General features: G+C 40.6%; 1 protein-coding gene and 1 long non-coding RNA gene across 2 annotated transcripts; one reads left to right on the top strand and one right to left on the bottom strand.

The window, feature by feature from the left end:
• Window positions 1-80390: 80390 nt before the first annotated feature.
• Window positions 80391-121447, top strand: fgf10a (fibroblast growth factor 10a). The gene is made up of 3 exons (XM_034192587.1): window positions 80391-81537; window positions 116805-116908; window positions 120318-121447. The coding sequence occupies exons 1-3, from the start codon at window positions 81084-81086 to the stop codon at window positions 120516-120518; spliced, it is 759 nt and encodes a 252-aa protein (XP_034048478.1). The 5' UTR covers window positions 80391-81083; the 3' UTR covers window positions 120519-121447.
• Window positions 121448-127011: 5564 nt separating this feature from the next.
• On the bottom strand, window positions 127012-135295 carry LOC117529678. The gene is made up of 3 exons (XR_004566072.1): window positions 135157-135295; window positions 129594-129596; window positions 127012-127022 (listed from the first exon to the last, which is right to left on the bottom strand). It is a non-coding gene; the product is annotated as an uncharacterized LOC117529678 (long non-coding RNA).
• Between the last annotated feature and the right edge of the window lie 8884 nt (window positions 135296-144179).

The following is a 144179-nucleotide window of genomic DNA, read 5'->3' as shown; positions in this document are numbered from 1 at the left end:
TAGCTGTCCTCATCAGTAAACTACAGCAACTAGATAACATTACTGCAACTTATAATCAGAATGTAACACTCTTATTTTAGCTAAATTAGCATGACATTAGCCATCAGTACCCTTGCTGATCTAACATATCTGGCTGCTTGCCACGAAAAACAGTGTGCAACATACGTAACCTTAGCTATCATCATCAATAAACAACAGCAAACTGATAAGGATATGCAACTTGTAATCACAATGCAATGGTAAGCTAACATTAGCGAAATTAGCAAGACATTAGTTGTCAGTCTCTGCGCTAATGTCATCCAATAGATCTGGCTGCCTGTCACAAAAACAGTGTATAACATATGTAACTTTACCTATCATCATCAGTATGCAACAGAAAAGTGATAACATTACTGCAACTTATAATCGGAGTGCAAAACTGATCTTGCGTCAGATAAATTAGCATGACATTAGCTGTCCGTCCCATCACCAATCTCATCGATTATATCTGGTTGCTTGCCATGCAAGACAGTGTATAACATAACGTTAGCTGTCATCATCAATATTCAACAGCAAAGTGATAATTATACTGCAATTTATAATCAGAATCTAACGCTAATCTAACATTAGCTAAATTGGCATGACACAGACGGGTAGTATGACCGGGAATCAAACCTATGTCTGCATATTGGTAGCCTGTCTCCCTATCCCAATGAGCTACCTGCTCTACACACTATGTAGTCACAAAACAAACGCTTCATGCATGGAAGTTGAGTTTTTGTCCACATCATGGCTTTGAACCTGTGGACGGTCTGCAGATATCTTGGGTGAAGCTGCCTTATTAGTTTTGTAGGCAGTGATCAAAATATTGCCCAGATTTCTTCCCTATTTGGTCACAGATGGACTGTCAGTTGTTTGCAGACGACATGAAACTGTTTGCAGAGTTCATAACACTACTTTTGAGCAGGAAAAGCATCTTTTTGCCAGAAAATCCAGTATATTAACATACCATACGACTTTTAACCAATATGTTCACCTCAAAACGTTTATTTTTTTGTCGGTGCAGAATCAGTGGTTGATCATTAAAGTGCTACTGTACCATCGCAGTCAAGAGTGTCTTTGGTGCATACAGATGTGGGATCCTTGGTTGAGGTTCCTGATGTGACAGACTTTTGGACAGCGGAGCTAAACCCCAGAGATGTTTATTTCTGCATCTGATTTAGCACAGAGTGATTGCAGCAAAGCTGTCTGGAGGTGGAGTCATATCAGAGTACAGAACAAGGCCTTTGATCAGGCAATTTTAATGTTGTTTTACATTATGACATCTTACAAATATGTTGAGTGATGGCAACTTACTCATGTCCCAGAGCTCCTACAGCTTTGTAAACCATTCATACAAGACAATATAATGATTTGATTACTTGTATATTTTGAAAAACACGCAAACATCTGAGAGAAATAAATGTGGAGAAGAAGATAAAATAAAACAAAAAGTCTCTGCGGTGTAACTTCCCTTGGAGCAAACATCTTTAACTGAGGGCTAATTAAGGATCACAGTCCTCATCATGTGTCATTATATAATTTTTCTTTTGTACATGGAACTTTAAAAGTTGTCAGATGATCAATAACGTCTTTTTCTCAAAATGACAGTGATGCGCAAAGTCATGTAGAGATTTACCCGTTATGCCACTAAAGGGCTTTTTTGTCTTTTATTCATTAGATGCTTCATCATTACAGAAAACTACAAAACTGCACGGCCTATTGGCTATTGACGTCTTACTTGATATCTGTTCCTGCATGTTTTGTGGAGCAATATACCACAAGAACGAGCAGTTCTGAGCTCAGCATCTTCCTCAATGACAATCTGGTCCTCAATATAACAGACAATCAGGTATCACACCCACTAACCTTTCAAGTGTTGGACAGTTCGCTCTAACACTTACATATAGCAGTAACGTATTGTTAAAATTTAGTTTAGTTTCAACATTAGTACCATTGTTGTCTAACCAGTCACAAACGGGGGTGCCTTGGCTGCGACATCAACTCAGATACCTGGGAACTTCCCATTAGTCCTAGGGTCCACTAGAGTCCACTAGTCCTAGTCCTAGTACTAGTATTAAGGAGAGCATGGTGAAATTATTTTTACATTTATGGTAGGCTATATGTTGCACTAAAGTAGGTAAAGTAATGATACAAAGTGTGACAGTAAAAAAACCCCAAATAATTAGGTTGAATTACCATTATTCGTTGATTTTTAATTCAGCAGATTTATAGACAACAATACAATTAATGGTGTATGCCAACAGAATCACATGTTTTATTTTTGTAAATTGAACAAAACTGGATCTGGTCTGTTAACTATTTGAAAGTACAGCAAAAGTTGCATATAATGGATTCAGGTGGACCAGTGAATTTTGTCTGTTATAATCAAAATCTGCTGTATGTATAAAACCAACAAAATATGTTATATGTATAAAAGGGACAAAAACCGTTATATTTATGTAACAGATTAGTTACAGTCAGGAGGCACCGAACGGTCTACGGGGAATCCCCAGCTCCAATTAGGCTTGCGTATTTCCTTGATAAAAATCGCGAACTGCCTCATTTGATGACTGGGTCAAAATTTTGTCCGAGAAAAAATAAACACCTGGCTTAAATAAGCTCCGGGCATTATGTACATTAAAAAGATTACATTTGGTCGAGTAACTGTTTTTTCTAAATCCACTGCGGAGAGATACCTTAAAATCCTAAAGACTGATTTATGCTTCCCCAGCTCTGTGGCCATGCAATGACATCAAAGTGCGTGTGGCCATTTTAAAGTTCTCCATCCCATCTTTATGCAATTTACGGCAGGAACAGTGGCTTTTTCTGGATTAATTTGTCCTTCAACAAGCTCCACTTCTTTATACAATCATCAACCTCCAAACCAGTGGTGGGCACAGCTAACCAAAAAGTTAGTTTTGATAACAGACAATCAGCTAACTGAAAAGTTATCTTATATAAAGCTAAACCGATAAACCACCCAAATATTTATCGGAAGCTACAGCTACCCGATAACTTTCAGTATTGTCTCCAGTACACTTAAAACTGCTATCAAGCTGATTTTGAGTTTTAACACAATGATCACTTCTGGTAGCATCAAATGTGACCACAGACCCAAACAATGAGTCAGCACTTCTGTCTTTGGGGGCCCTGCCCACTGCTGGAAGCTCCTGTTTACTACATAGCTTGCAGCGGTGAACCAATTGAGAGAAGCACCAAAGCTCAACTCTCTACTCAATAGCAGTATCGCCATGAGGCGGAGGTCTTGGAAAATAAAGCAGTGCTGACCTATGGTTTGTGATTTATAAATAAAATTAATACGGATAGAATAACTCCATTAATGTCAATTCTGTCATTTGTACAAAGTTAAAATATAACACATATCTTTTAATTTTAAATAATGCACTAATTCTGAAGTTTTGTAACAAACACAGACAGATATGAAAGGGCTTATGGGTAAATGAGCCTCCACTAACATTGATTGGTTGACTCATTCATTCTATGTAAAAACCAACACCTTAATGTGACGTGACGTGTGTTGGTATTTAAATGTGCTTTTGTAAAATATGCCATTTTATTTATATGTAAAAAAAAACTAAAAAAAAAAAAAAAAAAAGCCATTTGCAAAAGCCAAGTAACTAACCGTCTGCTGTAACCGGGGTCAAAATGCATAGAACACTGCCATCTTCTGGCGCCCAGACGCTCAGCCCCTTACCCATAATCCTTTGCGTACCCGTTTTTTTTAACAACAAAATCCACAATGACAATTGTAAATGAACACTATACAACCTAAATGTATACTTTTATTTCTTTAGCTGCAGTAAGAGACTGCAACAACTCTCAGGCACACAAAGAATTATAATTTATGGAATATCTCAATACGTAGTGTGAATACTGCCATGAACACTACTGGCCAGTAGATGGCAGTAGAGACTGTAGAGCAAACAGGAAACTATTGGAAAAGCAACCTGAGCTGCTTCTGACATTTAAAACAAGCACAACAACAAGTAACAACGTCTATAAACCCAGAGAATATATTAATGAGAGTTTTAGGCACAATATAAAAAGTTTAATGCTGTTGTCCGTGTGGAGCCTGATCAGAGCATCTCAGATGCATTTCTCCTGTCATGACTGTACCCATAATGCACTGGGCAACAGAGCATGTCCACACTAAAACCTTCAAAATTACTGCAGTACTTTAAAACTAAAACATACGAGGTCTGTCAATAAAGTATAGTTCCTTTTTATTTTTTTCAAAAACTATATGGATTTCATTCATATGTTTTTATGTCAGACATGCTTGAACCCTTGTGCGCATGCGTGAGTTTTTCCACGCCTGTCGGTGACGTCATTCACCTGTGAGCACTCCTTGTGGGAGGAGTCGGCCAGCCCCTCGTCGGAATTCCTTTGTCTGAGAAGTTGCTGAGAGACTGGCGCTTTGTTTGATCAAAATTTTTTCTAAACCTGTGAGACACATCGAAGTGGACACGGTTTGAAAAATTAAGCTGGTTTTCGGTGAAAATTTTAACGGCTGATGAGAGATTTTGAGGTGATACTGTCGCTTTAAGGACTTCCCACAGAGCGAGATGTCGTGCAGCGCTCTCAGGTGCCGTCGTCAGCCTGTTTCAAGCTGAAAACCTCCACATTTCAGGCTCTATTGATCCAGGACATCGTGAGAGAACAGAGAAGTTTCAGAAGAAATCGGTTTCAGCATTTTATCCGGATCTTCCACTGTTAAAGGAGATTGTTTTTAATGAAAGACGTGCGGGCGGATTGCAGCGTCGGCTCGCAGCCGCCGCGACGCTCCGCCACAGGAAAAACACCTCTGTTGGAAGCCTTAAGGACAAGTTGGAACATGTCCAGCTGTTAAACAATTTCTCATAGCTGTTAAACAATTTCTCATATACTCCACTGAAAGCCATCAAAAGCAGCCTGGATTTTACAAATGGTTATCAACATGGAGGTTGACAGGTTTAGAAAAAATTTTGATCAAACAAAGCGCCAGTCTCTCAGCAACTTCTCAGACAAAGGAATTCTGACGAGGGGCTGGATGACTCCTCCCACAAGGAGTGCTCACAGGCGAATGACGTCACCGACGTCAGTGGAAAAACTCACACATGCGCACGAGGGTTCAAGCATGTCTGACGTAAAAACATGAATGAAATCCATATAGTTTTTTGAAAAAAATAAAAAGGACCTATACTTTATTGACAGCCCTCGTATAGCTGATATTTTCACGTTCTAAAACTTCAGAAGTGATGTTAATTTAAATAACATGTCCGAAATTAGTTTGGTTAAGATTTTAACCATAAGTTAAAACTGTATGTCTCTGGATGACTTGGGTGATATTGGCAGTGAATTAGTATGGTATCAGGAGCAATGATCTTGTGCCCAGTTTGCTTCTGACTGCAACTGCTACAAAACAGGTAAGCGCTAAAATCTTTGATATCAGATTTAACAAAGATTTTTATCTGTGGAAGCTTTATTTACTTCACCTGCAAAAATATGTTGGCGATTTAAAAATTGTCAGACCAAAATTTATTGGAAGATAATTGGTCCGATGATGGTTTTCAAAGTTATCTGAAAAGATAATCCGATAATGAAAACATTATCTTTGATAAATAGCGGTTAGCGGATTAGCGGAACTGTGCCCACCACTGCTCCAAACCAACTGTACGTGCAATTTCATCCATGAATTGCGGGTCATTTCAGCGTCTTTTTCTGACTCCGTGTTGTGAAGTCATATTTGCAGACTTTTCTGCCAAACTTATTTGATCCATGATTGAAATGTAATCAGCATGCACAGTGAAAAAACTTTTAAAATATGATGTTCGTGAAACCGGAAAAGTGACAAATCACAGTCCTTTGCGGTGTCCGTCATTTAGCAGGTGCGCAGGCTTGCGGCCAAGCAGAGGGGCTGTGATCTAAAGCAGTTTGGTTTGTCACACCCAGGGATATGTGTGAAACTTACCATGATATAACAGTGCAGGCAGCAAGCAGCATTTTGTTAATAATCACCAGCCTTGAATTACGCCCTGCCTCGTTTAGGTCTGGGTCTGAGCACAGCTTGAAAAAAATAAATGTCCGGTCTTTTACTTAAGGAAATACGGTGCCCACTTTCCTCAAATCAGCGAGTGTCAGTGCTGAACTTCATTTTGTACCTCTGTGACTGGGCACATCCAGAGTACTCTGTCTGGGACACGCGAGGGGTTTTTAATGAAAATGCATTGCGTTTGGACAGAACGTTTTGTCTGGTGTGAGCACAAATTTGTTAAACAAAATCCATTATGTACTGTGTTTATTGCATGGAAAACCACACAAAAGCACTTTTGCTTTTGTCCAGTGAGTGCAAATATCCGGTTTATACGATGATGGCTTAGGCAAGTTTTACTGTATTACAGATATTTGTGAACTTTAAAATCAGTTTCAGGTTGTAATATATACCACAAAATAATATAAAGAGGTTAGGACGAGGGCACCCCCCCCCCCCACGGATACCTCGGGTTGCTCAATTTACTCACGAGTTTCCGAGCCAGACGGCGTGTTCAAGCCATTTTTCCCCGAGCTAGAGGTCAGAATCTCTGACCTTCCGAGAGTTTTGAATGCAGCATAACACCTAGGGGTTCATTTGTTGTTGTTCATTGTTTGTTTTTTAAATACTGTCTGTTCTGGATCTGGAAATCCTGTGATTCCAGGAAAACTTTCATCAGTTCTGTTGTAAATACAGAAATGTATCATCAGATCGACACAATCAGTCTTCAAATGTCGGGTGGTTCTTGCCTGATGCTGATACATGGGAGCAGCTTTGGGCAGCAGCAGATTTTTTTTTTTTTTTTCGGCTTGACTGTCCTGTGGCCCCATGAGAACAAAACCTGGCCACAGTGGCAAATTGTGACAGCAGGAGAGAGAGAGAGACAGAGAGAGAGACAGAGAGAGAGAGAGAGAGAGAGAGAATTTATTTGAAAAACATTTTGCAGCTCACCTCATCTTTCATCAGAATCTACTTTAATTCCAGCACGTGAAGTCACACCATGTGAATGTTGTAGATCATTGAAGTGTATACCTGAGCCCAGCGATTTAATTACCCTTCGCTGTGCTGCTGTTCCCATTCTAGGCCTGGGTTCCCACTTTGAGTTGCTCTCATTCACCCAGGCCTCCTCACATCAGGTTCTGATGAGCCTAAGTGGAAACACGTGCTCCCTGCTGGCTCCCCCAACAGATGGGACAATATCATATTATTAATGACAGAAAGAGTGAGGAGTGGCGGTGGTGGTACAGAGGTGGGGGAGTGTGTGTGTGTGTGTGGGGGGGGGGAGTTATATCCTCCCTCCTCAAAGGATTGCTGGTCTTAAATAGCTCAAAGCTGAGCTGCCGTTGCTTCCGAGGAAGTTATTATAGGAAGGCAGAAAGTCTGTGTTTGCATATGGACGATCCTCTCCATCCAACACAACACTCAGCGGGATTAGCGGCACATCGGAGATGCTGAACTCTCCACCCTGATGCACATGTTGGACAACGGTGCACAAAGCAGGTTCTGTGGAACCGACCAACGTATTGCAAACTGTGCACACGATGAGCAACAATTAGGCGGTTTGCTGCCTTAATGGCTTCTTTCACCCCCCCACCACCACCACTGATTCACTTTGTATCAAAGCACCGGAAGCTACATTCACACAGACTCAAAGCACCAGAAGGTCCCCTTTCATTTGTCTCTCTCAAATGCAAACATGTGGACAGTGCCAGATCGTGTGCACAGTCTGCAGCTGAGTGACGAAGAATTTACAAGCATGTTTTGTAAGGAGCCGTCGAGCCGTCCGGAGTGCATGCGTGTGACAGAGTTTGGAAAAGGTCTGACACTTGTCTCTGAGAGCCTTATTAAGAAGGTGAGATGTGAGTGCGGCATCTGGGCGAGGGGGCTAATTGTGCTCTTAAAAGAGGACTTCAAAGGGAGGCTGGTGTCGGGGATAAAGGGCATAACAGCCGGAATGGACGGCGAGGAAGAACACATACAGAGGAATAACACCGTGAGCTTACAGGGTTAAACGTCAGATGGAGATTCTCTGAACAAGTGAAGGAAAACGAGGCAGGAGATGTTCTTAAAAACTGGAAAGAAGTTAAATATGCCAGAAAAAGTGGAGCATGTTGATCGTAACTTCTGAGATAATCATAAAAATACAGTACATAATGGGTTGTTGAGCCGCACCAACCTTTACCACCCCCAACCTGTTGGTGGCACTATACATTTCTTCTTTTGCTTCATTGACATGCTTGCATGAGCCATGTGATAATAAGCCTTTTCTCACTCTTGTACGCTTCCAGGTGTGATGCACGAGGTCAAAGAGCAAGAGGTGTAAACTGCAGTCTCGAGGCATCATGACTAACTGTGCTGGCAACGAGAATGACAGAAACTTTGATTATTTTTAACTATTGTTTCCTGGTTGGCGAATGGCAGTTGAATGGCGTCTCTTGTAAATAATCATGAGGTAACTTTCTGGTCTGTATCTCTGCATGTTCTGTGTCATTTATTAAGCTTATAGGCACATGTGCCTGTGATTTGGATCAATTAATAATGAACACAGGTGGGATAAAACACATTGATTTGTATCACAACGGAGCAAGGCAACAGATTACGCTGCCTATTTAAAAGAAGATAATGGCAAATCATTCCCCGACCCAATATACGAACTCGAGTCCGGCTGGCTGAATAATAAGAGTGGCATGACTCGATGACCTGCGCACTGCCACACAATTCGCTGGGCAAACGCGACCCATTGGATGCCACACTGTGTGCTGCTGGATGCTGTGTTATATAAAATAATTATTTTGTAGTGGATTAATCATTTTTTCTCAGAGATTGGTTGATAAAACCATCTCTAATCGTTCCAGAAGCACAGAGGAATTTTCTCCAACAGCTTTTCTTGTGTGCTTCTTGGGATGGAGAAAGCATTTGGGATAATCTCAAGGGTATTATTTATAATTAGGGCCCGAGTAGGCAACGTCCTACGAGGACCCTATTGTAATTGCGCTGTTTATTATTATTATTATTATTATTATTATTATTATTCTCACTCTTGAAATCGAAATTTCGGCCTCTTCCCATGCTCAAAAACTCACCAAACTTTCCAAAGTTGTCCAGCCGGATCCGAAATTCGATATTTTGGGGGCGTCGCACATGGTCGCAGAAAAATCGCGAAATAGCGCCCCCTAGAAATGTTCAAAAACCCCTCCGCATTGGGCTTTTTTCGTCGTAGCCTCATGAAATTCAGTACACATATTTACCATGCCAGGACGCACGAAAAAGTCTCTTACTGTCATGGTGAAATATCGACAGGAAGTCGGCCATTTTGATTTTAAGTTTCGATTTTGAGCAAATTTTTGCCATTTTTGGCCATTTCCACTACTTACATTTGAACAAACTTGTCCTAGGGATTTCATCCAATTGTCTTCAAATTTGGTCAAAATCATCACAACACAATGGTGATCAAAAGTTATCAAAAGATTCTAATTAAGTGAAAAAGGCGTGGCTGCTAGGGGTCGTCAAACTTTGGCGAGCTTTTCGGAGCACGCCATTTCACTTCGAACGGCTGTCACGCCCACATACTTCATCGTAGATCCTTCTAACTTGCTGAACATGATGAGGGCTCCGCCCTGAATGTCTATATATCTTAAGTTCCCACCTGCGCCATAGCGCCCCCGGTGGTGGCAGGAAATATCCTATTTTTACTTTAAGAGGTCCTGATGTCACATACTTAACCCAATCAACTTCATTCCACTTTTAAAACATGCAGAACAAATTGGTGAACATAGGCGATAAACGCCGTGAAGTTATGAGTAACGGCGTCCGTGTGGCGGCGTATCGAATATTGCCCATTCGCCATGAAATTACATTCTTCCTTTTGATGGCTTTAATTTTGTCACATCATCATGAAAATTGATACACAGGTTGAGCACGACAACCTCTTACAATTCATAGGGGCGTCGCCCATGGGCGGGGTAAATTGCCTCAATAGCACCCCCTTGAAACATTCAAAAACCCCTCCCCATAGGGGTTTTTTGGAGTAGGGAGATGATAATTGGTACACATGTGTGACTTGCGTAGATGTACAAAAAAGGCTCTTGCACCATGGGTCTTCTCCAAACAGGAAGTCGGCCATTTTGAATTTTCTTCTCATTTTGGCGTGATTTCCACGTTGTATTTGAACGAACTCCTCCTAGGGATTTTGTCCAATGCACTTCAAATTTCTTCCAGATCATCCAGAGACGATACTGACCAAAAGTTATCGAAAGCTTTTCTTTATGTTGAAAGGTGTGGCCGCTATGGCGCCGCCATTTTGACCCTTCGCCATGGAACATTATACTTAAACAGGTACTGAAGTCACATATTTAACCCCATCAACTTCATTCCACTTCTAAAACATGCAGAACAACTTGGTGAACGTAGGCGATGATCGCCGTGAAGTTATGAGTAACGGCATCCGTGTGGCGGCGTGCCGAATATTGCCCATTCGCCATGAAATTACGTTATTCCTTTTGACGGCTTTAATTTTGTCATATCATCATGAAAATTGAAACACAGGTCAAGCACAACAACCTCTTACAATTCATAGGGGCATCGCCCGTGGGCGGGGCAAAATGCCTCAATAGCGCCCCCTTGAAACTTTCCAAAACCCCTCCCCATAGTGTTTTTTTTGGAGTAGGGAGATGAAAATTGGTACACGTGTGACTTGCATAGACGTACAAAAAAGTCTCTTGCACCATGAGTCTACTCCAAACAGGAAGTCGGCCATTTTACATTTTCTTCTCATTTTGAAATGATTTCCACATGTTGTATTTGAACGAACTCCTCCTAGGGATTTTGTCCAATGCACATCAAATTTCTTTGACAGCATCCAAAGATGATACTGACCAAAAGTTATCGAAAGCTTTTCTCTATGTTGAAGGGTGTGGCCGCTATGGTGCCGCCATTTTGACCCTTTGCCATGGAACATCAAGTCATGATAACTCCTTCATGCTTTGCCTGATTGACTTGAAACTTCATATGTATGATGACGGTTGGCCCCTCAACACACCCAGCCCCTCTGTTTGTACACTGAGCGCCCCCTAGTGGATGAACAATCAACATGTGATGACTCCTTGATGCATTGTGTGATTTGTTTAAAATTTTAACTGTGTGATGAGTGGTTGCCCCTGCATGCACATGCCCACATGTGGTCACAAGGGCACCCACTGGCCTGGGTAGGAGGTTGCGCGGAACGAGGGCCCATATATGACTGCTTGCAGTCCTAGTATTTATATTGTAATGGCTTGGTAAAACAGTTGCATTTCACTCCTTCTTATAAACATCTGTAAAATTATTTTATTTTAGACAGTTGATTGAGTGATGTTGCACTGACTGAGCGTCTGTTTACATTTTTACACTTATCGACCTTTGAACCAGCCTGGTCGCACATGCGCATTTCCAGAGTGTAAAAAGGCTTATACACTCTATGTACTTATTTTGGACTAGCCCGACAACCAGCCCAGCTATGAACTGGGCCGGATACTGACCTCCATTTTGGAGTGAAATTTCCAACTCCTAAATGACCAATAGCAGAGCAGAGCTCACGCCACATCAACGTGAGGCTGACGCATGGGCTGACGTCAGCGTCTCGGCCACCAACCAATCACAGACTAGGAGAGAGAGGCCAGTATCTGACCCAATTCAGGGCCGGTTGTCGGGCAAATTTTGTACTTCAGATCGTTTTCTCAAAGGAGAACGGGTTGGCGTGAGTATACGTCACTTCCGGCAAAGTGGCGAATCCGAAGGTAAGAATTCATACTTCTGCGACTGGCTGTGTGATGAAAACAAGCTTGGACTGTATTGCTTTCTATTGAACTCAGCTGATTTTGTTTTGTCTAACTTGCTTCTAACAGCCAGCTGATAGCTCTCACTGCCTGAAATGATGAGATTTATACACCAAGCTGACTTGAAATGAACCACTGTACATTAAATTGACTTTATTGACGAGTTTGAGCCCTTTGAAAAGTGGTCAAATTACATGTATTTGTATTGAGCTCGTTGATGTTTTCATCGGCCAACAATGCCCACCAGAAGGTGCTCGGGTAAAGTCTGTGGCAACCCATATCAACATTTTTCAACATTTCATCTATCTTTACATGCCGATGTTTTCACTTGGGACACAAATGAACTTAATCTGTGGATTATTGATCAAGAACCTAAACACTGCCACACTGCCACAGGCTAACTGGCTAAGCGTTCAGAGACACAGTGTAATCATCGTTAAAGGAGTGTCCAATGCCATGGACAGGATTCCTGCAGAGGTAAAAGTGTCCATGTTTACCTCATGAAATGTAACGAAGCTTCTTAAGTTGATTGATTATGCAGTTAGCTGCTCATCTTAGCCTCTAAGTGATGAGAGGCTTGTTCTGTAAGTCCCACCCATCATCGATAATCAAATTTTATGGACTTGGTAGAGAGCAGTGTTGTCAAATGAGAAAAAAAAAAAGCTAAGGTAACTGGTTATACCTGCCTGTATAACCAGTCATTTAAAAATGTTCCTTTGGACTTGCTGAGGTAAACATGAGCATGTTTATCTCCACTGGAATCCTCTCCATGCTACCAGACACCTCTAATGACATTTTCCCCTCTTTGGTGGTGACAAGAATTCATTCACTGTGAGGGTTTTTACCGAGTACCATAAAGCTACATTGCACAGCCATTTATCCCGTTCTAATTCAATAATAGAAGATTATCGTAGTTTCTGTCCCGAGTGAAATGTTGAATCCAAAAAGAGACCACAGTCTGAAAAATCCCAGTTTCCCTTTAATTTCTAAGAACAGACTCGGTCCAAAAGTAGCCAAAGGTTAACAAAATGTGAGTGCCCAAGGCTAAAGGCACTCAGTGTAAAATGCAAGACAGAGAACAGAACCAGATGTAGATGTGGATCACTAAACATACAATATTTGCAAATGGTTGAATATGAGAAGTGTCCAGACCGTTACTGTGCGCAAGTGCATTGACTGCTGAGGTACTGATTGACATTTACCCCTCGTGCAGCCCTAAATGAGCAATGAGTGGGAGAATTAATTTATTTGCTTCAGGCAGTCATCTTTTTATGTTCTGTTAGAACAGCACCAGAAAAAATAAACAAACAAAAACAAAAAACTTTCAGCACCATCTCCCCAACCAATACAGATTTGTGATTCATCACCAAATAACACTTTCATCCAATCATCCACACCCCATAAATGCCTCTTTTCAGCTTCTTGTTCTGTTTAGGGTTGTTTCTGGTTTTCCTTTGGCCCTATTGTGTGTAAACCTCATTTCATTCAAGTGATTTCTCACAGTTTTGTCACAAACGCTGACTGCTATTTCTGCCCATTTGTTTTTCATTTCTTTTGTGTATTTTCTAGTTTCAAAGCGTACTGTATAATTGTTTCCATCATTTCAGTTGACCACAGTCTTGTTGGGTTCATGTTTCGTTTCAATTAGACAAATCCAACAGCTCCTTTAAGGTCTGTAAACGCCCTCCTTAGGGCCCCTTCACACATAGTACGAATAAGTACAAATCAGGGCGAATCACGGCGAAACAGCTTGTATGAGCAAACCACAAAAACATCGAGTCGATGTTGGGATGGACAGTCTGGCAGGCGTGAATGATCCCGTGGGAACATAGTGCAAGCAGCTGGACCATATGTAACCACACAGTGTAGCTGCCGGGGAAAAAAAAATACATGCCACCCACGGGATTCGAACCTGCAATTTACAAAAGCTCTGATTGCCAGCCAGAAACTTTACCACTATGCTACCATTGCTGTCCTATAAAAGGTGTGGGAAAATGCCTGACATCATCAAGGAGACAGACGTATTTAAAAAAATAATAAAACCACACACCATAAAAACAACACCGTATTTTATTGAATCCCTCTTATCGAGCAGACAATACAAGTACGAACCGTCTGTTCCTCTGTAAATGACCCATGGTCACAGATGTACAGTCATGAAATGACATGAATGATGCAGTTCACTCTTATCATGTCCACATCTGCTGGCCTGGTGTGTCCAGCCAGCGCCACGTGTGTGTCCAGCCCGAGACCCATGTCCTGTGGATGTCGTGCCGCAGGACAGACACCGCGTCATGTGGAACAGAGCTCATGTGGGTGACGTGAAATTCGGATTGCCTGCTACATGTTATGATCTGATGACCCCTTTCATCTGGGGCAGCCTGTCAATGTGCGCGCCGTGCATTCGCTTGTTGCAGCCCATCACAACAGCGATATATGTTTTTATGTATGTCCACGTGAGGACAGCAAGCAGACACACGCAGATCACACTGGACAGTTGTAATTTCATGTCTGTCCAAACATGGTACATGTTCTCCAGCTGGGACATCCAGAACCAGAGATCTCAACAGCTGCGGCTGTCGGCGGTAACGCCCCGTCAGTTCAGCACACACACCAATGTGTCACTCTGTTCCTGTGTTATGTGATCATTTCTTTTTAGTTATTTTTACTGCTATTTAGTTATCTACCCCGTCCGCAACAAAATCAACAAATGTATCTGCATAACATCTTCCAATCTTAATTGTAATTCTGTACTTTGCTTTTCAAAGTGTGTTAATCATTCCAAAATTATATTTACTCTAAACATTACTCTCAAATCAAAAAAATTTGTCATTTAACACAATAAAACAGATGAATGCAACACAATACAATACAATAGTACAACCCCAATTCCAGTGAAGTTGGGACATTGTGAAAAAGGTAAATTAAAAACAGAATATAATGATTTGCAAATCCTCTTCAACCTATATTCATTTGAATACACCACAAAGACATGATATTTAATGTTCAAACTGATAAACTTTATTGTTTTTGTGCAAATATTTGCTCATTTTGAAATGGATGCCTGCAACAGGTTTCAAAAAAGCTGGGACAGTGGTATGTTTACCACTGTGTTACATCACCTTTCCTTCTAACAACACTCAATAAGCGTTTTGGAACTGAGGACACTAATTGTTGAAGCTTTGCAGGTGGAATTCTTTCCCATTCTTGCTTGATGTACGACTTCAGTTGTTCAACAGTCCGGGGTCTCCATTGTCATATTTAGCGCTTCATAATGCGCCACACATTTTCAATGGTTGACAGGTCTGGACTACAGGCAGGCCAGTCTAGTACCTGCACTCTTTTACTATGAAGCCACGTTGTTGTAACATGTGTAGAATGTGGCTTGGCATTGTCTTGCTGAAATAAGCAGGGATGTCCCTGACAAAGGCGTTGCTTGGATGGCAGCATGTGTTGCTCCAAAACCTGGATGTACCTTTCAAAATTGTTGATGCCATCACAGATGTGTAAGTTGCCCATTCCATGGGCACTAACACACCCCCATACCATCACAGATGCTGGCTTTTGAACTTTGCGCTGGTAACAATCTGGATGGTCTTTTTCCTCTTTTGTCTGGAGCACACGATGTCCATGATTTCCAAAAACAATTTGAAATGTGGACTCATCAGACCACAGCACACTTTTCCACTTTGGGTCTGTCCATTTCAAATGAGCTCGGGGCCAGAGAAGGCGGCAGTGTTTCTGGATGTTGTTGATGTATGGCTTTCACTTTGCAAGGTAGAGTTTTAACTTGCACTTGTAGATGTAACGACGAACTGTGTTAACTGACAGTGGTTTTCTGAAGTGTTCCTGAGCCCACGTGGTAAGATCCGACGTTGGTTTTTAATGCACTGCCTGAGGAATCGAAGGTCATGGGCATTCAGTGTTGGTTTTCGGCGTTGCTGCTGCTAGATAATATCTGTGCTAATTCTTTATTTTATGTTAGCTATCAACTATTTGTGTTATTTGTTTGGAAGTTCTGAGAAATATGTTAAGTTTTACTCTATCATGTGTCCAGGGGAGACCACCCCCTGTTGGTGAGAGCCAGTAACATTAGAAATGTGAGACTAAACCCACTGTTAACACCCACATTGTATAAAAGTGTTGTACAAGTTACTTCATGTGCCTTTCACAAGATCTGTGAGGGTCCCAGGCCTGGTTTCTAATGTGACCTTGAATAAACTCAAAATGAGGAATACAATGGTTTGGTTTTTGGTAAGGGACAGAATTGTACATAAAAGAACCAGGTAGAAATAACACCGCCTACATGTAGAAAGTTCTCCAGATTCTCTGAATCTTCTGATTATATTGTGGACTGTAGATGATGGAATCCCTAAATTCCTTGCAATTGAACAGTGAGAAACATTTTTCTTAAACTGTTGGACCATTTTTTTTCACACAGTTGTTCACAAAGTGGTGATCCTCACCCCATTTTTGCTTGTGAATGGCTGAGCCTTTGGGGACGCTCCTTTTATACCCAATCATGACACTCACTTGTTTCCAATTAGGTGTTCTTTGAGCATTCATCAACCTTCCCAGTCTTTTGTTGCCCCGTCCCAACTTTTTTTGAAATGTGTTGCAGGCATCCATTTCAAAATGAGCAAATATTTGTAGAAAAACAACGTTTATCAGTTTGAACATTAAATATCTTGTCTTTGTGGTGTATTCAATTAAATATAGGTTGAAGAAGAATTGCAAATCATTGTATCCTGTTTTTATTTACATTTTACTTAACATCCCAACTTCACTGGAATTGGGGTTGTAAAAAAACAAAACAAAAAAAAAAACAAAGCAAAACATGGATATGATAACCTTTTTGCCTCTGCTAACAAAGTTGAGTGGAGATTATGTTCATATATCTCAATGCAATTTTTTACAGAGGATTCATATCCTGATAGGCAAGAACTGATTTAATTTTCAAGGTCATAGGTCAAAGGTCAAAGCCAGGAAAAATTTTGAAAAAATGAAAAAATCCCTATCCTTTCACAGTGAACGAATTTTCAAAAATTCATATCAAATCCAGAACAAATTTCTATCTTATTTTTAACCGTTATGTAGGATGGTATCTCTTATCGACTGACGTTTGATCTGGATGTGATCTGGATTACAGATTTTGTGGCTATTTAAATTTAACATTGAAAATCACATTTAATGTATATTTTACAGTATATCTTAATCAAATGTGCCCCGGTCACTCTCATATTTGAAAGTGGGGTGCAGACTGACACTCACTTTCAAATATGAGAAAGACTGATCCTGACAAAGACTGATCCGTATCTGATCCGGATTGTGGATTTTGTGTGGATTTACCTACACCACCAAAATTGGATGGAGGTTCCAATTTTTGTCTGTGTTCCAGTTATCAGTTAGAAACCAAGTGTCATAGCAGAGATGGCAATATAAATTTCATGGCAATAGGTAATGAATAAAATTTTGGAAAAATAGAAATGGTTTGCTAGAAGGTCATTCATTTTTGATACTTTATAATGTGTGTGCTTTGCATTTTACTCTCCATCTAGAAAGTATTCACAGCACTTTCCTTTTTCCACATTTTGTTTTTTTCCTCAAAATTCTACATACAATATCACATATGACAATGTGAAAGAAGTTTATTTTTTTAGATTTTTGCAAATTTATTAAAGACAAAAAAACAACAACATCAACAAAAACTAAGAAATCACATTTACGTAAGTATTCACAGCCTTTACCATGAAGCTCAAAATTGAGCTCAGGTGCATCCTGTTTCCACTGATCATGTTTGAGATGTTTCTGCAGCTTAATTGGAGTCCACCTGGGGTAAATTCTGTTGATTGGACATGATTTGGAAAGACACACACCTGTCTACGTATAAGGTCCCACAGTTGACAGTGCATGTCAGAGCACAAACCAAGCATGAAGTCAAAGGAATTGTTCTGTAGACCTCTGAGACAGGATTGTCTCGAGGCACAAATCTGAGGAAGAGTACAGAAACATTTCTGCTGATTTGAAGGTCTCAATGAGCACAGTGGCCTCCATCATACATAAATGGAAGAAGTTCAGATTCACCAGGACTCTTCCTAGAGCTGTCCGCCCGTCTAAACTGAGTGATCGGCAGAGAAGGACCTTAGTCAGGGAGGTGACCAAGAACCTGATGGTCACTCTGTCAGAGCTCCAGCATTCTTCTGTGGAGGGAGGAGAACCATCCAGAAGGAAAACCATTTCTGCAGCAATCCACCAATTAGGCCTGTATGGTAGAATAGCCAGACGGAAGCCACTCTTTAATAAAAGGCACATGGCAGCCCTGAAGTCACTTCCAAAGGAGTGGCTTCAGGACAAATCTGTGAATGTTCTTGAGTGGCCCAGCCAGAGCCAAAGACCTGAATCCAATTGAACATCTCTGGAGACATCTGAAAATGGCTGTACACCGACGCTCCCAATCCAACCTGATGTAGCTTGAGAGGTGCTGCAAAGAGGAATGGACAAAACTGCCCAAAGATAGGTACACCAAGCTTGTGGCATCTTCAAGAAGACCTGAGGCTGTAATTGCTGCCAAAGGTGCATCAGCAGGCTATGAATACTTATGTATATGTATTTTTTTTTTGTTTTTTTTATCTTTAATAAATTTGCAAAAATGAAAAAAAAAACAAACTTTTTTCATGTTCTCATCATGTGGTGTTGTGAGTAGAATTGTAAGTGGGGGGAATTTCATCCCTTTTGGAAAAAGGTTGTAACATAAAAAAGTGAAGCGCTGTGAATACTTTCCAGATGCATCGTACACTGAATCACAATATCTCGGTCACTCAAACCTGTTAAATGTTTTAAACATATATTTTTCATGTATTCATTGCAAGTCGCTAGAACAGGCTCAGACATGTCAAGTGGACACATTGAACAATGACAAATGATCATTTAAACAGGAATATTAATGAACAGCAATGTGACTAAATACATAAAATCACCAACGCTGATTAAATCCTTCACAGTAACAGTTATCACTGGCTTTAAGCCTACGGGCCCCCTGACCTCCTGATTGGTCTACTTAGATGATAGCTTAATGTAGCATAGATAATGAGACTTATCTAATTAGTTCGTCCAGCAGGCATGTGTAAAACAGATGGGGAAGTGGAACTCTCAGACTAAACACTGACGAGCCTACGGAGACGTAGTATTCTCTGAAACCACTGCAGTCAAATAAGAAGTTTTTATCCCAGAAATGCCACCATTTAGTGTTAGAAATAAACAGGCGTGCTTCATCAGTTTATTCAACTGGCTTTCAAAGGATAGCACCACTCTATACATTAAAGCCTGCATCAACTTCAGTCCAATAAATGTAATGAGAATCAGGCATAGTTCTTGATTAACACTGGTGATATTGTATGTTTAAAAAGAGCTGTGACACGGCAATGGCGATAGCTGGACAAAGGATAAAAAGTCAAAAATTGTTGATAAAAGGTGGAAAAAAATTCCTGCACCTTTCCCATCATCAAAAAACCTGCAGATCAAGCAAACTCAAACAGAATGTAAAACAAAATTTGTTGACTTCAATGAATGATTGAATGAAAGCAATGAAACAAATCCAAAACTAACGAAAGAAAAATGAAGCAAACGTCAACCTCGATGCTTTAAATGAAATCAAAATGAAACATTCATGATGACGTGACCAAAAGTGGGTATAAAACTGAACACAGCCAGTCTTGTCCTCATTTCTGCAATACTTCCACAGGTGTGTTTGTCTTGACAACAGGTGAGAGATTTTGTTTGTCTTCACAACAAGTTTTGTTTGTCTTCACTTTCTGAGTTCTCGCGGCGTGTCTGTACTTTGTTGTACACTTTATTTGTGATAGTACTTGTCCTGACGAGTACCTTTGACCATGGGGAACTGTTCATGTCAGACGTAGGCTACTCCTGAAGACACGCACACGCAGGCCAGACACAAACGGTTGAAACGTGCGTAAACATTTAAAGTAGTTGATAAAACGTTCTTAACGCTATTGTTTCTGTTCTTGTCCCAAAAATGAATGATTCATTAGCGATACAAGGATGTTTCATTCAGCTCCTCGAAGCTTTAGTTAGTGATTCATTCAGATATCGTTGGTCAAGTTTTGTTCAATACGTCGAACTTGGGGGGGTTGACCAAAGTTGGATGACAGTCAAACGAAATGCTAACATTACAAAAACTAAGCAAACAATAAGAAACCGTCAAGAACAAAAGCAAAACCAAATAATCATGAATTGAGGTAGTTGGTGTTATTCGTTCAAATTTTTCAACAGTTTAAAAATTCTGACGAAGCGCCAGCTGCAGGAAAGAAGCTGAACAATGGTTAAATGATGCCTTAGAAAGTCAGTGAAACTCCAGATTTCTTGTTTCGCTTGGGCTTCATTGTCCTTCGTTCGTGCCGTGTGACCTTTAGCAATGGAAAAAAATGACCTTTGCCACTAAAGGGGAAATTACAGACTAACTGAATTACTTGAATGAATGAATTTATTTAGACTTGAAGATATGCGGACAATTTGGCGAACTACCTGGAAAGTCACATATCAATGTGTCTGCCGAGTACTTGAATAGAAATAAAATTTTATTTTGCGTTATTCTAATTTTTTCATATTTTGTTGCTGTTGTTAACATTTGCCATTAATTTCTTTTTCTTCTAATGGGCTCACTCCGATAATATGGTTGATGCATTGTTGTTGTTGTCCATTCGACTGCTCCTGATTTGTGGTCGGGGTCGCCGGATACAGCCAGATCCGCATTTGTAGTTGGCACAAGTTTTACGCCATTTGCCCTTCCTGACGCAACTCCAGTTTTACCTGAAGAAACACACACAGCCGCTGAGGCTCCAAAGGGGTCTCCCATCCAAGTACTAACCAGGTCAATATGGTTGGTGCATTATTAATACAAAATCAAATCAATATTTTGTTCAATTTTTTAAAAAAAGAGCTGATGCACAAACAGTCCTGGTTTATTGCTTGGATTGCAGCATACGACTACAAAGTCTTCAAATGGTTCAAAATTTACCCAGTACAGTTCCAATTTAGACCATTACACAGGACTACCAGCCTCACGTCATTGGCGGCACAGACTCCAATGCTTTGTTCTTAAAATTGTTAACAGACCTTGTGGAACCTTATGTACCTTCCTGTGCGCTGTATGTCCCAAAGGTGAAAAAGAAGTCTTTTCCCCATTATTCTCCTTGAGATTTAGAATTTTAAATCAAGATGTAGGACATGCATTTTCAGTTAGCTAAATAAATGTAATTTAAGTAAAAGTATTGCAGAGCAGGTAACTCAGTGGGATAGGAGTTGGACTAGCAACACGTAGACCTAGCTTCAACTCTCTATCACACTACCTTTTCATGTCCTTGCTTAAGATACGTCATCTGCAATGCCCCAGTCCGTCCGCCTGTAACTGAGTCGTAGAGTTTCATCCACCTATGGTATCTGGGGACAATCACGTATGCATAGGACTTACTTCTTTGAGTGAAAACAGATGACTGACAGGGCTTTTTAAGAAAAAAACCAAACCATGGTTAGCATTAGTATATCCAGGTATGTCTTAGTAGTTAGCATTAGCAATCACACAAATGAAAAGGATGTTAACTGCAAACTATTATGGACAAAGATAGCATCACCTGCTAACTGTAAGAATCAAGACAATTCAAACCATTAGCATTAGCAAGGCAGTATATGTAAAGTGACGAGTTACAATTAACAAAAAATTGTGTATTTCAACTAAATAACTGATGGGGCTTAGTAGATCCCAAATGCATGTAATGATAGATAAATAGATAATTTTTATTTAAGTGTCCTGCATACAATAATGTGCAGCCCCCATGGGATTATAAGACACTCCCAACAAAAGTAGGTAAATACATACATGTGTTTCCTACATGCGGGTACAGCTGTCTCCACCGCAGCTGCTGCGCTTTCTCCAGAAATTTACACAAAGCAAACACCTTTAACTTAACATATTAAATTCAGACAGCCAAAGCAAATCAGGATTCCTGGCTTGTAGTTTTTCAAATAAAACATTTCTTGGACATTGAAAAACAAAATGTAATGTAATACTTGTTTTGTAGTTGAACACATAGAAGCTTTTTTTTTTTTTTTACAGTTTCTGTACAAACACGCTGAATGATATTTTGTTGTGTACGAGTAAAGTTGGAAAAATACTTTATGAAGGTGTTCTAAGGCTGCATCTGCAGAATTCTCTCTACACTAACCCTGACACGAGACGCTGTGAGTCTCAGATCTGGACCAGACAGATACTGGCTTTAGCCGAGGTGGGACAAAGTCACTGTCAAGTCATCAATCTGCAAGTCCCAAGTTAAATCTCAAGTCAGTTTGCAAGCAGTTGGTGGTCATTATGACTTGAGACTTGACTTCGGACTTGCTGATTCATGACTTGAGAGTGTCTTGATGGTGACTTCATCCCACCTCTGGGCTTTAGTGCATGTACAAAGTCCTGATTGCTTTTGTTATTCATTCTCATTTTCTGGGGTTATGGTTGAGTAAAATCCTCTTACTCAGCTGTACTGTGCAATCATCTGTCTAGTTCAGAGCAGGGTAATCAATTTCATGTGAAACAACATGGATGGACCATGATTCACTGGAAAAATTAAGATGCTGATTAAAAACCTGTTTTGGAAATGTTAAGCAATAGTTTGGACAACTCTGATCCAAGGCTAAAAGATATGTTGAATAAAGTAGTTTTTTTTAAAACAGTTACCCATACTTTATTATTACAGAATTTATTATACCCATATTTTTGGAAAATCCATCTGATGCTTTTTTCCAGATGGAATTATTCTTTTATACAAGCTTTTAATTTCCACCTGCTGTTTGGCAAAATAAATGTAACATAATTCAAATAGCTTGCTGGGTTCAAATTGCGGAAAAGGTTTTAGTTGGTGGAGCCGCTTTTTCACCATTTCTTTAAAGCTCAGATCTGAACTTTGACATTAATTTATCATGATTATGCCTTTAAACATGCAAATCTGATCCTTTACATCGCAAGCCACCTCTGCCTCAGATTTTTGGAATGGTTGTATATTCTTTGCTATTCTTTACAAAACCATTTCACGCGTGTTATGACACTGTAAGGTCAAGGATTTAACTCTTATTCATTAGTCAGTCCAGTTAATCTCCTATACATGTTAGACTGAAATGTTGCTGAGAAGCACTGCTGGAACTTGAACCAGCACCCTTCCATACAACTGTGCCCCTTTAACATAAGATCTTCCAAATAGCAGTACACGTAGAAATCCGGTTAATTGCAGAGAATTTTATTCTCCGTTATTCTCAGAACTCTTATATATTTAAAATATTTTGGTTCATTATAAACACTAACTTTTTTGTTTTTGTTTTAATATTTAAGAAAGAAATACTTTACAAAAACAAACTGACATTTTTCTTAATTTTGAAAAGGTATATATTGTAAGCAATGCACACCTTTTCAAAATTAAGAAAAATGTCATTTTTTTTGTTTTAATATTTAAGAAATAAATACTTTACAAAAACAAACTGACATTTTTCTTAATTTTGAAAAGGTATATATTGTAAGCAATGCACACCTTTTCAAAATTAAGAAAAATGTCAGTTTGTTTTTGTTTTAATATTTAAGAAATAAATACTTTACAAAAACAAACTGACTTTTTTCTTAATTTTGAAAAGGTATATATTGTAAGCAATGCACACCTTTTCAAAATTAAGAAAAATGTCAGTTTGTTTTTGTTTTAATATTTAAGAAATAAATACTTTACAAAAATAAACTAACATTTTTCTTAATTTTGAAAAGGTATATATTGTAAGCAATGCACACCTTTTCAAAATTAAGAAAAATGTCATTTTTTTGTTTTAATATTTAAGAAATAAATACTTTACAAAAACAAACTGACATTTTTCTTAATTTTGAAAAGGTATATATTGTAAGCAATGCACACCTTTTCAAAATTAAGAAAAATGTCAGTTTGTTTTTGTTTTAATATTTAAGAAATAAATACTTTACAAAAACAAACTGACATTTTTCTTAATTTTGAAAAGGTATATATTGTAAGCAATGCACACCTTTTCAAAATTAAGAAAAATGTCAGTTTGTTTTTGTTTTAATATTTAAGAAATAAATACTTTACAAAAACAAACTGACATTTTTCTTAATTTTGAAAAGGTATATACTGTAAGCAATGCACCACTGGAAAACAAAACAAACAAAAAAATAACACCCCCCCCTTTCCCACAGTGCCGTCTAGCTAGCTGCAGACTTTGTTTCGTTTGTGTGTAAATATCACTTCTTTGTCATATATCATGTAAAAGCTAATGAGAAATAAACACTTCTAACTTCCACTGACTTAAAGCTAGCTTCTACTCTTGTCAAAAGCTCATGCACGTGTACACACACGCCTTCCTGCAGATGCAATTAAAATGTAATTATTGTTCATGATTGATTGATTGATTGATAGAGGGGCTTTATTGAACAATTAAACAACTGCAAATTCTAGAGAAGACAATGCTCATATGGCCAAGGGTATTTTAGCATTGCTTTATATTTTGGTGTAATATTGTTTAATGTGTTTTAGTTTTTCTAGGGACAACAGATGGAAATTAACCGATTAACCGATGTGTATGAACTTGCACTGTCCTTTCTCAAACAAATTATTATTATTATTATTATTATTATTATAAAATACAGTACATTTCCCCCAAAAATGTAGGTTGCCTGAAATGTTTGCACACAGCTCTATATAATAATTCTTTTCATGTGACACAGAGTATTAGTATGACGGTATGTGTTACTCAGTACCTGCACCATCATCCAAAACCTTTTCCAACTTTACATGGTATTTGATGCGTATGTTCATAAGTGATACACGCCATTGTTTACATAACACTATCATGTTTACTACGGCGGCGTCCCTCCCAGCACACGTCTGACAGTAATTACAAAGATTCATTTGTTTTTTTTTTAATGGACCAGACATCTCTTTTTGGGGGTGTCTTGGCCTCAGGAAACTTTAGTGTCTCTAAGTGACGGGTCTTTAATTACAAGCGCAAACAAACGACACCGTTGTACATATGTTGTGATTTACAGTAACGAGACAAATGCTAACGTGAAAATAATGTCATCACAGAAAGGATTACGGTGAAACAGATATCAAATTCTCTCTTTTTTAATAGTAATCATCATTGCAGTAAGTTTGGTAATCCAATCTACCGATATCGCTTTGATCCACTGATGTCGTGGAGGCAATGAATCCACACGTACTTACAGTAATGAATGAGATCTCGAGTATCTGGCCCTCAGAGTCGGTCCTCATCAGGACCTACAGCAGTTTGAACACATGTTTCTGATCTCTTAAATTAATCACCGTTTATCTGGCTCAGGTTAATTTTTGCTTGAAATCAGTTTTTCCTCTGTGTCGTGCTCTCCATCACCATCACCTGCAGACACGGGTTCAGTTACACAGCAACCTTGTTCTGCAAGCTACAGTCAGGGAAAAGGCCAAGGGTGCACGGTGATTTGGTGCACATGGGTGTGCACGGCTCCCCACGTGTATGTGCATGAACAGTGTTCCTGTGCATGAGTGTTTGAACAGGAACAGCAGGCGGGGTGAGTAATACGCTGCTTTTGGATGCCTCTCATATGAAGCGACGTCACAGGCCGTTTGTAAACGATTAATCAACAGCTTAATGTGGGCGAATGCTGCCTGATAGCATTTTTCCAGGAAGTGCTGGACTTCATCTTCACAGCTGCACTTTTACAAGATCTCTCTGCTCTGCGAGGGAGTGACAAAGTAAGACATGGAGGAGAGCCGCTGTGTCGCAATGCTTTCAAGAAACCTATTGAGCAGTGAAAATAAACCGATACGTAATATATCAAAGACTGCAGACAGTGTTTACATTCAGTTTCTAAGCTCTACTTATCACTGGACCGCTAACTCCCACAATAATAATAATAAATACTTAGAAGATGAGTTTTAAACTTTTCTGAAGTGGTCTTTGTCACATACCGTCCGCCCACCACAAAGCATTGGAATGTACGTGTCATAGTAGTTTCAATCTGACAGCGCTGTAGTTTTCACCCCCACTGCCCACATAGTCTAAATCATCTTCCCTTTCTTTCGGCTGTTCCCATTAGGGAGCGCCACAGCAGATCAATCGTTTCCATCTCACCCTCACCTCTCTAACTTCCTCTGTCACGCCAACCACCTGCATGTCCTCCCTCACCACATCCATAAACCTCCTCTTTGGCCTCCCTCTTCTCTTCCTACTTGGTGGCTCCATCCTCAGCATCCTTCTCCCTATATACTCTGGGTCCCTCCTTTGCACATGTCCAAACCATCTCAATCTTGCCTCTTTAACTTTGTCTCCAAACCGTCACCTGAGCTGTCCCTCTGATATGTTCATTACTAATCCTGTCCATTCTCGTCACTCCCAAAGAGAATCACAACAGCTTGAGCTCTGCCACCTCCAGCTGTGCCTTCTGTCATTTTTTTAATGCCACCGTCTTTAAGCCGTACAACATAGCTGGTCTCACTACGTAGATTGGGTATAAAAGGAGCATCCCCAGAAGTCTCAGCCATTCACAAGCAAATATGGGGTGAGGATCACCACATTGTGAACAACTGCATGAAAAAAATAGTACAACAGTTTAAGGACAATGTTTCTCAAGGTTCAATTGCAAGGAATTTAGGGATTCCATCATTTACATAATGTAATCAGAAGATTCAGAGAATATAGAGACCTTTCTACACATAAGTGGCAAGACCAAAAACCAACATTGAATGGCCATGATCTTCGATCCCTCAGGCAGCACTGCATTAAAAACTGACATTGTGTAAAGGATCTTACTGCGTGGGCTCAGGAACACTTCAGAAATCCATTGTCAGTTAACACAGTTCGTCACTACATATACAAGTGCAAGTCAAAACTCTACCATGCAAAGCGAAAGCCAGACATCAACAACATCCAAAAACGCTGCCGCCTTCTCTGGGCCTGAAATGGACAGATGCACCTAATGTTTAATAATCCCATTAATCCATTTGATTGCTTTGGGTGAAGAGACTCCTCTCAGATGTGCTGCTGTGGTCTGAAATGACACATGCGCAGATGCAAAAGGCGGACCAATTCGTACCATTCGGTCTACGACACCGGGCCACATATAGACAAACAAACACATTCACACCTGTGCGCGCAATATTATCATTATATCATTGGCATAAAATATTCTTAAAATTATGTTGACAGTATCATGATAATAAAGCATTATTAACTGAGTGTGAGGTCTGTACGGGAAAATGTGAGACTGAGGTGTTGACAGGTGCAAAAAAAGTCCTAAGGTCTGATATTCCCATACAGACAGGTTAATAATTTGTTTAGTATATGGGTATTATATTTATATAAACATGCAAACTTACGATATTGCCTGAATATGAAAGTAGCTGACAGTGTTGGGCTCGTAGTCAGACCTGTTCGCTTCACCTTCATGAAGAACTTGCTAACTTTTTTTTTTTTTCGATGCTGTTTAGATATTTATGGAGTATGTTCATGTCTGATTTGATTTTTCTAATCGTGTCTGGACTGATTGTCGTGATAACCGGTTTGATATTTTCCCATATCAGACCGGAAATCAGTCAGTCAGAGCTCGCATAGCGTCATAGCCATATAATAATATTGTTTATCACGATATTTTCTGAGGCAATATATCATCCAATAAACTTTGCTATCGTGGCAGGCCTTGTCTCCGGTCACAATTATTTTCCTTCACATTTTTGCTTCTTTGACGATGGGGATTCTTGCTCTGTCACCTTCTCTTGTGAAAAGTAGCATTTATGATCCTCCACGTCACAAAAATGAGGATTCTCAAAATTGTTTTTTCTGCACTAGGAGCCAGTAGACAGTGTAAAGGGAATAACCACTGATTCCTCTTCAGTCTCCTGGAGTAATGTAAAAGTTGGCGTAAGGATGCCCCTTTGGGATAGTGTATCAAAATGGCGGTGCAACGTGGCGACCTCCGTGAGGGGGCCGGCTCCCCTGTAGATATGAAGGGCTCATTCTCAGCTCATGAAAATCCATTGATTGGTTGTTGCATGAATTAATGGTTATGAATGCTTATTCCATTTCTGCTAATAAACACTCTTAAATCCTACACACTGTGATTTAAATTCCCAATCGCAGATCTTATAGAATGGTTTTGAACAGACAACTTCTTGGGAAAGCCACTGTACTCCCCAGCAGCAGCGTGGTTGTTTTAGTCTCATCAGGAACACTGTAACCCTCAGGATGATGTTTCTTTCCATGAGCTCGTGTTATTTATTGCAGTGTAAATGTTAATATGTCCAGCTTCTAAAAGATACTTGTGCAGTAAGTGTTCATGCCTGTTTTAAGAGTGGAAACATTAAAGGAAAGTGTGTCTGTGGTGTTTGTTTTGTGTGGTCCCTTTAGACACACGAGGCCGATTTATCACCAGCATGAACTCAGGAGTTGCACCCTCAGAAACCCATAAACTTTGAATCAGCCAGCCAGATACTCAGTGTATTTTCTGAGTGACTGCAAGTTAAAAAGCTTGGCCTGACAGAATATCCCCTTCCATGTACTGTTTGTGCATGAACACAGCGGCGTTTCACTGAAATAAGGTCAGAGAGGTCAACAGCTGGACAACCAGGGCTACAGCAGTATTTGGGCATGTTTAATTCCTCGCAGTATAACAGCTAGTCTGGGGTCAAGTGGTTAAGTGCACTTGTTTCCAGAGTGGAAGGTTGAAGGCCATCCCTGTCCATTCTCCATGAAATGTGGAGTTGGGTCAGAAAGGGTATCTGGCAAAAAATCAACATGAAGATGCATCTCAAATCTGTTGTGGTGACCCCGACTGCATAAAGGGAGAAGCGAAAGGGACTTAATATGGCGACTAGCCCAATCCACTATACTAGCACCTGATACATGTATGGCAGCTAGGGCTGAAACAACTACTCGAATAACTCCAATAATTAGATTACAAAAAAATGATCCAGGCAAATTCTGTTCCTCGAAGCTTTGTTTAACGTTGTAGTACATATGCCAGGCCTGTGTGTGGAGCTGTAACGTCCCCAGAAAAACAACAGAGGAAGACTAGAACACGCGCACAGGCTGTGTAACAGCTAATAATTTAGCCCTTAAAGCTACTGCTTTCCAATGCGACACAGAGTAAAATAAAGCCTTTTAAGAGAAAGAGGGTCCACACTGATCATCTGAAATAGACTTACTGCGCATTAAAAGTGAAACAGTGTGTTTGTCTGTTGTTAGAAACACATGGTCTGCTCGACGTGGTGAGTGACTATTGACCCGTTGCTGGGTACCCACAGTCGAAACCGGCTGCTGTCTGTTTTGTTCAGACTCACACTGAATGTTTCGCTTTTTAATTTTTGCTCTTTTTTTGGGCAACACAGTGCTTCACAAACACGGTAACTTATAAAAAAACAGGGTCTGCGAGGCTTGCATGTTCAACCTCCAGCTGAAATGCATCTGCTGAATCGCAGAGAAAGAAGGATTTAAAAAAATCACGTTGCAACCCAGTCCACCAGCCTTTAAAAATAATAATATCAAAAACCTCAAAATTGTTAAATTTTACAAGTTGGGGAGAAAAAACAGAAAAGAAAGCCAAATCCCATCACCATTTCAGCAAAATGTCAAGACTTTGGTCCAGCGACATTGTGCCATTGCTTAGGAAGAGCCCTGGACTATTGATGTTGTTTAAAAACGCAAAAGTACTTTTTATCCGATTACTTGATTAAACGCCAGAATAATCAATAGAATACTCGATTACTAAAACAATTGATAGCTGCAGCCCTAATGGCAGCCATGTTGCTATGCTCAGTCACGAGTCTCACTTGACACAATTTACGTGAGACATCTCACTAAGGTGATCCTTATTTTGCAAAGTTTTGAAATTTAATACTCTGATGCCCTGAATAGGTTCCAACTGATCAAAAAAAACCACAAAAACATGCTGTGTAAAATTTTGTTTGTATAAATTAATTTTTACAGATAGCTCAAAAGCACTGAAATTTTGCTATTTTCTGCTATATAACACTATACAGTCTAAAGTTTAATGGTGCCCCAACCCACCCTCAACAACATATCAAAAGTCCTGATGAATCCTCCTGGCACTCACTTACACATTCAACATGGCCTCCACAGATGAATTTCAAGCTTTAGTAGTTTAGTTAGCATTTTATATAATGGCTGAATGGATCTTTGACATTTGATTGGTGGCTTGTATGTCACATGACGTGGATTATTCGTACCATTTGCCATTGTGTTTCATTGATCGTGCAATAGTTCTTTTTAGTGTGCAATTTTGGTGCTAAATGAAATGTGCTATTGCATGTCCCGACCACCGCACGCACTCATACTACTGGGGCACACACACACACACACACACACAAAACAAAAACAAATCCACCAGCCCGTAAGCTGTCTGGAGGCATGAAGAGCTGTTAGGATAAAGCTGTTAGGAAGAGCTGTTCGGTGAAAGATGGTATGTTCCAGCTTTCACCTCATGAAATATTCGTACCATTGAACTCATAAACATTCATTATTTGTATAATAGCATGAAAATAGCAAAATTTCAATGTTTTTGAGCTACCTCTATAAATGTATTAATACAAACAAAATTTTGCACAGCATGTTTTTCATTAATTGTAACCTATTCAGGGGGTCAGAGTATTAAATTACAAAACTTGTTTAATTTCTTATAATATTATAATATCGTTTTGCTTCACGCTTGCAGGAAATTGTACTTGTTGATTGTCTTTCAGCAAGTTTAGTGCATTAGTTGCTCTTAGTTTCGATAATCTTGATTGTTCCAGCACACTTCCTGAATATTAGCTGGGAAGTGCTTTAGAAATTGTTTGAAAAGTAAAGACATATTCCATTTCTCTTTGTAAAATGTATCCAGAAACCGCATCCAGATCTTGATCAACAGGATTAAAACATCCCACGTTTCTTGAAGAACAATGGAAAACGTGAATCACAAACAAACCAACCAAGATGGTGAAATCAAAACCTCCTTGGTTGAGTTAATCGTGAGGGGTTAGAAGCCACTTGTGCAGTTTGTTGTGGAAAAAAAAGGTGTGTCCATGACAGCAGCAGGTGGTTAATCTGTCTGTGACAACATAGTTTGTGTAGTTTGCTCAGCTGTCACAGTCTGTCTGTCCCCATGTCCAACAGAGACATTAGGCTAATGCTGGCACATTCGTCGACTCATTGTATGCCTTACTTAATGCAGATGCTTGACAAATCACATCAAAGACGCAGAGTTGCTGACTCGTCTGTCTTGTTTTATTCTGCTGCTTTATTCCCATATACCAAAATAATATTAGAACAGTTGGATAAACTTATAGTCCGAACAATCAAGTCTAAAATTGAGACTGTGTGATTTTTCAGGCAGGGGATGTGCCTCTTCTGCAGAGGGAAGTACAACCCCAATTCCAATGAAGTTGGGACGTTGTGTAAAATGTAAATAAAAACAGAATACAATGATTTGCAAATCTCCTTCAACCTATATTCAATTGAATTCACCGCAAAGACAATATATTTAATGTTCAAACTGATTTATTGTTTTTGTGCAAATATTTTCCCATTTTGAAATGGATGCCTACAACATGTTTCAAAAAAGCTGAGACAGTGGTATGTTTACCCCTATGGTTGCCCCTGTCCCAGCTTTTTTGAAAGGTGCTGCAGGCATCCATTTTAAATGAGCAAATATTTGCACAAAAACAAAAAAGTCTATCAGTTTGAACATTAAATATCTTGTCTTTGTGGTGTATTCAATTGAATATAGGTTGAAGAGGATTTGCAAATCATTGTATTCTGTTTGTATTTACATTTTACACCAAGTCCCAGCTTCACTGGAATTGGGGTTGTAGGTAGGATGTAGGTAAGGTTGTCTCGAGGCTGTTGATGTGGTCTTAGCTCAAGGATGTGGGTCTGCAAGCTTGATGATCTCTGGCCACACCCACCTCATATGCTTTTGAAGTCCAGTGTGCAGTTTGGCCCTGGAGCTCAGTGACTTCAGAGGGTGTGTTTGCCTCTGTCCCAGAGCATTCACGTGATGCAGCTCCAAAGTCCAAGTTTGTTTCTCTAATTCCGGTCCAAGAGGCTGGGACTGGAACTCCGTTCCATGTCAGAGCCCACCTTAGTTGGCACCCGGGCGTGCCTGCTCAGAATCTATTCCAGAGTCTTTCATCTACTGTTTGACACTGATCTAAGTCCCCTTTACTTGTAATTTGATTCCTTCCTTTGTCGTATACCACTGGATTTTTTTTTTTATCTGTTAACCACATAAAAATTAAAATCAACACAGCAGTGACATATGCATGACACTTGCAGTGTGTTTCAGGCCTAATTTGATCACATACATGATGGAAACTGGGAGCAGGTATGGCTGAAGTGTGCTTTGATTATGAGTTTCTTTCATTTCCAAAGCATAGGTCTGGTCGTTGCTGCATGTGTCAACTTTTACATCTAAATCGGTCCAGAGTTTTTAACACCCATATGTTTCTCTGTGGGACATCACATGTTGCTTAATTGCTTATCTACGGATGAAATGATACGCAATTCAAACCACTGTACAAAAAAGACATTTGACATGAAACATGCTTGTTTGCTTTGTGCAAAGTTCGTGAGCTACGTTGCGGTGATGCTCATTGATGCATTTATTCTATTAGCCATTAATCGAGTCTTTCAGAAACATGTGGACACAGTTGGATCTGCGACCCAAACATCAAAGATCTTTGTGTGGGTTGTTGCCTCCATATGAGAGACTTGAATTTGCTGCAGACTTGATGCATGAGTGAGAGAGAATAGGGCAATCAACCGCAGAGAGAAACAACATTATCATTTATGTTCTGCTGCATCCATATGAACAACTTCAATAAAGCTGACACGTACTGTAGACACAAAAGTCACCATGCCAGCTGATCTGGCCCCCATATAAAGAAAACAAAACCTGTTGAAATTCAAAGAAACGTGTAAGAGCTGCAAATGTGTCATCATGTGTGGAAGAGAACATTTGTGCCTAATAGTTTTCTTAATTTGTTTCAGATTTTGCATAGAAAGTTCAAAGACTATACAAGGGAACAACTGTTATTTGAGGATAAATGGAATCAAGTGGATGAAGTACAGAAATATGAACGAAAAGCATCAATACATAAGCTTAAAACTTCTCACGTCAGTATTACAATACAAGCTACTTTTCCGCAGTTGATCTGTACAGTTTAGTAATACGGGTAATAAAAGTATAATCAGCAGTAATAGATGGCAGAATGATGTTTTTAGTTCTAGTTTGGGGAAATTGTTTGATTTCTAAATTGACAAAATAAATATTTTTCTGTGACATTGATGTACAGTGAAACTTACCTAAACCATCATCGTATAAACCGGATATTTACACTCACCGGACAAAAGCAAAAGTCCCAGTGCTTTTGTATGGTTTCCCATGTAATAAACACCATATATGTAATGCTGGATTTTACAGTTGTAAATTGAGGGCTATTTGCGACTGTAATCCAGCATTAATGTCCGCAAATCATCAGACACAAGGGGGTTATTCCCATTCTAATCCAATTCCAGCGTTTGCACGGTTTATTTTTCTGTAAGTAATTCAATTGGCGAATCATTGTGAAAGGGTGTGGGCAGCTCATCAAAGCTCACCGTTGCAGCAGCGTGTTCTTGCCAAACTGGAAATTCTGTGAGCAGACCCACAGATTTCTCCATCTCATCAGCTGCATTGAGTTAAATCCACAGTAAATTCAATCAATCCAGTTGAATCCATTAAATCCACACAGTTCGGCATTGTCGTCCATGCACTAGTTATTTAAACATTACTGCACTAGTTTCTGTCACCCTCAGGTGACAGCGCAATTATTTACATCTGTGTAGCACCACGCGAGGTCAGGGCACAGACGAATACATTAAATGTGAAATGGTTTTAATATTTTGCCACCATTTACGCGATATTTTATGGTCTGAAATCTCACACGATAGACCAATCAGATTTGCGGAAAAAATGTTATTGGATTAGAATAGACTAATAGACTACCATGAGCTGTCCTGCATGGCCTACTGTCCCCACGACCTGGTTCATATTAAGAGGTGGGAAATGGATAAACTGGTATTGGAATTAATTGCTTCATGCTGGTTGTGGAAAGTATTTGGGTTCACCAGTTAAATACACCAGTTAACAATCAAAGCAGGTCAGAGCACGTTATCACAGGTGTTTAACGGCGGCCATGCAGCACTTATTTGAGACAAATTACAACTTTAAATCAACCACGACAAATTTGTACTTTACTGAATGAAGTTTACAAACATAAGAGGTAACACTTTATATTAACTGCACCCTATAAGGCATTAGTAAAGCATTTACTAATAGTAAATGTTCCATAGAAAGTATAAGTAAATGCTTAAATAACTACTTGTAAAACATTTACAAAGCATTATTTTTTATTACAGTAGCTACTCATTGGTAGATGACTTAATAATTATTAATAACAACATATGTAATGTCTTTATAAAACATTTATAAATGATTTTTTAATTCTCTATAAACCAATTAAGAAAAGTTGATCATTAATAGTTCATCGTTTACAAACATAAAATCAGACACTATTCATTAGTGATAAAAAAATCAAATCATTCAAACATATTTTTATTTTCTTTACATTTTTCCTCACAAATTATTAAGCCTTTACTAAGCATTAATAAACCATTAGCTGATGCTCAATGTATCAGACATAACATTTGTAAAGATTGCATTAAATACTTTTCCTTATTCCTCAATACTTTATGTATCATTTGTTAATAATGTACAAAGCTCAAGTCTCTTTCCCCATCACTATAAGTATGCAGTTTTTGCAGACTGAATTCTTCTTTCAATGTATGACTAAGCCTTAATTGAGCATTAGTTAAGCATATGTAATATTCTTGTGGTGATTAAATTTGTTTTATGGTCATTTGTATATGCTTAATATATATTTTAATCACAATCTCAAAGAGTTGACCAATTCACTTTTATATGTCCATTTATAAATGCTGATCAACATGTTAGTAAACTTAAAAATACTATTATAAAGCCTTTACAAGCTGTTAGTAAAGTATTTGGTATGAGCTAAAGTGACGGTTAAATTTGCATTTTTAACTCATTTGTAGACACTAATTACATATTATACTCAGTCACCAACAGTTGACCAATTCACTTTTATATGTCATTTATAAATGCTTATCAATGCCTTAGTAAAATTAAAAATACTGTTATAAAGCCTTTACAAGCTGTTAGTAAAGTATTTGGTGTGAGTTCAACTAAAGCGATGGTTAAATTTGCATTTTTAACTAATTTGTAGATGCTAATTACATATTATACTCAGAGTCACGAACAGTTGACCAATTCACTTTTACATGTCCATTTATAAATGCTTATCAACGCATTAGTAAACTTAAAAATACTTTTATAAAGCCTTTACAAGCTGTTAGTAAAGTATTTGGTGTGCGCTTAAAGTAGACCTGCTGTTGGGAAAGTGTAGGAACACGGACCCACAACAGGGGGCGCAAATGAACGGACAATGGAGGAAGTCAAATAGCACTTTTACTGTTGTGAAATAAGCACAACAAACACAACCGATTACAATAATAGACAATAAAGTCGAATCACAAAGGTGTCATGTGGGCAGGCTCGAAGATAGGAGACGTCTGTCCAAAGCAGAACCGGAACCACACGATTTCCTCCGCACCGAACCCCGGGAATACTGGAGCCGCCAAGTCCCGAACTCCCAGGTGGCCACTGCCTCCGCTTGTCGGATCTGGTACTGCTGGCGAGGAACAGAAACAGTCAGATGTGGGTGCGCCTGCACCCAGCAACACGTATGGTGGAAAAACCACCTCCACCTCTCGTCAGGAAAACACTGTTAGTGCAGGAATGTGAGTACTTATCCAAAAGGGGTCCAATACAGTCTCCTGCTGTTCTACTCACTCTCTGCGTGAAGGCAAAAAAGTATTTATGGTCAAAAGACAATATGATTGGCTGGATACGTTACCTCCTCGGTAGAGCGATATCTCAGCAAAGAAGTGGAGATGACGTCTTGCAGATATACCGCTGCGGATAAGATGATTGGTAACAGCTGTCGTAGGTGACAGCTGTCACCCCGGCTGCTCCTGTGAGGTGGCAGCGCCCTCTGGTGCCTGGAGCCCGCACTCCAGGCAGGGTGCCCTCTGGTGGTGGTGGGCCAGCAGTACCTCCTCTTCAGCGGCCCACACAACAGGACCCCCCCCTCAACGGGCGCCTCCTGGCGCCCGACCAGGCTTGTCCGGGTGGCGGCGGTAGAAATCGGCCAGGAGGGCAGGGTCCAGGATGAAGCTCCTCTTCACCCAGGAGCGTTCTTCGGGGCCGTACCCCTCCGAGTCCACCAAATACTGGAAGCCCCGGCCCATCCTACGGACATCCAAGAGCCGGCGCACAGTCCAAGCCGGCTCGCCATCGATGATCCGGGCAGGAGGTGGTGCCGGACCCGGAGTACAGAGGGGTGAGGTGTGATGTGGCTTAATCCGGGACACATGGAAAACGGGATGGATCCGCAGTGAGGCCGGAAGCTGAAGCCTCACCGCGGCTGGACTGATGACCTTGAGGATTTTAAATGGACCGATGTACCGATCCTGCAGTTTAGGTGAGACCACTTGGAGGGGAATGTCCTTTGTTGACAACCACACTTCCTGCCCTGGCCGATACGTAGGGGCCGGGGTCCGCCGACGGTCTGCATGGGCTTTCGTCCTCATCCGGGCCCTCAGCAAAGCAGAACGGGCGGCACGCCACACCCGACGGCACTTCCGCAGGTGGGCCTGGACCGAGGGCACACCGACCTCTCCCTCAACCACCGGAAACAAAGGAGGCTGGTACCCCAGACACACCTCAAAAGGGGAGAGGCCGGTGGCTGACGATACCTGGCTGTTATGGGCATACTCGATCCAGGCCAAATGGGTACTCCAGGCCGCCGGGTGTGCGGCCGTCACGCAACGCAGGGCCTGTTCCACCTCCTGATTGGCCCGTTCTGCTTGCCCGTTGGTCTGGGGATGATACCCAGATGAGAGACTCACCGTGGCCCCCAGTTCCCGGCAGAAGCTCCTCCAGACTTGCGAGGAGAACTGGGGACCGCGATCGGAGACGATGTCTGTTGGAATCCCATGCAGCCGGACGACGTGGTGGACCAGGAGGTCCGCTGTCTCCTGGGCAGTTGGGAGCTTCGGGAGGGCCACGAAGTGGGCCGCCTTGGACAATCGGTCCACTATCGTGAGGATGGTGGTGTTGCCCTGGGACGGCGGGAGGCCCGTGACAAAATCCAGGCCGATGTGGGACCAGGGGCAATGAGGCACGGGCAGCGGCTGGAGCAGTCCCGAAGCCCTGCGATGATCAGCCTTGCCCCTGGCGCAGGTGGTGCAGGCCTGGATATAATCCCGGACGTCGGCCTCTAGGGACGCCCACCAGAAGCGCTGCCGGACAACTGCCATGGTTCTTCGCACCCCTGGATGACAGGAGAGCTTGGAGCCGTGACAGAAGTCCAGGACTGCAGCCCTAGCCTCTGGTGGGACATAGAGTCTGTTCTTCGGCCCAGTTCCGGGGTCCGGGCTTTGTGCCAGGGCCTCCCGGACGGTTCTCTCTACGTCCCAGGTGAGGGTGGCCACAATAGTGGACTCCGGGATGATGGGTTCCGGTGGATCCAACAACTCCGCTTTGACTTCATCTTCATGTACCCGGGACAAGGCATCCGATCTCTGGTTTTTGGTCCTGGGATGGTAGGTGATCCGGAAGTCAAAACGGCCGAAGAACAGTGACCAGCGGGCTTGCCTGGGGTTCAGCCGCTTGGCGGTCCTGATATACTCCAGGTTCCGGTGGTCAGTGAAAACTGTGAATGGCACGGACGTTCCCTCCAACAGATGTCTCCACTCTTCAAGAGCCTCTTTCACCACAAGGAGTTCTCGATTGCCGATGTCATAGTTCCGTTCGGCCGGGGTCAACCTGCGGGAAAAATAGGCACACGGGTGAAGGACCTTATCGGTCTTCCCGCTCTGGGAAAGCACAGCTCCTATCCCTGAGTCCGACGCGTCCACTTCAACCACTAACTGGCGACTAGGATCGGGCTGCACCAGAACGGGTGCAGACGAGAAGCGCCGTTTCAACTCCTTGAACGCAGCATCGCAACGATCCGACCAGGTGAAGGGGACTTTTGGTGAGGTCAGGGCTGTCAGGGGGCTAACTACCTGACTGTAGCCCTTAATGAACCTCCTGTAGAAATTAGCAAAGCCGAGGAACTGTTGCAGCTTCCTACAGCTGGTGGGTTGGGGCCAGTCTCTCACCGCCGCGACCTTGGCCGGATCAGGAGCGACGGAGTTAGGGGAGATGATAAACCCCAGGAAGGACAAAGAAGTGCGGTGGAACTCGCACTTCTTGCCCTTCACAAACAGCCGGTTCTCCAACAACCGCTGCAGGACCTGACGTACATGCCGGACATGGGTCTCAGGATCCGGAGAAAAGATGAGTATATCGTCCAGATATACGAAGACGAATCGGTGCAGGAAATCCCGCAAGACATCATTAACCAATGCTTGGAACGTCGCGGGGGCGTTTGTAAGACCGAACGGCATGACCAGGTACTCAAAGTGACCTAAGGGGGTGTTAAATGCCGTCTTCCACTCGTCTCCCTTCCGGATCCGAACCAGGTGATGCGCATTTCTAAGATCTAGCTTAGTGAACATTTGGGCTCCATGCAGGGGCGTGAACACTGAATCCAACAAGGGCAATGGGTATCGGTTACGAACCGTGATTTCGTTCAGCCCCCTGTAATCAATGCATGGACGTAGTCCGCCATCCTTTTTCCCCACAAAAAAGAAACCTGCACCCATCGGGGAGGTGGAATTCCGGATCAACCCGGCAGCTAAAGAGTCACGGATGTAGGTCTCCATTGATTTGCGCTCAGGTCGTGAGAGGTTGTACAGCCTGCTGGACGGAAACTCAACGCCTGGAACCAAATCAATGGCACAATCGTACGGGCGGTGCGGGGGAAGGGTGAGCGCCAGATCCTTGCTGAACATGTCCACAAGGTCATGGTACTCCACCGGCACTGTCCCGAGATTGGGCGGGACTCTGACCTCCTCCTTAGCCTGGGAACCAGGAGGAACCGAGGAACCTAAACATACCCGATGGCAGGTCTCGCTCCACTGAACCACTACCCCGGACGGCCAATCGATCTGGGGATTGTGTTTTAACATCCAGGGGAACCCGAGAATCACGCGGGAGGTGGCAGGAGTCACAAAAAACTCAATCTCCTCCCGGTGGTTCCCTGACACCACCAGAGTTACTGGAGGTGTCTTATGTGTGATTAAAGGGAGTAGGGAGCCATCTAGTGCCCGTACTTGCACAGGTGAAGTAAGTGCCACCAGAAGGAGCCCTGCCTCCCTGGCCCATTTGCTGTCTAGCAAATTCCCTTCAGAGCCCGTGTCCACCAGTGCTGGGGCCTGAAGGGTTAAATCCTCATAAAGGATTGTAACCGGGAGTCGTGTGGCAATATGGGTGTGTCCCACGTGAATGTCTTGGCCCACCCCTAGCCCAGTTTCTAGGGGCGGGCATTGGTGTTTAACCGCTCGGGGCAGTCCCTCACCTGATGCTCTATCGAGCCACAAACAAAGCACGCTCCGTGGACCAGCCTCCTCTGTCTATCCGGGGGTCTAAATGTGGCCCTGCTCGTGTCCATAGCTTCATCAGCAGGGGGAGCTGTAACCACACGGAGCGTAGGGGCCGTGGAGCGTGGGGAGGGCGGAGCTCGGTCGGAGCTGGAAGGGAGAGGGACGGCGCGTGCCCGGCCACGCCCTTCGTCTCGTTCCCGACGGCGTTCTTCTAACCAATTGTCTAATCGTATAACGAGATCAATAAGCCCATCTAAATCCCGCGGTTCGTCCTTAGCCACCAGGTGCTCCTTTAGGACCAACGACAGTCCGTTTACGAAGGCGGCGCGGAGGGCAGTGCTATTCCAGCCGGACCTCGCAGCCGCGATGCGGAAGTCGACTGCATAAGCAGCTGCGCTCCGGCGCCCCTGTCTCATTGACAGCAGCACGGCTGAAGCGGTCTCTCCTCTATTTGGGTGATCGAACACTGTTCTGAACTCCCTCACAAACCCATCATATGTCTGAAGGAGCCATGAATTTTGCTCCCAGAGTGCTGTAGCCCAAGCGCGTGCCTCACCGCGAAGCAGATTTATCACATAAGCTATTTTGCTGGCATCAGTCGCGTACATGATGGGACGTTGTGCGAAGACGAGCGAACACTGCATAAGAAAGTCCGCGCACGTCTCCACACAACCTCCGTACGGCTCTGGAGGGCTTATGTATGCTTCCGGGGAAGGTGGGAGGGGTCGTTGAACGACCTGTGGAACGTCACTGTTACGCACAGGGTCGACAGGAGGGAGAGCCGCAGCAGCGCCCTGAGGGCGCGCTTCCACCTGCGCGGCGAGAGCCTCCACCCTGCGGTTAAGGAGGACGTTCTACTCTGTCATTAGATCCAACCGAGCCGTGAAAGCGGTGAGGATTCGCTGCAACTCACCGATCATTCCTCCTGCGGACGCCTGTGCGCCCTGTTCTTCCATTGGCCGTTCAACAGCCGGTTGACGCCCCTCGGGATCCATGACGTTGGCCGAGATATCCTGTTGGGAAAGTGTAGGAACACGGACCCACAACAGGGGGTGCAAATGAACGGACAATGGAGGAAGTCAAATAGCACTTTTACTGTTGTGAAATAAGCACAACAAACACAACCGATTACAATAATAGACAATAAAGTCGAATCACAAAGGTGTCATGTGGGCAGGCTCGAAGATAGGAGACGTCTGTCCAAAGCAGAACCGGAACCACACGATTTCCTCCGCCACCGAACCCCGGGAATACTGGAGCCGCCAAGTCCCGAACTCCCAGGTGGCCACTGCCTCCGCTTGTCGGATCTGGTACTGCTGGCGAGGAACAGAAACAGTCAGATGTGGGTGCGCCTGCACCCAGCAACACGTATGGTGGAAAAACCACCTCCACCTCTCGTCAGGAAAACACTGTTAGTGCAGGAATGTGAGTACTTATCCAAAAGGGGTCCAATACAGTCTCCTGCTGTTCTACTCACTCTCTGCGTGAAGGCAAAAAAGTATTTATGGTCAAAAGACAATATGATTGGCTGGATACGTTACCTCCTCGGTAGAGCGATATCTCGGCAAAGAAGTGGAGATGACGTCTTGCAGATATACCGCTGCGGATCAGATGATTGGTAACAGCTGTCGTAGGTGACAGCTGTCACCCCGGCTGCTCCTGTGAGGTGGCAGCGCCCTCTGGTGCCTGGAGCCCGCACTCCAGGCAGGGTGCCCTCTGGTGGTGGTGGGCCAGCAGTACCTCCTCTTCAGCGGCCCACACAACACCTGCACTGAAATAAATGTGGTCAGATCTCAGAAAGAAATAGCTGATATGTATTTATAAGACCCTTATGAATGCAGTAAAGTAAATCTGTAAGCCCAAATTTGTAATTCAGCGGAGAAATCTTCGTTTAAAAATGGCAAATTTGCAGCTAAAATTTGGCCCTCCGTGAAAACTGTTTGTACATCCGGGACATTGCCGTGATGCAAGGGAGAAGACAGAGCGCTGGTGCCTTCAGTCTGATCCCGCACGTTGAGTGAATGCAATACTAGCTATTTCTCAATTGAAATTGATTTTATCTGTTAGTAATGTTACTGTTATACACATCCTGGTTTCAACATCCAAAAGTAAGCTGCAATGAATGCGAGATACAGCTCTGTATTCTCAGATCAGTGGTGACATCGACAGCAGGGCGACGTTCTTCCCCGACCCTTACGCCTTGCTGTCGCTGCCTCCGATGCGCTTACCAAGTCTGCGGGCTCGGTAAATACCGCAGCGGGCCACTCACACCGCCCCCGTGTCTGCTGTGCAGAGCTGCGGCCAACTCTGGCACCACCTCCCTGTCTACTGAATGGAGGTGCGGCCAACTTGGCAACAAGTCCAGAGACTACGCTTGCTGTTTTGATGCGGAGCGCTCCGGTAGCCTGCAAGGATAGACTTCTTGCGGAAAAATCCACGACGCCACACGGTCTCAGTAACCGCAGCCGCAGAGCTCCATGGCCATCGAGAGAGGTTTGTATCTTTTTAATGACTTGGATTCTTTGTGGGTCCCGCATCCGTACCCCGTAACGGTAAAGACAGTAGATTTTCAATGCAACACCACTCAAATGGGCGTGTGAAAAAGTCCCCAAAAATAATTTTCAAGCAAAAATAAAAGAAATGTATATTCACCAAATGTACCGCAAGACAATATGAAGTTTTAAAAAAAGTCGATCCTTCCGTATAAGACAATAAAAAGGTGCTTTTGTAAGAGATGCAAACTGACGTAAATCCACAAATTACAGTTGGCGTGCAATGCATGCTGGGATAGGGTCTTCTCTCTTACGTCTCAGCAACGTCCCGAATGTGATGACAGTTTTGCGGAGGGCCAAATTTTAGCTGTAAAGTTATCATTTTTTAAACGAAGATTTCTCTGTTAAATGACAGATCTGGGCTTGCAGATTTACTTTACTACATTCAGAAGGATCTTATGTGTAAATATGTCATTTTTTGGTCCAAAGATCTGACTGCATTTATTTCAATGCAGGTCTACTCTAACTAAAGTGATGGTTAAATCTGCATTTTTAACTCATTTGTAGATGCTAATTACATATTATACTCAGAGTCATCAACAGTTGACCAATTCACTTTTATATGTCCATTTATAAATGCTTATCAATGCATTAGTAAACTTAAAAATACTAGTATAAAGCCTTTGCAAGCTGTTAGTAAAGTATTTGGCGTGAGCTCAACTAAAGTGATGGATAAATTTGCATTATAACTCATTTGTAGATACTATTTATATGTGTTGCATGTAAGCAGAGTCACTTGCTTGTATGCAGAGTCACCAACAGTTGACCAATTCATTTTTTATATATCCATTCATAAATACTTATCAACGCATATTTTGTTTTAAGGAATTGGTATGGCGGTATTAGACGAGGAGTGCGGGTTCATTTGTCGCGAAATGTTAAAGTGATGTTTGGTTAGGAGGTGGTGTCAATTTGTGAGTAATTGCACCGTCATTAGTTGCTAAGCAATAGCTAAACGTGGGTTCACAATGCGTCGCCATTAGCCGCTAAGTGATAGCGGCTAATCGGCTAACTGGTCTTTGAAAACTAACAAGGTTTTACATCCGACTATATAAATTCACATCAATCAAGTGAATAGCATCTTGGATGGAAACAAAGTGTCTGCTTGATGATTTTCAACCTTAGAATATGTTAAGCAGTTAGATTTGGTACGTCGTACGTCGTACCAAATCTAACTGCTTAACCAGGTACGACAATGGTTAGCTAAAGCAGCTTTAGTCTAGCTTTCACTAACACTTACGCACGTAGCCGATTAACTATCGTTTTCGGTGAGGTGTCCGTGATTAAGCAACATTAGTCCATATGGTCCGAAAAATGGTTAAAACCATTTTTTCATTTTAATCTTTCTCCTTGGGCGCTCGTCGTCAATGAGAACAGAAACAGGAAATGTCGTAGGACGTCTTCCTCGCCATTTTAATTTGTTGAACAATTGTGTGAGCTGCTGCCATCTGTCGGCAATATAGTATCATTTGCACTTGGTGTTGCACCCATTTGTCGGTGAGGTAAGTAAAATCACATCTTATTTTGTTAGAAAAAACAATAGGTTACATTCCTAGAAATGATTGGGTGCTTAAAATTAAGAAATTTAATTAATAGAACATAAAATAAATAAATGATTGGGTGCTAAAAATTAAAATTAAGAAATTGAATTAAAGAAAATAAAAATAAGGACTAATAATAATAATAATAATAATAATAAGTTAATAAAACTAAAATAATAATATTAATAATAAAAACAAAAAAGATGGCACTGGGAAAAAGCTCAATATGAGGACCTCCTTAACCGGAGGTACAGTATTTGAGAGAGCTAAAAAAGGAAAAGAGGAAAGAATTAAAGGGCAGAGAGCAGGTAGCAGCTAAAAGAACAGAAGAGGAATGTGATGAACAAATAGTAGGTGCAGAGAGAAGTCGTTATTGTGGGATTCTTAAATGGTTTATAGAGAATTAAAAAATCATTTATAAAGGTTTTATGAAGACATTACATATCTTGTTATTAATAATTATTAAGCCATCTATTCATGTTCTTACCAATAAGTAGCTGATAAAAAAGAATGTTTAATAATTTTTGAGGAAAAAATGTAAAGACAATAAAAATATGATTTGTAAAGTATTTTTATCACTAAAGAATAGTGTCTGATTTTACATTTGTAAATGATGAACTATTAATGATTGGTAATGAGTATATATGTATGTATGTATATAAGGGGTGAGCGTTTATAAGCTTTGCTTCTGCTCGCCCCTTTTTGGTCACACGTCACTGTGGAATTGTCTTGTGTATTAGTTTTTTGTTATTGTTGAGTCTGTGTGCCAAATAAATTCATTCATTCATTCAAAAAAAAAAAAAAATCAGCTTTTCTTGAATGGTTTATAGAGAATTAAAAAAATCATTTGTAAATGTTTTATAAAGACATTACATATTTTGTTATTATAATTATTAAGCCATCTATTTATGTTCTTACCAATGAGTACCTAATAAAAAAAATGCTTTGCAAATGTTTTACAAGTAAAAAAGAATGCTTTGTAAATGTTTTACAAGTAGTTATTAAAACATTTACTTACACTTTATAAATGCTTTACTAATGCTTTATAGCGTGCAGTTAATATAAAGTGTTACCCAATAAGACGTACGTCATCTCTAACAAGCAGAGGCACGTCATGTAGATTTGTTGTGTGCTTCTGTCTTTGTCTCTGCATGTCTGTCTCTCATTGCCACCATCTGCCTCTCTCATGAGACAGATGAGAAACAAAGGAGAAAAAATACACTAAAATCACAACAGAACAGACCCTGTGTGATGTTATCTGTGTATTTTTCTGCACATAGCTGTTAATGGCTGAATTTCTGCCTTCGTTGTTCGCAAATCATTCATTGTGGTCACTTTCCTGCAACGTTTCTGCTCCATGCACACCTGATCAGATCTCAGATGTGAAGCACAGTCGGCCCTGATTAGTTCTTGGTTGAAGACCGGGGCCAGTGTGCAAGTGTTTCTCCATGTAGAAATGGAGTTATATCAGGAAGAGTATCTGGAGTAAAATGTGCTAAATCCTAAGGTGGATCTTTGCAGGATCCACTGTGACGACCTTGAACAAATGGAGGCATCCCAAAGACAAACAACAACAATATAGTCAATATCATTGTCTTTGCCCAAAAGTAGAGAAACTGAGTCAAAATGATCAGTTTTCAAGTCAAATCTCTGAGAAAAATACAAACCTAAATTATATCCAAAAAGTCAAACTGTAAGCTTTTCAAGTCAAATGTGTACGACACAAAAGGCTCTAGCTTGACGATATACGGTTCACAGTTGAAGAAGCATAGCGCAAGTACGTTTGGGCCACGTACAGCTCCTTTCTGCTATTTACATGGCACATAATTTCCATATAAAATAGGGCATTGGGAGCAAAATGGTTTGTATTTATGCTCAACAGTGAAGTAGTAACAAGTGCAACCCACCTATGTAAGGCATATCTGAATATTGCACCATATAAATACCAGAACAACTCAACACTGGATTTTAGACCAGGATTTTGGTGTCTTATGGTGCAATCCCTTACCATCTCTTTGTGATAGCATTCCATCAGCCTGCTTGCACCTCTTTTTTGTTTCCCCTGTCTGCATATATAGTAATGGTAAGTGCCACACTGGCACTTCACTGCCGCGGACACCGACGGAAATGGGTCCAGGACGCAGGGCCCCGGGGGGACCAGGAGAAAACCTTTTGCGCTGAAGGAATGCACTGCCATAAAACTGTAGATCTAAAAGTGGCTCCAAAAGGTTGAGGTTTGTTCTTTTCACAGGGGACAACAGCTGAGAGGCAGCTTGAATTCACAACATTTACAAAGACATAAAAACGTTGACAGTGTTCCCGGAGCAGGATAGATTTCCACCCTGTTGATCTGAGCAGGTCCACTGTGTTCTAAACAGCAAACAATTCGAGCTCCTAATGCGCCCTAATCGTCAGGCTGTGACGGCCAAACAGATCACGTTGAAGTACTTTCAGCGAATGAGTTTTAAATATGGGTTAGCAAAATCAATCCACTATAAATATTGCAAATCAAGTTGACAAGAGCTGTCATCTTCCATGACGGATTGAGGTACAAACTAGTCTAAGATATACGTCCGCCAAGCCTACAGGATGTGAGAACTTCTGCCTCATAACTGAAATGACCATATTAGTGAAGGTTTAAATCACTTTATTTCACTTTATATCACTCAAAAACAGGTTTTGAGTGATAATTTTATGTGGCAAATCATTTGCATTAGCAATAACCGACCACTTAGTGAAATGTTCCAAATAGATTTGTCCTGATTGATCTCAAAGATTATAGCAGGTCCGATCAAAGTATTTAGACCAATTGGAATCTACTTTATTCAACACGAATCTAACCCCAATCCACTTGTACTCAATTTCTGGAGCGACATGTCAACAGAGCTTGTGGTTTCTGTGTAGTTTCTCTTTATCCAGTCAACTTCTTCTGTTAGTTCCTTCTTCTTTTGGTGCTGTCAACCTGTTGACCACCAAATGGACAGCAATGCGTGCTACTACTTTCTCTTCCATCTCACTCATAGTCTTAACACACATTTAACTGTCAATACTGACACCTAGTAGTCAGAGTTAAAGTACCATAATGATCACATCCTCCTTTCTTTGAAGTGAATCAGTGTGGGAGGTCTCAAGGCCAGCCTTGGGTTTTGCCCTGGTATCATCCAGCCTCAATGAATAAGCCAAGGTTGTTTCAAATCCACTTGTTTTTACCTATTTTCCCACTGTTTACGTCCCACCAAATAAAAAAGCGCCCGTCATGATAACTTTATGCATATGTTGGTCTATGCGCACCATGTTTGAATGCATTGTTTTATAGTCACCACAGTACTACACATACAGATAAATGCATGCCATGCTATGTTCTTTCTCCAAGTACTAATGTGCAAAAATTTCAAGAAACAGCCTTGAGTACTCAAGCATTATTATATTCCTTCACCTTTTGGTTTGCCGCTTTTTGATTCTGCAAGATGGCGCCACAGATGGATGCCTCTGTGTTTTGGTGCACATTTCTTTGTTTGTTTTTGTTTGTCACTCCTGTTTATGCACCAGTGACACCAGATCAAAGTCCTTGTATGTGAGAACTTAAGTAATAAATTCGATTCTGATTCTGATTGTGTCATGAACATATGCTAAAGATTATATAAGGCCGTGTCTGACTCACTTGGCTGTGGCTTGAAATTACGAGTCTATGGGAATGGGCCACAGGAACTACGATAGACTTTGTATAACACTCGGCCTTGGCCTTGAGTTGTTGGGACTCAGTCTTGGCCTCAGAAACCCAGGACTCAAACACAGCCTTGGCCTCAGGGGAGGTGGATTTGACTACTATTCTGAAGTGAATATTACTATAATGCTGCACTAAGTGAAATAGACAAGAGCCATAAAATATTAGTTTGTTGACTTCGGCTTTCCATGACAAAATCTCTTGTTAAAAGTGAAATCTGCCGGAAAATGGTTGATGTCCAGCTCTTGTGATAACCAGAGAAATTGCACATGATGGTCACGGATCCAGACAGCCATCCGTTTAGAAATAAAATGGTCGCTCAGCCTGTTGATGGCGGCTTTGGAGCGCGGCGCACCACCAGTCGCTCTGGGCTGTCCTTAAAATGACAGTAACACTCCGTAATCTCTTTGAAGCCCATAAAATTTTCATCAAAAACCATCTGAATTTCTCGAATGGTGTCCACTTTGATGTCCCTCACAGTTTCTGAAAAAATTTTGATCAAGCAAAGCAGCAGTCTCTGAGCCATTCCTAAACAATGAAAAAAATGACGAGAGGGGTGGACCACTCCTCACTCAAAGCCTGCTCACAGGCGACTGACGCAACCGACAGGCCTGAAAAAACTCACGCATGCGCACGAAGGTTCAACCTTGGCTGACGCAATCACAAGTGATTCAAATCCATATGGTTTTTGAAAAAAATAATAAGGTCAGATACTTTTCTAATAGACCTCGTACATTGCAAAGCTGTTCAATTGTCAAGTACCATATTTTCTGGAGCATGTCACACGATTGTATAAGTTAAACCTGCTAAAAAATGCCTCTTAAATAGGAAAAATCCATATAAACCACACTTTTTTCTGTATTATCAGCTCTTTAATTTAGAATTTTTGTGCAATGTTGTAAAATTTTGGGCAATGTACTTTTTATTAATTGCCATTTATTCTTTTATTATTGGAGTTTATTTTCTTTAGTGCTTTGATTCCTGTGAAAGACCTATATAATGGTCATTATAATTATTATTAATTATATAAGTTGCACCGGAGTATAAGTCAGAGGACCTCCCAAATTGGTAACATACAGTATGCTGGATGGTCTTTAATTATACTTGCAGTTTGCCCTGTGCAAGTGCATTATCTAGGAAAATACACGTATCACATTGCAACTCTGTATCAACAAATACTCAACATTAAATGTCTGTAACTGGGCTCAGTGGTGTAAAAAACAAACAAACAAACAAACAAAAAATGTTGATTGGAGATCCTGTGTTTTAAATATTACCAGCGACTTCAGTGATGCAATATTAACTTATGCACTTATGGAACACATTTCTAAGGGCCTTTGAGTGTTCTCTGTATCTTTTAAAAATATTGACGAAACATGAAATAGCTCATACAATCCCAAATAAATGATGGTTCAAGACAATGGATGAATAGAAGCATTTATAACAATAATTTAAGTGCAACTCAAGTTCTTCAAACGATTTTCAAAGCAATTCCACTTGAATTAATCTACAATCAACTGCTAAGAGTGTCTTTAGTCTGTCAGGTACTTTTATGTGAAGTACTTTTGCTTTGGTTTGTTGGCATGTCCAAACAGAATACATTTTGCAGGGCTTTGAATTTGCCATCTTTTGTCTATTTGTGTACCTGGGGGTGGTTGGATGGCTTCACCACATCACAGAGTTTTTCCAGACAAGATTTATTCTCTCATCAGAACCCAGACACAATTGTTGTTCACCTCCAATTGCCCTCTCCTGAGGAGGAGGTTGGGGAACATAAAACCATAGTACATAGCATCACAACCGTACTTTATGTGATGCACCGTCCTAAAGGTAGCAGCGTTCTTCAGACTTGGGCCACCAGACCAGGTGAGAATGGTATGTTCATGTGTAGTCTTCACCAGGTGCACATATGGAGTAAAAATGGTTCTTCTATGGAAGAAATACCAACAGGTCTGGAAGAAAAAAAAAACATGCTTAGCACACCAACACCACTCCAAACAGGCTGACCAATAACAAGCATGTGGAGCTGTTGGTGTATCAGAAATTTACACATATTGTCAGAAGAACCCCTGTCCTTATGCACAGCAAAGTAGGAGGTTTCAACTCTCTTTGACAGACTAACCAGGTTCTCTAAGGAGCTATTCTGCAACCTGAATACAGAACTCCCTGAATTCTTTGTGGCATCAATTTAACAAAGTGTTTTACAAATATTAGTGATTGTGATAATTTGGAATAACACAAAAAACAACTGGCGGCAGTTTCATATATTCATGTTGTCCTATTCCACCACATCCCAAATTTGGTCAACTGCACAGAGACCTAGTAATACTGTGGGTGCCATTCTAGTACACCAGACCATATTCCAAAAATTAGCTTGAGTTGTGTTAGCGTCTAAAAAGGCGAGTTTGGCCACTAAAGGATGGTGAGCAAATACACTGAGATTGAGCTGTGGCATTTAAATGATGTCTGACAGCGTTACAGGCAGTGTTGCCACAGGTACTTTGAAATGTTACTTCATTAGTTACTTTTTAGTTACTTTATAGTTACTTCATTAGATGCTTTATTGCAGCTGCCAACAACTTGTAGCTAATAAGTAATGTAACTCAGTAGTGGGCACAGTTCAGCTAATCCAATAACAGATAATTATCGAAGATAATGTTTCTGCTAGCAGATGAGCGTTTCAGATAAGTTTTAAAACCATCATCAGACCAACTGTCTGCCGATAAATTTAGTTCCGATAACTTTCAGTCCGAGAACATTTTTTGGTTTTTTTTGCTGGTAAAGAGAGCAAAGCTTAACACTCAAAAATGTTTGTAAACCCTAAAATCAAACATTTTAGTCCGTCTATTGTGTGTTTGCAGAAGACTGGCTGCCTGTCACTTGCTGATGATGTCATCATTAAGCGCAAAACGTGACTGGCCGGTCGACGCAGGGAGCATTGTGGGTAGTGTAGTTCAGGTTCACTTTGGACATTACAGTTGTCAGCTCGACACAAAAACAAAATGGACTAATTTTAACATTATTTTACTTTAATTCTTTGTGGCTGATGGTATAATTTAATCGCCAAGACTTAGTGGGGTAGAGGAGCTCTCACATTGCAGCTGTGTAGGGATGTTTTGTCACTGTTTAGACACTGTTTTGGATTAAAAAAGGACACTTTATCTCTTCAGATGAATCCCACTGAAACTAACAGGTAAGAATTTATATGTCACGCCTCCGTGTTGGAAGTCTCACAGGACATGTTGTGGCATGTCCAGCTGTTACACAATTTCTCGGATACTCACTCGACTGAAAAGCCATCGAAAGCCGTCTGAATCTTCGAAATGGTTTCCAACACGGAGGTGTTTTTTTTGTTGTGCGCCATGAGCGGCTCTGTGCCGACACGCAAAATCCTCCGCACATCTTTCATTACAAAATCTCCTGTAACAGTGGAATGTGCCGCAAAAGTGCTATGTCCAGCTCTCTTGCCATTTCTGTGGTAGTCACACAATGTCCCGGATCAACACAGCATTCAGTTTGGAAATGATCTGGTCGTTCCAGCCTGTCGATGGCCGCTCGGTGCGCTGCGTGCCCTCTGCCGCTGTGGGCCATCTTTAAAAAGGTTTTAACACTCCTTAATCCGTGTGACGCCGACAGAATCTTCACCGAAAGCCATCTGAATCTTTCGAATGGTTTCCAACTGGCTGTCTCTAACAGTTTCTGAAAAAAATTTCATGAAGCAAAGCGGCAGCCTCTCAGCCATTTCACTGACAATAAAAATCCGACGAGGGGGGTGGACCAGTGCTCACTCAAAGCCTGCCCACAGGCGAATGACGCAACCGACAGTCGTGAAAAAACTCCCGCACGCGCACGAAGGTTCAAGCTTGGCTGATGCAATCACACGTGATTCAAATCCATATAGGTTTTGAAAAAAATAAAAAGGTCCGTTACTTTTTAGACAGACCTCGTATTTTTTATTCATTCATTTTTTGTGCGATGTTATGTGTTTGTGATCCTTGAATTTACCCAGCAGCGAAAAGTGAAAGTGGTTTATCAAAAGCCTCCAGTGTAATCTGATGTGGCCACGTCTGAATCAATATTAAAAGTTATCGGTTATCTGTAATAAAGATACATTTTTAGCAGTTTATCGGTTTATCGTCATAAAAGTTAATTTATGCATCTCCACCGTGCAGTCTGACACGGTGGAGATTTTTAAATCAAGACTTAAGACCCACTTTTTTAGACTGTCTTATCATTAATTTTTTTATCTGTTTGTGTTTGCTTTGTAATTTATTTTTATTCTACTGTGTTTTATCTTTTAACTGTGCTTTTCTTGCTTTTAATTTTGAATTTAGATTAATTTGTGTTGTTGTCAATTATGTGAAGCGCCTTGGTGTGACTTTGTCGTGATTTGGCGCTATATAAATTAATAAATTAATTATTAAATTAATTAATTAAATTATAAAAGCTAACTTTTCAGTTATTGGATTAATTGTTATCAAAGTAACTTTTTGGTTAGCTGTGCCCACCACTGATGCAACTAATGAGGTAACTGGTCATCTAACTTGGTTACTCTTAAGATTGGGTACTCAGCAAAGTATCTAATTAGCAAAGTAACTAATAGTTACTTTTCCGAGTACTCAGTCTTAAAAATAACCAACTTACATTGCTAGTTACTTTACTAGTTACATGCAGCAGCTGCTGACAAGTTGTCTGCAGCTGCTAATGAAGTAACTGTATAAAGTAACTGTAAAAAATAACTAATAAAGTAACTTTTCAAAGTAACTGTGGCAACACTGATTACAGGGCCTGAAGTGTGTCAAGAATGGAGTCTGCACACAATACTGATTCAGGTTTTAACTATTTCTAACCCTACCAACTGCACATTGCAATACATCAAATTTCATCAGACAAGGTATTTACCTATCATCAGCTCCAGTTTTGGTAAGGCCATGACCCCACCTGGTCTTGGTTGACAGAGGTGGAACCTATCCATGTTTTATTCCATCCACAAGTGTTGCAAACTCAGAGATTCTTTTCAATCGAGATTGATTCTTATGGTCACTGGCTCATTAACAAGACAATTTCCCTACAAGAACAGTTTCTCACTTTTCTGAAAACATAACAGATTGCTGTATGACTATTTGTCATTCCACATCCATTCTCTTTGATCACATTTTGTCACCATTAATTATAAGCAAAACAGCAGAATCTTCTCTACAGTCTTTGGAGGTTTGGAGGATTTAATGCAAGGAGCTGCCATCATGTGATTAGCTGATTAGCTATTGTATGAACAAGTGGATGCACAGATATAACACCTTGGAAAATCTCAAATTAATATTTACATGGAAGCTATAGGTATAGGCACAATGGTCACCTGTTTACAGAACGTGAATGGGTGCTTAATGCCCCACTTAAACCCAACACCCGAAATCCAACCTCAGCATGCAGAACAGGACAGGTGTCTGGTTCCAACTAAGTTCAAAGTAATCAACGAGAGCACCGGTAGGTTGAGTGCATACAGTGCATCCGGAAAGTATTCACAGCGCTTCACTTTTTCCACATTTATTTTATGCCTTATTCCAAAATTGATAAAATTAATTTTTTTCCCTCAAAATTTTACACACAATACCACAATATGTGAAATATATATATATATATATATATATATATATATATATATATATATATATATATATATATATATATATATATATATATATATATATATACACACAGTGAGGAAAATAAGTATTTGAACACCCTGCGATTTTGCAAGTTCTCCCACTTAGAAATCATGGAGGGGTCTGAAATTTTCATCTTAGGTGCATCTCCATTGTCCACTGTGAGAAAATCCGGGAATCACAATGTATGATTTTTTAATAATTTATTTGTATATTACTGCTGCAAATAAGTATTTGAACACCTGCCAATCAGCAGAAATTCTGGCCCTCAAAGACCTGTTAGTCTGCCCCTAAAAAGTCCACCTCCACTCCACTTATTATTCTTTGGACTGGGGCTCCATGCAAGATCCCACCTCGTGGCGTATCAATGATCCTAAGAAAGGTGAGGAATCAGCCCAGAACTTCATGGGAGGAGCTGGTCAATGACCTGAAGAGAGCTGGCACCACTGTTTCCAAGTTTACTGTGGGTAATACACTAAGACGTCATGGGTTAAAATCATGCATGGCACGGAAGGTTCCCCTGCTTGAATCAGCACACATCCAGGCCTGTCTTAAGTTTGCCCATGACCATTTGGAGGAGTCATGGGAGAAAGTTATGTGGTCAGATGAGACCAAAATAGAACTTTTTGGTCTTAATTCCACTTGCCGTGTTTGGAGAAAGATGAATGCTGAGTACCATCCCAAAAACACCGTCCCTACTGTGAAGCATTGGTGTGGAAGCATCATGCTTTAGGGTGTTTTTCTGCACATGGGACAGGATGACTGCACTGTGTTAAGGAGAGGATGACCGGGGTCATGTATTGCGAGATTTTGGGGAACAACATCCTTCCCTCAGTTAGAGCATTGAAGATGAGTCGTGGATGGGTCTTCCAACATGACAATGACCCGAAGCACACAGCCAGGATAACCAAGGAGTGGCTCCGTAAGAAGCATATCAAGGTTCTGGAGTGGCCTAGCCAGTCTCCAGACCTAAACCCAATAAAAAAATCTTTGGAGGGAGCTCAAATTCCGTGTTTCTCAGCGACAGCCCAGTAACCTGGCTGATCTAGAGAAGATCTGTGTGGCGGAACGGGCAGGCTTTGAGTGAGGAGTGGTCCAGCCCTCTCGTCGGAATTCCTTTGTCTAACAACTTCCTGAGAGACTGGCGCTTTGCTTTATCAAAATTTTTTCAGAACCTGTGAGGCAGATTGAAGTGGACACCGTTCGAGAAATTCAGCTGGTTTTCGATGAAAATTTTAACGGCTGATGAGAGATTATGGAGTGGTACTGTCGCTTTAAGGACTTCCCACAGAGCGGGACGTCGCGCAGCACTCTGAGGCTCCGTCGTCAGCCTGTTTCGAGCTGAAAACCTCCAAATTTAAGCCTCTGTTGACCGAGGACGTCGTGAGAGAACAGAGAAGTTTCAGAAGAGCTCGGGATCAGCAGTTTATCCGGACATTCCACTGTTAAAGGAGATTTTGTAATGAAAGATGTGCGGACGGAATGGTGTGTTGGCAGGCAGCCGGCGCGGCGCGCCGCCACAGGAAAACCGCCTCCGTTGGAAGCCTTAAGGACAAGTTGGAACATGTCCAGCTGTTAAACAATTTCTCAGATACTCACTCTACTGAAAGCCATCAAAAGCCGCCTGGTTTTTACAAATGGTTATTAACATGGAGGTGTTTTTCCTGTGGCGGCGCGCTGCGCCGGCTGCCTGCCGACACACCAATCCATCTGCACGTCTTTCATTACAAAATCTCCTTTAACAGTGGAATGTCCGGATAAACTGCTGATCCCGAGCTCTTCTGAAAGTTCTCTGTTCTCTCACGACATCCTGGATCAACAGAGGCTTAAATTTGGAGGTTTTCAGCTCGAAACAGGCTGACGACGGCGCCTCGGAGTGCGGTGCGACGTCCCGCTCCGTGGGAAGTCCTTAAAGCGACAGTACCACTCTATAATCTCTCATCAGCCGTTAAAATTTTCACCGAAAACCAGCTGAATTTCTCGAATGGTGTCCACTTCGATCTGCCTCACAGGTTCTGAAAAAATTTTGATAAAGCAAAGCGGCAGTCTCTCAGGAAGTTGTCAGACAAAGGGATTCCGACAGGAGGGGTGGACCACTCCTCACTCAAAGCCTGGCTACAGGCGAATGACGTAACCGTCAGGCGTGACAAAACTCACGCATGCGCATGAGGGTTCAAGGTTGGCTGATGTAATCGCACGTGATTCAAATCCATATCGTTTTTGAAAAAAATAAAAAGACCTCGTATATAATTTATTTTAAAAAACCTAAGAAATCACATGTACATAAATATTCACAGGGCCCTTAGTCAGGGAGGCGACCAAGAAACTGATGGTCATTCTGTCAGAACTCCAGCATTCCTCTATGGAAAGACGAGAACCTTCCAGAAGGACAACCATCTCTGCAGCAATCCACCAATCAGGCCTGTATGGTAGAGTGGCCAGACAGAAGCCACTCCTTAGTAAAAGGCACATGGCAGCCCACCTGCAGTTTGCCAAAAGGCACCTGAAGGACTCTCAAACCATGAGAACCAAAATTCTCTGGTCTGATGAGACAAAGAAGGAACTCTTTGGCGTGAATGCCAGGAGTGATCAATCAATCAATCAATCAATTTTTTTTATATAGCGCCAAATCACAACAAACAGTTGCCCCAAGGTGCTTTATATTGTAAGGCAAGGCCATACAATAATTATGTAAAACCCCAACGGTCAAAACGACCCCCTGTGAGCAAGCACTTGGCTACAGTGGGAAGGAAAAACTCCCTTTTAACAGGAAGAAACCTCCAGCAGAACCAGGCTCAGGGAGGGGCAGTCTTCTGCTGGGACTGGTTGGGGCTGAGGGAGAGAACCAGGAAAAAGACATGCTGTGGAGGGGAGCAGAGATCGATCACTAATGATTAAATACAGAGTGGTGCATACAGAGCAAAAAGAGAAAGAAACAGTGCATCATGGGAACCCCCCAGCAGTCTACGTCTATAGCAGCATAACTAAGGGATGGTTCAGGGTCACCTGATCCAGCCCTAACTATAAGCTTTAGCAAAAAGGAAAGTTTTAAGCCTAATCTTAAAAGTAGAGAGGGTGTCTGTGATGTTTGAAGGAAACCAGGCACCATCCCTACATGACCCCTACACCCCTACATCATGCTGTGGGGATGTTTTTCAGTGGCAGGAACTGGGAGACTTGTCAGGATTGAGGGAAAGATGAATGCAGCAATGTACAGAGACATCCTGGATGAAAACCTGCTCCATAGCGCTCTTGACCTCAGACTGGGGCGATGGTTCATCTTTCAGCAGGACAATGACCCTAAGCACACAGCCAAGATATTAAAGGAGTGGGTTCAGGACAACTCTGTGAATGTCCTTCAGTGGCCCAGCCAGAGCAAAGATCTGAATCTGACTGAACATCTCTGGCAAGGTATAAAAACGGCTGTACACCGATGCTCCCCATCCAACCTGATGGAGCTTGAGAGGTGCTGCAAAAAGGAATGGGCAACACTGCCCAAACATAGGTGCACCAAGCTTGTGACATCATAGTCAAGAAGACTTGACACTGTAGTTGCTGCCAAAGGTGCATCAACAAAGTATTGAGCAAAAGCTGTGAATACTTATGGACACGCGACTTCGTAGTTTTTTATTTTTAATAAATTTGCAAAACTTTCATGTTGCCATTATGGGGTGTTGTGAATAGAATTTTGAGGGGAAAATGAATTTACTCCATTTTGGAGTAAGGCTGTAACAAAATGTGGAAAAAGTGAAGTGCTGTGAATACTTTCCAGGTACACCGTACACATGTGCGTGGGCTGTTACAAAATCCTCAGTAACATTAACCGGGAGCTGAAAGAACTTCCCATGTCTCACTCTATCCTCTGCCCTTTCACCCTCTTCTGACCTCTGTCCAGTTTTCTGCGCGTCTGTGTTTGTGTGTGGACAGCAAGGTCAAGAGCATTCTAAAAAGTTATCTTTAAAAGGAAACATAGTGCCACACTGCAAGATGGTCTCTGCGGTTTAAACGTCTGGGAGCATTTTGTCCTATTAACCCCTGAGACTCTGCTCACACACGCGCACCTGGCCTCCATTTACCTCCTGAAGCAAACTTGCATATCATGGCCATCCATCCATTGAAATGTCCCCTACAGAGGGAACAATTTGAGATTTTTCCTTGGCTCTGTATCCTGTAAAATATAATGAATGACTATAATATGGTATATATTTCATATCCTTCAGTTTGTTAAGATGATGATTCTTCAATAAAAAATGTCATCATGTTTTAATGCCCATCTCACACAAACTGTGTGTTTGTGGTGTTTGCATGTGTTGCGGTATACAGAAAAATGTGAGACCCTCAGAAATGCAAAAGCTAAATGTGCTCATTGTTTATGTAACCACAGGTGGATCTTAAAAAAACATCAAAGAAAAATACATATGCATCTACTACTATAAGCAACAGGCTCATTGTCATGTCCCACAGCAGCCTGTACTCAAGATGCTTAAATTGGAGCAATATCTCTACCTGGTGAACAATTATCATTAATGAAGGTACAATAGAATTTCACAAGAGCTCTAGTTTTTTATTTTAAAGAATACTTAAAGACCAGGATCATTCAGTTTCAGCTTCATTAACCTTCACACTACAAACTGCATGGATTCAAACAATATATCTGGATATAAGCGAAACTTAATGTGCGTATTGATTGTTAGAATCTCCCTGTCATCACTGTCAGATCTCAGGGTGCATGCGCCTTAGAGGAAAAATAAAAAAAATATACAATGGCAAAAATATTAGTCTCATGGTGAAACTATAGAGGTTGGCCATCAGGGCCAACAAGGTCTTCTGTGCTGGTCTCGAGAGCTTAAAGTTATTTTTCAATTTATTTTCAAAATTTATTTTCATTCATATTACATGTACGTACTTTACAAATGACATTCTATTTTTTTACAGTAATGAAATGTTTTCATTTATACTTTCCCCGAGTTGAGCAGCTTCCAGATCACCTTACATGGATAAGAGCAGTTATCTTCAGTGTCTTATTTTCTGGTTTTGTTCCATTAGTTTTGTGGTTTCTGTTTATCTTTGATCTTCAGTGTTTTATCCTCTGGTTATGTTCCTTTAGTTTTGATTGCTTTCTCTGTTTATCATTTATTCTCTGTTGTGTAATCATTTTTGCATTATCTGTATTCCATAGTCTCTGGTTTCGTTTTCTGTTCATTATTTATTTTCTACTTAGTCAGTAGTCTGTTTTGCCATTTTTGTTATTGCTATTGTGTTACTTTTATATTTTGGTCATCATCAGTTCCGTTCTAGTTTTTGTCCAGCCTGCGTTCGTTTTCATTATGTAATCATTAGTTGAATCATGTTTGATTTGTTTTTAGCATATGTTGTATTATCTGTTAATTCTATTGTTGCCACTTGTGAGTTCTAGTTTATCTTGGCTTTTTATTTACTTATTTTTGCACTCTGCCTTTCACTGTAGTCATTGGTTGTATTTCCCTTAATACTTTAGCCACGTGGTGAGTTCTGTTCTAATTACGTTTCTGCTCTTTATTTTCTGTTTGTAAAGATGAGCACAGCCTGCTACTAACATAAAAGATATATACATAAAAAAAAAAATCTAATAATGAATGGCATATTATTAATATGTATATGTCGCAAACAAGAACAAGCAAAGCTCTTCAGCATCTCACCATGTCATTTCCTGTTTGCGGCTTTGTCTACCATTGGTTTATGGCTTTTTACGACACTGTTGTCCGGTTTTGTGGCTTTTCCCCACTGGGCAGATTTTTTTGTGGCATTTCTGGATTGTTTTTTTGTGCCATTTCCGGTTTGTGCCTTCGTCTACCATAATTATTCGTATTAAAAAGTGTGTAATGTAAAAAAACAAGAAATAACGTAATCAAGTTACGCTGTCAGCACAGTCACTTTGACTGTTACACACACACAACTCATATGGCTTGCACTGGTCCCGCCTTCTAATGAAACGGCATTTGATTGGTTCTGGCATTCATGCCATCTTTAATGATGACCACTGATTGGTCACAGGCCTCTTCTCTTTCAACCGCCTGGTGATATAAACAAGAAACCTGTAAGATTCATCAAAGGCAATTATCTCCCTCTCATCGCTCTCTCTCCTCCCCCAACTCCCACCGAGAACGTCCCTGTCGCCCCACCCCACCGCTCACACTGTCTTCTTCTGTGCTTTCTGTTTTTTAAGTCTCCAGTGTGACAGATGCGCAAGGTTAAACTGATCTTCAGACTTGGTACAAAGTATTAAAGTCTGTTTAATGTGATGTAGCACATTACTAATATGCTTTAACAGTACATTAACACAAATGATATCCCGCGTATCCTGCATAGGTTTCAGGCATTCTTTTTACATGCTTTCCAAAATTTATGAAATGCAATACTCACAACAACCATCGGAGTAGGATATCTGTGGAAACAGTACAAGAAAGTACAAAGAAGATAACTGGCTGCAACAACAATCAAAAATATAACACAATGCTTAAATACCCTCGGCCGTATATGAGCATTGTGTTCTTTTTAATTTGCAGTTGTTTAACTAATTATTAAGATCCTACACTCTAAAAAAGGAACTGCTGTCTCAACGAGAAAAATTGATGTAACAATTTGCATAGATTTTTAAAAGTTATTTCAACTTAGTTCTTTCAATTGAGTTAATGCCACAAGACTTGTCTTGTTTAGTTGAAATGACTGTAGTTAAGATGAAATGACTTCTATCCAATATGGCCACGATATGGCCCTACGCTTCTATCCGTGAGGGCCATATCATGGGTATATCTTCTGGGTCATATCAGTCAAGGTGGCAGTTCTAGGTCTCCCCGATCTTGCTCCATTTTTGACATTTGCCCTTTCCCCTCTTGAATTCAGGTGAGCAGTGTTTAGCTGCATAAGACGGGGTATCCTCCCCTCCTGTCATTACCATGTCCTCATGGATCTTTGGAGACATTCACTTTTTCGTGAATTACCAAATTACAGCACGCCACCATCTTAGTCCATTTTTCCAATCTGACACTCCCCTACTAACCACTGAAATATTGTGTCTGCAACATTGAACCCAATGAGCCAAAATTTCACACATTCTCAGGAGAAATTGATTTCTCAGAATCCAAAAGATGGAAAAGCATGCCGTACTTTTTATGGGTCAGGCGCAAAACTTCTCAATCACCCCTTGTATGTTACTGTTTTATTATTATTATTTTTTTACAATTAACACTAAACTTACACCTAAACCTGTCTTAGTCTGTGAATGCAACTTGATGGCTCATTATTCTCACAGTTGTCCTTCATTTTCTTGATTTCTTCAGATAGTTCGATGGAAACAGCTTTATGATCATTAATTTATCGTCCCGCTCGCTTTCTCTGAAACCAAAACTAAGTCACCTGTTACATTATTCACCCGGAACCAACACTCCTGGGTCCCAACATCAATATTTTAGGGGCATCAACACACCTCCACTGGACTTTGCCCGTATCAGTAAGATATGCTACACAAAATAGTTTTTCTTCATTATACAGTGGTATGTAAAAGTTTGGGCACCCCTGATGATTTCCTTGATTTTCCTTTATAAATCATTGGTTGTTTGGATCAGCAATTTCAGTTAAATATATCATATAGCAGACAAACACTGATATTTGAGAAGTGAAATGAATGAATATTTATAGGATTTACAGAAAGTGTGCAATAATTCTTGAAACAAAATTAGGCATGTGCATGAATTTAGGCACCCCAACAGAAAAATACATCAATATTTAGTAGATCCTCCTTTGGCAGAAATAACAGCCTCTAAACGCTTTCTAATCCAATGAGAGTCTGGATTCTTTTTGATGGTATTTTGGAGCATTCTTCTTTACAAAACATCTCAGGTTTGATGGTTTCCGAGCATGGACAGCTCGCTCAAAATCACACCACAGATTTTCAATAATAGTCAGGTCTGGGGACTAAGATGGCCATTCCAGAATGTTGTACGAGGTCTGTTAGAAAAGTATCAGACCTTTTTATTTTTTCAAAAACCTGATGGATTTGAATCACATGTGCTTGCGTGAGCCAACCTTGAATCTTTGTGTGCATGCGTGAATTTTTTCACACCTGTCGATTACATCATTTGCTTGTAAGCAGCCTTTGTGTGAGGTGTGTGTCATGCGCTCGGCGTTTTTTCATTCCAAGGAAAAAGACGGAGCAGCACCTCATCAAATTTTGCCAGAAACTGGGCGACAGCCAGGTGGAAACCATTCGGATTATTCAGACGGCTTTCTGTGAAGATCCTATGGGCATCACACAGTTTAAGGAGCGGTACTGTTATGTGGGCTGCTGAAGAGGAGGTACTGCTGGCCCACCACCACCAGAGGGCGCCCTGCTTGGAGTGCGGGCTCCAAGCACGAGAGGGCGCCAGACCCAGAAGAAGCGACAGCTGTCATTCATCCTCTGCACCAGCTGTCACTCGTTCATCATCATCATCATCACCATAAAGGCCGGACTGCAACTCCACCTCCTCGCCGAGAAATCGACTACCGAAGAGGTCATTTCTCTGCTGAATCAAACCGTTGAGTGATAACCTGAACTTCTTTTGCAGCCGTTATCCTGTGGTGTTCGTCATTATCTGTGGGATTGGCATTTGGTGTGACAGCGACGGCTTCGCCTCACACCCCAAACCAGATAAATGGATTAAACAGGAGCTGCACGAGTGTGTGATTGGAGGTGGAGGTGCTCCCTCCTAACTGTGTGCAGACTGTGGATTACTGAGTGTGCGGACTCACACTCATTCATCTTGTCTTTGCTTTCTGCCAGCAGTACCAGGGTCAACAGCCGAAGACAGAGGCCACCTGGGGACTCGGGACTTGGCGGCTCCGGTGTTCTTCAGACCGTTGGTGGTGGAAGCCGTGTGGGACGCGGCTTCTCTCTCGTTGGGGGTCTTCTATCTTCGAGCCTGCCCACACGTCACCTGGTGTTAATTGACTTTGCAAATTTTGTGTATTTAGTTGTGTGTTGTCACAACATTAAATTGTTACTTTTTGGCTTATTCATTGTCCGTTCATTTGCACCCCCTGTTGTGGGTCCGTGCTACGACACCTTCCCAACAGGTACAACTGGTTTAAAGACGTCTGCACAATGGTGGAGAGCAAGCCATGCTCCGGTCGGCCATCAACATGCTGAAATGACCAGATCATTGCCAAAGTGAACGCTGTGGTGATGCGGGACCGTCATGTGACTATCCGAGAAATTGCGGAAGAGGTGGACATCAGCACTTTTTCGGCACATTCCACTGTGACAGAAGAATTTGCCATAAAAAGGAGTGGTGGCGAAATTCATGCTGATGGTTTCGGCACGAAGCTGCCGACGGCGGAGCAAAAGCACCTTTGTGTTGAAGTCTCACAGGACATGTTGTGACATGCCCACCTCTTCGACAATTTCTCGGATAGTCACACGACTGAAAAGCCACGCATTTGAATCTTCCGAATGGTGGAAGAGGTGGGCATCATTTTTCGGAGTCCAGCATGTCCTGTGAGGCTTCAACACGAAGGCGCTTTTGCTCCGTCAGCAGTGGCACGAATTTCGCCGCCACTCGTTTTCATGGCCAAATCTTCTGTCGCAGTGGAATGTGCCGAAAAAGTGCTGATGTCCACCTCTTCCGCAATTTCTTGGATAGTCAGACGATGGTCCCGCATCACCACAGTGTTCACTTTGGAAATGATCTGGTCATTTCAGCATGTTGATGGCCGCCCGGATCGCGGCTCGCTCTCCACCGTTGTGCAGACGTCTTTAAACCGGTTGTACCGCTCCTTAATCTGTATGATGCTCATAGGATCATCACCGAAAGCCATCTGAATAATCCGAATGTCGTCCAGTTTCTGGCAAAATCTGATGCAGTTGCGCTGCTCCAGTTGTTCCGTCTTTTTCCTTGGAATGAAAAAACGCCGAGTGCACGAAACACACCTCACACAAAGGCTGCTTACAAACAAATGAGGCAATCGACAGGCGTGAAAAAATTCACACATGCGCACGAAGGTTCAAGGTTGGCTCATGCAAGCACACGTGATCCAAATCCATCAAGTTTTTGAAAAAAATAAAAAGGTGGGATACTTTTCTAACAGACCTCGTACTTGTTCCTCTGTATGAATGCCTTTGAAGATTTTGAGCACTGTTTAGGGTTGTTGTCTTGTTGAATGATCCAGCCCCGGCGCAACTTCAACTTTGTCACTGATTCGTGAACATTGTTCTCAAGAATCTGCTGATATTGACTGGAATCCATGTGACCCTCAACTTTAACAAGATTCCAGGTACCTGCACTGGCCACACAGCCCCACAGCATGATGGAAACACCTCCAAATTTTACTATAGGTAGCAAGCGTTTTTATTGGAATGCTGTGTTCTTTTTCAGCCATGCATACCACCCCTTGTTATGTCAAAATAACTTAGTTTTAGTTTCATCAGTCCACAGCACATTATTCCAAAATGAAGCTGGCTTGTCCAAATGTGCTTTAACATACCTCAAGCGACTCTGTTGGTGGTGTGTACGCAGAAAAGGCTTCCTCTGCATTACAGCATCATACAGTATCTCTTTGTGCAAAGTGCAGTGTATAGTTGAACGATGCACAGAGACACTATCTGCAGCAAGATCATGCTGTATGTCTTTGGAGCAGGTCTGTGGGTTGACTGACTGTTTTTGCCATCCTTTGCTTCAGCTTATCTGAGATTTTTCTTGGCCTGCCACTTCGGGTGTTAAGTAGTACTGTGCCTGCGGTCTTCCATTTCCTCACTATGTTCCTCACAGTGGAAACTGACAGCTGAAATCTCTGAGATAGCTTTTTGTATCCTTCCCCTAAACCATGATGTTGAACAATCTTTGTTTTCAGGTCATTTGAGAGTTGTTTAGAGGCTCCCATGTTGCCACTCATTAGAAGAGATGCAAAGAGGGGAATCATTTGCAAATGGCCACCTTAATTAAGGAGGTCAAGGGTCAGGGAGCTTACCAAAATAGTTTTGTGTTCCATTAATTAGTGCTAAATGTATTCAAATCAATAAAATGACAAGGATGCCCAAATTTATGCACCTGCCTAATTTTGTTTAAATAATTATTGCACACTTTCTGTAAATACTAGAAACTTCATTTCACTTCTCATATATCAGTGTTCGTCTGCTATATGATATATTTAACTGAAATTTCTGATCCAGACAACCAATGATTTATAAAGGAAAATCACGAAAATTATCAGGGGTACCCAAACTTTTGCATACAACTGTATATAAAATGTAATAAATTGAAATTGAAAAGTCATTCATTTTCTGCCACTTATCTGGGTTTGGGTCATGGTGACAGTAGACCAAACATCCCACACTTTTCTATCCTAACTCTTCCTGTGGGGATCCTGAGGCATTCCCAAGACATCTTGGAAATGTAACCGCTCGAGAAATTCCTGGGTCTTCCCCCGGGGCCTCCACCAATTTGGATGTCTCTGTAAGACCTCCCTGAAGACTTCTCAGCAGATGCCTGAACTACCTCCAATGCCTGCTTTCAACGAAAACAATAGTTTTTTCTAAAATTGCACTATGTGTACTACATATAGTACAAACTGACAATTGTTCTTCATGCTAAGATGCATCCAATGCATCTTAGTGTATATCAGCCACACCCAACTAAACACAAACACAAACTCTTCGAGTTTGGGCAATTTGTAAAATCAGCACCTGTTGCACAGACTTCCAATGTCCTCTGTGAAGTGAATGTTTCTGAGTGTTTGTTTGACTGTATGGCTGATTATGGTATCAGTGCAGTGGATTTATCTGTACGGCAGATGTCAGCAGATTTTGTCTGTTTCACAGATGGAAGCGTTGGTACAGCAGCACTTTCCTTCAAAAGTGTAATTAGCTCCATTGTCACATCATAATTTTCAGTAAACCAATATTTTAAATACAACACACTTCTTCCTAATCAAGTCAGTGGAAAATTGGACTGTTTATTCCACAAAGATCACAGCATTAAACATAAAACAGATGGAAAGGAGATATTTTGTCAACAACTTTCAAGAGGTGAGTGCACTTGCACTCAACTGTATTGATGCACCATCAATAGTTGTAATAGTAATTTTACAACACCAACTACATTGTGTTCACCACAATGTAAGTGATTTACACGTCAATTAAAGTCAGATTACTTCTTGCTTTATAGGACAAAATAAATGAGAAAAGTTGTACTTAAAAAATGCAAATGGACCCTCTGCAACACAAACCCCAGGACAAGTATCTTTGCTGGTACTCAGGTAATACAGTTCTCATTTTCACATCCAAGGACTGTGCTCTTAAAATTGTAGGTGCTCTCATTTGTGTTTACAACCCCAATTACAGTGAAGTTTGGACATTGTGTAAAATGTAAATCAAAACAGAATACAATGATATGAAAATCCTCTTCAGCCTATATTCAATTGAATACAACACAAAGACAAGATATTTAATGTTCAAACTGATAAACTTTATTGTTTTTGTACAAATATTTGCTCATTTTGAAATGGATGCCTGCAACATGTTTCAAAAAAGTTGGGACGGGGCAACTAAAGACTGGGAAAGTTGATGAATGCTCAAAGAACACCTAATTGGAAACAGGTGAGTGTCATGATTGGGTATAAAAGGAGCATCTCCAAAAGGTTCAGCCATTCACAAGCAAAGATGGGGCGACGATCACCACTTTGTGAACAGCTGCGTGAAAAAATAGTCCAACAGTTTACGAACAATGTTTCTCAACGTTCAATTGCAAGAAATTTAGGGATTCCATCATCTACAGTCTTAATATAATCAGAAGATTCAGAGAATCTGGAGAACTTTTTACACGTAAACGGCAAGGCTGAAAGCCAGCATTGAATGCCCGTGACCTTCGATCCCTTAGGCGGCACTACATTAAAAACCAACATCATTGTGTAAAGGATCTTACCATGTGGGCTCAGGAACACTTCCGAAAACTATTGTCAGTTAACACAGTTCGTCGCTACATCTACAAGTGCAAGTTAAAACTCTACCATGCAAAATGAAAGCCATACATCAACAACATCCAGAAATGCCGCTGCCTTCTCTGGGCCCAAGCTCATTTGAAATGGACTGATGCAAAATGGAAAAATGTGCTGTGGTCTGATGTGTCCACATTTCAAGTGGTTTTTGGAAATCATGGACGTTGTGCCCTCCGGACAAAAGAGGAAAAAGACCATCTAGATTGTTACCAGCACAAAGTTCAAAAGGCAGCATCTGTGATGGTATGGGGTGTGTTAGTGCCCATGGCATGGGCAGCTTACACATCTGTGATGGCACCATCAATGCTGAAAGGTACATCCAGGTTTTAGAGCAACACATCCTGCCATCCAAGCAATGTCTTTTTCAGGGACGTCCCTGCTTATTTCAGCAAGACAATGCCAAGCCACATTCTGCACGTGTTACAGCAGCGTGGCTTCATAGTAAAAGAGTGCGGGTACTAGACTGGCCTGCCTGCAGTCCAGACCTGTTGCCCATTGAAAATGTGTGGCGCATTATCAAGCGCAAAATATGACAACAGAGACCCCGGACTGTTGAACAACTGAAGTCGTACATTAAGCAAGAATGGGAAAGAATAAGTGGTTAATGCGCTTGGTTTCAGTGCAGAAGGTTCCCGGTTCAAATCCCACCCCTGCCACATTTCTCCATGTGAAGTGGAGTTGCATCAGGAAAGGCATTTGGCGTAAAACCTGTGCCAATTCAACATGCAGATCCACCTTGGATTTGCTGTGGTGACCCCGAGTGCAAACAAGGGAGCAGCTGAAGGGAAGGGAAAGAATCCCACCTACAGTACAAAGCTTCAACAGTTAGTGTCCTCATTTCCCAAATGCTTATTGAGTGTTGTTAGAAGGAAAGGTGATGTAACACAGTGGTAAACACACCACTGTCCCAGCTTTTTTGAAACGTATGAGCAAATATTTGCACAAAAACAATAACGTGTATCAGTTTGAACATTAAATATCTTGTTTTTGTGGTGTATTCAATTAATATAGGTTGAAGAGGATTTGCAAATCACTGTATTCTGTTTTTAATTTACATTTTACAGAACGTCCCAAATTCACTGGAATTGGGGTTGTACACAGTGCAATATTGAGAGCCACCTTCACGATGCAGAAACAACAAAACTGAATTGAATTCAGTCATTATATGAAATAAAAATAAACCTAAAAATACAAAGCTTCACGTTGCTGCTTCACCTCAGGGAGCTTTGGTGGCAGCACTCTGCTCTGAAGCAGATCCATCAACTTGCATGAATAGGCTGTCTAAATAACAGTGGCCTGCTGTTGGTGCACCATGGCTCTAAAATCTCATTTAGTATTTATGTCATGTTAAAACACATCCGTAATTAACTGACTAAATGCAACCCCTTTGCACCCTATGCCTTACTTTTCTCTCAGATTATGTGACCTCTAAATAAGAAAGCGGAGTTGGACATACCCCAAACACAGTTGCATGATGTGCTGTAGATCAAGATAGGGTTTAAAGACTTCAACGTACAAAAAAAGGTGTTTCCAACACAATATCTTCTTTCTATCTGTTATATGTTATACGTATGCTGTGATCTTTGTGGAATAAGAGGATACCCTGATTGCAGCACTTGAGAAGAGGAGTGAAGAATTGGATTACCTGGGTTTGTGATTGTCTTGGATCAAGACTAAGATCCAGGCTTTTAATGACTTTGTGGACTCAGCCATCAGAAGTGTATCTGTATGTGGTGACAGTGATGAACTTGTTGAGACATTCACTTATCTCGGCAGTGTCATATGTGTCTCTGGTTCCTCTGCCTTTGAGATCGAGAGGCACATGGGAAGCACTTGTGGAGATGTGGGGTCATCGGGCAGATGTGTTGCAGGAAAATGAAGATCCAAGTCTTTGAGGTTCTGGTGTTACCTACACACTAAAATCACCAGTGTTAAATTAACACTGACAGTGAACATATGGTACCACTCTGGCCAGAGTAGGACCATATGTACGCTGGTAGTGTTAATTTAGCACTGTCAGTGTTAGTTTTACACTGGTGATTTTACTGTGCATCTTACTGCGAACCAGTGATCTAAGGTGATGACTTTGGATCTAGGTCTCTTGGGCGGATTCTTGGGTAACATTGGCATGACTTTGGATCAAAGTTACTAAGAGAGACTAAGATGACATTTGACATTTTAGCCAAGTGGTATATTTCTCTGTGCAGGATCGAGTGCATAGATGCCTGAGTGTTGAGGTTCCCGTGGCTGGAGAAGGCAAAGAGGACACCCAGGCTTCACCTGTCTGTGTCAGACTGATTGTTACTTTCAAGAGTTGGTCATGAACTAGTTGTTTGCCTGTGTAGTTGCCGTCCAGCCAGTTCTCAGGCCTGCTTGCAAGATAACGACTCTGTAATTTTAACTTTTATTCTTTAAGTGTTTATTGTATTATCTCAGTAATGGCGGTCATGGATCGGTTGACTTTGCATCATCCAGCATGCAGGCGCCTCAGTCTTGAGGACTCCAGCGAGTGGGAAAAAAAACAAGGAGACACCCAAGTGTCACCCTGGTGTGGAAACTGAGTGGTGGAGGTGGGCTAGTTTTCCCTATAAGTTGTGGCAATCAAGGACCCAGGGTGGTCCCATAGTGTGGAGGATGAGGCAGTGCACAAGGATGCATGTTCCCAGACCTGAGTCTAAGTTTTTGTTATTCTCTTTAAATAACTGACTATGTTTAAGCAACAGTCTTAAGATCTTTTTTGAATATTTTGAAAATTCTCTCTCCTTTCTAACATTTTTAATACATTTTGATTTTCTTCATTTTCTTTGCAATTTTTTCAATTACATGTTGATATAAAACACTTTGAGATACAATTCTCACATAAAAGAAACTGCTCATGTGTGGTTTTTTAAATTAATATACTTTTTTAAAAGCACAGATCAAGTCTAAGCACCAAAGCAGTGCTTAAAGTCCCTCATGTCATGGGCTGGAAAACACAATTTTGCAGGTGTTATTTTGTGATTGAACATTAATGAAGTGCCCCTTTAAAGATTCGTGATTAGAAAACTGATATTTGAGAAAACAAAAATAGCATGAGGAGAGCATCAGAAATATGTGGTGTGTGAATCATTAAAAAAGTTGAATCCAAAGCACCCATTTGATTGTTTTAAATCATAGACTCAGAACATTTTTGTTTATGTGATGTGAAGGTCATGTATCTTTGTGCAGGAGTCTGGCACATCTTCTGAGGCTTCTTGAAAAAGAGGTGTTTACTCGTGTTTCTCTTTTTGCTGCAGTTAACACACTGATCCGTCCGTGTTTCCATTCTAAGTGCATGCAGTGCATTCCAGCCGGATGATGTGGCAGTGAATTATTTAAAACTCATATAGTGTTTTGCTTCATGAGGATGAAATCTATATTCAGGATCGTGGCCGCGGTGCATCTGTAAGTTAACTTATCGTAAAGGCTCCGTTTTGTCCTTAAGTGCTTTAATGTGTGGGTAATTAAGCTTAACTGCCACAACCATTTCTGCAGAGGTGGTTTGAAGACGGTAATGTGTTCAAAGCCACCAGCACAACCGCAATGAAACGAATGCAACGACTGAACCAAACTGCTGGTGCCTAATGGCTCTGTCCTCCCAGGCATGAGCAATCAAGACTTATCCAAGGCATGACCAACAGACCCAGCGGAGACCTGTGTCAGCTCATCTTGCTGATCTACAGCAAAAGATAACGTTGTCGCCATTTACTCTGGGTGCTGACCCCAGATCGGAACTTTTAATCATCATGAAAGAACATTTTACATACATATTCACATTAGCTGTTATATGTGCATTCTGCACTATTATTTATTTTGTTGTGATGAGAAAATTCCGTTCATTAATTAATATACAAATAATGAGTGTTTATGAGTTCAATGGTACGAATATTTAATTCGGTGAAAGCTGGAACATACCATTCAACGTATTCCTTCCATTGAAAGAATGTAAAACCATTCATTATTTTTTTATATAACGGCTAAAATAGATCCTTGTTATTTGATATTTTTATTAATTTTTAACAACAGAAAAGGGACTTACATTTTGGTATTCCACTGCTGCTAAAGTCCAAATTGTGACGCGTAATCTGGTGATGCAGTGCACTGACTTCGGACTTCCATAAAAAAAGGCTTTGTGTAGTTCTTCAGTCCAGCCAAAAATCATGCCAGTTTTTCAGCTTTTCATCTGAACAGCTCTTCATGCATCCAGATGGTTTACAGCGGAGTGGATTGTGTCTGTGTTACAAGAATTAACACTGTCAGTTAGCTCAATCAAATCGTCATCTCGCTTGTGTCATTGTCCCGCACACGTGCGCGCTCATACAACCAGGTCAGCACTTGTACACGTGTGTACTACAAAAAAAAAAAGACTGTGTACATCCTCAGCGCAGCGAAAAAAAAAATCATGTCAGAAATTAGTCCAGCTTTTCATTCTAACCTCCCGCTAACAGCCTCCAGACAGCACAGTGGATTTCTTTTGTGTGTGCTTGCATGCATGCGTTGTGCATGTAGTTGTGTGTGCATGTAGGTGTGTGTGTATGTGTGTGTGTGCAGAGTGCAATGGTACAAAACGTATGGAACCAAATTTGCACTTTAAATGGAACCAAATTGCACTCTAAATGCAATGCAACACAAATGGGACAAATAAGCCATGTCATGTGACATACAAAGGACCAATCAAATGGCAAGGATCCACTTAGTCGTTATATAAAAGCTTTTTGTTCTGTATACACCCTTTTGGCCACGTGCTACTGTAAAATCTTTTTTTTTTTTTTTGATGAGTTTTGTGTGTCAAAAAAACAAAACAAAAAACCTTATTTGTGTGTCAAATAAATCATTCATTCATTCCACAGATCCTGTGGAATGAATGAATAAACATTATATATAAACATTTCTATATGTTTATGTATGTTTTGTAAAATATCATGTCAGATATTTTTAACCTGATCGTAACACTGTAACTGAGGTTTGACTCGTGTTACTGTGCAGCAAACAACATTTGAGTGAAAAAGTCTTCCAGAAAGGGAAATCCCTACAGATAGAAAACAAAAAACAAACCCAAATCTGCAGTGCTTCACTGCATCCAACAAATTGTTTTCTAGTGTGACAAAAACTTTTTCCTTCTCATGGACGACTGACTTCCACATCTGAGTCTCATTAGGACTCGTACACACAACAAGACTGCAGGGCAATGAGGAGATCAGTCAGTAATTGATCAGTAACCGATAATTAGTTCAATAGTGACTCCTGCTTACTATTACAGCACAGCAATGATTAAACAGTTTGAAACGTTCTGTGCTTTAAAAGCAAGGTCACACACGCACTGTGTGTGTTATTGTGTTTGTGTGTGAATGTGTGGGTGTGTGTTGTGTTCCTGTTACTTTAAAGTCAAGCCACACTGCAGCTGACCAGAAGAGTTTTTCCTCTTCAGCTTTGGATTTTACTCTTTTTGTTTTATTCCTGTGTTACAATTCTAACATTGTAAAGACGTGCTTTTGGACGCTATTGGTCTAAATGTCATGTCTGGAGAGTGCGCATGGAAATATTCGGCCACAATTTTCCAGAAGACTTGCCCACCCACTTGGCCACAGTAAACAGATGCAAGATAATCGGGTATTATCAGCAACTGTTAAGATGACAAATGGAGCGTTTTTTTGGTAATTATCGGACGTTCTCAGCGCCATGCAAACCTCGCATGAATGAGTGACATGGAGTATCTGCAAGATCGCATTTTTGGGTATGTGCTTTGGAATCTTCCGACTGAAAACATGTTGTTTTGTGCGGGAACCTTCCTTTTGCTGTTTTTCAAACATTCAGCATATTGATTTTAGTCTATGAACTTCTGTGATCAACACCAGCAGTTAAAACATTGTGGGCAACCAGTGGGCTGCCCCCCACCATCTTAACAAAATAATACCTTTACCATACCATACCAAATGCCTTGGTATGTCCTTAATTTTGAAAATATAAGGACACAATTGTTGCTGTGTCCACCAATGTCAAGGTCCTATACTGTATGACTGAAATGTTGGTAATGTGTTAAATGACTTGTGGTACCACTGCTTAATCAGATATTGGACACATTTTAACATAAACCTATAGTGTTGGATAACATTGAAAAAGGCATTTATAGCTCATTATTATTTTGGTGTGTTACATTCAACAATATCTTGAAACATTAAAGAACACAGTACTGCCAAAAAAACTCTCATGACATTTATGAAATATTATAACTATTTTTATTTTGTTGTATGAAGACAGAGACACCTTTGCATTTCTTTTTTTAAACGTTTTCTATTTTTTCCTTTCCCATTTCTCAGTGTTTTACTTTAGTGTGAATATTATTGCATGCAACATTTCATAATGTAAAAACCTGTCAGATTTGCAAACACTGGTACAATTAACATGTTTGCAACACAAGTACGATGTTGTGAGGATCATTGTTTTTATGAAATACTTTTGCTCTAGTCTTGTTTTCTTGTAACAGAACAAGGTATTACCAGTATATTGCCAGACAATGACTTACCACAATAAGTTACAATTTATAATATAATGTAATGCTAAAATACCCTTGGCTGTATGAGCATTGTGTTCTTTATAATTTGCAGTTGTGATCCTACTGTCTTATGTACAGTTTGTATAAGTTCAATAAAGCCCCTCTATCAATCAATCAATTAAAACACTATTTACATTTTAACATCATCTGTAAGAGGCCTTGTGTGTCCCCGCATATTTGCACAACTTCCACAAGAGTGGAAGTTGTGCAAATCAAGGAATATTTATAGATCACCCTCTGTGCATTTGCAGCTATTAGCGAGAGAAATTTAACTCCATAAATTCCCGGACGTTAGCGTGCACACTAACATTCACGCATTGTCTTGTAATTTAGTTCAGAGGTGTTATTAGGTTCCAAAAACAACATTTATGTAAGTGTTTATTTCTCACTAGCTTTTACATAATATATGAGAAAGGTGTCATTTCTAGCCAAAAATGAAATGAAGTTAGCAGCTAGCAAAACAAGGAAGCGACATCACCACGCTAACATCATCTAAATGCTTTGTAAATCCTTCCAAAGGTGTTAATAAGTTACAAAACAGTGTTTATTTCTCACTAGCTTTTTCATAATATATGAGAAAGGTGTTATTTCTAGCCAAAAATGAAGTAAAGTTAGCAGCTAATAACACCAGGAAGTGATGTCACCACACTAAGGTCCATAAGATCATACCATAAAATTAGGTACAGAATGTGACTTTTTAACCTCTTAAAATACCTCTTAAAATAGGTTAAGGTTAGCCATATTTGAACTTGTCCAAGGTCTGTGTCCCAAGAATCTTCCCTGTCAATTTGAAGACTGTGGCAGAAATAGGACTGGACTTATGCTGAGCACAGACAGACAGACAAAAAACCTTCGCCATACCTGATGGCCATATAGGATGGCCTCGGGTAAAAAAATCTATACAATTTAAACTTTTATGGAAAATTCTGTGATGTGAATGCAATTCAAAATATTGTTAAACATGATATGCCAAATTATCCATCCATCCATCCATTCATTTTCTATACCCACTTACTCCAGTTAAGGGTCATGGGGAGTGGGGTGTGTGAGTCCTATTCCAGCAGTCATGGTGCATGATATGCCAAATTAATGAGGTGTAAATATTCTTTCCAGTGATACAATTCATGATGGGTTTTATGTTAAACTATGTAACAAATGATTATGCATTGTACATCAAATCAAGCAAATTAACATGCTGCTGATGTCAGACATAACAGCAGTTGCATTCTCATATATTCAGTGTTATAAATCCATTTAATATTCAAACTTAATATATTTTGTTTTGTTAAGTCTACAGGCCTGTAAGGTCTATGGGCCATTTGAAATACACAGATAAGTGCACAGATACAGTTTTGTCATTCTGCATGACTTCACAAATGTTTGTTGAACACTTTCATGTGACATCTTCACCATCATGTCTTCTCTGATGATGGTGTTCAACACAATACTACAAAGTAGTTTCATAAGACACAAAGAGATGTTTACAAAGTCTAAGGTTTGGCTTCATTTATATACAGTATGTTCAGGGCTCAGTGCTGTCCGTGGTGCTGAAATGTGCTGGCAGGTGCTGACATCAGTGATGCGTGAGCTGATATGAAATTAGCAGATGCCTGCGGTCACCTGCTGTTACAAATCTAAGAAGTATTTTTTATGATGTTCGGGTCATTTGCAGGCAGGTCCGTGAAAATCAGTTTAAAGTATATTAGTCAAATATCACCTAAAGGCTAATATAAATGTTTAAGAAATAATTGTTTAACTCCAGTTGTGAAGAGATGTAGTGCGTGCTTATAGGAATGTGGGTTTCCATTACCACCCAAATCGTGTAATCTGAAATAACACATTGAAAGTACGTTAAATGGAAATCCCTGTATTTTGGAAAAAATTCAAACACACACACACACAAACACACACACACACACACACGTGTATATATATATATATATATATATATATACTTGCATAAGGTCAATTTTCAGAAGATACAATGCAACGAAAAATTGTTTTCTGCTATTACACGTCACATGATGTATAGAAGATCCTTTGTCTAATTATTGTTTTGTGTGTTTTGAAACACAAATTGGTGTGTGTGTGTGTTATGTGTGTTCCCACAGCACCTCACAGAAATGCACATAAAGCGGAAACTAGCAGAATAAGAATGATCATTAAGGCAAAGTGCTTTAAAACAATGTAATCTAATAATCACTTCTAAAATGTCCAAAACTTATATTTATGAACATTCAGAGTTTTTACACTGAGAATTATTGATGCACTTCATTTGAGTTTTTCTTAAGGTGGGCTCTGTTTAGTTCTTGATCAGCATGGTTTAAATAATTCAGGCAGACATTTTCCAGAAGTACTCAATACGTTTTCAAATGTAGTCCACTAATTACATCTCAGATTCACTCAGTCAATAATGATTTAATAAAGTGCACAGATATCAGATTTGTGCCCCCCCCGCCGAAAATCCTGTATTCACACTGTGACTTTATTTCTGGCATGCATGAATTAAATAGTTTTAAACATGTTTGAATATAAAAAAATTAATGTCTGAAGAAATAAAAAACATAGAAAACAGAATCCACTCAAAGGATGCAAATAAAACTGAAATTAGTGCACATTTCATCAGTATTAGCTGAGTTGAACTGAGAATCAATCAGTGGTTTACATTTGATTTTTATTTATTTGAAGAATTGGAGAAAAAAGTCTGTAATACTTAAGCTTATCTGATCAAAAACTGAATTCTACGTCCAATTCTAAGTGTGTCAACAATTCACAGTCTAAAGACTCCAAATGTGAGACTTTGGATAATTTGTTTTTGATTATTGAATCACATTGTTTAAAGCCACATGTCTCCTACCTCTCATACACTGTGCCTTTAAGTTTCTTTGTATTTATTCCTTGTAATGCACTTTGTGACTTTTGTCTGATCAAGCCCACACCGGGTTCTTTTTGTGTGGATTTGTATGTTCTTGCCGTGTCTGTGGTGGATCTCCTGCATAATTCAGCTTTTGGACACAGACTAAAGACATACAGGTTAATGGAATGTGTCAGTGTTTTAAACCTGTGATGGTCCAATGACCTGTCCAGGGTGCACTCCACCTTTCCTGGGATTGGGTCCAGCCACCTGTGGCCCTCAATAAGAGGATCAATCAATCAATCAATCAATTTTTTTATATAGCACCAAATCACAACAAACAGTTGCCCCAAGGCGATAAAGCAGGAACAAATAACAGATGGTTTCCACATCCTGTCACTTAAAATGACAAACCACACCTTGTGGTGGGCCTCGCTTAAAATCACTTCCACAACTTCAATTCGAGTATGGTTTGTATAAAATCCACTCCACAGAGTCATGCATTTTGCTTTTTTTTTTTTTTTTTTCCACAGAGGTTTCATTTTTACAACACACTGATGTATACTGACAGTACCTTTCTGCCTTATTTTAAGAACTGGCTAAAAGGTGCGTTTTTAAGCCCTTGAATAGATTGTCAGCATGCCGTGCATCCCCAAATTGCCAGCAGGTCACTTAGGTCATCTGAACAAATGGTTTTCATGGTTCTGAGATTTTACTTTCAAGGGTAACCGCACTTTTGTCATGGCTGCTATAAAAATTCACAACAGCTTTCCCCTTTACATTAGAACTAGCTTGACTTCAGCTACTTTTAAGTTTTTGTTGAAGATTTATTTCTACACTCTGACTTTTAAAAGGAGGCCGAGTTGAGATTTGTTCATCCTTTTATTGTGTGTCTGTCTTATTTTATTTTATTGTCAGGATTTATGTGTTTTATATCCATGTTCTTGGCTCTTCTTTTCTTACCATTTTAGTATTTTATTTTTCACTGTTGCAGTGCGTGGAGGGGTGGATGTCAAAATCCAACCCCTCATCCACATCATGACACCTGAGTAGCAGATCAAGTAGGGGTCTACCTGTTGAGGTGAAATATGGTGGGGACCTTGTGCAACCCGAGGCCCAACAGGAACGCTAAACATGAGACGGCAACTTTCAATCCAATTACATTTTTTTCCACAAATCTGATTGGTTAATCGTGTGAGATTTCAGACTGTATAATATCGGGGTAATGGTGGCAAAATATTCAACCGTTTCATATTTGGATATATTACTCCGCACCCTGACAGGTGTTCTGACGACATGTCATTTCTGTCGACAGGCCAGCCCTGCACTGCACCCCTGACGATTTCCATGATTTTCCTTTATAAATCATTGGTTGTTTGAATCAGCAATTTCAGTTACATATATCATATAGCAGACAAACACAGTGATATTTGAGAAGTAAAATGAAGTTCATATGATTTACAGAAAGTGCGCAATAATTCTTTAAACAAAATTAGGCAGGTGCATAAATTTGGGCACCCCAACAGAAAAAAAAATACATCAATATTCAGTAGATCCTCCTTTTGCAGAAATAACAGCCTGTAAACACTTCCTGTAGCTTCCAATGAGAGTCTGGATTCTGGTTGAAGGTATTTTGGACCATTCTTCTTTACTAAACATCTCAGGTTTGTTGGTTTCCGAGCATGGACAGCCCGCTTAAAATCACACCACGGATTTTCAATACTATTCAGGTCTGGGGACTGAGATGGCCATTCCAGAATGTTGTACTTGTTCCTCTGCATGAATGCCTTAGTAGATTTTGAGCAGTGTTTAGGGTCGTTGTCTTGTTGAAAGATCCTGCCCAGGCGGAACTTCAACTTTGTCACTGATTCATGAACATTGCTCTCAAGAATCTGCTGATGTGTTCTCGACAGTGTATCAGTGTTCTCGATTGTGTGTCTCGACAGTTCTGCGTCTGATACTGACCATGTGACCCTCAACTTTAACAAGATTCTCAGTACCTGCACTGGCCACACAGACACACAGCATGATGGAACCACCTCCAAATTTTACTGTAGGTAGCAGTGTTTTTCTTGGAATGCTGTTTTCTTTTTCAGCCATGCATACTGCCCCTTGTTACATCCAAATAACTCAGTTTTAGTTTCATCAGTCCACAGAACCTTATTCCAAAATGAAGCTGGCTTGTCCAAATGTGCTTTAGCATACCTCAAGCGACTCTGTGGTGTGTACGCAGAAAAGGCTTCCTCTGCATTACAGCATCATACAGCATTTCTTTGTGCAAAGTGTGCTGCATAGTTGAACGATGTGCAGAGACAGTATCTGCAGCCACATCATGTTGTAGGTCTTTGGAGTAGGTCTGTGGGTTGACTATGACTGTTCTCACCATCGTTCGCTTCAGCTTTTCTGAGATTTTTCTTGGCCTGCCACGTCGGGCCTTAACTAGTACTGTGCCTGTGGTCTTCCATTTCCTCGCCATGTTCCTCACAGTGGACACTGACAGCTGAAATCTCTGAGATAGCTTTTTGTATCCTTCCCCAAAACCATGATGTTGAACAATCTTTGTTTTCAGTTCATTTGAGAGTTGTTTAGAGGCTCCCACGTTGCCACTCATTAGAAGAAATGCAAAGAGGGGAAACATTTGCAAATGGCCACCTTAAATACCCTTTCTCATGATTGGATTCACCTGTGTAAGGAGGTCAAGGGTCAACGAGCTTACCAAACCAATTTTGTGTTCCAATAATTAGTGCTAAATGTATTCAAATCAATAAAATGACAAGGGTGCCCAAATTTATGCACCTGCCCAATTTTGTTTAAATAGTTATTGCACTTGCACTCTAAAAATACTAGAAACTTCATTTCGCTTCTGAAATATCAGTGTTTTTGTCTGCTATATGATATATTTAACTGAAATTTCTGATCCAATCAACCAATGATTTATAAAGGAAAATCATGAAAATTATCAGGGATGCCCAAACTTTTGCATACAACTGTATTCTTCTTCTGTGTGCAGCCAATATGGACTAAACACGGTGGAAGGGTTGTGTGTTATTCAAGTATAAAGTGGTTCAAATTTCGATCAACTGTCACAAAACCATATATTACTGTTTCAGTGAATCACAAAGGACATGTAATGCACAGATGTTACACTCTCTGATGGCCCCAATGAATAAATTCACCTGACTTGACTTTTTGTTGTCTGTTGAAGGTTCGCAGGTATGTAATCATTTGCTGAAATCAGAGTTTGCCCTGAGCATGGATGGAGCCTAATTTGCTAAATCACATGTAGAAGAGGCCAATCACAGAGCAGCCACAATATTCACGAGTGGATTGAGTGCGACTTGTGCACTGGCTCTATTGCTCCTCTGGTTTTGAACAAGGCAGCAGGAGAAGTCGTACATTTGTACAATGACCAATTTCATTGAAAAAGCTTCATAAGACAAAACAAAGTATGCACACTTCACTTTTACTTTGTGTTGTAGTCTTTATCTTGTACATCTGTACAATCTCAGATAGTAATAGAGTGCATGTCTCTCTCTCTCTCTCTCTTTCTCTCTCTCTCTCTCACCTGGATATGTGTTACATTTTCCTGAAATGCCACTGCTACATCCCAAAAAGGAATTGTTTGAATGTCTTGACATACTCATGCATGATGGGCCCGATGCTGCATCGAAATGTAGTAGAACTCGATAACTCAGATCTGTTGGCTACATACCTTGGACAGGATTCAGTAGTTCCAGTAATAAGTGCTCCGAAGTGGTGACAACTGAAAGAAGAAGAGACAGAGAGAGCAGCGGATATGTGGGTTGCTGCCTGACAATGCAAAAAGGAAATTAAACAATACCCAAACCAGACAGTGGACTTAAATTCTTTGAAAGGCAAAACGCAGCATCTCACAGAGAAACACAGAGACGCTTGATCAAGATCATATCGGAAAACAGCTGAGGGCAGCTTGGCTGAAAGCTGGAAGGAAACAGTCTCGCCAACCATGAGCCATGTCAGGCCACAGAATTCAGAGGGTTTTAGACAAACTAAACATCATCCCTGAGCAGCATCTTTCAACACACGGGGGGCAAAACGAGGAGATTTCTGCACTTTATCACCAAATGTGATGTTATAATCTTGATTCTTAGTGTCAACTGCAGGAGTTGGACCTCACAAATGTTGATGAGTGAGAAATTCTCACATACACTTCATATGAAACTGGTCAAAAATGGTGAAAAGGGACAAAAAGAGACAGTGGAGCAGGTCCTTATTTTGGGCTTGCTTCACTGAACTGGTGGGGTTTGGTTTTTGAATGGGGAGGAGACAATGAAAACGGGGTGGGACAGACACCTCCACACCCCTCCACACCCCCTCCATCCCACCACCACTACCCCACTACCTCCTCCATGCTCCTCCATGCACACGCGTGTACATGTGCACACGTGCAATTGCACACAGCTCATCAAAGTGTTTTTCCACAAACGTGCAATTAAACTAAGAGATGACATCTGGGGAGCTTGTAGCAGATGAATAAGGTGAAAGGACAGACAAGATTCAGTCACCTCAGAGAAACTCCAGATAACCAGCGGGGGCGGGCGGGGAGGGGGGGCGGTGGAGGCAGGGGGTAGGGGGCAAAGAAAAGAAGGAGGTGGCCACGGGAGAGGGAGTCACACACGGTAGGAAAGAGGAGCGGCAACACGCTGCTCCGGCACTCAGACTCCGAGAGGCAAGGACGGAGGAGAACCAGGGAGCTGATAGACGAAGAGGAGGAGGAGGAGAAAGACGAGTGCTATCCACTCAAGAAACTTCAAACCCCTGCCGACAAAACTAAACAGAAAGAACGGACTGTGCCACTCCTTTTCTGGAGTCCTCTGGATGTTTTCTGAGAAGTAGCAGAAACCCTTTTTTTTTTTACTTTTTATTTATTCATTTTGTAGTTTGGCATCTTTTACTTCCAGCTTCTCCGCCTGAACAGCTACCCACCTCTCTGGGCTGTGCAGAAGACAAACTGTTTTGGCACGTGTGTCTGGAGTAAATTTTAGAAGTGCATGTGAATGAGCAGATATTCTCCCCAATGCCGGACTTGGACGAGACGGTTGAGGCCATGTGTTAACTTTGGAAAGGCATCGGCTGGGCATCGGCGCAAAGAGAGGCCGTCTTTGGAGGAGTGGGAGGAGGTGGCGGTGAGAGGTCTTTGAGGTGAGCCCCCAGTTGTTCCTGTGGCACTGTGATCTGAGTTATGGATGTTGACACATTCCTGTGGCTCCGCTGAGGGATAAACAGCACTGGGGGACTACAGCAGAGACGGCCGCAGCGGCGTAGGTTTGACCAACGCCGCCGCCAACTGACAACCGGCAGCCACACAAATCCAGTCATCAGTGCCGACTCTCTGTGATCACTTAACAGCCTCAGTGACAGTTTAGAGCCAAGCACCAGAACAACTTTGATGGGTATTTACCACCTACAGTCCCAGTGAGGTTGTGGGTCCCCAGGCGGAGGAGGTTCAGTCCAGGGGGGGTTTCTCCCACTCTTGCTCTCTCTCTCTGCACCCAGCTCAGCATGCCCCAGCCCCTGAGCATCTCCACAGCTCCCTCAGCTCCACTACCATGTGTAGATGGACAGTGACACAAGGTGCACCGGTCGCCTGGTCCTCCTCCTGCCCCTGCTGCAGATCTCCTTCACTCCGGCTCTCTTTCACCTTCCTGCTCCTGTTGCTCCTGCTCGTACCAGTGCCGTCCTCAGCCTCGCCTCTCTCCGCATTATTGCCAATAGACTCTGAAAAGAATGCATCCAGTGGAGGGACCCCTCCGAACCTCTTTGTCCTGCGCCCAAAACCCTCCTCCTTACCCGCGTTGCTGCATGCATCCTCTGCAAGGTTGCCACGAGCGACCAACGTGTCGTCATCTTCCGCAACAGTTGTCGGGCGCCACGTGCGGAGCAGCTACAACCATCTACAAGGAGACGTGCGCAGAAGGAAACTGTTCTCCTACCAGAAATTCTTCTTGCGTATCGACAAAAAAGGGAAAGTTAACGGCACCAAAAGTGAGGACGATCCATACAGTAAGTCACCTGCAGCAAAACAGTCGTACTTTAGCACTGTAATTCATTTGTTTCATTTTAGATGGTCTGTGACAGAGAGTATTTCAAAAGTATCAACAAAAAGAAAGTATAATTTATGTGTCAGGTATTTTTTAAAATATCCATTTCAATAAACACTGAGCCAAAAAACGCACAAGCTGTCTGTGGAGAGTATAAATTTCTGTTTTACCTCTCTGGGCAACAATGCTGATCACAACTGGGCAACAGAACAAACAAGAGCAACGTGCTCTTTCACCACCACCATGTGAAGGCAGGCAGGTTTCCCAGTGTACGGAGGCTTTGAAAATGAAGAGAATGGCAAGGAAGAGTGGAGGAAAACAAAAGACAGATAGAGGTGATCCACTGGAACTCATTAAGGGTTGTTCAGTGTAACTTTTTCCCTAAATAATTACCGAACCCACGGGGAGTAGGACAACTACGTGGTGGTGTTGGCGCTGTTGTTCTGCATGTTTAACGGCGGTCGGTGTTAAATAGGAGGTACGATTGTAACCATGTGAATCCTGCTTCTTGTCTGATTGTGTATTTGGCAGGTGGAAGAACATTGTTTTAAACTTTACTTTTTCCCACAAAGGTTCAGTGAGTGCACGGGATATTTTGTCCGAGCCTGTCAGACTCACATTCATACAATTTGGTTAAATCACACTGTAGCTCTCTAGGACTAAAGGGTTTTTGAGTTTGACTAAAGGAGCGTGCAAAAATACAGTCCAGTGCAAAAACCTTTAAAAATTTTCACAAAGCAAAGATGCTGTAAAAACATCAAAAAGCTTCTAAATATCAAAGCAATAAAGACAAATATCTCACAACTAGTCTTTACCTTTAAAACCAAACTATTTTGGGTGATGCATCATGTTGTTTTACAAGAACACCACAATTCATTCATTATCCCGGTTTATTGTCTTTGTTAAATTATGCATTACGCTATAAACCAACAAAGAAATCAGGTTTTTATTTATGTGAAAAGGTCTTTTCTTCCATTTGGAAGTTTGACATTTAGTTGTTTTTTTCTAGACACTAATGATGGAAAAATAACACAAAACTATAAAGAAACACAAGGGTGCTTAAGTATTTTGTCCAGTTTTCTTTTTGTACATCTCTGTCCCATATTTATGCGGGGTTAGGTGGGCAAAAGTGTCCATTGGTTGAGCAGTTGAGTGTCTTGCTCAAGAACACATGAACAATCAGTATAGTTGGGGAAAGAACCCACAAACTGAAGGGTTGTGGGTTCAATATATCAAGGGAGCATTACTCAACTTTATTGGCCTTTTTCTGGTATTCTATCTATCTATCTATCTATCTATCTATCTATCTATCTATCTATCTATCTATCTATCTATCTATCTATCTATCTATCTATCTATCTATCTATCTATCTATCTATCTATCTATCTATCTATTAATCCCTGGAGGTGATGGTCTAGTGGTTAAGCGTTGGGCTTGAGACCAGAGGATCCTCGGTTCAAACCCCAGCTTGAATGGAAAATCACTAAGGGCCCTTGAGCAAGGTCCATAATCTCCAGGTTGCTCCTGGTGTCTAGTGAGTGTGCCAGCACCCTGACATTGGTCTGTGAGTGTTTGTGTGAATCAGTGAATGTGAGGCATCATTGTAAAGTGCTTTGAGCATCTGATGTAGACGGAAAAGTGCTATATAAATGCAGTCCATTTACCATTCATTCTATCTATCTGTCTAGGATCAAGGATGAGAACTTTTGGGTTGAATTGTTGAGCAGTAATTAGGGATCAAACCTGTTGACCCTTTGGTTAGCTGTAAACCTGCTCCACCATCTGGGATGTAGTCACCTCTACTGGAGAACATATCTACTGTCAACAATATTTTAAGGTCATCATTCTTATTTATGGGTGAACTGAACTGAACAGTGCTGAAAATCAGCTGCTGATGTTTTGTAACGCACATCTTTATTTTCCAGGGTGCAGTGTTTTGGTTTTACTTCTGGTTCATTACTCCTGCATTTACTTGCAGAGATTCCTTAGATGATCCAAAAAATGAGCGGACGTATAAAAAAATCTGACTTGCTGCGGCTTTAATCCACCTTGTATGCCCGACCGTGTCTGTGCATGTTGAACACGTGCATGTGGGAACATTCTGTCATATTCATAAATGACTCTTTATCGCTCGAACACCTTCATGCACATGTGGCAGGTTTGTACGCATCTGTTCGCGGCTCTGCACAAACCCCTCTTGCTCAGAGCACGTATACGCACATACACATACAAGTCTGAGTGCAGAGTCCAGTCCTGCACATGGTTACCACATGGCAAAGCCTACTTTTATCACGTGTACATGTACCACTCAGACACCAGAGCTGTGCCAGACATGGCTGAAGGAATTTCAATTAACGTCTTTTTCTCCCGTTCTCCTGCACACGTTCCTCTCCGATGCACACGTGCACATAAAGAGCTCAACCATTAAGGTTCAACGTATCGCTAACTGTAACAGCCCCGGGGCAGGGCATTACAGGCACAATCCATCAACTTCAACAGCTCTCGCCAGTTGATTGTGGTGGGAAATTGGTTTAGGGAAGGAAAAAAAAAGTTACAATGTCTTGGCCACAGAGGCAAAAACTTTCATCTCGGCAGAAATTTAACTCGGCAAGACATCTACAAGACATCTACCTGATAGCAAGTGCAGATGTTTTCTCAGGTTAAACAATGGTGGGGGAAATCTGTTGATAAATGTGGGAGATTTGGCACCGATGAAATGAGGAATAAATCACGTAGGTGAAGGTCTGCATCCAATCATCCTGCAGTTACTCAAAGGAGAACTCCTTCAAATTCTTAAAAAAAACAGTGCCTTAAAAAAAATATTTGGCCCCTTGCTATTTCATGTATTTTAATTTGTTTAGTTTGTTTAATTTGTTTATAAATCAGACTTCTCAACATTAAAATTTCTAAAATTATCTTCCTTAAACTCAAACTCAAAGCAAATCTCGACACCTTGATATAAATTAATTAAAAATATAAAAGCCAACATGATGGGTTGCATATGTAATGGAACGATTTGGTATAATACCTGTCAATAATCAGTTTGATTGCCAGTTTTCTTCAGACAAGTCAGGAGATGGATACATGAACATCTCCAAGTCACTGAATATGTCTTGCACTTTATTTACATTAGTTACGAAGAAATACAAACAGTATTGGCACTCTATGGTAAATCTATGTGGAGTAGACAGTTCTCAAAAACTGAGTGACTGTGCAAGAAGGAGAAGAGTGAGGAAAGACACCAAGACACCCAGACAACCCAGAAGAGATTACGGGCTTCTGTTGTGATTGGAGAAATTGTGCACAGTGCATGTTTTGTATTTGTATCACCAGTTATATAGCTTCATGATGAAGTGGTTGGTACAGAGGAGGACTTTCATTCACCAAAACATCAAATCTAGCCTTGCATCTCAAATGCACCTTCTGGCAAATTATAGCTGTACTTTCAGGTCTTCTTTTTAAGAGGTCAAGTAAACCTGTGATGGTTTTGTACGTGTTCAAAATTTTCAGGGAGGTCCACTGCATGCTCAACGCACCTTGGTGAACAGTTTTCACACAAAACACAGAAAGAATAATCCTGATATTTGGAGCACCAGGTCTGCTTGAGGACATCTGGTTGTGAGTCTACTGAGCTCCAAATAAATCATATTTTTCCTGACTTTTGTCAAGTGGTGTTCCTGTTCGGCTTTTTTGTGACTTGGAAATGATCATGCATCTATCCTCAAAAAGTGAATGTAAAAGTAATGATTTAATCCTTACCATATTTTCTGGAGTATCAGTCACTTTTTTTCTTTTTTACTAATTTGGTGTGACTTATACAGATACTACTACTGTTACTACTACTTCTGCTACCACTAATAATACTAATAATATTAATTTTAATGATAATAATAAGTGTGTATACAGGGTTTTCCCAGGAATCAAAACACTAGAAGTAAACTCTAATAGCAAAATAACAAATGGCAGTAATAAAAAGTACACTACAACAATGCACAAGAATCCCAAGTTAAAGAGTTGATAATACAGAAAGCAGGTGGGGCGTATACTCTGGTGTGACTTAAACTCTGGAAAATATGGTACACTAAGAATTATGTTAGATCTGTTTACTTATGGGCTCTGAAAATGGCGAGATTGCGTACCAACATGTCTGTAGTTCTTTGAATTAAAGCTAATATTCTACCCTATAAGCACGTCTTGTTTTATTTCAGTTGTGGTTGTGTTCAAAAATTGTGTCACTGTCCAACTACTTATGGGCCTGACTATGTTTGAGACACTAAACACCATTTTTCATTCCATATTTCCTTTACATATGTGGCATGAGTCAGATGCTACATGTGCATTTCTTTAGCAAGCCGAGAGTTGCACCTTCCAAAGTGCACACGGATCTTTGTGGTAATTCAGGTCTTTGGTGCGATACCCCGTTTTGTCAGATTCTGCTCATTCTGAAGTGTGCTGCGGTTCTTTTGACATAATTTTGTTGCAACATAACTATAATCATGCTATTTCCTGCTGTGCAGTAAAACCGCCAGCATATTTTTGTGCAAACTTGAACAAGTACTTGTGTGTCAAAACAGCTTGAGGAAATATCCGTGTCTGTGGGACTGCTTGGACATCACGGTGTCGTGGTCTGGTAATGTTCAGGAGGTCAGATTGCAAATGAGGGTTATTAGCGGGTGTCAGAGGTGATGAAGATGTTGTAGGTTCAGCTCCAGAAACAAGACACTCTAATCATCTTGCCCATGTTGAGAGTAAATCTAAATTTAGTGCACAGTCAGTGTTTATTTGTATAATCGTCATGAATGTCCTGATCGCTGATCTCAGTGCTGCAGTGCTGTGTCACCTATAAGCAACAATTATATATATATATATATATATATATATATATATATATATATATATATATATATTTTGCAAACCCACCCACAAACTCTCAAATCCAATTTGCCAGCAAAAAAATAAATAAATAAAAAAATCAAAGCATTCAGATGAATGAACGTGCAGTTGGAACCTGGATTTGTGGCATCGTGGACATAATGAAGAGTACCATACAGTTGGAGTACCATACAGTTGGTCTTTTCACGTCATCACCACATGGACTGTAAAAGCTGCCCCACATACTATAACTTCTTTTGGCTGCTCCTGTTAGGGGTCACCACAGCAGATAATCTGTCACCCTCACACGTCTTCCTGTGTTACACCAATCAACTGCACGTTGTCCCTCACCACATACACAATCCTCCTCTGTAGCGTCTGTCCGTCTCCTGCCTGGTGGCTCCATCCTCGGCATCCTTCTCCCTATTTACCCCGCATCCCTCCTCTGCACATGTCCAAATCAGCTCAGTCTGGTCACCCACACCATTAAATCATATGTTACTCTTGAATCCAAGGAAGAATTAAGATATCACAGAAACCACATTACAGACTAACACATGAATCCAGAACCCTCCCATTTCTGAAACACTAAACCATATTGTCTCATTTAGTCCATGATTTCTGTGTCCAGGATAATTATGCAGGTCTGCCCCCTCATTTAACCCTAACCTTCTGACCCCTGTCAGGAAGCTTAGAGAATGGAAGGGTCACTGCTACACCCAGTGCATCATTTTGGCTGTTATGTTGTTCTATATCCCTGACTTACATTACATAGCTAGCGAAGGTAGATGTTTGGTTTCAGATAGGTTTCAGATTTTGCCTCATTACTCATAATATTACTGCCACGTTTATATGGAAATTGATGTATAGGCATCAACACATAATAATTTCAACCCATATTCTAATCCTTTAATCACAGAGGCTAGAAACTACATATCTGCCTGACTTTAACCCACTTTTACTCAGTTTGCACCGTAAACCAGATGTGCATGAAACTCTATATGTTTATAGACATTATATTTCTATGTACGATTGTTTGTTTGGTGGTGGTTTACAGAGATGTCAGCAAAAGAGCTGTGGCAGAGACACGGCTACCTTCAGACAGTAAAGAGTGAATGTGGTTTGCCTTCAGGTGGGTGCCAATCAGGAACCAGGGTGGTTCGCATGGCGCCGGTGCACGCTCTCCAATCTGACTAAAATGTAATGGGGTCTTTTGTAACCCATGCCACTCCTCAGGTTTTATGAAAGGTTTTGAGCAATTCCAGTGACAACCAAATATACAAAACAACACACCAGCAGAGGTAACGATTAGCACCAATTTGGACTGGGATGCTCGATGCACCTCATAATTCCATTATGATTCAGAAAGCTGCAATTTCTTTGCAAAACAATTATCAGTGCATCTTGATGCACCTTTTTTCTACACAAGTAGTTATCATGATCCATAAGGAATTTACTTCCAGTATCTTCTTTAGCAGCTCAGCTATATTTCCACCTATGTGGCTCTCACTCACTGATTCTAAACCCTAAAATCAGGGGAGCCCTCTTGCTTCCACTGTAGCTGTAAGCATGGGCTCACCTACGACTGATTCTATTTTGGATTATTACCACTCCATCATTTGCGATGCATGTGCACACTAACTCCGGTGCAAGAGTTCTACCTTAGAATTGGAAGTATAATAGAAGACATACCTTACTGAATTTTCATGTAATAATGGTAAAACTTTGTTGCACTGCTGATTTGCAGACATGTTACACTGCAAAAAAAAAACATGGCACGCAACATCTCTTCTCATCTTGTGCATGAATGGTTCCGTTAAATTGCGCTACTTTGGGATGATCTGTGCATGCACGTGCACTCCATTATGATGCACCGCACAATGCGTATTAAAATGATGCATTAGCTCAGAACATTTGGCTGATGAAACCATCTTTCATCGCTCCCAGAATCATAGAGAAATCATCAGCTACAGGTTGTTTCGTGTGCACTGTGCAGTGGAGAACGCATTTGGAATCTTGTCTCAAAGGTAATTATTTATAAATTTTACATTGTAATGGATTGGTAAAACAGGTGCATTTTCATCACTTCTTATGAGTTAATGTATCTCTAAATTTATGTTTATTATAGAGGTAACATCTCGTCATAATTGTTCAGATACACTGCACGCAATGAAATGCATTGACACACAGTGTTTTCAAATAGGTTGTGCAATGTTCACAATTAGTTCATGAAATGAATGCGTGCCAGAAGTTATGAATATTTCAAAATTTACGTTGCGCAGTGCCACACAACCGGGGGCAGTTTACAACATTTTAAGGCACGTTTACCCACTGGCACGCCAGATTGCACGCCAATGCGGGAATCAAATTCATGCAAGTGTCAAGGCACCTTGACCATCATGTGGTCACATACACCTGAGATTTAGTTACTTTCGACAAGTTGCATGAGGGTAGTTAGCAGTTAATTTATACAAATTTAAGTAACCATTCATAGCAGCTGGAAGGGTTGGTTGTTTTCGTGGAAACGTGATAAATACAACTATGATTACTGTTTTTGCTGAAATCAAATATACATACATGTCTGACTTTAGGAAATAAGAAGTGAAAGCAGTGGGACAGCTGATGTTTATTATTAATCAATTATTAAAGCGGGATCAATATGTACACCAAGTATCCTGAACCTAATCTAAAGCTGTGACGTAGATTTACATCATGCTGTCTTCCTCACAGACAGAAGCAGACATTGGCAGAGACTTGGCACTCTTGCAGAGGTTGTGGAGTTTCTATGTTGTTTTTAGAAATATGGTAATAGCAACGTAAAACAACATGACAGGTGCATCCAGCATGTTTCAATTGTGTAATCTGAAAATACTGCACAGGAATATACACTCTATGGGCACTTAATTAGGCACACCTTGCTAGTAGGGGATTGGACCCCCTTTTGCCTTCACAACTGCCTTACTTCTATTCGGCATAGATTCAACAAAGTGTTGGAAACATTCCTCAGTGATGTTGGTCCATATTGACACAGTCGCCCACTCAACCAGTCTGTCCATTCTCCTCTGACCTCTGACACCAACAAGGCATTTGCATCCAAACAAATGCTGCTCGTGGATATCTTCTCTTTTTTGGACCATTCTCTGTAAACCCTAGAGATGGTTGTGCGTGAAAATCCCAGTAGATCAGCAGTTTTTGAAATACTCAGACCATTCCGTCTGGCACCAACAACCATGCTGTCTTCAGTGTCACTTAAATCCCCTTTCTTCACCATTCTGACGCTTAGTTTGAACTTCAGCAAGTCGTCTTCACCACGAACAGGTGTACCTAATAAAGTTGCCAGTGAGTGTATTTATGTTGCAGTTTCATAAAAGAAACAAACTGTGCTTTATTTCATGAGCGTTTCTTGCAACGACATCAGTTCTCATAGCTATTTTTTTAATCTACTGCTACCTGCTGTTTTGGAAAATATTGCATCACAGAATGCACCAAATTAGAAGGGATCATATTACGCACCTTTTTAGCAAGCTATTATAGCTCAACAGATGTTATAAACAGACTAGATGCAGACAATGAGGTAAAAAAAAACAAAACAAAAAAACAAAAACAGCAGCAGCAGAAAATAAAATAAAATTCAGGTCTGCAGGAAAGCACTCACTATGTGCATGTTGCTTTAAATGGAATGGAGCTGCCACTTGCCACGCCCCCTCTTAGATGGCCAGGAGAGCGGGGAGCACCCCCTTCCCCAAACCATTTTAGGGCAAAATTTTTGAAGTGACAGAGGAGTGTCTATAAAACAAAAGAAAGAAAGAAAAAACCCATCCACATTGTAAAAACACAAAAGATGGTCTTGTCAGTTTTCTTTTTCCATCTTGTACAGCATGCAGGAGAAAAAAATGCTTCACAACATTAAAATAAAGGTGTTTCAATCGCAACCAACAGCCTTCATGCATACAAACCTCCTGTGATTGCAACATTAAGAAAGAATCCAACATCTTTTATCATTTTTCTCCACATATTCTTGAAATTAGTCCCAGTTTTTCCCACTTTATGTTTGTGCTTCTTTGCTCCGTCCGCCTCTGCCGTCTGATTGTCGCCTTTAAGGTTCTCGTGGGAAAAGGTAACAGGGCAGCCCATAAAAAAAGACTTACGAGGAGGTCCTGGATGCACCAGAGTTTAGTGTCAGAGTTGCTTTTCATTCAAATTTATTTTGACAACTTCACAGACTCTCGTTTCTTAACAGCCATAAATAAAAGCACTGCACAAATATCACAACACAGCTTGTTCAGAAAGACTGAAGCCATCATCTCATGCTCTGCAAGCCGCCACAGCCGCGATTAGCAACAATTACATTTGGTTGTGCTTCAAGCACATGCAGCAGAGCACTACTGATCTGATCGTCCCTCCAGCGACACGTTACGAAGCAGACAAGCAAAGGTCTTGACTGGCTGGAGACACAAATCACTGAAAAGTCACTTGAATTAACTTGAGTCATTGCTGCAAATAGTCGTTCAACACTATCAGGCTGCAACACATGTTTTTCCTCACTGACTGTTAAGCCATTTGTTTGAGTTTGATTAAATTATTGAACCATTTAATGCATGAAGTGTCAAAAAAACAAACAAGGTAAAAACAAAAAACAAAACCTGTTTTCACCAAACTGGACACATCTGCGCAATACCTTGTCCAGAATCCAGAAATATTTAACTGTTTTTTGATAACCAGGCAAAACCAGTCTATCGCACATGTAATCAGTTTAAACCAGTTTCCCATGACATTAGAGTTGTTAAACAGCTCGAACAGAGATAATATCTGCTTTACATCAAGGCAGCTTTAAAGCACTTGGAAGCAGTTTCTCTCCTCTCTGCATAGTAGTTTAAAACCAGATTATCTCCAATTTATCCAGATTCAAATATAGTTAAATTATTTTACCACTAGGCCACACCCAAACTATAATGGGGATCCACATTTACCTATTAATTAAATCAGTCACATGCAGAAACAAGTAATGAACAATGAACAAATTTGGGTCTTTATAATGATTTTTGTTTGTTGTTAATATATTTACCTTTTTTACAGATGTAGTAAAACTACAAAAAATAAAAATAAAATAATGAATAAACTAATTAAACAAGATTTCAAGATGTTTAAAATAGTGAATTTGTTGCAAGTCAGCTTGCAACATGTTTGAGGTATTTTTAAAGCGGTGTAAAATTGGCTTCTCGTTGGTGTTTTAACACTTAAAAAAACATTACTCTTGAAAAGTTGAAATTTTGTCCTTTTACTGTTCCTGGTCATTATTATATTTTTATTTTCCCAATCCTGGTGAGATTCCAGATCTCATTCTCAAGAGAAGTTTGGCAAAAATAGTGGTGCAAAGCTTCAAACAAATACATAAGCAATTTAGTGATTTAAATGACTTGACAACAAACAACAATCATTTGATATTCTTTTTATGCCAATAAATTTCAACAAGATTGGAAACTGAAGGAATAAAAGAAGATTTTCAATGTTATTTGGCATTATGGAAGAATGTAGAGCAGTCTGGATCAGATCATGCCATTTCTGATCCAGGAACTGTTTGCATGGAATCCACAGTGCAAATGTCGGTATCTTGCAGAAATCTCATGCTATGTTGATGTTACATACGTAACAGTGATGCTGTCTTGACACTAACAGCATTTACATTTAGAAAATATTTAACAGATAAAGAGATCAAGTCAACAGTGTGTAGATAATTTGAAACATACATCTGATGTCTATAAATCTGAATGATTGGTCTTGTAATCACAGGCACAGAAATCAGGCACTGAAACATCACTGCATGAGATAAATTTGCATGTGTTGATAAGGTGAACCATGGATGGAGTACAGTATAAAAATCTGTACTCCAAAATTTACAACCTGACACAGTTAATGTTGCAACACTCCATTTCCTGGATTGAGATCTGCAACACTCTTGTATTTTGGACATTTAACTCCATTAAAGCTGTACTGCCTTTGTTTTTGTTAAATATTTAAGTCATTAAAAATAATTTTCTTTGGCACTGCTATAATTTTATTCCTTAGCATTTCAATACGGGATTCATAATATATTGCCAATATGATTAAAAGTCACGCTGTCTAAAAACAATTTAGAATTTTGACCCCTGATGGGTTGAAAATTCAAGCGATCAGACCCCATGACATACATTTAGTAGTGGTATCATAGATCACATGGGGGCTTCCCCCGAGCTGTGCAGGAATGCTGGGAAGGACACGGTGATGGCCAATCAAAGTAAAGAAGGGCAGTGTGACATCACCTGGGTACTTGCTCAAACAAAATAAACCAAGATGGTGGAAAAGGCGCTGAATCAGCTTATTTCTATATAAATCTGATATGTTTCTCATATATTCATAACTGTGAAGTTGTGCTTGTCAAGATAAAATGCTGTCCTTCTGTCCATCCATAAGGCAAAAAAATCTTCCACATTCTAAAACTCAAGAATTGTAAAACTCTCAAAATCAAATTTTTTGTACATTAATACTGGGAGGTCAACGATCTGCCTGCCCAAAATAAATAAATAAATAAATAAATAAATCATGCATTTCTGACATTTATAAATGCTTTTTTAAAAAATGAATTTTGGCTTTCAAGTAGGGATTGTACATAAGCCCTGAAATGCTCACATCACCTGCTACATGGCAACAAAAGGTGCTGAAATGTGTGGAAAGGTCTCAAGTGTTTATTCATTTCAGAAGTTAACTGTTGGTGACAATAAGATGGACTGACAGCCAAAAACCTACTTACAGTTGTGCCCCTTGCCTTTATGGGTAATTTACTTGTTTGGTAAAAGCTGGTGAAAAATAAACACTTCAAAATCTAAAAACACTGTTTTTGTAACCAGATAACACATCCGATGTGATTTACAAGACATCTTACAGATGTTAGTGTGCACACCCCGGGAATGTGCATGAAGTAAGTGTTTGAACGAAGAAGACAATATTCACCATGGAATCCCCCCCCCCCCCCCACAAAAATATGTTCTCTTCATTAAAATGAGTGCTAATCTTGCTACATGCTGCAAAACAAATGTACATTATAATGCTTGGATTTCGGTATAAGCTAAATTTTGACAGTTTTGTGAAATTTGCAGTGATGTACGGCTTTAAAGAAAAAAATCTTTCATTGTTTCTATTTCAGGACAGACTCAAACTTCTCAACAGGATTCATGATAATCCGTTAATTAGTTTCTGAGTAATTTCGCTCACAAACCAACAATCTGGGCATCATAGGTAGTAACACAACACATTATTTGGGCGTTCTTTTTATCTATCTCTCTCACACACACGCAGGGGAGTGCGACGAACCAGATGCACGAGTGCCCTTTGACCCCATTACTGCGTGTTCAGGGTCATTTTTGGAGCATGTGTATGTTCGTGTTTTGGATGCGTCAGGAATGTTGAGCCAAGAGACACGACATTCTACAGTTGATTAAGAAAAACACACACACACATTTTACAAAATATTTCAATGTTAAGGTTTTAGCCAAAAAATGTCAAAACGCGTCTCATTTTTCCTGATTACGTTTCTTGTCTTTGCCGCCTGAAATCCTCTCTCCTGTCCGTTAACGTGTCAGCTTTAACAATGCTGAAACAAGAGCCAGATTTCTGTAGACAGACCAAGACAACGACGTCCCAAACCCCTCGAGCCAGGCACCACCCTAAACAAAAGTCTGTCAAGTCAGATTTCTCTAAGATCTTTAGTCTACTTTGGATCACTTTGTCTCTCTGAAGACCAAGTGGCTCCAAACATCAAGAGTCGATTACAATCCGCAGGAGTAAGTTGGACATTTTTGTTTTGATCATCATCTTATTTTTGTGGTGTATTCTTACACAGAAAAGTCATACATATACACCGTGTGTACCATAAAGATAGAACAAGATGACAGTTGGAGCTCACGTCTTTGGTTGGACAGGTAAACAAATGCCAATCTGGCAAATGAAAATTTCTTTATTTTACATGCAACACTGCATGTAAAATTGAATTTCTCATCCCCTTTTTTTTGGAGGGGGGGGGGGGGGCAGATTCATACTACTTAAGTATTATTTTCCCACAGTGCCAATTCTGTCAGACGCAGACGCTTTTCAAATTGTCCATTTTCATCTCACCATGTTGCATCACAGTGATGCTTCTTTTCAGACAAAAAAAAAAAAAAAAAAACTCAGAAACTCCAAAATTCTGTGCCCCAATTTCCCCAACTTCATGTGGTAACAATTAAAATCATTGCGTTCTCCACCATAACTCTAAAGATGGTAATATTACAAATTTACGGTGGCTGATAAAGGGTTTGAAAATACAGAAAGTGCTTGCAGATGCAGATTACACAAAAACATAATTTAACGTGATAATGTTTCTGCTGCAAATTCACAGAAAACATCCGAAGCACATAGATTACATTGTTACATGTGTTGCAAGTTATATTTGTGTTTGCAAGTGTTTAATTTCATTTTTAATTTGTGAGATGTTGTTTTGATGCAACTACTGTACCTGTTGTTGAACAGATACAGGTGTTTTCTCTTTTATTTATCAATGTTTTCAGTATTGTCTTAATTTGGATGTGTTGTGGCCTATCACGGCCACCGTACTACACTTTCAGTTACTGTCAACAAATGACTGTGCTACGTGTGGTGTGTTTGCTTTCTTGAAATATTGCTATTGCAGTTAGTTATGGATTTTGCAAAGACATCTGAATTACTGATATAGTCACTGAGTCCAGCCTACAAATAGAAACACGCTTCTCTGAGACAGTTTACATTTTTCTGAAACACAGCAAACAGCTGTAATAAACAGCTCAGTCTCACGATTTTTTTTCGTCCTGCCATCACGAAATGATTCAAATTTTCCTGATGAGGTTTTTTTTTAAACTCACTATTACTAACCCTACTCCTACCCCCAACCCTAACCTTTACCATAACCTAAACCTACTCCTTCCCCTAACCCTAACCCTAACCACAACCACCCCGACCCCCACTGCTGCACTTTTAATTATGTGCAGCTGTCACAGAATGAATTTGTGTTCCCATGATGAAAATTGTGCACTTTTCGTGACAATGGGCCTCATGTATCAATGTTGCACACTTGTGGCGTAAATTTACGGCGTAAATTTGAAATACACGAAAGTCGCCGTGACATGTATCAAGCAGTGCGCACCTGCCCATTTCTGGCGTACGCCTGACGTGATCTTGATAAATGCGGCGGGTGGAAACGATCGTACTTATAATAAACACGCCCATAAATATTCAGACTCCGCTTCAGACACACCCTCATTTTACAACATGGAAGCCAGGAAGACGGCAATGAAAAAGAACTCCACCAATCACGATGCGTGCCAATAGAGCGTCAAAAGCGGCCGTTGTATCAATTGTTTTGTAGTATAATCAAAAAAGTGTTACAGTGGTCCCTCATTAATCGCTGGAGTTACGTTCTAAAAAATAGCCCGAAATACGTGAAACCGCGACGTAGTCAGCGTTATTTTTTACAATTTTTATAGACGTTTCAAAGCTGTAAAACCCCTCACTACACAGTTTATACACTTTCTCATTCAGGCATGAACATTTTCTCACTTTTCTCTCGTGTGTAAACACTCTCAAAGTTCAAACCTTAGTAGGAAAATAATACCAAACTGTTTCAGGCCCAAACATTTGTTTGAGAAATAAAAATAGAACGTTTTCCTATAAATAATTATGATGGCATTTAGAACTAACGAATTAATTTTAACGATCAACGAACGAGGTTGGACACATAAGAAATTATTAATAGTGACTGACCAGTATGTCACAGATCGCTCCTCTGCGTCCTGATGCTGCGCCTTCTTCCACTTACACCTCGCTGCAGCAGGTGTTTGTTTCTGTGTGACAAACACAGTTATGAATAGTTGTTGGCGCTTTTTTTTCTTCTGGGCGACAAGATTCTTATAAACAGATACGCAGAACACAGAACACTGTAAAAAAAAAAAGGCATGCAAAATTGGACTAAATACTCCGCGAGACTCCGAGGCCACGACAGGTGAACGGCGTTATAGCGAGGGACCACTGTATTCTCTTTTCACATGTCAATAATTCTTGACATGTGGATATTTGCTCGCTCAATTAATAAGACACGCCTAATCTGTCAGATTTCTTTATTTTTTAAATGTATTTCTGTATTTATTTTATTGTGACAACCGAATGGAGACGACAAAACCTGGTTGCAGCACGGGCGAATTAAGGGAATGACGAAACTACAGTTGTAATTATCAATTTCATAGTCTAAAACGATCACACCACATGAAGTTAAGCTCAGTGCTGCTCTGGCTCCAGGCTCGAAGTCTGGAGAAAAGGGCGTGTAGCTGTCTTTGCAGTCAGCGCTGTGACCACGGATCGTGCTCCATAACAATCCCGCAACAGCGGGATTTGTATTGATTATTATGTAGTATAATCAGGAAAGTGTTATTTATGTAACATATGCATTGATTTGTATAATGGCACTGTTTATCATGTTGATCATCATTTTTATGTGGATTCCAGCGCTGGTTCATTTTGGTGTATAATTTACACCACCTCTCGACCTGGTGTATATTTTCAGTGCAGCATACGCCAACGACCACATTGATAAATGCCAAGTAGTGCAGCCGTTTTGGCGTACACCCCATATATGCTCAAATATCGCCGTACGCAACGTTGATACATGAGGCCCAATATGACGAACAAGTAGATTAATGTATATTTCGTGCTGCTGAATCACGACAATCCGTGAGACTGGGTTGGAAATAAATGATGTTTTCCTTCTAAAGACAACAGCAAAGTGACAATATATTAATGCAGGCATTGAGATTGTTTGCTGTCCGATTTTGGTGTGCAGAAATTTCTAAGTTGTGTTTTGTCAAAGTCGTCTTGAACGCAGCATACAGTGCAAATCAGTATACTGCACATCATCATTAGGAACGTCCTTATAACGGTTCTGCCAGCAATTTAAGAAGACAGGACCAAGTAATATTTCATCCAAGATTCCTTAATGGCTTGAATCCACATAAACACACTTATACTGCTGTTGAATCCATACAGAAAACTTCAACACACGCGCACACACACACATACACACAGCTTTACATATTTATTATATGCAATTTATCAAATCAATCGTGATGCTTTTAAGTTTGAATATGTTCTTAAAACTGTGCACTAATCATTTTAAGTCTCTGGGAGTTACAGATGTATTGACATTATGATGGTAAATCATATTTTGCATGCACATCCTCCATTCTGTGCAAGTGTGCACGGGCCAACATTCACTGTGTAAAAAGTTCATATTTGTAGAATTTCACCCTGAAGTCAGTGAGGTTTGGCTGTGAGGACATGACCGCACACTAAATGGATGGAAGAAAATGGATGGATGTTTAAATTCTCAGAATTTTACAACAGGAAATTACTTTCTGTCAGGTGCAAAAAGCGGTTTTAGAAATTTGCCAAAACCCAGCCATCATTTTAGCAGCTCTTCCACAGTGTTGCAAACGTGATGCATGTGAACAGGCACAATCCTCCACCAATAAAGCAGTGGGAGGTGAAGAACAGCATCTGTGACAGATCACGTCCCGGGCTGCTGCCACATACAGACAACACATGCTGCAGGAAAAGCCCCCTCACCACACAGCACACATGCACCTCATGTTCCTGCTGGCTTCCATACTCTGTGTCACCTCTAACACCCCCCCCAGCACACACACACACACACACACACACACACACACACGTTGCATGAAAGTGAGGTTCTTAATGGAGTCATCAAAGGTAGAGCTGACAAGTCAGAGTCAAGACCAGAAAGGCATCTGGACAGCCCAGCTGTTTGAACAGAGCAGCCAGGAATGCCAGCTAATTACCCTATGTGTATGTGAGTGTGCACGCAAAAATGCATGTATGGGGAAACACACACAAATTATGGTTTAAGTACGGTAGCCTTGAAGTGTGAAACATAACATACAACCAAAGATGCAATGGGCCCTATCTTGCATCCAGTACATAGATGTGCACGGTGCCAAACGCAAATGTTTTTGACAGTTTGAAACAATAACTGCACCAAGTGTGCAATGCTGTGCTGGTGTTTTGGTGCCGTCTGTCAACCAGAAAGCTTTTGTATCTTTTCCCCAATATTTGAAGATCATGCAGTGCAACTCATATGGCTCAGTTTGACGTTCATATTTAGGCATATTATCACAAATACTGTGTTTTCCAAAGTACAAGACGCTGTTTTTTTTAAACTACGTTGGGAGGTCCTACAGCTTGTATTCTGTTTCAACTTACAGTAAATCCCAAAAATTACATTAAAAAAATCATGCATTCCTCATTATTATTAATAATAACTATTTCACAGGAATCAAAACATGAAACAAAATTCATTCATTCATTTTCTGTACCCACTTATTCCAGTTGAGAGTCATGGGCAAAAGGTGTGGGTACACAGTAAATTTTGCTGAGTAAAATATATTTTGCCGGAAGAACATTTGGTCCCATTCTAAATAGAGTAAAATACACTATTATAGCGTGAAATCAGCTCTACCGTCTTGTCAAATCAAGTGTTTCTACTCCAATAAGAGTTGATTTTACCCTGTGATAGAGTTGATTTAGCACTGTGATAGAGTATATTTAACTCTATTTGGACTGGGACCAAATGTTATCCCAGCAGAGTAAATTTTACTCTGCAAAATTTACTGTGTACACCCTGGACGGACCACCAGTCTATGGGACTAAACAAAATTAACTCCAATAATAAAAGAATAAATGCCAATCATAAATAGCACACTATTAGTAAAATGGACAAAATGACCAAATTAAGGATCTGATAATACAAAAAGTGTGGCACTTATACTTTTGGCAGGTGCAATTTATATGCTACAAAATACTTTAATTACACCTAAAATTAATTTGATCCAAGTGTGTAGCTGCAATACTAATAATAAATGTTTGCTTTGTAACATATTTGTATTGTTATTATTAGTTTTACACTATTCTTTTTCTAGACAAGGCCAAAGTTGTTGCCATGTATTGTCATTCACAGCATTTTCCAAAGAGTTGCCACATTATGAGATGATTGTCTTTTACAAATTGTTCATTTTTAGTTGTTCTTGTTGTTTTTGCCAAGATGTTAAGACGTGATCATATGAATATTACTTGCACATGTATTTCTGCAGTATAAAGACACAAGATTTCCCAACGTGAAAGCTGAATGCCAAGAGCTAAAACCGCAACAGCTGGGCAAGTCCACTGTAAAGAAAAAATGTGTGAAAAGCAGACGACTGTCACTGTTCTCTGTCTGTACTCCCTTTTTAAAACACGTGTTTTGACAGAAACTTGCAGCTTTGGAAATTCATTAAGTTACAAAGTCAGCTGCATCAGCCAGAGCATAACATCCCAGGTGACTATTTTTGTAACCATTGAATTTTGGAGTGGTTTTCGTATGACTGTCCTCCAGCTGTGATGTAACTTGCTGTTGTCTGGCTGTTAAAGCGATATGAAATCGTGCAGGCAGTTGAAACATAACGCCATCTGTAGACCAGCATTAAGACCCGTGGCATTTGAAACAAAGAGCTTTTAAACAGGTGAGCTGTCACATTTCATTTAGACATGTTCTGGATTCATTTCCCCTTTTGGTTCCTGCGGTTTTGGTCATTTTTTATCGGCAACAACATGGTGATATGATTGCTTTTGTCAGGGAAGGAAATGAAACAGCAATGCGGTGAAGAACATGCTGAATAACACAGTAAAGCACAACAACAGTTTCCTTAAACAAAAAAGGGATGACATCTGTTTAGCAATTTATGGCCTAGAAATTTAATACAACACAAATTTCATAAACGGATTATAGTTTACCAAAAATCCGATTTGTGGGAAGATTTTGGCCACGCTGAAAATCAAAAACGGGCTTTCATTCTCTCTGTTTTGGTCAAAACTGCTGGCCAGGCGGGCTTTGATGTGGCCACTTAGTGCACGATGATAATATTGCCAACCACATCAGTTCCAACCTCAGCGCTTCTCCAAGTACATAATATAGAGCAGTTCTCGTCCCAAACCAATGTCTTCACCCGCGCACAAATAGTAAGAAATCTTTGTTCTCTCTAAACATTAAATTCCAAGAAACAACAAAAGTGAAAATTTAATGATTTGATTGTGTGACCGAGACATCCCCCCACCTTCCCAATCCCCCATGATGCAACAAAGCACAACGGACTTGTGTTTTTTTCATTGTCTGGTACAGCTGCAGCAAAACGGGAATCTGTTCTTCTGTTGTTTCTACTATTCCCTTTGAGTTTTTGGAAGTCATAAATAAATATGACACGTCTAACAGGTCGATGCCAAAGACAAACTGACGGCCATCAGTGAACACTAACTTGTTGGAGCTGTATAGTTAACATCTAAAAGCCCCAATTTCCTGAAGAAAAAGTCAAGGGTTCATCCATTATCTGATGATTGAACAAAACAAACCCAACTGTTTCCACTGTCCACACTGAGGGGAGTTCACGACTTTACGACCTAAAACACAAGTGCCGACATTTCACAGTAAACAGCGAGACCTTTGTAGCCTGCAGACATGTAGTAGACCCGTTCACAGCTGGTCACCATGTTGAGGTCACGGTACGAGCAACTGCAGTCTAATCTTCAAAAACGCCGTAGCATAAACAGTGGAAACATTGTCACAACCTCCCTTAACCTTTAGGTTCAGCTGGAGTCTCACCGATCGTGTTCCTAATGGCAGGATGGGCCGGTGGGAGGGAGCTGATGTGTGCATACATGTATCTGTATGTTTGCGGTCACTGGAGCTGTGTAATTGGTAAGTGAGACAAATTAATGTGTTACGGCAGCGTTTGTTTACATCCCAGCTCAATCTGTGTCTCAAAACTGATAGCAAAGTCTGGTGCATTGACTTTATTTATGAAGCTGCCAGGACAAAAAAGAAGCACACCCCCACAATTTAATTTATCAAATCTGTTACTATTTAAATTGTCGTAATACATCTTTGAGGAAATCACTCACAAGGTAGATTCCCTGAAGTATAGTGTCTCAAACTACAAGACAGATTTCCAGTGGGCTCATTTAAAATGTGGTGTCCACCACATTTTAGTGTTAGTGTTATCGTGTTCCATTGATGTCTTTAAAAGGGATATTTTGATAAAAATGTCAACAAAAGTATCATGTCATCCTTTATGGATAAAAAAAAAAAAAATACAGTCAAGAGACTCTGATGTCCTCTGGAGAAACAAAGAGACATTTTGACCAAATATGGGGAAAGTAGCAAGAAGCAAGTCATTTGTATGTATTTGCCTGAAATCATTTATCCTTCTTGGAGGCGTTGGGGGCCCACAAGGATTCAGTCAGAAAGTCCAACTTAGCATAAACAGACAGTCCCCAAAGGATTGTTTATACCAAATTTTAGAAAAATTCTATTCATGGTTTTTCAAAAAAAAAAAAAAAAAAAAAAAATCTTCAGACTGCACACCGCATGGAAATCTAGAAAAAATTAAGATTTATAGAAGTTTATGCCCTTATTAGTTGGAAATTGATTGTGCCAACACAAGGTACTTCCATAGACAGATTGCCACAGGGGTGGTGGATGTTACAGTCCCACCTTTCCTAGAATTTCTCAGGCATATGAAGAGTTGTGCCCACCTTCCTTCCCCCAATTTAAAAAGACAATAAAGTTCCCATTGCCTGCTGAGTTGACAGAGAGAATTTTTCAATCATTGGAAATCAAATCTTTGCTCATTCTAGTTACTGGTCCAAGTGGGATGCAAAACAGTGACCTTTTGCATCCAAGTGGAAAGCTCTAACCACTCAGCCATGGCACTTCATGACATCAGCACAAAAGACATCCTCTTGAATTATTTATTAAAGTTTTATGTTTATTAAAGTTTTTAACAGTGGCTGCAACCAGCTGTGCCAATAGCTTTTACACTCTTGTCTTTTTTGGACTTTGTAGTGTTTTATGTTATGAAGGGGGAGAACTGTCTGTAGTGGCCTTGAGGTAGTAGAAAATAGGGATATCTTCTGCAGTGTTTTAGTATGAATTCTTTTTAACTTAAGGTATTTTGTCTGTCTAGGTCATTTTCACAAATACTGCCAAGCTAATTAAAACAATAACTGATTTATACCATAACATTTTACAGCAAGTAGCTCAGTGGCATAAGCAGGTGGGTACCAATAGTTAGACCTGAGTTCAATTCCCAGTCTGACCTGTTTCTGTCCTTCATCTGCACCGTCTCTGTCCATCCAGCTGGGCACCAGCTTTGGCTGGAGAAGTGACCTGCATCACACTGGCACACCTCAAGGGGGAGTCACAGACTCTCATCTTCGTGCCACAGAATCTGAGGATCTGAGCCTGTGTAGTCCTTAATTATTCTTCTTGGATTAAAATTTAAAACACCTAAACAGCATTTGTGTGATAGGATCTATTTTGTTATGAATATGTAAGTGATAGCAGATTTGCTCCCAGTCATGTTATTCTCAACTCATCAAAATGTGCTGTGCGCTACTGTGTCATGAGCACAGTCAGTAATTGGCTACATGATGTTGCAACACTGATTCATCAACAACAGTCATTTAATGTGAAATTTTTTTATACAATTTGTTTTGACTCTGAGCTTGTGCTTGATCAACGGCAAATCTCGCCTTGCTTGTACACTGCAAAACACATCAACAGACAGGAACATGCGTAGAAACACGCCAAAACCTACTGGCTTGTGCAAGAACAAATGCCAAGAAAAGCGACAGTTAAAATACAGGAATCTCGCCAGCCCAACCCAATTTGCTGTGAATTGCCACCGTGGTGAATATTTTAAAAAGCCTTTAAAATTGTGTTAATGCTACTGGAAAAAGTATCTGACCTGTTTTGATGAATGGTAAAAGCCTTTTTGTGGTTTGTGTTGCACTCTGTGACCTCCCTGCGCACAGCCTTCGCCGTAAAAAGAGACTTAAACACAGATGCCACCAACAAGTCATTCATTGTAAATGTTGTGCATACAGTATCTGCGTCTAAAGGGTTACTTCACGTTTGTTTTCTTCATTTAGTTTTGTGGTGTCGAGTGGCTAATTTAGTAACACATAATATTAAAGTTTATGAGCAGTCTTGAATGTTGTTTGAATTTGCAGTTGTGCATATTTGCATTTTTTTTTCTTTGAATCAATGTGTGGCTAATTGAAATTGCCACAAATTTGTCACAGTGGTTAACACTTTTTGAACCCCAGAAAGAACCCTGTATTTATGAAAGATGCAGCATTACTCCGGAGTTGGTTGTTTCTGTGACATTTTTCCATAAATCATTGCACTATTAAAAGCAGATGATCATTATAAGTATGGATCCACCCAAGCGGACTTAAGCTCTGGTTGGAGGTTTGCAGATTTCTTCATTAAGCGGCTAATGAACACTTTTACTGTTAAAGCCGAGCTGATCTCCTTTATAAGAATAAATAATGATCGTTACAGTTTGAAAAGCATATGGTTCATTTTATGAAGGTTGCCCTGTTTCAGATGTTTGCTCTATAATACTGAAAATGTTCATGCTTTTTATGTAACAAGTGATTCTGTTCTATTTGTGCTTTCAGTAATTAAATGCAATGAAAGAGATTTATAATTAATGTGCAGAGATTTGGTTTGGAGGGCAAACTGAGGAAGAAAACCCTTTTCTCCCTTCTTTACAAAAACAAAACAGTGAGTAAAAGGAATGAAAAGGATATTCCCGTCTACTGGAGTTCAACCTTAAGGGCCCCTTCACACATAACATGAAATTGGGCGAAAGAAGCAGAAAACGGCTGAAAATCCACAAACAAAAAACGAAATAGGGAACTGTGAAACATTCCACCTAATGTCGGGAGGGACACATGGTCAGACAGGCATGAATGACACGTGACGACGGTTTCATGCATGTGCACGAACACATAATGAGTACCTGGAATGTGTGACACCACAACACACCACTGCTATGGGAGGGGAACACACACACACACACACACACACACACACACACACACACACACACACACACACACACACACACACACACACACACACACACACACACCAAAAAAACCCCACAGTAATTTCTAATATTTAATCCCTCTTATCGAGCAGAAAATACAAGTATGATATTTCTGTTCCTCTGTATATGACCCATGGTCATATACGTACAGTTATGAAATGACATGAATGAAGCAGTGTGCTCTTATCATGTCCACATCTGCTGGCCCTGCATGTCCAGTCGGCCCCGTGTCCAGTCGGCCCCGTGTGTCCAGCAAGCGGCGCGCTGAAGGACACCACGTCATGTGGACCATAGCTGACGTGGGTGATGTGACATTCAGATCACCGAGTGGACACATGATCAGATGGTTCCTTTCACATGGTACAGCCTGCCGATGTGCGCGCTGACACGGTTGCTCCAGCCCGTTGCAAAGGTGATGTGTTTTTATCTATTTCCATGTGAGGACATCATGCTCAAGCACGCACCTCACGGTGGAGTGCTGTAAGGTGATGTCCACCATAACATGTTATGTGTTCTTCAGCTGTGACTTGCTGGTCCACAAATCTCAACAGCAGCGGCTCACGTTGACATGCCCACCTTACTGAACAAACTCAGCTCAAAGACCAAAGTCTCACTCTCTGTTCATTATAATGTGATTATTTATGTTATGTATTTGTTATGTAATTATGTATGCAGTTATTGTTGTATGTATTTATTTAATTGTCCTGTTCTCTGTGTATTTAATTTAGCACATCATGTGCACTAAGCCGCTGTCAGCTGGAACTGACGAGAGCATGAGACGCGCCCACACATGTGCATTGCTGGAGTGTTGTTTATGTTCTTGATGGCAAGTCATATGTCCTCCAGCTGAGTTACAAGTACACAGCGGTCAGCTGTTCCAGCTGCGCATTACACTGGACAGCGATCACACTCCGGGACCCCTCAGCCTCACCTGACAATGTTGGGTCATGGTGTGTGTGTGTGTGTGTGTGTGTGTGTGTGTGTGTGTGTGTGTGTGTGTGTGTGTGTGTGTGTGTGTGTGTGTGTGTGTGTGTGTGTGTGTGGTGGGGGGCACACACTCCACAAGCCATTTATGTTGGGGTGGGAATACATTGCACTCTTACATGTGGCACTTAAACAGTTTTCACAGACAACTCGAATATGGTCATCTGCACTCCACTATCGTGCTGGAAGTGAGAATAGCCCCGTCTTTTGTAAGTGCCCAGCGAGTGGTGTTGAATGTTCATGTGTGGCACATGGAATTTGGCAGACACCTGCGGAGAGAGGGTTGAATGGGCACTCGCTGTCTTTTGGCTGCTGGTATGTGCGAATGGTTGTGGTGACAGCTGCATGAGGTGTTTGAGGCAGCTCCGATTTTTCACAAGTGGCATGCAATTCCTCCTTCGTGTGCCAGTTGGCTTCAATCGTGTTATGTGTGAAGGGGCCCTAAACTTTGCACAAGATTGGATCTTTGTGTGATAATAATAATAATAATAATAATAATAATAATAATAATAATAATAATAACCTTTATTTAACCAAATAAAAGCTCATTGAGGTTGAAACCTCTTTTACAAGGGTGACCTGTCCAAGAAACACAGCAGCTCATGTCATAATAGACAGGTTAACATCATCATGAGAACATTGATAATAAATAAAATACAATCATCTTGGTCATTGTAAATTGTAACAGTGTATAGGATAAGACAAATTAGAACTGAGAAAGACAGGCAGTGTGTAAAAGAATTCCATTTGTGATCTCTTAAAATAGAGTGGAAGGCATTCAAATAAATCAACCCAGACAATTCCAATTCAGATTGGAGGACATTCCAATCAGAGGGAGCAGAAAAAGTAAAAGCTTTCTTTCCCATTTCAGTGTGGACATGAGGTACATGAAAACATAACATGTAATTTGAGCTCAGAGCATAACGGCTTAAGTAAACTGGATAAATGGGTTGGAACCAGTCCAATCTTGGAAACCAGAGTCATACAATGTGTGTATCACCTTACAGCCAAAGAGGGCATGGCAGCTTTGGCATACAACTCACAGTGGTGGGTGAGGTGACGACAACCAGTGATGAATCTCAAGGCACAATGATACAGCGGGGCCAGGGACTGTCAACAACTGGTTGAAGCACACATATATATGCGACATGCGGCAGTAGTACAGTAGGGGCAAAAAGGTAGCAGTTATCAGGAGCTTAAGGAGAAACATGACTTGTTTCTGTAAAAGAAGCCGAGCTTCACCCTTAATTTGGAAATCAAGTGTTTAAGAAGAACTTTAAAAGAAACTTTAAAGGAAAGCTCTGTGTCAATAGTTAATCCATTCGTAACTGCTGACTAGCTCAAGAATATTACCTCGAGCAGTTTTAATTGGTGGTATATTCTCCAAGGAAACAGGTAAGTAAGTCTCTTCGGCTGCTCCCTTGTTTGCACTCGGGGTTGCCACAACAAATCCAAGGTGGATCTGCATGTTGAATTGGCACAGGTTTTACGCCAGATGCCCTTCCTGACGCAATTCCACATTACATGGAGAAATGTGGCAGGGGTGGGATTTGAACCCAGAGCCTTCTGAACTGAAACCAAGCACATTAACCACTTGGCCACCACCCCTGCACTTTCTCCAAGGAAACAGGTGACTTTGAGAAAAACAATATTTTAGATTTTTCTACCTAAAGACCAATTCGAATTTCTCCAGACGGGACTGCACTACATCAAAAGTGGACTGCAAAAATTTAAATGACTGTGACACTGAGTTTTAACAATGATAGATTACAGTGTCATCAGCAAAAAGATGATAGAAGGCATTTGGTAGGCTTGTACACAGGTCAGCAGTATAAATTGTGAACAAAATCAGTCTTAAAACTGAGCCTTGAGGAAACTTTTGTTACCATTTGTGACCTCACAAAAGGTGGATTTAACACCAGTCATCTGAATGCACTGCATCCTATTTGCCAAATAGTCTGCAAACCCAGAGACAGCATGTGTGGAGATACCATGTTTATAAAGAATTTCCAACAACAGACTGTGATCCACAGTATCAAATGCCTTTGAAAGATCAAGAAACAGTGCAACACAGAACTTTTTAGAATCCAATGCCTCAAACACATCATGTAAAACTTTTAGAATAGCAGTAACAGTGCTATGTTGCTTCCTAAAACCAGACTGAAAAGGGTTTAGAATATTGTTTGTTTCTAGAAAGCCCTTCAATTGATCACAGACCAACTTTTCTAATACTTTTGCCAAAATGCATAATTTTGAAAAAGTCTGTAATTGTTCACATTTGAAGGTTCACCTCCTTTTAGGAGTGGGTCGACAAAAGCAGATTTCCAAACTTTAGGGAGTTTGTTCCTGTTTAGGCTCAAACTAAAAATAATAGTTAGAGGCTCAGCAATCAGATCTGTAGCCAACTTAAAAAAAAAAATCCAAACCATCAGGACCAGCTGATTTTTTTGGAATCCACTATCGTCCGCGCCCTACAGACCTCAAAAACACACACAGGTTTAAACTGAAATGGACAATGTTACTCCAGCTGGTTCACTATTTACAACCCCAATTCCAATGAAGTTGGGACGTTGTGTAAAATTTAAAGAAAAACAATACAATGATTTGCAAATCCTCTTCAACCTATATTCAATTGAATACACCACAAAGACAAGATATTTAATGTTCAAACTGATAAACTTTGTTGTTTTTGTGCAAATATTTGCTCATTTTGAAATGGATGCCTGCAACACATTTCAAAAAATTTGGGAAAGGCCAACAAAAGACTGGGAAAGTTTATGCATGTTCAAAGAACACCTGTTTGGAAACATGTGAGTGTCATGATTGGGTATAAAAGGAGCATCCCCAAAAGGCTCAGCCATTCACAAGCAAAGATGGGGCAAGGATCACCACTTTGTGGACAACTGCATGAAAAAAAAAGTCCAACAGTTTAAGAACAATGTTTCTCAACGTTCAATTGCAAGGAATTTAGGGATTCCATCATCTACAGTCCATAATATAATCAGAAGATTCAGAGAATCTAGAGAACTTTCTACATGTGGGTGCCAAGGCCGAAAACCAACATTGAATGCCCGTGATCTTTGATCCCTCAGGTGGCACTGCATTAAAAACCAACATCATTGTGTAAAGGATCTTACCGTGTGGGCTCAGGAACACTTCAGAAAACCATTGTCAGTTAACACAGTTCGTCGCTACATCAACAAGTGCAAGTTAAAACTCTACCATGCAAAGTGGAAACCATACATCAACAACATCCAGAAACGCTGCCGCCTTCTCTGGGCCCGAGCTCATTTGAAATGGACAGATGCAAAGTGGAAAAGTATGCTCTGGTCTGATGAGTCCACATTTGAAATTGTTTTCGGAAATCATGGACATTGTGTCCTCTGGACAAAAGAAAAAAAAAACATCCAGATTGTTAACAGCGCAAAGTTCAAAAGCCAGCATCTGTGATGGTATGGGGATGTGTTATTGCCCATGGCATGGACAACTTACACATCTGTGATGGCACCATCAATGCTGAAAGGTACATCCAGGTTTTGGAGCGACACATGCTGCCATCCAAGCAACGTCTTTTTCAGGGACGTCCCTGCTTATTTCAGCAAGACAATGCCAAGCCACATTCTGCACGTGTTACAACAGCGTGGCTTTGCAGTAAAAGAGTGCAGGTACTAGACTGGCCTACCTGCAGTCCAGACCTGTTGCCCACTGAAAATGTGTGGTGCATTATGAAGCGCAAAACATGACATCTCTGTTGAACAACTGAAGTCGTGCATCAAGCAAGAATGGGAAGGAATTCCACCTACAAAGCTTCAACAATTAGTGTCCTCAGTTCCCAAATGCTTATTGAGTGTTGTCAGAAGGAAAGGTGATGCAACACAGTGATAAACATACCACTGTCCCAGCTTTTTTGAATCGTGTTGCAGGCATCCATTTCAAAATGAGCAAATATTTGCACAAAAACAATAAAGTTTATCAGTTTGAACATTAAATATCTTGTCTTTGTGGTGTATTCAACTGAATATAGGTTGAAGAGGATTTTCAGTCAATTCAATTGTTTTTATTTACATTTTTCACAACATCCCAACTTCATTGGAATTGGGGTTGTTGCAGGTTTTTTAAGCTCAGTATTGAGGGAATTGAACAATGCCCATGAAATGTTCATTAAAATAATCTAACATGGCACGTAGTCGGATTTGTAAAATCTTTGACCATGAAATTGGGCAGCTCACTAGCAGACGTAGCACCAGAAGCATATATCATAACCAAGAAATTCTTGGGGTGTTTTCAATTTTCATTGATTTTGGAAAAATAAAATTCAGATTTAGCCTTAATTAAGAAGGTATATTTGTTGCGGAAGGTGACGAAAGGTTATCCAGTCAACCTCTGTTTAGTTCTTCATGCCTTGGACCAGGCATGGTGCTTTTCTTTTAAAAGGTTTCCAATTTTGGTAGAAAATCAAGGATTGTTCTGCCCTTTAATTCTGAATTTCTGTAACGGAGCAAGTTTATTAATTAGCCTAAGAATTCATTAAAAAAAAAAAAAAACCTGCCAGGCCAACTCAGCACCAACAAAGAAAGATATTTGCTTCCACTCAATAATAGACAGATCATACAAGAAAGCCTGTTCACAAAAATGTTTAAAATCTCTTTTAAATAAAATATGTAGTTTGGTTTTAGGGAGTTTGGTATTCCTGACTACTGCAATTGCACAATGATCACTCAAATCATTCCCAAAAAACCCGACATCAGAGTACTTGGGGGGACATTTATTATATTTAAATCAAGGAGCAACAAACTAGAGGGATGTTTGATATTGGGCTGTGATGGACTGTCTATTAACTGATATAAATTCAGTGAATCACAGATAGATTTTAGGCGAACTGAATCTGTAGGCAACCAATCAAGGTTTAGGTCCCCCACTAAAATGAGCTCACCAGGGTTTAGCCCTGAGATACAATTATTTAAAGAATTTAGCGCCTCGCAGCGGACTGAAGGGGGGGCTGTAACAGCCCATGACTGTCTCTGCTTGAATTCAACTTTCAATGCCAGGAATTCAAACTGTTTGCTAATAGATACACAGGATAGAAGCATCACATTAAACTTGTTTATATATATATATATATATATATATATATATATATATATATATATATATATATATATATATATATATATATATATATATATATATATATATATATATATATATATATATATATATATATATATATATATATATATATATATATATATATATGGCTGAACCTCCGCCTTTCCTGGGAGGATCACAACATAAAACACTGTAACTGTTAATAGCAATATTGTAATCCAAGACTGATTTATTCAACCAAGTCTCAGACAACAGAAGGATATCAGGTTCCATTGTTTGTACCCAGATTCATACTAAATCAATTTTAGGAAACAGGCTCCTGACATTTAAATGTAAAATGCCAAGGCCTGATCTGGCTCTGAAACTATCAGGAGTGTCGATATTTTTCACTGATGTCTCTTACAAGCTTGAGTCCTGTTTTTCACCTTGTCCTGGCCGCGAAAATTAGTCATGTCGTTGCAACCCAAACCTTTTGTTGCACCAAGGCCTTTTAACTCAAAGGCGAACAAGCTGCTTCTGGTAACTGCTTAAAGGCCCATAAAAGAGCCTTGTGCTTTGGTTTTCCACAAGCCACATCAAACAGGAAGTGGGAAAAGGACTCGCACAGGTGGACAAGTCTTTAGCCAAGAAACAGACTGGTCTTGTTTTGAAGGAAAACCACTCTGAGATAAATGGTAAATGGACTGCATTTATATAGCGCTTTTCCATCTGCATCAGACGCTCAAAACGCTTTACATTTATGCCTCACATTCACCCCGATGTCAGGGTGCTGCCATACAAGGCACTCACTACACACCGGGAGCAATAGGGGATTAAAGGCCTTGCCCAAGGGCCCTTAGTGATTTTCCAGTCAGGGGGGGATTTGAACCCATGATCTTCTGGACTCAAGCCCAACACCTTAACCACTAGAACACTTTGAGCCATAAGAATCACTGTTTGTCCAAATCTGTGAGGTGTGAACCAGCAAGCCAAGGCAGCCCTCTGTGGATTAAACCTCAGAATGTTCAACGCCTAGCTAACAACACAAAGGAAAAACACCAATATTTGCTTGTTTATACTTAATTTCAACTCCATAACATCATGGGTCATGACATAAAAATATAAAAATGTCCGGTGTTTCCCCTTTACATGTTGGTCGAGTGCAATGTTAATTATGAAAACACATTTGTATCAACAAATTATTAAAAACAACACATATGTAGAAAAACAAACCAAGACTTGGTCAAGTTAAGTAATCAGAATTGTACAAAGCAGTCTTGAATGCCACTAGTGATTCAATACAGATGGTCTGACTCAACCTGCTTGAATTATACAACGTACGTAGGTCCATTGATAAGAAAAGAGTTACTATGAATTTCACAGATAATGAACATGACTTTTAACTTCTACAAGATACAGATCTAAGAGTCATACCACATAGTGACAGAGCAAAGTTGTTCATGACTGTCTAAACCAGAACACACATTTTTAATTTGTAACTGTAACTCAGAGCCATAAGCTCATAATACAATTGGTTTGAGGTGTACCAACAGGCTGATTTAGTATCACCATAATAGACTATTTTCAATCTATGCAGGCGTGTCAATTTTTTTGACCACCGTTGCCCCAGTTCATTGGCAATAATAAAAATGTGGCATTATGAAGCTATTAGAAATTATTTCCCAGCATGTCAAGGAAGGCAATAGAATATTCTTTGGAAGAAAAACTGTTGATTTTATTTTACTGCAAATTTGATCATCATTCAAGTCCTGATCAGACTTTCGATCCAACTTTGGATCGAGAGTCTGATGGCTCTCGATCCAAAGTTATTTCCCAGAGATAATTAAACCGCTAATCATCACTGCTTTTTTGAGAATGTGACCATTCTAAAATGTTAATGTTACTTGTCACATAAGTGCCAACCCTGCTAGTTCCTAAATTACAGCATTCAGGATGACATTTTCCCAGTACTCATTCATATATATAAAATTTTGCCATTTACATATTTTACATTAATCTTTATAATGATCTCTATGTGAAAATAAAAAATAAGTTATGCAGCCATATCTACTTCAATTGTCCTTTACCGCTTTATATTTCATTTTCAAACTTTTGATGTTGCATTGGCACTTGTTCGTTTTTTTTATAACTCTGCTTATCCTTTTACCATGCAAACATTTTTGCAGATGAAGAGATGTCCTTACAAAAACCAAAAAAAAAACCCCCCAAACCCCCCCCCCCCCAAAAAAAAACAACCCTGCTCTGCACACTCTAACAATTACATCATCTGAAATCATATCTATGATCACACATCCAAATGCTACAAATCTGATATGGACAAAACTGATTTGGCACGTTCATACTACTGACAAAATGTGTAACGTGTATTTAGCATAGCAAGAGAGGCCATTTTTCACGGTATAGGAAGGCTAAAATGGTTTTCATTTTGACTTATATAAAAATCAGGGATAACAACAGTTATGGAATAGAACTGAGTCATAATATGGAGGATGCGGTCATGTTACTATTTATAAATTAGTTAAGACTAATGCATTATTAGACAGAAACATTCTTCAGGTCAGTGCTGCACACCAACATCGCATACAACTGATCGAAAATGTAGATCAACAAAAAGCTCAAGCTAGTTTTTAATGCATGTGCATTTTTGTAGTGACAAATGAGATGCAAATATATACAGTGTGTATATATATATATATATATATATATATATATATATATATGTGTGTGTGTGTGTGTGCTGACATAACACAATCATGCAAAGACGTCAGCATACAGTAAAGTAAGTAGAGTTACAGTAAAACCTGGGGATGGTGCACTCAGACTTTGCAATGTTCCAACAAGGCTCATAAAAGCTTTGTTACATCATCACTGTTTGTGGTCTACCATTAAAATCATATCAGTCTGGCAGGATTATGCAAATCTCCCTGACATGAGGTCAGAGAGCCGAACAGAGACAAATCGAGACTGCTGGGTTTCACGAGATGAGAAGATCCAAACAGAAATTGAGGATCTTCTTTAGCTTGTTTTCTCATATCTTCACTTGCACTTGGAGACAACTGTGTCCCTTAAATTTAGAGAAAGGTAATTTAGCATTGCAGAAAATATTGAAATGTAGTGAATTTTTATTTTTGCTTGAAAAAGCATGATAAGAATTTGTCGATGCACAGTGAGCTCTATAATGATGCAGCACAGACTGATTTGTCAATCACTGTTAAATATTGATCATACCACTTTAACAATGCCCACAAAAGACTCGTGAATATACTTTTCCACTTCATCGCTGCTTCAGTTTTTCAACCAAGCCGCACTTCCTGCGGGCCCCTGCAGCAAATCCTGTGATAGTTTTATGGCTTGCTGTAACTGACTTTAAGATGAGAGAAGAAAGCGCCGTTAACCACAGCTTAAACCAGTAATTGGTTCAGGCTTGAAAACCGATACGAACGCCCTGACCTCTTGCCATTCTGGCAGCCAGAAAGCCTCACTCCGTCCCGTCTGTGTGCTTGCCTGTGCTCCCCTGGTCAGAAAAACAAACATAGAATGGAGAAATGTTTTTTCCTGGCTTACACCTTGGTCCCAGGGCACGCAGCCCACAAACTAACCAGCAAATGAACAGAGGGCAAGAGGCCGGTCTGAGGTCCGACTGTCACATACGGAGCCAAAGAGCAATGGAGACAAGTCTGGGGTTCACTTATGAGGGAGAAAATGGCTTGATTCAGGTTTCTCTTCAAGTATTTGTTTTCTTTTAAGCCATTCTGCATAATTACATTCCACAACAGTTACACCTTTTCACTTTCTAATCTGATAAAAGACAGCCAAGTTGCCCAATTTATTTCATGTTTTAGTTCTAATCACTTCTGATATGGCATTTCCAGGGTAGTGCAAGAAATAAAGGTTCAGTTATAGTGGAATCACATTTCTCAGCCTCCTTGGGAAAGCCTCCCCCAGGGTACTAGAGAAGAGACTTAGACCGATACCTGAACCTCAGGTCCAGGAGGAGAAATGTGGATTCCGTCCTGGTCCTGAAATGGTGGGTCAGCTCTTTAGGATATTAGAAGGGGCTTGGGAGTATGACCAACTAGTCTATGTATACTTCAGGAAGTTTTCATTCAGGATTTAATTTTCCCAGAGAAGATCTGAAAATGAAATCTAGGTTAAAGTTTTGTTCAAATAAGACAAGTACCCCATTAAAGGGGTCATATGGTAGAAAGTCAAAGGCAGGGGTGATGTGCAAGTGGTTATTGCGCTTGAATTCAGTGCAGAAGGTTCCCGGTACAAACCCCACCCTTGCCAGGTTCTCCATGTAATGTGGAGTTGTATCATGAGGGGCATCCGGCATAAAGCTTGTGCCAGTTCAACATACAAGTCCTCATCGGGTTTGCTGTGGCGACCCCGAGTGAAAACAATTCTTCAATTTTACATTAGATTATCAAAAGCCACAGACGTCTACACAGCTCCTTCAGAGTTGTCTGGGTGTCTTGGTGGTGACCCAATTTTTGAGACATATTTACCAAACAGTATCATACTAGCTTAATTATAAACGGAAATGAAGACCAAGACATATTGAGTGACTTGAAAATGGTTGTGCATCCATCTACTGTCTTGTCTAAACAATAATGGTTGATGTGTGATGAGTGATGAGTGATGATGTGAATGAAAAATAATCAGTTAGTCCAATTACTTGTGGTAGGTAGAAATGGAAGAGCTGTATACAAATGGCTATAAATATTTCTAATATTGTCAAACAGTCAATACTAGAAAAACATTTGAACAGTTTCATTTTAACTCCATTGTGGAGGTGCACACAGGTAACATTACAGAAACTGGCCCCCTGTCGACTTATGAACTTGACTGATAAATTACAAAAACCACACATTTCCCATATCACAACTGCAAATCAGAATATTTTCCAAAATTCTGGCAGGGCGACGTTTTCTTTAAATCATGCAGCCCTAATTCACACCTGTAAAAATGCCTCTTGAAGAGGAAAAACCCATATATAACTGGTACCTTTTTCTGTGTTATAGGCTCTTTGAGATGTTTCTGCATTGTTATAGAGAACTTTTTATTATTGGAATTTATTCTTTCTTGATTGTAGTATATTTTGTTTAGTACTTTGCTTCCTGGGAAAGTTCTATACAAATAGTTATTCTAATTATTGTTATTAATAATAATGAATATGATTTGTCGTTATGTAAGTCACACTGGAGTATAAGTCCTCTGAAACGAGTAAAAACAAGAAACACTACTTATACTCTGTAAAATATAGTAGTTTGTCAAAGTACTTATAGTCTCTGAAAATAGAGTGTATATATATGAAAATAGACTGTCTATAAGAATGGCTGTAATTCCTAAATGAATAATGTGTTTATTTTGTTAAAGCCCTTGAATTAAAACTGCAACTCTACACTACGAGAACATCTTCATTGTTTCATTTCAACTGCTTTATGGTGGTGTACAGAGACAAAATTTCATAAACCATATCACTGTCCAGCTGACTATATATGAAGATCATAACAGCTTTTACAACATAACATATAACAGATTTTAGCTTATACAGTGTCAAATCACAACAAAGCTGCCTCAAGGCACTTCACACAAGTAAGGTCTAACCTTACCAACCCCTAGAGCAGGGGTGGCCAAGTTCGGTCCTCGAGAGCCACATTCCTGACACTCTTAGTTGTCTCCCTGCTCCAACACACCTGAATCCAATGAAAGGCTCATTAAAGGTCTGCTAACGAGTCTTTCATTGGATTCAGGTGTGTTGGAGCAGGGAGACAACTAAGAGTGTCAGGAATGTGGCTCTCGAGGACCGAACTTGGCCACCCCTGCCCTAGAGCAAGCACACAGGCAACAGTGGTAAGAAAAAACTCCCTCTGATGATATTGAGGAAGAAACTTCAAGCAGACCAGACTCAAAGGGGTGACCATCTGCTTGGGTCATTCTAACACAAGTTTTGTAAAGTTTTACAAAGCTGAAGAAACCAAAAATAGAAGAAAAAACAACATAATTACATGAAGAAGATGAGAAGTCCACACAGGCGTCAGCACCACAGGCAGGGATCATCCACGCAAAATGGTTACGGAAGACTACTGTGTCCTGGATGGGACAAAATGTTTAAAATGTAATAAGAAGAAACACCCAGTGCACATGACTGCAACAACATTTGATGAAGTGGGCAACAGAAAGTTCTTACTTTTTGTCTTTGTGTCTCCCATGAACCAGGTATTTTGGAGATCAAGTCAGTGGACGTGGGGGTGGTGGCCATCAGGGGCCTCAGCAGTAACTACTACCTGGCAATCAGCAAGAAGGGAGAGCTGTACGGAGCGGTGAGTTAGTACACATGCCTCAAGTTCACTTCACCACTTACAGCGTATGATGTTAAATAATGTAACGCACGCGCTCCCTCCTCCTCCACTTTCTGCCATCCTTGCAAAGAGATACCCTTCATACCTTGTAAACTATAGGCACCCTCAAGTTTGGGATTTTTCTTAGATGTTTCCATAAACAATAGACGAGCCAAGAGCAACTCTGTATTCCAGAAAGAGGAACGACAGTCGTGTGAGTCGTCCTTTCTGCTACCTACCTCTCCATTGAGAAACAGGAAACACAATCCTTTAGTTTCTCTATTCTGCTTCAGTCCCTCTGGGGAGAGCAGCCCTTGTTTCATCCGTTTTCTCCCCTCTCCCTCTCTTCACCTCATTCTCTCATTCTCCTTTTTCTCTATCCTTACTTTGAAAGACCAAACTTTCAGCGTGTCTCTCTGGAGCCACACCACGGATGAAATGACACACGTTAGAAAGAAAAAGAAGCATTCTGTTGCATGGCCTGAAACTGAATTCCCATGACGTCTTCGGCTCAGTGCAACACTAGCCATAGTAAGGCAGCGGTCAAGGGCTGGCATTCAATTACACTTGATGGCTTTACACAGTGCCTTCTTTATCCAATGGTAATCAAATGAAGTCATTGTTTCATTGCAATTCCAGGTTAATACATGCAAGTGGTACAAAAGATTATGATTACTTTTAGGCTTCACTGCCAACCAGTTGGGCTAAAACAGGAAGATTTTATTGAGAAATCACAATAAATTAGCTGTGCAACCTTTTTGTCTTCTATGATGATGATGTTTGATCTCCACAGCAAGACACTAACATCTTCCTGACATCTGCATCATTCATTTCCATAAAATGATGCCACTTATGATTACAGTTTTCATTTTAATTGAAATGCAGCCAGTACATGCTGTTTGCTCGAACTAAAACCAGCGACGGTTAAAGAGTTGCACAGTGTCTGTAAAATATTCTCGTCTTGCTTCGGGAACATTCAGTTTTACTTCTGGAACCAATTTGAACAGCTGTGGGTAGACACAGAGAGACTGACTGTGCGTGTGTGTATGTGCACATGCATTTTGTGTGAGTGCATTTTTGCTCGCGAATATCAACTGCATCCAGTTAACTGGCTTTTTAAGCGACACTAGCCTGAAGCGCGAGGCCAGCTTCCAGTAAACTGACAAATGTTACTCTCTCAGATCATTTTCTCTGCATTTACGAGTGGGTGGTCACTGTTGTAATATAAGCCACAAACATGGTGTCATAGTGCACTCTGGTGGCACCAAGCCCAAACATACGAGACGATGAATCGCAAACAAGCCTCTTTGCCTCTTTCAACAACTTTGCAATAATTCAAATTTCACGTTCACTTTTTATCCCCATCAGCTTCAAGGCCAGACAGAGGATACAGACTTGCCCTCCGTTTCTGTTTGTTTCCATCCATGTGTCAGTCACACTTTCTTTTATGATAACTTGAGCAAACTTTATCTGATTTTCACCAAATTTGAGCTGGACTTGCTAAAAGAGTGCATCTCTGACAAGTTCAAATTTGAGCATGATAGGGTTTCCAAGACCCTCCAAGGACCCAAGATTTTACTGAACTGAGCATTTACTCTTCTATTATCCCTCGCCAGCTGTAGGTTTTTGCATGTGATTATTAGCATCAGTTGGCCATCTGTCATAAAACTACCAAAACTCATCAGCTGCAATAATACCATATTTCATCTACATAAATTATGAATCTTCCAGCTTAAAATTTTGAAAACAGAACTGCCAGTATTCTGTTACCCAAATTCCAATGTTATAGAACCATTAGGTTAGCAACACAGCCAGTACTCCCCCACCACCAAAACCTAACAACATCAGAATATAAAAGACATGCTTCAGTGACTATCGCCAGTTTATCCACCAAAGTGATCAACACTAAGACAGCTGAACACCATGGTATAACTTATAGCAGGAGATGCTCAGTGCAAGAGTGTGCCTTCTTGCTACAATCTGGCTCTTTTACAATGCGGATTGTGCTGTAAATTGTTCAGTAATAGGTGATGATTTGGTAATTTGTGTGATCACAAGAGATAGATTACAAATAGGTTGTTGCCAAACTCAAAGAGTGACCTAAAGAACAACTTCAGCACAAGTCCGTCAACGTCACACAGCAGCAAGTGCAGCAATAAAAAACAAATTTTGAGATGGTACAATCAACTAACTTAAGGTTTCAATGGGACTAAGGTTTTGGACCTATTCTGAAAGCAATGTATAAATTCTATCCAAAGCAGTCATCTCACCGATTTATTTTTGTAAAAGCGAACCATCCTAAACACCAGATGATCTTCTGTTAACACAAATAGGCAAGAGACCATGAAGCCCTTTGGACAAAGAAAGAGTATGTTTGTCCAAATATGGGGAAAGGGGCATTAATGAGTCAAGGTAAACTAGGATTTTCATGTCTGCAGACACTGATTCAAGGAATCTTTATGCAGTTTTATAGAAAAAGTTACAAAGCAGTTTTTCAGCAATAAATTCAGAAGTGTGCAAAATGTCCTTTTTGGCCCTTTTGAGGGGCCCTGGGGTCCTTAGAATAATTCAAGGACAATGACATTTTCTTGCTTGCAGGCAGCTTCTCAAGGAATTTTTATGGAAAATCTGAGAAAATTATTCAACAATTTTTCTGTAATTACTCAACAAAAATGGATTTTTATTTTTTTATTTTTTATTTTTTTGCTCTTCTTAGGGACATCAGGGATTCAATCAGAAAGTCCAACTTACCATGAGCAGACAGTCCAACAAGGATTGGCTGCACCAAATTTCAGAAAAATTAAACAGTTTTTCAGAAAATTGGACAGGCCACTACACAACACACGAGTCTTGATGGCAGTAGTCTTATTGACCTTGGCCCATCAGACTTAAAAAATGTTTTAATTTCCATATGACCCCTCCAGGAGGAACACAGGCAAAGCCCCAAAAATGGCATATTAAAACACTGGTGACACTAGTCATTCAATTTAAACACAATTTTTTTTTTTTAGCCAAATGGATCCATAAAGACCAAACCCTGATAACTGATAACAACAATAATCAAAATTACCATTGGTCTGTCAATGGTACAAAAATGGATGAATATATACATAACCTGAATAGAAGTCTAAAGATCATGTTCCTTTGTTTGAAATGACAGGTAGCGTACCGATGGTACAAGTTTTATATCAGTTTGTCATTTTGTCTCAACAGAGAAATATTGCAATAAACTGGAGGTGAAAAAGCTTTTTCCTGCCAAAAAAAAAAAAAAAAAAAAAATTGTTAGTTGAATAATTAGTTGAACCAGCGATGCAAATTAGTTGTATAACTGATAATATTCAGTGATCTGTATACTGCATGTTCTATTTACACTGCCTGTTCTTGCCTGCAGAGGGACTTTGGTCCAGATTGTCGCCTGATTGAGCGCATCGAGGAGAACAAATACAACACCTATGCATCAGCTGAGTGGCGCAACAAGAAAAAGCATATGTTTGTGGGACTCAATGCCAATGGCAAGCCAATGAGAGGGAAGAAGACGCGTAGGAAAAACACAGCAACTCACTTTTTGCCCATAGCAGTCCAGCCGAGATGATTGGACAAATCAGCCACGGGACGGCTCTGGGTATTGGACATTTTTGGAGATCTACTGTTGGCTATGTTGGACAGATCTGATTCAAATCTGAATGATGCACTGAGGAGGAACAGAATGGAAATTTAAAGACATTATATCTCTTCTGGATAAAGATATTTTTGTTTTAAAAGAAAGAATAAGATATATGGTATACAATGCATATTTTATTTTGTTTAAATTATGAAATACTTCAGCACAGCAGAAAATATTAAACTAAACAAAATCTGTGCCATAATGTGACTTCTAACTCCGATTTGGAGATTTATTCCATGTGAATTTCTTGACTTAGAAGTTAAAGAAGTTAAAAGAATGGGAGGTGAAAAAAGGAGAAGGAGGTATTGATGGAAGAGTGAAGAGTAGGACGGAAGGAGGAAAACTGAGATGGAAAGAGATGAGTTAGAAGAATTAAGTCAACTAAGCACCAACAGAAACAAAGACAATTGTTTTCTTTAAAATTATTTATTTTGTGTAATATTTAACAAAAGAGAAAGCAAAATGAAAAGGACAAATTCTTCTCTTTTTTACATTTATGCTTTTCTTTTTAAATAGTAATCATTTAAACCTGAATAAATGTAAAAAATACATATATTTGTCTTTAACTTGTTTGAGTTCTTAGATATTTTAAACATTTGATTATTGGTTGCTCTATTGTTAATACACAGAGGAAAGATAGAAATAAACATGAATAAATTAAGCATTCAAGGAAATTATTTAATGAATTTATTCAAGTAAATTATTGACTGTACTGTATTATGTTTGTCATTATTACTATTATTATTATTATTATTATTATTATTATTACTAAGTAAAGTATCTGGGATACAGATGTACAGCATGCAGTGAAATAACATATGATGAAAATATATTAAAAACAACATACTGGACATAAATGACAAGCATTGTGATATATAATCATAACACAAAACTTAATCATGTAATGAAGAACTATGTACAAATCAATTCCACTTTGAAATGTCATATTTAGGGATGCCTTTGCCCGATCCTGATCAGAGTCTTTAATATGGAGCAAGAGGTTAGTGTGCTTGCTTACACAACAAGAGATTGCCAGTTTAAAACCACCTGTGCCCATTTTTCATGTACACCTGGAGCTGCATCAGGAAGGGCATCAGGTGTAAAACGTGTCAAATCAACATGGAGTTCCATATCTGGTGGCCACCCCTTGCAAAAAAGGGAGAAGCCAAAAGAAATTTGCTGACAAAATGGGTGAATATTTTTAAACTGTATATTTTAAGTGCACTTATAACTATCCACTTAAAATTCCATTACAGCTATGTAAATAATAGAATGGAACAATGGAACACTTACAAGAAAGGGACGTATGGTGACATAAGTGTTTACTATGAGAAGGTCCCTGGTTCATGGAGACCCGTGCCCCATTCTCCTTGTACATCTCAAGTTACCTTAGAAAGGCCATCTGGTGTAAAACTTGTCCCAAATCAACATGCCGATCCATATCGGATCTGCTGTGGTGACACTGACAAAAACCGGAGAAACTAAGAGTACAACCCCAATTCCAATAAAGTTGGGATGTTGTGTAAAATGTAAATTAAAAACAGAATACAATGATTTGCAAATCCTTTTCAACCTATATTCAATTGAATACACCACAAAACAAGATATTTAATGTTCAAACTGATAGAGTTTTTTGTTTTTTGCAAATATTTGCTCGTTTTGAAATGGATGCCTGCAACACGTTTCAAAAAAGTTGGGACGGTGCAACAAAAGACTGGAAAAGTTGATGAATGCTCAAAGAACACCTAATTGGAAACACGTGAGTGTCATGATTGGGTATAAAAGGAGCATCCCCAAAAGGCCCAGCCATTCACAGGCAAAGATGTGGTGAGGATCACCACTTTGTGAACATCTGCGTGAAAAAATAGTCCAACAGTTTAAGAACAATGTTTCTCGATGTTCAATTGCAAGGAATTTAGGGATTCCATCATCTACAGTCCATAATATAATCAGAAGATTCAGAGAATCTGGAGAACTTTCTACACGTAAGCGGCAAGGCTGAAAACCAACATTGAATGACCTTCGATCCCTCAGGCGGCACTGCATTAAAAGCCGACATCATTGTGTAAAGGATCTTACCGTGTGGGCTCAAGAACACTTCAGAAAACCAATGTCAGTTAACACAGTTCGTTGCTACATCTACAAGTGCAAGTTAAAACTCTACCATGCAAAGCAAAAGCCATACATCAACAACATCCAGAAATGTCCCCTCCTTCTCTAACCCTAGCACATTTGAAATGGACAGACGCAAAGTGGAAAAGTGTGGTGTGGTCTGATGAGTCCACATTTCAAATTGTTTTTGGAAATCATGGACATCGTGTCCTCCAGACAAAAGAGGAAAAAGACCATCCAGATTGTTACCAGTGCAAAAGTTCAAAAGCCAGCATCTGTGATGGTATGGGGGTGTGTTAGTGCCCATGGCATGGGCAACATACACATCTGTGATGGCACCATCAATGCTTAAAGGTACATCCAGGTTTTGGAGCCACACATGCTGCCATTCAAGCAACATCTTTTTCAGGGACGTCCCTACTTATTTCAGCAAGACAATGCCAAGTCACATTCTGCACGTGTTACAACAGCATGGCTTCATAGTAAAAGAATGCAGGTACTAGACTGGACTACTTGCAGTCCAGACCTGTCACCCATTGAAAATGTGTGGCGCATTATGAAGCACAAAATATGACAACGGAGACCCCGGACTGTTGAACAACTGAAGTCATACATCAAGCAAACATTGTTCTTAAATTGTTGGACTATTCTTTCATGCAGTTGTTCACAAAATGGTGATCCTTGCCCCAGCTTTACTTGTGAACGGCTGAGCCTTTTGGGGATGCTCCTTTTTATACCCAATCATGACACTCACCTGTTTCCAGTTCGGTGTTCTTTGACCATTCATCAATTTTTCCAGTCTTTTGTTGCCCCGTTCCAACTTTTTTGAAACATGTTGCATGCATCCATTTCAAAATGAGCAACTATTTGCACAAAAACAATAAAGTCTATCAGTTTGAACATTAAATATCTTGTCTTTGTGGTGTATTCAACTGAATATAGGTTGAAGAGGATTTGCAAATCATTGAATTCTGTTTTTATTTACATTTTACACATCTCATTGGAATTGGGGTTGTATCAAGAAAGCATCCTGTCATCCAGAAAACAACATTGAAAACATTATTTCTTCATGTTTGGCTGCCACAAAGGAATGGATGTCCTTTATATCAGTACTGAACATATCACAGGAGGTAGAATCTTTTGATAAAAATGGTCCTGCCTGTATATGACAAACAGCCTGTCAAAGAACATTATTCGAGAATCTGCATCCTGCTCTCCATCTCACAAAATATGGAAGACATTTCAGTAGAAGTCTATCAGACTCCTAACTCTAGACCCTTAAAACTAGAATGCAGACCATGGTCAAGATTGTCTCAAGGAAGAGCTCAACCCCCAATCGATATAAAATTAGTTTGAAGCATTTAATCAAAAACAGAGGCCTAAAACATTGGGAAACACTCAATAGAAAAGAATCATTTATGGTAATCCAAATGCTAGTAATTCCCAAATTAATATTACTTGTTGCACCTACAGCCTACTAACGTAAAAAAGAAAAACATTCTGTCCACAGACAGAAAAACACACAAGCCAAAATGATTGCTATATAAATGAGTACACAAGTCAAAGACACCAGAACTGTTTATCATAGTAAACAGAATCTGTAACAAACTACAACATGACAGAGGAGTCATTTGAAATCCAAGAAAGAATAGAAAACTCTGTAAGAGATTAATTTTTGAAAGAATCCCAACCTGCCTAATGAGATCAGGGGGGTTTTATTTGTCGGCGCAAACTCTCTGTTACAAGTCCACATGGCAAACATGGCTTCCTGCAGGATAAACACTGTCTTTATGCGATAACAACAGAGAAAAAACAGACTTTTCCAAACTTCAGAGGCACCCGCACGACTCGGTAAAGAGGTGAGTACATCAGTGTGGTCTGGCAGATGGGAAAAACCTCCTCCTTGACCTTCCTTGTCTGAAACTTGTTGCTGTGCCCCTTGAGACGGAAAGACACACGGAGCAGGGCATATGGTATAACGTAAATATCACCGCCTTGTTTATCACCTGATTCTAATTAACAATGATGTCATGTTTTCTTTATACTCCTCTCGCTTTCCCTCAACTCGCCCTTTCGTGCTTGTTGGGTTCATGTGAATCGCCTGGTCTCCTCGCGTTCGGGCTCTGTGTTTCAGGCTCTTTTCTCACTGAAGTCAAAATCCAGCAATTTTGGATCAAACAGAAAGAAGGGTTATCGTACAAACATGCGGACTCTGTACTCACCGGCCTGCAGCAACTGCAGGGTGTCTCAGTAAGATGGAATCAAGTGCAGAGGGTTTCATTTGCTGTATTTATTCAAAAAAAGTCCTCAGTCCTGTTTTTACGCTCAGGATTCTTCAGGCTCACATCAAAACGTGAACATGTATGGTGCATCAGGGGGAGATTTGAATTTCCTTTCATGCTCTCGGGGCACTATTCCTTTGTTTATATGATTACTTGGGTGTTCTGTAAACGACATATCAAGTACAATTACTTTGAAATGCATTCAAGACCCTGATCCCGCCGCTCCCCTGCCCCCTTCTTCCTCCCTCCCTCCATCGTAAAGTTCATGCACTGGCATTCGTAAGCCAAAATGTCTGTTATTTGGTCATACAACCTCATGGATCTATGTGTAGAACCTCTTTTAAAAGTATCTAAATCTTCATTCCTGCAATCAGCCTTGCTGAGCTTGATTTGTTCAGTCAGACAACTTGGGACTCACGTCTGCTTGTATCGTATAGGCTCTTGGAAAACCTAAATGTATTTTTATTGCAACTTTAACATGACTTAATGTGGTCTTGCATAAGCATAACAAGGCCTGACTTTAAACGTGGGGCGTGTATTCAAGACAGATGTTTCACACTGATTATCAACCTCAGTGACATTTGAGTTAGTCCGTTCCCCGGCACAAAGCCATGCATCATTTCTCCCATTTCTCCAAGGTGCCAGACATGTTCTGAAAACTGTTTGCCAATGTCTTCTTTTTTTTTTTTAAGTGTTGTGATTGGGGCATGTTTTGATTAGCGTTTGGTTTGTTGAGGCATGCGGTGAGACGCAGTATGTGGTTACTGCTTTGACTACATCGGGTTCTATCGGACCTGTGTCGGACCTCAAATGAAACGTACACCATTGGCTTCACACGTTTGCAGCTCCGCTGTTTGCTCTGAGAGGCTTGTGGCCGTGCTACCTGACCGCACCAGCAGCTGTGAATATTTTACATCCCGGGGAGAGAGAGAGAGAGAGAGACATAGAGTGAGAGAGAGAGAGAAGAGCGAGAGAGAGAAGCTGCTAGCTTCGAAGCGGAGAAGGATGTGTGGGTTTGGAGGAGAGGTGAATAAATGAAAGAACCACAGTCCTGGGGGCTTTTACAGCAGCCAGTGGTGAGAGGGAGAAAGAAAGTGAGGAGGGGAGATGTTTGCCGAGAGGGCAGCAGTTTGCACAGGATGCCAAAGGGAGAGAGGAGGGGGCGAGGGATCGAGAGTAAGAAGGGGTGATGGGGCGATTAATGGTGTTGCCAGAATATTTTGGAGTGGGGTGGTGGTGGTGGCTTGAAGAGGTATTTACAGAGGTAAAGAGGGAAAGATGGTGGGGCAAAGGGGAACTCACTGGAAGGAGACCAAGGGAGTTCCTGGAACCCAGGAGGTGAGCCAGGACTTCTCCCCCTCCTCATCTCGTGTTCAACTCATTTTTAAAATAATGATTTAAATTTTTTTTTTCCATTTAGTTCATTTGTCATCACTCCATACTGCCCTCATTGGCACATAACCCATTAAGCATTATTACATGGACTACGTTTATAGAACCCCAAATCAGAAAAAGTTGAGAGAGTATGGAAAATGAAAAAAGGGGCTGATATTCTTCTTTACTTTAGTTTCTGTTTCATTGCAAACAGTATAAAACCAACATATTTCATGTTTTGTATAGTCAACTTAATGTCATTTCTTAATATGCAGAAAAAATAGTAGTTGTGCGCACATCCAATCTTGATTAGGCCAGGTGCAGGATAATCAAGAATAGCAGACAAAAAAAGAAGGAAAATTCGCACACCGGTATAGAGCTCCCAAAATCTTTTAATTGACTAAAAAAGCAAACACAACGTTTCAACCATGAGGTCTTCTTCAGGCAACATGATTGTGTGTCTTCTTTTATTTCTTTTTTATTTCTTTTATTCCTTTTATTTATTTATGTTTTAAATTTTTTATTGTGTTTTGATCTTAATTCATTTTATGTTACTTTTTAATGATGTTTGTGAAGCGCCTTGAGGCAACTAGTCGTGATTTGGCGATATATAAATTAATAAATTTGATTTGAAATTTGAATTTGAACTTCAGAATGAGGTCTTCTTCAGTTGCCTGAAGAAGACCTCACAGTCGAAATGTTGTGTTTGTTTTTTAGTCAATTAAAAGATTTTAGAAGCTCTATACCAGTACGCGGATTTTCCTTATTTTTTGTATTTCTTTATATAGTACATCCATTCCTGCATTTAAGGCCTGCAACATGTTGGGATGCTCAAGCATTTACCACTTTATAATGTCGGCATTCCTTCTCCCAACACTTCAAAGATGCAGTATTTGGCATTGAGGAAACCAAGCAATGAAGGATTACAGGTGATAGTTTGTACCATTCTTCCTGCAAACACATCTTAAAAGGTATGCGGTCGTCGGTTTTGCATTTTTTGGTTTGTGTCAAAATTCTCCACACATTGTCTCCTTGAGACAGAATGGGAATGCAGGCAGGCTAGTCCAGTATCCATACCTGCTTCTTCCACAGCCACGTGTGCCAAATGTGTTTTTGCAATGTCTTGCATGAACATCACTGAAAAAGAAGTTCTCTTGAAGACAGCGCATGTTGCTCTAAAATGCCAGTGTACTTTTCTGCATTAATGCTGCCATCACAGAAGTGTAAACGACCTTTCTCAGGGCACTAACGCAACCCCAGACCACAACAGACCCTGACTTCAGCTGTCCTGCTTATGCTTGTGCTCTTGCCTATTAGACACTGAAATTTCTCCAGATTCCTTGAATGGTTAATGATGTTATGTGATGTTGAGGGAGAAATATGCAAATCCCATCTAATTTTTGTTTGAGGAACATTGTTTTTAAACAATCCAAATTTTTCTCATGCATTTGTTTATAAAATGGAGATCTTCTGCCCATCTTTTCTCCTCAGAGACTCAGCCTTTCACGGATACTGCTTTTCTACCAAATCCTGATTACTATCACATGTTTGAAATAGCAATTTAATTATTTTTTTACTGAATTACTAACCCTAAATTACCAGCATCCCAACATTTTTTTTTGCAATATGTTGCTTGCCTGAAATGCAGGAATGTATATGAACAAATTTAATGAAGTTGACCACAAAAAAAAAAGCTTTACAATGATTTGTCACATTCAGCCATTCTCTCTCTCTCTCTCTCACACACACACAAACTATGCAAGGTGCTCAACTGCATATCGAGAGCAACTTGGGGATTAAGAATCTTACTCAAGTGCACCCGAATGAGTTACCTCAAACTGTTCCCTCATCAGACAGGCAATTCCATTTGGTCAGTGTCGCCCCTAAAAATTGGTCTCCCCTGCCTTCACTGCAAATGCGTCATTTGTGAGCGTCAGCAGCGATTCAATGATTATCGTCTCATTTCTGCTTAAAACTGCACACAGTCATCATCTATCTCAGTGACAGATATCTGAAGCTTTCATTTCCACATAAATTCAGCATTATTTCATCATAAAAGAAGAGGGACTGATCAGAGCGGCACAGAAGCACATCTGAGTCTGACTCTCTGAGTCTGACACTCTACACCAAAGCGATCAAAGGGAATAATGTGATTATTAACCATCAGATGACAAAGTAAAACCTCTAAAATCATTCTAAAGTCAGTTTTAAGCAGAAACATAGCCGTTTTAAGCAGAAATCTGTGAATTGCTGCTTACGCTCCAAAATGACATAGGCCCAGCAGCAAGTCAGACTGAGACGAGCTGTCGCACTCCACTGTCTTTTATTATGAAATGATGCTGAATTTTTGTGGAAATGATTGCTGTATAGAAGCTTCAGATATCTGTCGTTGAGATAGATGATGACTGGAGTGCAGCTTTAAGCAGACACGAGGTGATAATTGGTGAATCGCTGCTGACGCTCTGAAATGATGCATGCACAGTGAAGGCAGTGGGGGGCCAAGTTTTTAGGGGGGACCGTTTGGTTGGCAGCACTGGTTTAAATTTCCCGTTCTTGTGTATATGTTTCCCTGCATGTGCCCACATAGTCTCCATCAGAGGTTTTTAGTAAGCATCTTCGAAGGATCCTTGGGTACCGCTGGAATGACTTTGTATCAAACGAGTGGTTCTTGAGACAGACTAGGATGAAGAGTATCACTTGCATTGTGTCAGCTACGACATTTTGGCCATGTGGCTCATTTCTCTCTGCATGATCCAGCACGCAGGTGCCTGAGTGTTGAGGACCATAGTAGCTGGAGAAGGCCAAAGGGACATCCATGTTTCACCTGGCTGCAGCAGATAGATGGTAATTTTAGAGATGTAGGAATGGACTGGTTGTCTGCTTGGATGGTTGCCATCCAGGACCCGGGGTGGATTTGTGGTGGTGTGGATATGGCAAAGTGTGGCACGAGCACGTGCTCCAAGACTTGTCTTGTACCTGTTATGTTTCTCCCTGCGATTGCCAGATTAATTTGTTTTGCCAATGATGATGTGAAGGTGCCCGCCACTGGGCGGAGCACATTAATGAGAACATGACACACTTCGTGTTCAGCAGGTGGCGCACAAACTACATGAAACTTCAACCACAGCGGTTTGGAATTTTCCATAATCCATCCAGCAGGCTGGTTCACAGATTTTTGAACCTTGGCTGAGGTAAATGCTCTAACAAATGCTACATTTAGTGTTACACACTGGACCATCTGCCCCCTCTGAATTTTTCTTTGCATGTATTCAAAAGTCTTCAACAACTTGAAATTTAGAAATATACATGTGCTATTCCAGCGAATGCATAACTGTGCTCTGACACACATTTCATGCATAAACACTTCTGCATCTTCCGTCTCCCGTTCTGCTCTTAGTTCAGAGGTGACCTGCACTTGGAAGCTGCAGCTCCATCTTCACATCTCCTGAGAGCTTCAAGTTTCCTCCAACAGGTGGCTCAAACATTTGCTTTGGCCTGCACTGAGGTGAGGCCTCTGTTTATCGCTTCGGAAAGAGTGAGCAGAGTCAGGAGATGGAGGCTAAGACAGAAATAAAAAGAATTAAAAAAAGATAAAGTTCATGTCAGCCAAAAATGCTAAAAAAAAAAATAAAAAAGTGGCTCTGACACGCCATGAGTCCCGAACTGCGAGTCACTCATGTAGCATTTGCTTCACATGGACAAAGTAAACATGACTTTTAACTTTTTTTTCTGGACATGCCAAATATGTCTCCAGTCCTGTTCAGCAGAGAAATCTTCTTTCACGTGGGTACGGTACCTCTTCCTGACTTACTCATTTTGTCCTCCTCTGCTTTACCTCTCCTTTCCTCACCTCCTCCCACCTTCATACACCCTCTAGAGGAATACACCTACAGTTTAAATGAAAATATATTTGTTTTTTTTGTAAGCCTTCTCTCCTCAAAATCCACTGGCGTGATGTAGCCTCAGACCCAGGGTCGCTGGAAGTAGGTATGGCAGCAGAAAGCTTCTATTAGTCCTTGATCACCGACTGCCTGACTGCAGAGTCAACATGCAGGGCATTAGGGCCTGACACGGGATCAAATAAAGAAGATTTATTTGGTGCCTGGATATAGTTACTCACATATTAACCATTCCCAATTTGTTTTTAACAAATAAATGAGCTTAAGTAATTTTTTTTATTCTCTGGCTTTTGCGTCGAATGTCGACGGTCTCAGTTGTGAGCGGGTCTTGCGCTACACCTCCTTTCATGGCTTACGCGACCAATGTTGGCCTTGCACGGTCGGGCACAGTCCAACATTGGTAAGTAAGTTTTTTTAATAACAGTTGTATAAATACAGTTGTTTGAAATCTGGCATTCATCAAATCACCACCGATTTAATTGTGCAGAGACAATTTCAATTCAACTTCAATTGATTACATTTTATATAGCACCAAATCACAACAAAGCTGCCGCAAGGTGCTTCACATAAATAAGGTCTAACCTCACCAACCCCTAGAGCAAGCACACAGGCGACAGTGGTAAGGAAAAATGTCTGATGACATTTAGGAAGAAACCTCAAACAGACCAGTCTCAGAGGGGTGTCCCAGTGCATAGGCCATTCTAACAGTTACAAGGTTTTGACAAAGTTTTACAGATCTGAAGGAACAGAAAATAGTAAATCAAAAACATCTGCTGCATCAGCTTCAGGCATGGCATCTCACGGTCAGTCCAGCATCCTGTGGTCAAATCAAATCAAATCAATTTTATTTATATAGCGCCAAATCACAACAAACAGTTGTCCCAAGGCACTTTATATTGTAAGGCAAGGCCATACAATAATTACAGAAAAACCCCAACGGTCAAAACGACTCCCTGTGAGCAAGCACTTGGCGACAGTGGGAAGGAAAAACTCCCTTTTAACAGGACGAAACCTCCAGCAGAACCAGGCTCAGGGAGGGGCAGTCTTCTGCTGGGACTGGTTGGGGCTGAGGGGAGAGAATCAGGAAAAAGACATGCTGTGGAGGGGAGCAGAGATCAATCACTAATGATTAAATGCAGAGTGGTGCATACAGAGCAAAAAGAGAAAAAAACACTCAGTGCATCATGGGAACCTCCCAGCAGTCTAACTCTATAGCAGCATAACTAAGGGATGGCTCAGGGAGAAAAGCCGGGAGCCTAAGATGGACCCTTGTGGAACCCCAAATATCATGTCACCAAGGTTAGAGGTAGTGTTGTTGTACAAGACACAATGAGAACGACTAACTGGGTATGATGTCCACCATGCAAGGACATTTTCAGTAATTCCAAAATGATTCTCCAGCCTATCAAGTAGAATATGGTGATCCACCATATCAAATGCAGTGCTAAGATCTACCAGCACCAGAACTGTAGTGGTGTCTGCATCCATTGCAAGCAGAAGATCCTTTACTACTTTAGTGAAAGCTGTCTCCATGGAATGATATGTTCTAAATGCACACTGTAGTGGCTCAAGGAGAATAATCTCAGTAAGGTAGTCCACAAGCTGCCGTGAAACCACTTTTTCAAGAATTTTCGAACAAAATGATAGATTTGATATCGGCCTATAGTTTTTCAATACACTAAGGTCAAGATTAGATTTCTTAAGTAATGGTTTAATTACTGCAGATTTTAAATATTTAGGATCAGGTCCCAAGGTTAATGACATTAAAAATTTCCATCGCAGTATTGGGCCACAGGTCCTTAAACAGTTTTATTGATATTGGGTCAAATAAGCAGGTTGTGCTTTTAGCAGACATTTCGTCAGCATGGGGGGGCATGGTTTTAATATAGGTGGAGCAATCATGTCGAGTGTGGCTGTGAGTGCTGAGTTTAAGCTGTCCACGAGACTGTCTACTGAATGGTCATGTTCTGAAAGTGATGCTAAGATATCAGGGAGTCTGGCTCCAAATTCCATTGTAGTTGAAGAGCTGATGTGTCACCACAATGATAAATAAGGTTCTTGTTCCAGTAAACACGGCAACAGGACTGTAAACTTAATAAGTGAGTGATCGGAGATCACTGACGCAAGAGGTATGATGTCACTATTTGTGACAGCGATACAGCAAATCCAGGGTATTTCCACTAATGTGTGTCAAACCCCAAATGCATTGCTGGAATCCTAATACATCTATAATGTCCATGAATGATTTGCAAAGGGGGTCAGAAGGTTTATTTATATGAATGTTGAAGTCACCAACAATCAAAAACTGCACGGGTTGCCAAGTTAGAGACAAACTCACTAAATTCATGTAAGAATTAAGAATATGGGCCCAGTGGCCTATATACGCTGCGAAAAAAAGCATGGTTGATTTTTCTTCTTCTGACCCTGGCTATATGTAGTATCCTAGCTGGAGCTGCGAGTCAGATATTCAGACTAATTATATTTTAGACCCCCAACAGCCAGTAAACTAAACCCAGATTTATAAATTAGAGCAACACCCCTGCCATGCTTCATATCACGAGGGACATGACAAAAAGTGTACAAGGTCTATTAGAAAAGTATCCGACCTTATTATTTTTTTCAAAAACAATATGGATTTGATTCATATCTTTTTACGTCAGCCAAGCTTGAACCTTCGTGCGCATGCGTGAGTTTTTCCACGCCTGTCGGTTGCGTCATTCGCCTGTGAGCACGCCTTGTGGGAGGAGTGGTCCAGCCCCCTCGTCGGATTTTCATTGTCAGGAAATGGCGGAATGATTTGGGCTTTTTTTCCATCAGAATTTTTTCAGAAACTGTTAGAGACAAGCAGCTGGAAACCATTTGAAAAATTTATCTGGCTTTTGGTCAAAATTTTACAGGCTTCACAGAGAATAAGGACTGTTACTACAATGGTGCACGGCGCGCCGCACTCCGTTTAGAAATGATGTGGTGTTTTCTGCCTCTCGATGGCGGCTCGGAGCGCGGCGCGCCGTGCGCCATTGTGAGCCGTCCTTAAAGCTGTAGTAACAGTCCTTATTCTCTGTGAAGCCCGTAAAATTTTCACTGAAAGCCAGATAAATTTTTCGAATGGTTTCCAGCTGCTTGTCTCTAACAGTTTCTGAAAAAATTCTGATGGAAAAAAAGCCCAGATCATTCCACCATTTCCTGACAATGAAAATCTGATGAGGGGGCTGGACCACTCCTCCCACAAGGCGTGCTCACAGGCGAATGACGCAACCGACAGGCATGGACAAACTCATGCATGCGCACGAAGGTTCAAGCTTGGCTGGCGTAAAAACATATGAATCAAATCCATATGATTTTTTAAAAAAAATAATAAGGTAGGATACTTTTCTAACAGACCTCGTACATCAGTGGCCAAGCTTCATTTAAGGGGATGACATCAGTAGGTTTAACCCTCTGGGGTCCGAGGGCATTTTTTGGACAGTTCACTCGCCTGGAATAAATGTTTTATTATCATTGTTAACAACTCTCCCTGGATGCCACAATCAAGTTTTATGTCTCTTTTTTCAGGACAACCTGTGCTTTTGGAATATATATTAAATCAAATCAAATCAATTTTATTTATATAGCACCAAATCACAACAAACAGTTGCCCCAAGGTGCTTTATATTGCAAGGCAAAGCCATACAATAATTGCGGAAAAACCCCAACGGTCAAAACGACCCCCTGTGAGCAAGCACTTGGCGACAGTGGGAAGGAAAAACTCCCTTTTAACAGGAAGAAACCTCCAGCAGAACCAGGCTCAGGGAGGGGCAGTCTTCTGCTGGGACTGGTTGGGGCTGAGGGGAGAGAATCAGGAAAAAAACATGCTGTGGAGGGGAGCAGAGATCAATCACTAATGATTAAATGCAGAGTGGTGCATACAGAGCAAAAAGAAAAAGAAACACTCAGTGCATATATATATGTTTTTGTTGTGTTTTATAACTGTAATAAAGGTTTACAATCAGAAATAAGAAAGGAAAAAATAAAGCAAAAAATAATTTTCCACACACATTTATTCAAAACACACAGCAAACTATAATAAACAACTGTTTTGACACTTTATAAAGGTAATTTGCGGTCTTGTGTGAAAGACTGTACAACAAAAACGTTCAAACAATAAACACAAATGCACATTTTGAACAATATATACAAAATGGTCTATGCCTTTTGTTATTTTGATATGGTAAACAGTGCTTTACGCCGAGAAAGCAACAGAGTTATCCAGTAACATTCACATTTAAACTAGTGGAGCAATCCTGATAGTTACACACTCTTTGTTTGTGCATGTGATATTGTCATCAGAGGCTCTCCATCTGCTCCGTCTGTGTTCACTTTCACTGTGCGTAATGGCGCAGGGCGCATTGGAATAGTATGTACTCACTGGAGCACCCAGGGGGCTATTCAGACAGGCCAACTAGTAACATATCACTCCTGAAAACGATCTTTGGCTTTTCACGTGAGGTAAATCTGCCCTACGATTGGATTTTGGGAAACCATGTGACGGTGAACCAAATCTGATTGGACACTCACATTGCACATGTCATCACACAGCTTCTATGAGGAGTACAAAGATGGCCGATGGCTGGCTCGAAAGTCCGCAGAGTTAAGTTTTCAGCAAAAAAAGTAAGTTTCTATCTTATATCATTAAAAAATTATTTATAATTTAGTAAAGCTTGGTCTTAGCCATCGTATACAACGGCGTCGGCCCCAGAGGGTTAAGGCAGACTTCACATAAAGCCATCATATCTAAGTGGTGTTCCATAACTAGATCCTTTATCAACAGTGATTTTAAGGACAGTGATCTTATGTTAATGAAACCCAGACTAAGGACATCAGACTGTTGGAATGGGGGAGGGGGGTCTTCCACAGTAGTACATATAAGATGCCTAAAATTTGGTTTAGGTTTAAGAAGTACCACGCGGGTTGTAGGTAGCAGACACAAAATATTTGGTTTTGCAGGAACAGCCAGGGAGGCATCCTCGATTTTAATGCCATCCAATGTAGTAATGGGTATTAAGTTCATAAAACATATCCCTCTATGGGCTTTATGGATACATCTGCAGAAACAGGCCACAGTCTCAACTTGAAAAATTTCCCTCCCTGCCATATAAACTGCACTGCCACCACAGCTGATTTTCTGTGCAAATTTCCCCACTAAGCTAATAGATGCCATACTCACATTAGTCGTAAGCCCTATAGGTTCGCTAATCACCAGCTCTGTGGCCTGCTGTAGAGTCTTAATATTACCCTCCCTATAGACCTCTATGTTCGCAGATAAGATGGTGGCGCCTTCCCCAGTAGGGTGAAAGCTGTCTGGCATCAGCAAGCCACAGCAAAACCAAAAAGACGGTCAGTTATTAATAAATATAAATCCTTGCTGTATACAAACTTGTGCCAGCCACCTATTTAACAACGTCAGCCTGCTAAACTCCTCATCATTACTCCGGAAAGGGAGGGGACCAGAGACTATTAATTGATGCTGACACATCTTTCTTGCAAGGTCACAAGTCCTCTCTATGTCCATTTTTGTGACCTCAGAGTGTCTCATCCTAACATCATTGGAGCCAACATGAATAACTATGTGGCTATATTTAGTATTGTATTTCTTTGGCTGTCTGCCTTTGTGCAACTTCAGTACCCTAAGGTGAGAGGTAATGTCGGGTTCTCTGGCCCCAGGAATACATTTAACGTCAGCTGGCATCTGCAATCTAACTCTGCAGGTGATAGAATCCCCTATCACTAAAGGCACGGCATTTTGGCCTGGAGATAGGGGTAGAAGTCACCTGTGAACTTGGAGGGCTATCAACAGGCATGCCCAAGGCAGAAAAACGGTTTACAGTTCGCAGTGGTGACTGTGATCTGAGTACCACAACCCTACATGACTTCTGCCTAACAACAGTCCGAAAGCCATCCTCTTTAATCGGCGTTGCTAAGCAAATGCTAACGGACGCACTAGCTGGCCTAACGCTAAGCTTATATGGAGTGCCCGTAATATCTAACACCACTGAACTAAGAAGCTGCTCTAGCTTATGGACCTGGCTCTCTAAACAGCCACCCTTTCTGTCAGCAAGATTACTGTAGAGAGTAATGTAATGTAATTTGTGAGACGTGTACATTTGTCCCATTACATGAAGCTTCATGTGTGTGGATTAAATTAAAAGCAATGTGGCTGCCAGCTAGATAAGTTTGTGGGTCTAAATGCCATTCATAAATCTTAAAAAAAAGTGAGTGTAAATACTGAGTCAGGAGGATTTGGATGAATGTCATGTTTACACTGCAAGCTATACAGATTTTGATACAATGCACTAAATGTCCTTATGGCTGGGAATAGTTTCCCCATCTGGTACTGATTAATTTGGATTTTAATGTGCAAGTGACATCATGTACATTACATTTACAATATCACTCCCCATGAGGGAAATTATCCTTGTGCAGACCTCCACACTTGAAGTGAAGGTGCTTGTTGGATGGATGAAGTGCATTTATACGTCATTACTTTGGACTTAAATTACAAATCACTCAGTGACAACAGCACGCACACACATGGCTGTAATTGTTGCAGTAGTCTCTCAAACTCATTTACTACATTCACAAAGGACAAGTGTTTCTTATGGGTTTGACAATCTTTCTTTCAGGGCCAAATTTAGACTACAGATGTGTGAGCAAGCTCACCTCGCTTGGCCATACTAGCGGCTTTCTTGTATTGTATATCTGTGAATATCTACTAAAATGCAGTAAATACCCAATTTAACAACCTGGTCAACCTCGGTATTGAAGAGCTCAAGAGGCCTGTTTGCATATGTTTTGATAAATGTCACATATTTAAAAAGTCCAATTATCTCAACTAAGAGGCATCAGAAAGATTTCAGTTAGTATCAGTAATTATTTTCATTCATGCACATCTTCATATTGTGTGAAGTGTCACTGAAATTCAAGACTCATGGGCAGATTGACAGAATGATTCCCACCCTGCAGATTTGAGACAGGTCTGGTCGGGATTAAGTGCATGTGTTGGTGTTGCACGTTGCTGTATCGACCACCTGACACAACTGATTTGCAAACCCCCTAGACAGACCTATGGCCCAGCCTAATGTCCAAAAAGTAACTACTCGTACACCACAGCAAGGTGTTACATGGGTGCTCCACTGGCCTGATCCAGTTGCTGAGGTCCTGAACAACAGGGTATCGTGACAGAAAAACATGCCAATTGGCCATGGTGTAATAGTTGACAGTTCTTTGTGATGCATGCAAGAGGCCTCATCCAGATACGAGGTCTGTCCGAAAAGTAACGGACCTTTTTATTTTTTCAAAAACTATATGGATTTGAATCATGTGTGCTTGCATCAGCCAAGCTTGAACCTTCATGCGCATGCTTGAGTTTTTTCACGCCTGTCGGTTGCGTCATTCTCCTGTGGGCAGGCTTTGAGTGAGCACTGGTCCAGCCCCCTCGTCAGATTTTCATTGTCAGGGAAATGGCTGAGCGACTGCCGCTTTGCTCCATGAAAATTGTTTCAGAAACTGTGTGAGACAGCCAGGTGGAAACCATTCAGAAAATTCAGATGGCTTTCGGTGAAGATTCTATCGGCGTCACACCGATTAAGGACCATTACAACCGGATTAAAGATGGCCCACACCGACGGAGGGCGCGCCGCGCTCCGAGCGGCCATCGACAGGCTGAAACGACCAGATCATTTCCAAAGTGGAGGCTGTGTTGATCCGGGATGTCGTGTGACTACCAGAGAAATCACAGAAAATGTGGACATCAGCACTTTTGCGGCACATTCCACTGTTACAGGAGATTTTGTAATGAAAGACGTGTGGAGGAATTCGTGCGTCGGGACGGAGCCGCTCATGGCGCACAACAAACACCTCTGTGTTGGAAGTCTTACAGGACATGTTGTGGCATGCCCAGCTGTTACACAATTTCTCAGATACTCACTCAACTGAAAAGCCACCGAAAGCCGTCTGAATCTTCTGAATGGTTTCCAACACGGAGATGTTTTTTTGTTCCGTGCCATGAGTGGCTCTGTCCCGACGCGCGAATTCCTCCGCACGTCTTTCATTACAAAATCTCCTGTAACAGTGGAATGTGCCGCAAAAGTGCTGATGTCCACATTTTCTGCGATTTCTCTGGTAGTCAGACGACGTCCCGGATCAACACAGCCTTCACTTTGGAAATAATCTGGTCGTTTCAGCCTGTCAATGGCCGCTCGGAGCGCGGCACGCCCTCTGCTGGTGTGGGCCGTCTTTAATCCGGTTGTAATGGTCCTTAATCTGTGTGACGCCGATAGAATCTTCACCGAAAGCCATCTGAATTTTCCGAATAGTTTCCACCTGGCTGTCTCACACAGTTTCTGAAAAAATTTTCATGGAGCAAAGCGGCAGTCGCTCAGCCATTTCCCTGACAATGGAAATCTGACGAGGGGGCTGGACCAGTGCTCACTCAAAGCCTGCCCACAGGTGAATGACACAGCCGACAGGTGTGAAAAAAACTCATGCATGCGCATGAAGATTCAAGCTTGGCTGATGGAAGCACACATGACCCAAATCCATATAGTTTTTGAAAAAATAAAATGGTCCGTTACTTTTCAGACAGACCTCGTATGCATCTTCAGTAAAAATTTCATAACAATATATGAAAAATTGTAGGCTCCAGGCTGTTCACAAACAAACAAACAAACAGTTTTGTTGGTGGAGGGAATGATGATTTTTGTATACTGTTACACTCCTATGTTTGAGATACAGGACACTCACCGGCCACTTTATTAGGTACCCGTTGCTAGTACTGGGCTGGACTCCCTTTTGCCTCCAGAACTGCCTTAATTCTTCATGGCATTCACTGTTTCACAGTTATGAATCTTGTGCCATCTCACGGTCCGTGACTCACGCGAGAGGTCGGTTTCAGCAGAGTTCCGGTTCAGAGCACAATGTAAACAAACCTCATGAAATATGGACAACAAGACAACATCAGGGTGTGGCAGAAGTCCATCACAGGTGCTACACCTCCTCTAGATATCCTTCTCAACTTAATCGCCCATGAAGTCACTGAACCAGCGCCATCCACATCCTTGCTAGCCATTGTTTACATGCGCTGTGAGACGCCGGAACTTTGCTGGTGCAGCGGTGCATTCTGGGAAGCACAGGGGGCTGCCCAGGGGATTATGGGAAATGTGAAAGTACTGAATAGATTCAACAAGGTGTTTGGAAACATTCCTCTCAGAGATGTTTGTCCATAATGACATGATAGCATCACGCCCATTAAGCCAGGCTGCCCATTCTCCTCCAACCTCTGACATTAACAAGACATTTTTGTCCACACAACTGCTGCTCACTGGATATCTTCTCTGTTTTCGACCATTCTCTGTAAACCTTAGAGATGGTTGTATGTGAAAATCCCACTAGATCAGCAGTTTCTGAAATAATCAGACTGGCCCCTCTGGCACCAACAAACATTCCACGTTCAAAGTCACTGAAACAAAGTTGCTGCCGTGCTAATAAAGTAGCCAATGAGTGTATAAGTTGCTTGGAAACACAAGTGGCAGGACCTCAAAACTAGTAATACAAAAAGTGAGTTATATTGTGGAAAATACAGTAATTGCTCATTTGACAGAACTCCATTCTTGCATTACTCAAGATTTCCCATGAGGACCCCAATACATACCAAAGACATCTATTCATTGTAGTTACATGGATTGCATCCAAGTGCCACAACTGACCAGAACCCATGGCCTTGAACTTCTTGCAAAGCCTTCAGCAGCACCTTACATCTCTATCCAGTAACTTCATGAGTTCATAGGTTCTCAAGTTGCTATAAAACACTACTAGAAAGTTGAAAAAATACTTTTTTCTCCACTTTGCTGTTTTGTTGATCATTGGCACTGTGCATCCAGTACAAATGACCTTAATGGAGCACATTGCTTTAATAATAAAAGGACATGTGGTTGGCCCTGCATAGGAGAAGACATTTTCTGCACATGTGGTGAAGACAGCAAAAATGCAGGTCTTCAGTTAGGTGAGAGCTGTTTAGGTTTGTGGATCCAGGTGTTGAGAGAGACATCATTGACACGCCAGAGAAGCCTCATGGCCAAGAAAACTGCATGATCCAAACACAGTGCAAAACCTGCAGTCCAAAGCAGGAGAGACAGACCGCATCCCACAGGAAAGATGGACTGGATGACTTGGCTTGACCATGTCACAGACTGGAAGAAAAAATAAATAAAATCAGCAAAAGAAATGAACTCTGACAACAAACGACAACAACAGAGTGAACAAAGACAACCATCCAGTGAGGTGTCCCTCCCCATCCAGTGCAACCAGTGATGGGGAGGGACAACATAAGACAATGGCATGCTTTACTGTAACCGTGCACACTGGGAGTCAACCAGTTACATTTGCATTGTGATGTATACAGTTGTATGTAAAAGTTTGGAAACCCCTGATGATTTCCATGATTTTCCTTTATAAATCATTGGTTGTTTGTATCAGCAATTTCAGTTAAATATATCATATAGCAGACAAAAACAGTGATATTTGAGAAGTGAAATGAAGTTTATAGGATTTACAGAAAGTGTGCAATAATTCTTTAAACAAAATTAAGCAGTCTGGATTCTGGCTGAAGGTATTTTGGACAAAACATCTCAGGTTTGTTGGTTTCCAAGCATGGTCAGTGTGCTTTAAAATCACACCACAGATTTTCAATAATATTCAGGTCTAGGGACTGAGATGGCCATTCCAGAACATTGTACTTGTTCCTCTGCATGAATGCCTCAACAGATTTTGAGCAGTGTTTAGAGCCGTCGTCTTGTTGAAAGATCCACAGCCTTCAACTCTGTCACTGATTCATGAACATTGTTCTCAAGAATCTGCTGATATTGACTGGAATCCATGTGACCCTCAACTTTAAAAGATTCCCAGTACCTGCACTGGCCACACAGCCCCACAGCATATTTTAGGGCCTCGGGCAACAAAACTTCAACATGACATTAAAATGTACAAAATCCATAATTGTGCCAGATCAGGTCAGGAAGCATGTGGTGGTGTCACCTATTGCCACATCCACCACACCATGTAAATGCTTTTAGTACTAGATGACAACCACCCAGACAGACAAGTGGTTCATCTCAACCCCTGGAAAGTAGCCAGTTGAAAAGTTTGTGTCTCATTGGCCTTCTGCAGGCAATGTGGTCTGCACACACACACACACACACACACACACACACACACACACACACACACACACACACACACACACACACACACACACACACACACACACACACACACACACACACACACACACACACACACACACACAGGATGGTGCCCAGAGAAACACACCAGATGGCCAGAATATTGTGGCTGTTGTTCCCTCCCAATGCAAGAGATATTTAGGAGATATCTTAGCCTCTTGATGGAACCGTTCATTTGACACAGCCATTCCAGCAATACCCAGTGGTCCTCCACTGTGTACCAAAACCATCTAGCCGCACCACTGTGTGTTTTGAAGATTTATAATTTGTGGGTATTTTCCATAGTTAAGACTAACATTTTCCCTGGTGGAGGTAAGCTCTGTGTCTTCTGAGAGCTTCAGGGTTGGAACATTGTTTTCATGTAGTTATATGATTACAGCAAAGGAAACCATAGAGTCCCCAAAGTCTGACAGCTTGAAGGGTTGTGGTTGAGCTTAGTGTTGAGTTCACCATTCCCCCACCCCTTTTGTTGTAAGAGTGCACATAGAGTAAAGTAAGACCAGACTGAGCACTCTACAAGAGGTGTCACAGAAATGAGAGAGGTTTGTGGTATTGTGGGCAGGTTTCTGCGGTGAAGGCTGACAACAGGGTTGTGGTAAAAGTTTGCTCTAAGCGTGTGTGTACTGGATCTGGTTTACGCTGTGGATCAGGTCTCAGATTTTTTTTGTTCCTTAAAATACTCCAAGAGACTACTGCATGTCTGTGTTGTACTATAAATAATCGTCAAAACCAGCAGCATGAACCTGAGCTTCAGTGATGTTCTAATTTCTCTAAAGAAAGCTGACCATTAGCTATTTGTGAGTTGGGGTGAGCTCTGTGTAATCCTCTGCCTTAATGGTATAGTGCCATTGGGTCTTTACCCGAGGCCATCAAATATGACCATCGGGTATTGTGAAGACTTTGCGTCCGTCCGTCCGTCTGTCTGTCTGTGCTCAGTATAAGTCCTATTACTGCCAGGGTCTTCAGATTTACATGGAACATTCTTGGGACACAGACCTTGGGCAAGTTCAAAGATGGCTTACCTTGACCTATTTTAAGAGGTTAAAAAGTCAGTGGCTGGTCTCTCCAAAATCGCTTCGTTTTGTGTGTTACGTTTCTCATACGTTTCTCATATAGTATGTAAACGCTAGTGAGAAATAAACACTTCTAAAACTGAAAATGCTGCATTTGGAACCTAATAACACCTCTGATCTTATTTACAAGACATTTCTTGGACATTAGGATGGTGACGTCACAGGGGGGTAGCTAGCTGCAAAACTCTGTTTCATTTGTGTGTAAATATGTCCTCTTTGTCATATATTATGTAAAAGCTAGTGAGAAATACGCACTTCTAAAACTGAAAATACTGTTTTGTAACCTGATAACATCTCTGGAGTCATTTACAAGACATTTTGCAGACGTTAGCTTGCACGCTAACTTTCGCTAATTTAAAATGGAGTTAAATTTGTCTTATTAATACCTGCAAATGCACAGAGCGTGATCTACATATTTTCCGTGATTTGCACAGGTTACACTCTTAAAACGTAAATATTGTTTTAATTGATTGATTGATAGAGGGGCTTTATTGAACAAGTACAAATTGTATGTAAGGCAATAGGATCTGCAAATTAATGTATAAAGAACACAATGGTCATATGGCCGAGGGTATTTTAGCATTGCGTTTTAAGATTTAAGTCATAAAAACAAATTTCTTTGGCATCACTATGATATTATTCCTTTGTATTTAGATAAGGGATTCATATGATACTGCCAATATGATAAAAAAATCATGCTGTCTGGAAACAAAATTTCAAACCCTGAGGGGAGAAATTCAAGGGATCAGATACTATGATCAACATTTGATAGATTTGGAAGTGATTTACAAGACGTCTTATGGATGTTAACATAAGATGGGTCACAAGTAATCTCAAAATCTCATGCATACACACATGCACTTCCTCTTGTAGTTAGTCTGCATGACAATGATGAAGAAAAAGATATTCACTACCCCCCACCCCCCGGATAAATATGTCCTCTTCATTAAAATGAGCTGTAATTTTGCAACAGGTTACAAAAATAAACCTAAAAAAAAACCTGGATTTCAACAGAAAATAATTTTGTCAGTTTAATGAAATTTGAAAGGCCATATACCTTTAATGACTGAACTGGAATCAATACAATCACTGGCAAGCAGTATATTTCAGTTGCACTCAATTCCATGCCTGTTTGTTGTCTTCCACTCTATCCTCTATCCACTCATTGTGAAAACAAGACTATTTATGGTTATTTCATGGCATTTCTGTCAATATTATGTTGTACGTTTTTGTTTTTGTCTTGTTAGAACAGCAGGTAGTCACCCTACTGAGTCTGTTCTGCTTGAGATTTCTTCCTATAGTAAAAACACAAAACAGTTTTCACTAACATGCTTGCTTGTGGGGTGGGTAGGTTTTACACCTTATTCATGTATGGAGCTTTGAGATAGGTTATTGTGATAGAGCAACACACCTGGGTGATTCTTTAACTACGGGCACTATTAGCCTTGTAAATGTAATTTTACCACACCATTGCCTTACAATATAAAGCGCCTTGGGGCAACTGTTTGTTGTGATTTGGCGCTATATACATGTGCTCTGATGTCACTGTTTATCTCCATAGAAACTACCCAAACAA

Source organism: Thalassophryne amazonica, chromosome 17, assembly GCF_902500255.1.
Source record: "Thalassophryne amazonica chromosome 17, fThaAma1.1, whole genome shotgun sequence".
In the NCBI taxonomy this organism is placed as follows: domain Eukaryota; kingdom Metazoa; phylum Chordata; class Actinopteri; order Batrachoidiformes; family Batrachoididae; genus Thalassophryne; species Thalassophryne amazonica.
The sequence above is the reverse complement of the archived record's forward strand: the minus strand, read 5'-3'. Positions and strand labels throughout refer to the sequence as shown.

What these genes read in the sequence shown, in the direction of transcription:
- fgf10a (XM_034192587.1), top strand. Translation starts at nt 81,084, where the DNA reads ATGTGTAGATGGACAGTGACACAAGGTGCACCGGTCGCCTGGTCCTCC. An exon ending in AAGTGAGGACGATCCATACA is followed by an intron (nt 81,538 to 116,804) that starts GTAAGTCACCTG and finishes CCCATGAACCAG; the next exon opens with GTATTTTGGAGATCAAGTCA. An exon ending in AGGGAGAGCTGTACGGAGCG is followed by an intron (nt 116,909 to 120,317) that starts GTGAGTTAGTAC and finishes TCTTGCCTGCAG; the next exon opens with AGGGACTTTGGTCCAGATTG.